The sequence below is a fragment of the Staurois parvus genome, unplaced genomic scaffold, assembly GCF_062004578.1.
Source record: "Staurois parvus isolate SC_StPar_1 unplaced genomic scaffold, SC_StPar_1.0 ptg000012l, whole genome shotgun sequence".
NCBI classification, from domain to species: domain Eukaryota; kingdom Metazoa; phylum Chordata; class Amphibia; order Anura; family Ranidae; genus Staurois; species Staurois parvus.
In genome coordinates this window covers 5,023,973-5,168,151 of record NW_028317808.1, presented here as the reverse complement: position 1 = coordinate 5,168,151, position 144,179 = coordinate 5,023,973, and positions in this window count along the sequence as shown.

The window sequence follows — 144,179 nt, the reverse complement described above, 5'->3', positions numbered from 1 at the left end:
AACACTTTCCCGCCGCCCTATAGTAGAACTACCACTACAGGGCAGCAGGGCTGCGCAAAATCACGTATATATGTGTGATTTGCATTTCTGGGTAGGGTGCGCGCATGCCACCATACCTGTGCCACCATTGGCAGCTAGGGATGTCAGTCACTGGGTCCCAGGTGGAGATTCTGCTCCGACACCAGTCGATCGTTGAGGAAAGCTGACAGTAGTTATCTCTACTGCCAGAAGGTCATGCTGCTTTGTATTTCTCTGCACAGCAGAGAAATACAAAGCAGTATGTTTCCCTAGTAAAAACCTTCCTGCCCAGTGTCATTAGTACAGTGTTAGTGCTTTTTATTAGCACTGATCACTGTATTAGTGTTATTGGGATGTCAGTGGCAGTTAGTCAGTTCCCACCCAGTGTCAGAAAGCCGGCCGCAGTCCCGCTATAAGCCGCTGATCGCCGCCATTACTAGTATAAAAAAAAAAATCCAGTATATGTACACTACCATTTATAGACACTATCACTTTTACATAAACCAATAATTTACATGTATTGGGATTTTTTTTTAGCAAAGACATGTAGCACAATACATTTTGGCCTAAATTTATGACGAAATTAGATTTTTTACATTTTTGTACTGGATATGTTTCAGGGGCGGACTGACCATTCGAGAACTCGGGCACTGCCTTAGGGCCCGGGGTCAGTAGGGGCCCCCATGAGATGCCCCTGGTACCTTTCTGTGGTTTGAATGTGGGCAAGGACACAGGGGCCCCATGATCCCCTATTGCCGGGGGGCCCCATTGTCAGTCCGTCCTTGTATTTATTATAGCAAAATGTCAAAAATATTGTTTTGTTTTTTCTAAAAATTGTTGATCTTTTTTTGTTTGTAGCGCAAAAAATAAAAAACCGCAGAGGTGATCAAATGCCACCAAAAGAAAGCTCCATTTGTGGGAAAAAAACATATAAATTTCATTTATGTACAGCGTTGCATGACCAAACAATTGTCAGTTAAAGTAACACAGCGCCGTATCGCAAAAATAGCCTGGTCAGGAAGGGGGTAAATCCTCTTGAAGGCAAAACAGACTAAACTATGCATGAACAGGCATTATTGGGACCAAATCTGGAAATAAGAGACAGAGTTATCGCTTGAAATATTTCTTGTTAATTTCACAATTATGGAGTTCAGCAAGGTACATTCTCTCTGTTAAATGAATGTGATGTGGGATGGTATGGTTCAGGAGAGTGAGAGAATTGCAAGCTCACTGCCCTGTTTTCCTGGCCACAGTAGCTGCATGCCTTGGCAAGGGTTTTATTTAGAGGGACCCAATGCTATTTTTTCTTAAAGGGCCAGCATGTAATTAAAAAAAAAATTAACATTATCAAGCATGACAGGTCATTGTGTTTGTGGGTCTACACAGCATCATGTGGCAGATTATCATCATGAACATGGAACTACATCACTGGCCAATGTGATTAACAAAATCTGTATTCATTTATGGGGAGATATCCCATAAATCCATAGTGACTTCTCCATGCAGACCCCCCACTTCCTTTTTGGGGGACAGGATGTGGCAAGGTAACCTCCCAGTATTAAAAGCATGTGGCCTGGTATGATTCAGGGTGGCTACATGTCTGAATACGGGAACTGTATGAATTTTGTAATAGAACCCAACTTTTTTTCTTGTAAAGGACCACCACACAATTTATTAATAAGAATATAAAAGGTGTGGTGTCCCTCTAAACATAAGTTTGCATGGATCCTGTGTGATGACCATATTTGATCAATTATGTCACCTAAGATTCACACCATGTGATTTGTCATGTCATTAAGCAGCAGTAACATCTAATAACACCAAACTTACAATATTAATATCAAGAAGGTCAAGAGAAATTGTATCTAATAATTATATCTTCCAGGATTCAAAAGCAATATTTAGACAAATAAATCTTGGCACTAACACAAAAAGAATCAGTAAAATAGCCTCTTGTGCTGCTAGAGCTTCCCCCCGTTACATATAAAATCAAAAACTATAGCAAGCCAGTACTCTTACTGTATGTGATTTACACATTAAATCAAATTAAATCCATTACAGTGCAGCGCTTGCACTTACGCTCTATTATTATTCATTCATGTGTATCAAAACCATTACCGATAAATGTGTTACAGAATGACTAGATCTCACTATGTATGCATGTCATAAAACCATATAAATATATGGAAAAAAAATTACATCTACTTTGTAATAAAAAAACAAATATGCAATGGTCTTATGGTCATAAGGAACCCTCTTACTACTTTTCCTAACTTACAAATACCCTTTTTTCCTAAGACATTTGCGCACCATTCTCGAGACCTGGAAAAGATACCAGATCTCGTGATTGGGACTTTATCCTTCCTAAATTGCTCTGTTTATTTTGTGTACTCCCAATTAAGATACCCTCCCATATACTAAGATCAATTCAGAACCTGAATGACTGTGAGCGCTGACTGGAATGTTCTGTTGGGGGGGGGGCCCCCGTCAGAACACAATAACACAGCAGGGGAGATCGCTGTACTAGCATCGGATAGTTAATACAGGGGCTCCTCCTGAGCTGTCATTTTTTTTTTTGTTCAGCCTGCTAGGTTGAATGAATAAAGCCTAGAAGTGTTTACCAGTGCATTGTGGGGTGTTTGGTGGATGAACAGATGGTGGTGCCTTCACACCATAACCCTTCAGAGTTATTCTTGATGAGTGCAGGATTGGACCCTGCTCTAAAAATGCAAATTATATGCACCTGTCACACAGTGTGTTGAAAAAATGGACCTTGGGTGTTGGCATCTCTGCACTGTAGCTCCTTACAGCTACTCTTTATGAGCACAGAAATTGGCACTGCTCTAAAAAACTGAAAATATATGCACCTGTCACACAGGTGCAGAAAAATTGGGCCATGAGTGTTGATGGTGCTTGCACACTGTAACCCTTCACAATTACTATTGGTTACGTCTGTTAATAATTAGAAAAAAAAAAATAGAAAAAAGTTGAAAATGCATGCACCTATCAAACAGGTGCAGAAAAATTGGATCTTGGGTGTTGGTAGTACCTAAACACTGTAGCCCCTCACAGTTACTCTTGCTGAATGCAGGAATTGGCCTCACTGTTAAAAATTGTTAAAAATGTGAAAAAAAAAATAAGAAATTGAAATGATATGCACCTGTCAAACAGGTGCAGTAAAATTGGACCCTGGGTGTTGGTGGTGCCCTAAACCAAAAACATTGCTGGAAGCTAGCATAATCAGGATTCAGGAATAGTATAGGCAGCATAGGCAGTTTTCAAGGGATCCTAGATCCCTAACAAATGTAATCAGTTACATCAGCCTCATGGGCTTGATAGCTGCTGTTGATCCAGGACTGATTCATTTTGATAGATGTCAACTGGTCAGTGGAGTCTGTGGATAGATGCACTCTTTTATCTATCACAAAACCTCCAGCAGCACCGAATGTCTGTTTGGAAAGCACACTGGATGCAGGACAGGCCAGTAGCTCGATTGCATATTGAGCAAGTTCTGACCAGTGATCCATCCCCAAGACCCAGTAACCCAGTGGATCCTCAGCCGGAAAGGTCTCCAAGTCTGCTCTTACCCCTAGAAAACCCTGCACCATATGATTCAGACACTGCCGATGGGTGCTTAAACCTAACAGCCCTGGGCACTGAGGATTAAAGAATTGTTTAAAAGCATCAGCCAGCCAGCCACCTTCTCCACCACTCCTCCTTGACCGAATGAAGCCTCAGAAACACCTTGTTCAGGAAATGGTAACCTCCCAGTGTCTGTAAAGGTGATACACAAATTTTTCTTCAAGATGTCCTGAAGATATTTCATCTTCTACTCCCTCAGAATGAGCTCTGCAACTCTACCCTTGTAATGTGGATCAAGAATGGTTGCTAACCAGTAATGATCCCACTCCTTGATACCACGATTCCTCAGGTCCTTTTGCAGGCTTTGCAGAATCAGGGAGCCCATATAGCGTACGTTTGAGGAGGCATGAGATTCTGAGTCCTCTGGGTCACTGCGGATGACACTATCAGGAACTACCTCCTCCCAGCCACATACTACTCCTGGCTGGGTTTCTGGAGACTGAACACCATCCTTTGAAGACTGCCATATGTTATCATCTAATTCCATGCTGCCACAATTCTCCTCCTCTTCCTGCTGTCTGTTCTGTAGTTCTGCAGGAATGGTATCTGCATAAAGGGGGCCTTGAGAGGAAAGGAAGTCCTCCTCTTCCTCCTGGTGTTCTACCTCAAGTGCCCCATCCATAATTCCTTGCAGCAAGTGCTCCTGCAGGAAGACTAGAGGGATAGTGTCACTGATGCATGCATTGTTATGGCTCACCATCCTTGTGGCCTCCACAAATGGTAATAGTACAGTGCATGCATCCTTCATCAGCATCCACTGGCATGCCAAAAGAAGTAAAGCTCCCCTGAGCAGTCCTTGTGCCATACTCACACAGGTACTCATTGATGGCCCTCTGCTACATGTGCAGCCGCTGCAGCATCACCAATGTTGAGTTCCACTTGGTGGACATGTCACAAATGAAGCGGTTAGTAGGCAGGTTGAATTCTCATTGAAAGTCAGCCAGCTGAACACTGGCAGTATATGACAACCGGAAATGGCTACAGACATTTCCGGCCTACCTCAGAAGATCTTGTAAGCCTAGATACCTGTTCAAGAAATGCTGCACAACCAAATTCAGGACTTGTGCCAAGTATGGAACATGTGTCAAGTGTCCCTGTCGGAGGGCAGAGAGAAGGTTGGAGCCATTGTCGCATACAAACATTCCTGGCTCAAGATGCCATGGCATCAACCACCTCTGAGCCTGCCCCTGAAGAGCTGACAGAATCTCTACTCCAGTGTGGCTCCTGTCCCCTAGACAGACTATCTGAAGCACCGCATGGCATCTTTTAGCCTGGCTGCTTGCCTAGCCCCTTGAACTCTTACGGAGCACTGCTGATTCAGAGGACAATTCAGCAGAAGAAGCCATAAAGGAAGAGGAGGGGGTGGAGCAGACAGATGTAGCAGAATTACCACCAGCTTTTTGGAGGCGTGGTGGTGGAACAAGCTCCAGCACTGAACCCTGTCCTGCATTCTTCCCCGATGCCAGCAGAGTTACCCAGTGCACCGTGAAGGAAATGTAACATCCTTGACCATGCCTGCTGGACCAAGTGTTGGCAGTAATGTGGACCTTGCTGTTGATCACCCTGTCCAACAAAGCCAAAACATTGCCTTCCACATTATGGTACAGAGCTGAAATGGCCTTACGTGAAAAGAAATTTCTTTTTGGAACCTGCTACTGTGGTAGAGCCCATTCCACAAATTCATAGAAGGGGGCAGAGTCCACCAGATGGAAAGGCAGTAATTGTAATGCTATCAATTTGGCCAAACTAGCATTTAGATGCTGAGTATGTGGATGGGTGGAACAGTATTTTTTTCCAGTTCAGCAACTGGGGTAGCGAAACTTGCCTGGTGAAATCAACAGGTGGTGTACTGTTAGAAGATTGGGTGCAAGGACCCATTGCTATACCATCTTCCCTCTCAGTGGTGGTTGTTGAAAAGACTTGAGGTATAGTAGGGGTAGAGATCCCAGATGAGGAGCAAGGAAAAGTCTGCACTTTTTTGTGATGAGGGTCTTTCAGGTGCTGTTGCCAATGGGCTTCATGGCAGGTCATCTTATGTCTTGTCAAGCATGTGGTGCCCAAATGGCTGGTGTTTTGACTAAGCTTGATCTGCTTCAGAGACTGCAAACAGCAACGCTGCTGTCTGCTGCACATGTGTTGAAAAAAGCCCACACCAATGAATATTGGAAGTTAGCAGAGAGTCAGCAGTGTCCTGCACCTGTGGAGCTCTGTAGTGTGATGCAATAGGGTGGCTGCCCTTACACCTGCCCCTGGAGGACATCCTGCCTTGCTGGAGTTATGCTTCCTCCTCATTTTCCTCCTCTGTTCTCTCAGGCACCCAGGTACAGTCAGTAACCTCATCATCCCCTCCCTCCTTGTCACTGGAGCCAACTTGGCAGTATGCTGCGGCTGGGAGAACATGACTGCCAATTTCTTGTCTGTCATTGGCACCCCTCTATCTCTAGGCTTACGTCACTCCCTTCCTCAACCTGGGAACCAACATTGGAGCATTCAAATTACTGCACATCCTCCAGCAGCATGGAACTGGCACAATGATCAAATAATTCAGGTGACTGCTCCATGCATGATGGTGGGGCTACAGAAGTAGTAGCTGTGGACAAGCAGCCTGTGGAGTAGGCTGCTTTGGCAGCTGCGGTGCAAGGCAAACTAGTATGAGCCTGGTGACAGAGGATGAGGAGGATGAGAATGGCTTAGTTATCCACAACATCTTCTGCATGTTGTGGCTCAATAACAGGGCCAGCACCAGAAAAAAAGGACAAGCGTGTCTGCCTGCAGAGGATACATCATGTCCATAACCACCACTTTTCACTGTGGACTCAGAGGCTACTTGCCCTGCCTGTGAGCATCTGCCTCTCCTTGTTGGCTTTTTGGACATGATGGGGATTTTTGGGAGAATTTTTATAACTTTTTATTTTAGAGTGTGAAAAGGGAATTTGGTGCTTGGGTGCAATACAATTGTGCTTGGTTCACTATAAACCATTTTATTATTGTGTTTTTTTAATAAAGAAAATAGGGGGCATAGCAATTATGGCAATTATGGGTTATTTTCACCGCTGCTGTAAACAAAATTAAAATACAACAAATTTAAAAAAATTAAGAAAGCCAAAAAAACACTGGTGACATAAAAGGAAGAACACCTGTGATGCAGAATGGGGAACAGCAATTATGCCCCAAATATTTTTGTTGCAGAAAAAAATTAAATGAAAAAAAAAATTCAGAAATCCAAAAAAAAAGGAACCACTGCTGACGCAGAAAGAGGAGCACCTGCGGCACAGAAGGAGGACCAGCAATTATGCCCTAAGTATTGTTAGTGCTGCTGCTGCAAACAAATAAATAAACACAATTTTTTAAATTTTTTAAAAAGCAAAGAAAAAAGGAAACCATTGCAGATGCAGAATGTGATCACTAATGATCTAGCAACAGAACCTGATGCTGCAAAAATGTAAAAAAAAAATTAACAAAGAAATGGGAACAGCAGTGATGCAGAAGTGTTGTGATAAACACTGACACTTCACTGACACCACTACACTACTCTTCACAACAGTACACTACACTGACTACACTACACTGTCTCCTAACACACCACTAACTAACATCACTAAACTTCAAAACACACTACACAAGGCTGCTGTGTAAGCAGTTTTGTAAAGTTCAGAGTATGGATTTAGCCAGTGAGCCATGATTGGTCAAAGTCACCGAGACTTTGGCCAACCATGGCTCTCACAGTGCATTGTGCTGTTTTGGCCAATCACAATGCACTGTGAGAGTGCAGTGCATTGTGGGACGCGAAGGGTGAAAAGCCCGCTGAACGCTCACTGTTTGTGTGTTTGCCGAACACACTAACACCCGATGTTCAAGTCGAACTTATGAACTTATCAAGTGAAGTGGCAATATCCCTTAACCACTTGCCTACCAGGCACTTATACCCCCTTATTTACCAGGCCAATTTTCAGCTTTCAGCGCTGCCGCACTTTGATTGACAATTGCGCGGTCATGCAACATTGTACCCATATGAAATTTTGATCATTTTTTTCTCACAAATAGAGCTTTCTTTTGGTGGTATTTAATCGCTGCTGGGCGCTTTAATTTTTGCGCTATAAATAAAAAAACTGCAAAAAATTTGAAAAAAAAAAAAAAGTTTCTTTGTTTCTATTATAAAATTTTTCAAACAGGTATTTTTTCTCCTTCACTGATGTACGTTGATGAGGCAGCACTGATGGGCACTGATAGGTGGCACTGATGGGCACTGATAGGCAGCACTAAAGGGCACTGATAGGCAGTACTAATGAGGTGGCACGGATAGGCGGCACTGATAGACAGCACTAATGAGGTGTCACGGATAGGCGGCACTAATATGCAGCACTGATAGGTGGCACTGATAGGTGACACTGATGATGGGTACTGATAGACGGCACTGACTGGCATCACTGCTGGGCACTGACTAGAGGCACTGACTGGCACAACCCCTGGGCACTGACTGGTGGCACTGACTGGCAGCACTGGTGGGTGGCACTGGTGGGTGGCACTGGTGGGCAGCACTGGTGGGTGGGCACAGGTGGGTGTCACTGGTGGGCACAGGTGGGTGGGCACAGGTGGGTGGCACTGCTGGGCACAGGTAGGTGGCACTTCTGGGCACAGGTGTGTGACACTGCAGAGTGGCACAGGTGGGTGCACTGCTGAGCACAGGTGGGTGATCTGCTGGGCACAGGTGGGTGATCTGCTGGGCACAGGTGGGCGGAGCTAGTGGGTGCACTGCTGGGCACAGGTGGGCGTAACTTGCGGGTGGTACTGCTGGGCACCGATCATCAGGGCACTGATCATCAGTGCCCTGATGATCGGTGCCGATCCCCACTCTGACAACTGCTGGTTCTCGGCAGTACTTTCCTCACGATCTGACAGCGTGAGGAAAGTGCAGCCGAGAACCGGCACTTACATTTCCCTCTGATCAGCGTGTCATTGGACACCGCTGATCATGTGGTAAAAGGCCGCTGTGATTGGCCTTTTACCACATCACGTGATCAGCTGTGTCCGTAGGACACAGCGATCACGGAGATCGCCGGGTGCGCGCCCCCTGGGGAGCGCAGGAGAGCGCGTTCTGGGAGGCCGTCATATGACGTCCACTCAGAACTGGCCGGCCGCAGTGCAGCCGTCATTCGGCTATCTGCGGTCGGCAACTAGTTAAAGTTATACACCTTAGTTGATTAAACCAAGCATGATGTGACTACTCTAAATAAGGAGGTCACATTTTTCCAGTAAGCCTCCTGCTGTAGCACTTGGTGGAGGAACAAACTTGTGGTGTTTGTTTATATGCTGAAGAGGTTCATTATATCCATATATTTGTGCACGAATGGGATACTTAAAGGAAGATTTACACGTGGAGTGTGGACTTTACATGAGGAATGAGGTTGTTTAGGGTGGAGATTGCAGAGTTTGGCATAACATTCCCTAAATGAGGCCACAATGTCACAGGGGATTGATGATTTGGATCAGTTTGGTGAAGGGCAATAGCCAGTGAACTACTACACTGATTCCCATAATAATAGAAACTTTGGCGAGATTTAGTAGGGTAGCCTTGGAGAGTCCACAGCTAGTTAATTCTGTGAATATATTCATAATTTGATTTTGTTTGTGGAGGGTCTCCAGTTCATTAATCTGAGTTAGTAATTCAGTGAAACATTGACCCCACAGTTTTTTAAGATGAGACCTATGTTTGAATAGAATAACACTCAGGTAGGATTTGGGGCCCTCTGAAATTGTGTGAGGGTGTCATCAGTGGTGACATTAGTGTAAAATTATTATTCCAACTCCTTTTAAGATCTGCCATGACAGTAAGGTCCTGTAAGAGTGAATAGTTGAGGTGCTAGTGCCAGGGGGTTGGTGTGAGAGCGAGGAATAGAGTTAAAGTGATCAGAGGGCTTACACTACTTATTACCAAGTTGGATTAAGTAGTAAATGGCACTGTTTAATTAGGATCATGTCAATGCAGGTGTATTAGCTATGGACTGGCGAATGATAAGAGTAATCTTTGATGGCGGGGTAGTGGATTCAGCAGACATGATGAAGGTGTGGGGGCTTTTTAACTTTGAGGGAGAGGTGGAATGTAAAGCTGGTGGTTTCTGCATGGGGATCTATGACCAAGTTAAAGTCCCCATCTTTGATTGTAATTCTTTTAGAAAAAGCCAGCAGGGCTTCTAATATGTATTTCAAAAATGGAATTTGGTTGTGATTAGGTTTTAAACTATAGCAAGAGTCATTTGCTGTGTGTGGATGATATCTTTTATAAAAATACATTGACCTTCACCACCCTTGTGTGCAGCTATGGTGGTCCATGGGACTGTTTGAGAACAATGCTCACCAGTTTGGACTTCTTGTCTACGGAGAAAGAATAGAATGCTGTAGGGTAATGTTTGTCTTATAAGGTGTGTGCGTGTGTGGGGGGGCTTTGCCTTTAGCAAATTGTGTTTCCTGGAGGAAATTAATTTGGTTTTTGCACTTATGAAGGTCAGTTAGGATCATTCTACATTTCTGTTAGATGTAGATGGCTCAAATATTAAAAGAGAGAAAGTTAGGTTTTAAAATATGTCAAGGGTGTTAGATGATAAGTGGGAGATAAAAGAAGTGGGGAGGGTATGGAAGGATAGAGATGCAAAGATTGAGGGGAAAAGAGGGGCTGGAGGAGAGGCTAAAGGAAGGACACAGAAGAGTGTGTTAGCAGTGGGGGGAGACAACATTATGTCTAGTGTACAGGTCCTGAAACAAAGAGGGATGGGAAAAAGGAGATGTGGGATTGAGGATGGTGGCAGGGGAGGAGTTAGAGAAGGGGAAAGGGTTTGAAGGAGGGGGCTGAACATGGAGATGGTAGGTGTACAAGAGTATGGAGGTACACAAGTGGAGGGTTTAAATAGCTCTGTCTCTGGTTAGAAAGAAAATATTCCTGCGCCAATGCAAAATAAGTAAATCAATCTTCTAAATTGCTGCTGTGCAAAAATGTGAAAACACAAATAGTGATATTTATAAATTAAACAGCGCAAAATAGACCTACATACAAATATTAGTAAATCACAAAACATAAATGTCCCATGTTCATTAGTGTATATCTTAATCAAAAAATCTTCAAGAAAAACACCACCGGACCACTTGTGATGAAGACTGAGGTTTCCAAATACTTTTAGGATCAAAGAAAACTTCCACCTAACACCCGTGCACACCAACATCAAATGCACTCACCAGATATTGGTGAATGAAAAGCCTTTAAGGATTTTGGGGAATCCTAAACCCTCTTTTCATCAGCTCTATGGTAGCCTGCCCCACCAGGTTAAGATCTTCTTTCAGGTCCTCACCGTAGCTTCCTAATTTGCTCCACCGTATCACCAAAGAAAAAACTTATATAGTGTAATATTGCCAGATCAATGTTGAAACAAAAGACAAAATCCAGGCCACTCACATTTTATCAGCTTGTAAAGGGCACATTTATTAAGCCAATATCAGCCTGATGATAAGAACCAGCTCACAGCCACATATTCCAGGATTCTCACACCACTGTAGCCAGATGGAACAGAGGAACAGCAGAGAACCAGCATAAATCCCACAAAATGGCCGCTGGAACGCACCGCTTGGCGTGCGTTCCACTCACCGGAAGTGACGTCAGGCGTATGGATCGGAAATGCATCAATGCGTTTCGCCCCTCCCATCAGGCATTCTCAAGACCTGGCAGGCTACCATAGAGCTGTCTCTGGTTAGGCTACACACCTGGGAAGGTAGGCTAAATTTTGGGGGATAAACCCTAAGTCCCAGGATGAGGTAAGATTGTGTGCCAGAAAATCTAAGTGGGGAGGAGGCAAAACAAGAGGAAGCAGGAGCTCCTGTAGCCCTCAACCTCAGAAAAGTATAAGTGATATTGGCCCATAGACCAGTGTGGAGATGAAATATGGTACAGCAATTTACCAGGAAGCACAAGTTTGCCCAAAATGCATGACTAAGTAAAGCCATCAGAGATATGTTGATGTGGGCAAATGACATGGAGTCTTCTCATCTTACACGAGAGGACTGCCCAAGAACACTGCAGGAGTTTTATATGGCAGTGAGTTTGGTCTATCAGAAGAAAGGCTCACCACAAGAGAGTCACCACCAACAGGCAAAAAAACCCCAAATAGTGCTCTAGGCTATACGGTAGGAACAGCTGTTCTATAGGTCTTAAACATGGGAAAATCATTCATGTAGTGTAGCCTGACAATTGAAGGCTTCTGGGAGCAGTTACTGTCAGGAGCAAGATCTGAACCCATAGCCTCTGCTGCGTTCAACAGGATATCTTCTTGCTGAGCCACCTGAGTTGCTCCCTGGCTTATCCTTTGGCCTTTCTTGCCTTGTCTATTGTTTCAGGTGAACCTTGAACTCTGTGCTCCTCCCACAAACCTCCTGATTTAGGCAATGTCTCTGCGGTTCCTGTTTCCCAGATTATTTGCCTCTCTCCAGCTGATAGATTCCTCCTTTGTGTACCTGCAGCTTTCCTTATCCATTCCCACTCGTTACTGACCTTTAGCTTGTTCCTTGACTATGCTTCTGCTTGACCCCAAACGCTTATTACTGACATTTGGCTTGCTTACTGATAATGCTTCTGTTTGATCCCTACCTGCTATATCTGCTACTGGACCCTGGCTTGCTCACCTCCTGATGGAGCAATCCTGAGGACCACGACCTAGAACTAACATGCAGAAAAACCCATCTCCACTATCAGGAGCTCTAGGGAATACCAATCAGCGCTTAGATCCTACACCTTAGGGGAGCCCACGTCGTCTGCCAGGGTGACCTGCTTGTTTACTTAAGCTGCTGCTCAGTAGGAACCTCTCTACTGGTTTATCTACTGGTTCCCGAGCCTGACCCCTGACCATTACAGTCACCATTGTTGGAAGTCTTTGTGTGAGTGAAGCCATAGTTAACAAAGGAGCCATAGGACGAGAAGGAAGCAACACCTGACATCTATACTGGTGGTTAGGGCATTCTTTACCTGGAATGTGAGAGTCCTGTGTGACTGCATGGAGTGCACCATTATCATGCCTGAACCATGGAGTTATAGGTGGACCAGTTATGCTCTGTAAGTTCTTCATAAAGATTAGGTTGTCCACTACATCTTGTCTTAAGTTGACTGTACCCCAGCCGGTTAGCTGCCGGGACATTGTATTTTGACAGTGGCTCCTCCTGCTGCCAGAATGCACTAACTACTGGCTGCAGCTGTATTGACAAACATTTTCCGGTGTGTTTGTTCAGCAGAAGCTGATCTATCAATCAACCTCTGTTGAATAGGAAGAGCAACACATAGAGCAAAATTTGGTTGCTTCTTGCTGTATTGGTTAAATTTTGAAATGCCTATGCCCAGTTTAACCCCTTTGCGCCGGCGCCTCCCAAAGGGATTTGTGATTCCGGGAATCGTGGTGGGGTTTAGGTTCATGTGACCGCTGTGATTGGCTGTCACAGTGATCACATGATTGAAAAGTTCCCAAGTGCAAGTAGCGATTGGGACCATTCTGTGAGGCAGCAGTAAATGTGCCAGGACAGTGCAGGGTGCACGCTCTCAGCATGTCTTTTGTTTACATTAGATACGCAGTTACCAGTTAAGACTGGTGGAGCCAGAATCTGACAACTTCTATCTTGCTTCAGGCTGAATTCAAACCTGAATCGCATGGAAACTCTGGCAGAAACTTGAATTTCCATGAACACATGAAAAGAAACACAAAAACCTAATGGCCCCCAAGATGCAGGTAGCAGTCATGTGTTTTTGCATACATTTGCCACAGAACAAGGCATTTAAACATGCGAGTTGTAAAACGTGCTTGGATCAGTGCTCAGTTTTTGAGCTCCTTTGGAAAATTTGTCACACAACAGATAGCCCATTAAAGTCAACGTGCCAAAACCACGCTTTTTACTTATATTGTATGTACCGTAAGTAGATTTTTACACTTGTTTTAATAGACCTGTTATTTGGAGACCACCAGATAATGTCTTTTTCATTGAGGATTAAACACATAAAAATTTAACGCGAGAGAGTGTTCCCTGTGAGCTGATAGCAAAAGGATAATCATTGGGGATCTGTGTCTCATAAATGCTGGATGCTGCTGGAAGGTTCAATCAACAAGGTTGAGTGCATGTCTGTCTGCACTTGAGTGGTGGTGAAAAGGAAGAGGTGAAATTGCTGTGGCATCACAGAATCGCAAGATTGTGGATTTATTGGACTGGTTTATTACAAGGGACTTAGAAGTTCACTAAGATGTGTTAATGGAGTAAATGGGGAGTTTTAATTGGTTTGATGTTTTGCGGGACAACAAACACTTATACATATGATATTATTTTGATTAAGGTCACCAATGTTTTTTATGCACTGATTAATTGAGCTGCATATTGATTGCAGTATTGGTTATTTGTGTACAGGTATATAATATTTGTTGATATGTTGTTTTACTTAAAGTATCAATAGTGGAAAAGTAGAACATTATCTATAACAACTTAATAAAAAATGATGTTCTTTAGCAAGGAAATACATTCCACATTGATAATTATGCTACCAAAAGAGTGTGCTGTTAATTGCCTTCAGCATTGTTTCTGTTTCTGCTTGCTGGAGGCTGCCATTTTGCTGAAGGTCAGAACTCCTGAAAAATAATTCAATGTTTAGGCTGTCAGCAAATCGGCCTCTACATTTTCAGCACAGTGCCTAAAAATAGAGAGCAATTAAGCATGTGTAGAGTTGGGCGAGACAGTGTATTTCTGGATTTTAAACAGTATAGATACTTATTTTTAATCTTTTCCATAGCTATACCTGCTAAAGGGCCAGCATGATGTGATCTAGCAGGATTTCATTTTCTGACTAAAGTTCCACTTTTAAGTATTTGACCATTAGGTTTACAGCCGAAAATATACTTACCCTGAGGGAAATCCTTTTACCTCTCAAAGCCTTATTTCGATTCCCCATCCGGATTGTGTGCCACATGAACTTTATCACAAAAATCTCTATGGCAAGCTTGCATGTAAAATAACCCTTTCATAAGCATATCAAAATCCCACCAGTTAGTTTGCGAAAGACCATGAAAAAGACTATGGTAATGTTTTCATCTGTAGAGTTCAGCTGGAAGGCATTGCTACATTTAAATGCTTCATGTAATATATTATCTAGACATCTGGAGAAAACTGTAGTTCCAGTTTATGTCCAATGGAGCATAATATGCTCTTTACCAGGAACAATAGTATTTGACAAACAAGTAATGAAAAGACAAATGTCTACAGAGTTCAGGGATCTCTGTTACAGTATATTGCTATAAAAGCCATTTACTTTAGAATGCATGTGGTCTGAGTAGTGAAATTGAAACATGAAGGCTGATACAGCTGAAATTTCCACTTGTAAATGCTAGTTTCCTGTCTCCCTGTCTTTGATACTAGGAGTCACTAACCCAAAACAAGTATACAAATAAGGACCTCTGACTTTTCTTGTTCAAATATTTTATTGAGGGAAGAATAGTGAATGTAACAAAAACTGCACATAGTGCAAGTAAATCATAGGAAACAGCACACAATGTTACTGTAAGACAACGATAATGCTTCCCAGATGCAATAAGAAAGTGAATGCACATGTGCCAGATGACCATGATGCATAATAAAGTTATTGCAGACAAGATCAGTTCTGTCCACCCAGTTAAATCATAATGTTGAAAATTGGAGGGTCAAATGACCCAGAGGATACAAGGTTAAAGCAGAAGTCCCTAAAGCTGAGTGACTTCTGGGGGTAGTGAGACAGGGTACCTTCACTAACTCAGGAATGTAATGGGAACCTAGTCTTGTGTATCAGGAGGGTCTTTCAGTAACAATATCATGAGAGGTGGGCATCTGGTGTAGGGGGATGCCTGAGGGATGTGTAGGAGAAAAAAAGGAACGAAAGAGAATAGCAACAGAGGGGAAGACAAGAAAGTATCAGGCGAAGACAAGGGAGGGGAACCCCTGGAGGAGGGGCAAACAAACCATCCCAATGGTAAAGTCAAGGGGATAATAGCTTATCATCAGTGTCAGCTGGTAGATAGTGGTCCACCCATGGTTTCCACAAATGTTCATACTTACTTACCCTATCCATGAGGACTGTCGTGACTTTGGCATGTATCATTGCCTGGGTAACCCTGTGTTTAGCTTTGAGGACACTGAGTTGGGGAAATTTCCAAGCCTTTGCAATGATTTGCTGCAGTTGTAACCTGCTGTTGGGCTATCTCCAAAGGTTTCTTATTAAGCAGGGCTGTAGCCCTTAGGAGCTCTGACTTTTCTGAAAGGAAATTATTGAAGCCAAGAGGGCACCATTGCAGCCAAGTAATGAGCTTTTTCAGATGTCAATAACAGCAATCCTTTATGTTTCTTAAAAAAATTACTTTAAAGCAACATGTACAGATTCAACAGACCCCCTAATTATTTTAGTGTGTGGTCCCATAATGTCCCTGTTCAAACCTATTCCACACAAAAAAAGACTGGGCCTAAGTCATCATCTTGTTACAACCCATAACATACTGTACAGTATATCCTCTTAACTGGAAAATCTAGTAGCTATTTTGTGCCAAAATAAACTACTATTCTTGTGTTAGTTCACAATAAAATAGCTCTGATGATTATTTCATCCAACAATGTACATGCTTCTCCAAATTGTGAACATCTGCACTTTCAGCTTTCATAAATATATTTCACCTATCGCTAAGTGATACAATAATTAAAATATACATGATAAAGCTAGGAGCTGTAGATTAAAAAGTAAATCATTTACTTGAAAATCTATTCAAAGAAAAATATTATGTAGAAAATGTTAAATGAACATAAATTGCTACAGGTGAGACCATTAAATGTGTTTACTTCTTTTCTAACTGCCACTACCTTTGTACTCTTGCTTAAGTTTAATCATACAGTAGGCATATCCAAAAGAAAATGACTGTTATACAGTACTGACTGCACAAAGTGGCTGAATCACAACCAGGTGTTTACGTATTCAATGTAAATGCTACACATAATGTATCGTTACCAAAAAAAACTACCTCATCTCTAGTATTGTGTATTTAAAAAATATTTTAGCCATTTTCCTTTCCCTTTAACATATATCATTTCAAAGATATATATGGTAAGGTAAAAGAGGATTTTTATAACCTTGAAATCCATTTGTGCACTGAGGTTTGTAAGCCGCCACTGTACTCAAGAAACATTCTATTAACAACAATATTGTTCTACATTTAAAGCATTTAGGGTTTCATGATTCTTTGACATGTCAGCATGGAAAATAACAAACGTATATTATTACCTTGCTGCAACAATGCTTTTTTGAAATCTTGGCAAGTGAATTGCTAAGAGTCATGTTGTTCAAGCACTGTTTTTTTTTTTTTTTTGTAATCTGATTTTATAACCAGGGCTTACACATTAAAAAGTTGCCTTTAATAGAAACTCTATTTTGCTGTTTTTATTAACAACAGGGATACAGATGGTACTGCTTTGGCAGATTGCTATATACAGTCCTTGTGATCAGACACAGAAATTCAATCTGTGTTTTTCATGCTTGTTTCCATAATACAGTAGAGAATAGGTCTATATTAACTCTTCTGTAAAAACAAATAAAGCAAAACATGTCTTCCCATGTATGGGTAGGACCAGGCTGATACACTAGGAAACAAGTGTATTCTACCTTGGGCTTCACCTCTTTTCTCTATCATCATGACCAGAACATTGTAAAAGTGTTAGAGAAGTATCATCAAGCTACCTGAGAAGTATCAGTGATAAACGTGTGGGAACAAGCAGACATTTTCTTTTTTAATGAATTGTTTTATTTAAGGTTCACAGGTTTCATTTGGCACAAAAATCATACAACATGGTGCATTTTGTTACATCTACAGTGACTGTTTCATCAGGTAAGATGAAAACCACTGAGGTAAAATGTGGTCCAACACTGTATGTAAAAACTCTGACCCTAGTTAGGGTTTAGTGGATGATTGATGAATGTGGATAACATGAATCATCAGAACAGTAGTATGGAGACTAAATAAGTCTCAGAAGGGCAAGCAATAGTGACAGGGAGTAGAAGAAGCATGTATAAAAAAAGGGCAGGGGTGAAGCCTAGACAAAAGGAAAGGGTGAGTGGGGGAAGATATGCTGGGTGGGAAGTGTCATTAACCCCCAGAGGGCTTAGATGGAGAGGAGCTGATAGAGTAAGAAGATAGGTCAGGAGCAGTGGGTAAAGGATTTGGAGAAGCAGATTGACTTAAACAATCAATGACCAGTAAACATTATCCTGGGTTACTACAGCTGGTGTGACAGGAGCATGCAAAATACAACCTGAAAGTAGTTGTTAACGTTCTTCCGTAAATGAGTATTTTGAATAGTAAAACCAAGTCGTATGCAATTTAGAAGTTGTACCTGACAAGGATCTAGTTAGACTCTTCATTAGTCTATTGTCTTCAATCCTCTGTTATACTGTGTATGAGGTAGGAGATATCCACATTTTGGGATTACAAGAGCAGGCTGTGTTGATTAGTTGGCTCACCGTGGAGTTCTTGTATACTTTTATGGTACTCTATCATGATGAATGAGGTAGGATGCTGGTTTCTTCAGCATTGTATGATCAGTAAACGTTTGGACTATAGCACAGATCTGTGTGTCAGAAGGTTTGGAAAGCAGGACATGACCAAAAGAAATGCAATATGTCACCAGGTAATAAACTTCATTTCTAACAAGTACCTGGAAGCAAGGGGTAAATGACATGCAGTGTGGTTGGTATGTGGTACCAGCATGTACCAAATTTATAACAGTGGCTAAATGGTTAGCACTTCCATCTGGCAGTACTAGGGTCATTAGTTTGAATCCCAACCATGACACCACCTGCCTGGAGTTTGCATGTTCTTCCTGTGCCTGTGTGGGTTTCCTCTGGGTACTTCAGTTTTCTCCCACACTCCAAAAGATATGCTGGTAGGTTAATTGGATCTTGTCTAAATTGGTCCTACTATGTGTATGTACAGTATGAATGTGAGTTAGGGACTTTAGATTGTGCGCCCCTTGAGAGTTAGGGATTGATGTGAATGTACAATATATATGCAAAGCACTGCGTAAATTAATAGCGCTCTATAAGTGCCTGTAATAATAATAATAATAATAATAACCAGACTCCTGATATCTGCTGCAGATTGAAGACCTGCAGTATAGAGTCAGTATTTTAGCTTTTAATGACAGGTTAACTTTGGAGTCTCTTTCCTATTGTCTAAGAAGTGAAATAGGGTTTGGGAAGTCTCCAAGTAAGAACTTGTAGGTGAAGGAGAGAGCATGTCTCACGGGTCAAGTAGATTGATATTCACATTAAAAGTGTGTCAATACATGGGGAAATCTGGATGCAGCGCATAGGAATCTGATAATCCATAGAGAGTTACATGGAGAGCTTGTAAGTGCCCTAATGAGGTGAAATCTTGGTCATGCAATATCTGAGAAGTTGTGAGCCAGGCTGATTTTTTTTTTTGAATGATTACTCACCCCGTATCCCTGTTATATTTGGGTTTGCTTGAATGTGCCACAAGAACAGTTCCAACCTCAGGATGAAGTAATTTTCTTTTGACAGTAGTATTTTCCAAGGTTTCCTGCTGTGTTCCTTACATATACACATTGTAACACCCCTATGTTAAAATGACCTAGACTGTATGACACTTACAGACAAAAAAAAAGGGAAATTGTTTTCATAGAAACTTTTGTATCACACTTATATACTTGCTAACTCCAGTTATAATTTACTTTTATCTGTAGTACCGTACTACAAAGCACATTAAATTGCATTGTAGCATGAGAGGAATACACTCCACTAATTTAACTGTCTCTGCATCTAAACACTGTAACAGTTAAATCACTTACTTACAAAGTTAATGTGCTTGTAAACCTCTGAAATGAATATGAGACAAATATAGAGCATATTATTTTATAGTGTGTATCAGCTTCAATCCAAAGCACTAATGGTGATTTCTTCCTCTCTCTTCCATCTGCTATCTGCATTAGTCACTTCTCAAAGGTTATCCCAGCACCACAGAATCTTGGGAGACAGCCCCGGCCCAGCACTCAGAAGTTGATTGACAGCCTCAGCTCTGCATGTTTCCTTATGAGACTGTGTAAATGGTGCTGTGTTCATTCCCTTTACTCAGGTCATAGATTACAATCAGCTCCCTGCTCAATGCTATGCAGTGTGTGAAGTCAGATTCCTACAGCCTGCCTAATGGAGCTTAGAAATAGTATTTAATCTATGTGTTTTCGAAGGCTGTAGAGAAAAGAGGGTTTTTTTTTTAACTCTGAATCTCACAGAGGCTTGTCACTTTATAGTTCAATATTTTTTATTAAAGGGTTTTGGCATAACAGAGTAATTCAATACGGTTCATAGTAGGCTAAACAATACATATTATTTTGCTGAAGAATCCCCACCAATTGGCTGGGGATTGTAAACAGTTATGATGCATAGTCATGAGAGGTATGTTATACTAAATCTGAACCCTGTTACGGTGAGTAGGTTACAATGTGGGGGGTGAGGGAAAGGAGTGTAAGTAGTAGTAGTAAGTAGTGATGGGGAGGAAGAAGGGGGAGGGGAAGAGAAAAAAAAAAAGGAAAGTGCACCAGTGTAGGGGTAGGGGTCTAAATGTTAAACAAAAAAAAATGATGTATCAGGAGTTTACAGAGCAGTTTGGATTTTGTAGCCAACGGGACCATTGAAAGTTGAATGAATGATATGTGGAGTTATTCAGGGCTGATCTTCTTTCCATGTCACATTGGAAATTGAGGTCTGTCAGTAATGAATTGATAGAGGGAGTTTTAGTGGTGTTCCATAGTTTGGTAATATTAATTTTGGCAGCTGCTAAGATGTGGATAATGACGGTACGAGAGTCTTTTGGAAAGTCAGCTATTCCAATGTGGAGAAGGGCTAAGGCAGGGTTTGTATTTATTGAAGTTCCCGTAATAATTGAGATCAATTGAAAGATCTTATTCCAATAGGATCTGAGTGATTTACACATCCATAATATGTGGAATGTGGATCCTGGTTAACCACAAAGTCTCCAACAAGTGGGGGAATGCTGTGGATAATATAGTGAGAGTTTGGTGGGTATTAAGTACCATTGGTGTAAGATTTTCATGTAAGATTCCCAATGTGAGCTACATTTGGACGTTTTGTATGTAATTTTAAAGGTTTTTTCACAATTCTGTGGTGTTATTGGGTGCGATAAAATTTTTTCCCAATTGGTTAGGGATGTAGTGTATAGGGTAAATTGTATATTTGTTGTGTGTGCATAAAAAATTGAGATGCCTTTTTTTGGGTATTTTGAAAAAATTGTATGCGGTAGAGGGAATTTTTGAAAGGAGCGGGATTTTTACTGCTTGTAGAGAATGGGTTATTCTCAAGTAGGTGAAGTATTCAGTGTTGGGAAGGTTAAATTTCTTTTGTAGAGTCCAAATAGTATTTAGTGTATGGTCTGTGTATAGGTCTTGTATACGAGTTATGCCACAATTGTCCCATTGTTGGAGGTTTATAGAGGATGTAGTGAGGAGTAGCGTATTGAGTGAGGAATGTACTAGTATGGTTTCTAAAGAGTTAGATGATTGGATATCATACCATGTTTGAAGGGAGGCCTTGATACATGGGTGTTTAAGTAGTGGTTTGGGTGGAGGTATTTGTGGGAGGAGGAGTAGGTTACGTGGTGTGAGAGGAAAGAGAAAAAGTGTTTCCATGAAGGACCACGATTTTTCTTTAGTTGGATTCCACCAGAAATAAAGTTGGATGATAAGAGAGGCAAAATAATACGACTTTAGATGTGGTAGACCTGCTCCTCCCCTGGATGTAGGGCGTATTAATAAATGTGTGGTGCATCTAGGTTTCTTAGAGTTCCATAGAAATTTGGAAAAGGTTGCTTGTAATTTAATGAAGAAAGTATTGGGAATGGGGATGGGGAGTGTACAGAATATGTAGAGGATTTTGGGTAGTATATACATTTTTAAGGTTGCTACTCATCCCAATTTGGATAGTGATTCTGTGCGGAGGTTAGTGAGTTCTTTTGGTATGTCATCAAGTAGAGGTTTATGGTTTGTAGAATATAATTGGTCTGTCGTAGCAGTGAGCTTGATTCCTAGATAAGGGATATTGTGTTGTTCCCATGAGAAGGGGAATTGTTTGGCAAGCATTGTTTGGGCCTGGATCGGTGTATGGAGGTTAAGGATGGTGGATTTGGTTTCATTAAGTTTATAGTAGGATACTTCTGCATAGTGTTGAAGATGTGAGCGGATTGTCTGTAGAGATTTGTGTGTGTTAGTTATCATTATCATTAGTATAATGTCATCTGCGAATAGGCTGATTTTATGTTCCGTTTTCATATGTGTGATTCCTGTAAATGTGGGGTCATCTCTAAGTATTGCTGCTAACGGTTCAATGAGTAGGGTAAATATTATGGGGATAGAGGACATCCCTGTCTAGTGCCGTTTGAAATGTCGAATGAGTCTGAGAGTGTGCAATCTGTTAGAACTCTAGCTGATGGGTTGGAGCATAGTGAGAGAATAGCTGATAGCATCCATCCTGTGATCCCAAATTTTTGTAATGTTTGTTGCATAAAGTGCCAATGTATGCGGTCAAATGCTTTTTCTGCATCTAGGGATAATAATAAGGAGGATTGTTTGGTGGTTTCTAAATTGTGGATAAGAGATATAAGTCGTTTAGTTGCATCTGGGGCTTGACGTCCAGGGATAAATCCTACTTGGTCAGGATGTATAAGGATGGGGAGGTATTCAAGGAGTCTTTGGGCTATTATTTTAGCATAGAGTTTTATATCTGTGTTAAGTAATGAGATAGGCCTATAGTTTTGGACCATTTTAGGGTCTTTACCCAGTTTAGGGATAGTGGTGATTATAGATTGTAGTATTTCTTTGGGGAATTCTCCTATAGAGGAGGCGTGAATAAATAACTTGGTCAAGTATGGTGAAAGGTTAGGGGCAAAAGGTTTGTAGAATTCGTTGGTGAAACCATTGTTTCCTGGGGATTTATTTTGAGGTAAAGTTTTGATGATTTTTTCTCCGAAGGAGAAATAGGTGTAGATATAGATGCGAGTTGTGAAGGGGTAAGTTGGGGAAGATTTGCAGCGCTTAGAAATTTTTGTATGGAAGTAGTTGACGGTTGTGTTGTGTTTAGGTCCAAATTGAGATTATAACGTTTCTGATAGTACGTTGCGAATGCATTAGCTATATCTTGCAGGTTTGTAAGAGATGTAAGGGTAGTTGGGTGTTAGATTGAGGAGATTTTAGATTTAAGGCGTCGTTGTTTGATTAATTTTGTTAAAAAGGAGTTAGCTTTATTGCCTAAGGAGTAAAATTTGGATTTGGTTTTTAATAGATTAAGATTGTATTTATAAAGTAGAAGAGTACGGAGTTTAGTTCTATCTGCGGCTAGGGCAGTGGAGGGATTTGGATTTTTTTTGTTAATGTCTTCTTTTTGACTTTTGGAAGTCAGGAGTTGGTCAATTTGTTGTGTTCGCTGTTTAGTGATGCGGGAGTTTAATTGTATGAGGATACCTCTCATGTATGCTTTGTAAGCGGCCCATAATGTGGTTATAGAAATATCAGAAGTATCGTTGCATTCAAAAAATAAATTGTGAGCTTCTAGCAAATGTTTCTTATCATCAGGGTTGTTCAGTCTCAAGAGATGAGGGATTGGAGAATGTTGGTTGCTGTCTAAGGTTATGTTGATTGGAGCGTGATCTGACCAGGATATAATTCCGATGTTGGAGGACGTCACATGTTGAAGAGTCCATTTATCTGTGACAAAGAAGTCAATTCTGGAGTATGAAAGATGAGCAATGGAGTAATATGTGTAGTCCTTTTCTGTGCCATGTTGGCATCGCCAGATATCGTAAAGATCATGGTCATGCAAAAAACGATTGAAGTTATGTTTAGAAGGGCGTCTAATGGTGGAGGAGTCCAGAAGAGGATTTCCAATAACGTTGAAGTCCCCGCCCATAATAAGTCTACCTTGCTTCTGAGAGGAGATAGTTGATTGGAGTTTGTTATAAAATTGAATTTGATTGCTGTTGGGACCGTATACATTAACCAGTGTATAGGGAATGTTGTTGATTTTGCAGATCAGGATGTGATATCGACCTTGAGGGTCTGCTATTTCAGAAATGTGTAGGAATTGGAGAGAGTCCTTTATGGCTGTAATGACTCCATTTTTTTTTTGGGGGGGGGGGGTTGTTGCCATGTATAGATGGGAGTGTCCATGGATATGAAACTTGGGGGTCTTGGTTGCTGCGAAATGGGTTTCTTGTAGGAGAAGTACATCAGCGTGAAGTGAGCGTGATTCTTTTTAGAGCAGCGATCTTTTGAAGGGGGAGTTGAGTCCATGTACATTAAGTGAGGATATCTTAACCATTTTGTTGGCTAGTACGTGGTCTGGTTGAGTAGGATGGTTGTTTTCATAGTTGTTGAGAGAGTTGGAGAGGTCATGGTCGTTGATGATGGTATCTTTCTGGGGATTGGATGGTGCGTTTTTGGGTCTGTCGTTGGACTTGGTAATGTTTTCCTTGTTGAGTGAGATTTTCAGAACAATGGAGTTGATCAGTCGACTGGTGGTGCAGGAAAGGAGGGAGGCAAGGATGGGTAAGAAAAACTTGCTAGAAATGCAAGTCATAAGAGTAGCGAATCTTGCTACTGAAAAACTGGGGGGTATGAACAGGTATCGACCGTAAACTAGGTCATAGCGAAAAAACTTTTGTAACATGTAACATGTAAATGCTTGGTAAAGGGCCGTTCGCTAGCTTGAGGCTGTAAAATTATAATGATCAAGGCATAGTGGTGTAGATAGATTGAGGGCTTTATGTTTTAGGACCATTCCCCGTCCATTTGTTTTGTATTAGCTGAGGTGGATTGCTGTGGTTCTGTAGGTATTATATTCCAGGTCTTCAGGAGGTCCATACCCGCTTCTAGGGTTTTGATTGTAAAGATTGCACCGTGGTGTTTAACGGTCAATTTTGTGGGGAAGCCCCATTGGTAGCCTATTCCGTGGTTCCTAAGCACTTTAGTTATAGTAATCAGCTTTTTGCAGTTGAGTAATGTAGCTTTTGACAGATCGGCGAAAAGCTTGATGTTTGCGTGTGATGGCGGGAGTGGGGGTGGATTCCTTGCTGCCGCCATTAATTTTTCTTTTGTGTGATAAAAATGTATGTGTGTCAGAACATCTCTGGGGATTGACGTTGGGAGGAAAGAAGGTTTGGGTATCCTGTGAGCACGATCGATGGCTATCTCTATATCTGAGATTGATGGCATGAGAAGTTTCATGTATTGAAGGATGTAGGGGATCAATGCGTCATTAGTAATATTTTCAGGTATACCCCTGAACTCAATATTGTTGCGTCTAGATCAGTCTTCTAAATCCGCTAATTTGAGGTTTATTTTTTCAATCTCTGTGTTGTGGTCTGTGTGTGCGTCTATCAGGTCATTATGCGCTATGACCATTTCTCCCACTTTATTTTCAATATGACGCAGTCGGTGGTCTTGTTGTATCATATTTGAAATTTGGGAGATTGATGTGGTTAGGTCGCTGTGGATAGTTTTACGCAAAGATAGAAGCATATTCTTCATGCTTATTTCAGTGATAGGTTGGTCGGTGGCAGGGAAGGAATCTCTCAGAGATGGCGTAGCAGTGTGAGGTAATAACTGCAGGTTGAGGTTGAGGCTGAGGTTGAGACTGTAGTTGAGTATCAGTCAGGGGGTCTGTGTCCAGTCTGGGCCTGGATTTGGCTGGACTGCTGGTGGTGGGTGACAGAGGGGGAGAAGACTCACCAGGGTCCCCTGGGTAAAGAGAGGTTCTGAGCCTGGGATCCAGCTGCTGGGCTTTGTTGTGCTCCTCATATGGTCTTCCATGCAGGCTGTGACAGGTGGTGTGGCCATTTGAAGAGCCGCCGGCGCCATCTTGGATCTGTGATGTGACAGCAGGGAAGAAGCTAGTAAGCTTCCCTGGCTGTCCCGGAGCTTTTCTGCGGCACGGCATGGCAGTGTGTCGGTTCTGCCCTCTGATGTGACCCGGCAGGGTGTGTAAGGAGCCTTGGAGTCGGCGTGAGCCATGCTGACAGCTAGCGGGTGGATGGAGCGTCTGTTAGAATGCGTAGAAAGTTTAAAACCACTTTACTGTAAATATTCCATAAGCCTGAGCAATTATAACCAAACATATGATGAAAAAATGCAAAAACATAGGTTGCCATCAGTGAAAACAGCACTTAAATTGAATCCTTATATCAAAACATATAGGCAGGAAAATCTTGAATTTTCCCATAAAAGTCTGGCTGAACCCTAACCACTCTCATCACCCAAATCTCCTTATTGATCCTACTGATCATGATATTTTCCTGACTGATGATTATTGAGTCTCAAAAGGTTGGATGTGTAAAAATAAATTCTTCTTTAACAAGAACAGTCATATTTGACTTTTGCTGCCTGTATTTCTGATCTACTGATCATTTTGCCATACAATTTTCAGGGGTAAATTCTGCTAGAATTTAGCTAAATGTTTCTATTTGTGATATGTTTACAGCCATTTACTCATAACTCTATCTGTTTGTAGATAGAGTTTTAAAATGATACAGGTTCTGATTTAATCTTTTTACTTCTGCTGCCACAGCTGCTACAATAGCAGTCCTGCAAGGCAAAATTAAAAAAAAGTGATTCATTTAGAGCTGGTCAAAATAAAAAGAAAACCTAAATAAAAACTAGATCACTTTGAGCACTCTCCATCACTTTAGGATTATAGTCAGGCATTATACAGTACATTGCCATTATACACCTCCACCACCACCTGTCACTGCAAAAAGCCTTTGACCTACTGTTCAATACATATGTTTTACTGTTTATCATCAAAACCAACCATTGCATTTAGTGTAAATAGACTGTAAACTCCCGCATCATGTCCTCATTTTACTACCTGCAACCAATTAGTATTGTCCCATTGTCTAAAAATGTCAAAATGAAAAAAGTGAAAAAACACTCAAAGAAAACAGTTAGAAGCCATTTAAAGCCCTTAAAATCTTTGAAAAAAGCCTAAAATCCATTGTACACCATTATAAACTTCAGAAAAGCAGGATCAGACACATTTTGCTTATGCCTAGCTGCTGTAACTGTATGCTGTATGTTGACTGCTTGTTGAGCTCTGCAAGTAAAACATAATTGCAGCTGAACTGGGAGCAGAAAAAAAAATCTTCTCGATGCATTACATAGAAACTATTTTAAATATGTCTATTGTACATAAATATATCAACGATCATTCAACAATGGGCATATTTTTTTACGTGTGTAAAATAATACTGTATAAATCCCTCCTATTTTGTGACAAAATAGTAAGACTGCACAGTAGGTATAATAATCAACATTAGAGTGTTTGAAGACCTGAAACAGTTTTTGCATACACATACTGTAGCATCGGAATGGGAAGACTTGACTGAAACCTTTAAATATAATAAATGAAAGATTGAGGTTTGGTAGAGCAGTCTTTTCAATTTGTAGTTAAAATCAAGAACATAGGGACATGACCTCAAACTTAGTCTTTTTTCTGCTGTCAGTGTTCTACATTTCTATTTTTTTTTAATATTTTTGAAGAAAGAGAGTGTGGTTTTTGTGCATTTGTGCAAGTAATTGTTGAAAGATAGCAAGCACACCACTCTACTGTTGAAGAGCGACATCTGGGGTCCAAACATCAGTGCCATAATCATTGTTATGCGTGTAAAGCATAAACACACAGAGATATTTCTATTTAGTTCCACAATCTCCCCCCAAAAAGAGGAGACTATGGGAAATGGGGATTTTAACCACTTGCTCTCCAGAGGATTTAGCCCCCTTCCTGACCAAGCCATTTTTTGCAGTATGGCACTGTGTTACTTTAACTGACAATTGCGCAGTAATGCAACTCTGCACCCAAATGAAATGTCCTTTAACCAGTTGCCGCCCGGCCTATAGCCAGATGGCAGCCAGACGAACTGCTCATCCCTTCTGGGTGGGCGCCATATGGCTTCCTTTCAGGAACACGCATTGCGAATGCCGGCAGGGCTGCGCTGCAGCGCGATCTGTCACCGGCTGTGTACCTTGGACACGGCCGATGACAGATCTGTGTACCAGCCCCATTGCCAGTACCATGTGACCTGCTGTGACCAAACACAGCAGGCCACATGACAGTTGTATACAATGGATGGCTTCCTTTCATGCCATCCATTGTATACAAGTGTGTCTAGCATGAATGGTCACAGCGATCACATGCACAAGCTGGGCCAATTACAGCCCAGCTGTGTCATATGATTAGCCGTGGCCAAATCACAGCTAAGCACAAAATAAACCCTGAATGAATCTATTCTATTCATGTATATGCTTGCTTATAGCAAAATAATTCTTTGCTATAAGCAAATTGGGTAGAAAAAAAAAATACTGATCACTTCCCCAAAGTAGTACAATGTTACTATGGTAACACTATACTACTTTGGTCATAGTGAAATATAAAAATATAATAAAAATAGTGCAGCGCTATAGAAACAATATACCTAGCAAATATCAAATGAATAAATTCATAAATATATGAAACATGCAAAAAGCAAAAAACACACAAAAAACAGTAAATAGTGATAAGTACAATGTAGATCTATTTGGTGTCCAAACACTCTAAAGTGCTCAAAAGTGCTTACTGAGGTCCTCTCCAAGGCCTCCTTAAAGTGCAATCAAATAATACACAAATAATATTTGTATAATAAATAACCCCTAAACACCCCTACATAAGTAGGATAATTGTGAATCCCCTGTAATGGGGGAAAATATCACACAAAGTGACCCGTATAAAAATAATAACATAAATTCAAATACAAATTGCAAACAAATAATATAAAATTATAAAAAATCTAAATCTCTGGTCCAGGGACAGGAGATGGTGTCGGTGTGTCCATTGCCAGCAGAGAGTGGGACGGAGGTGTCAGACAGAGCCGAGAATTTCTGAATCTATACAGCCTGCATGAGAGAGTTTATTATATAGCAGAAACATATATATCAGGAGAGGACTGGAGAACCGTAAGTGCCACCAGAGAGGGGGATCACGGTTGGATAACATCAAGTACCAGCTATTGCCTGTGAAGGATCCTGGAGTGATCCTGCAAGTAAGGTGGCCCAGTGGGCCGCTAAAAGGAGATGAGGGGGCAATTTAGCCACTGTGGATTTGTGTGAACACACGATCACAATTTTCACATGTTTTCACTCTGCATGGAAATTTTTTGAAGCACGATTTATTGGAAGATTTTTGGACAATTAGAGATTTTATTATTTTTTATTTTTATTTTATTGCAATTTGTCACTGTATTTGAATTGATATTATTATTTTTATACGGGTCATTTTGTGTGGTATTTTCCCCCATTATAGGGGATTCACAATTATCCTACTTATGTAGGGGTGTTTAGGGGTTAGTGTTTAGGCTGCACTATTTTTATTATCACATTACATAATCTTGAAAGGTATTAGTTAAGAGCGTTGGCCGCTTTAATACACATTGATCACTTCAATTAAGTGCAGGAGGAATTTTTAGTTGATCGACAGCTGTAGCCTCCAATGTTGGTGCATGTGCCCCCCTACCCAAAATACAAAAGCACATATACATACGTGATTTTGTGCAGCCTGCGCCCTGTAGCAGTGGTTCTGCTATTGGGCACTCGGGAAGCTGTTAAGGTGTCCTCATACACAAAGACAAAAGTGAAAAAAAATATATTTTTATTTTACAGATTAAAAATTTTAATATCACCATATAAAGGCATTCATTACCAGCTTTAGTACAATCAAAAGGTATATATGCTTTAACTCATAAAACAAAGAGTAAATGGATCAACGCGTTTCACCCAGAGAGACCATTCTCAGGATATACTTTCTTTTGAAAACTTTGCAATATTGTAGCCAAAGTGAAAAGATATAGAAAGTAGCATAGATATCCAGCCAACCAACAATTGGAGATTAAACCCAACAGTAATGACATAGGTGTCATAATTAGTAGAGTGATGTTAGGTAGGGCTATTCCTAGATGTTCTACAAAAACATAGACCAATTAGGATAACCCTCATAAGAGAGCCAGCAAACTCCAAAATATAAAAATATAAGCAGACCGGCCGAGAGAGAGGCCCTCTTAAACAACAGTAATTTGGAATAGAATGAGCAAAAACCCATTCAGCTAAAAAGAGAGAGGATACTTTCAAGTTGGTCTCAACATGCTGAACACCAATGCCCAAAATGGTGGATTCAGGTGAGCAAAAAAAATATAGGAAGGTATTTATTTTTAATAACTGATGAAAGGGTAAAAAATTATGGGATGGAGGGATGTGAGGGGGCTTTAACTATGCCCTCTAAAACCACACTAGAACCTACAGATAACATTTTTTCTGCCCACATTTTTGCAATTTGTTTTTTTAGTTACTTCTATTAATTACTGGCCATTGTTCTGTCCGCTCAATCCCTTGCCTGAACATCTAAGGGTTGATTTGCTAAATTTGAGAGTGCAGAATTGGGTAAAGCTCTGCCTAGAAACCAATCAGCTTCACATCTTTTTGACATAGCCTAATTGAACAAGCTGACTTTGGAAGTTGATTGGCTACCATGCACACCTGCACTAGGTTTTGCACTCTACAGTTTTAGTAAATAAGCTCTTAGAGTTCTCATGTTTACTAACTCCAAGGAAAGGTCTTTTGTTATCATCACATTATAATATATTATAGAAACATATTTATTTATGAAAAAAAGAAAAAAAACACCACTGTTAGATTAAAAATTTGAGTTTGCTTTGTCATAAAGCAGACTATGCCTAAAGAAAGGTGTTGGTTATTAACCGCTTCCCGATCACCCTATAGCAGAACTACTACTACAGGGTGGCAGGGCCATTGGCGGCTTCAGTGTCACCGGGTCCTGGCAGGTGATTCCCTGCCGCCACCCGGCAATCGCCAAGTATCACTGATGGGGGAGAGGTCTGTATGTAAACAATACAGATCTCTCCCCTGTCAGCTCCAGCATGCTGCTTTGTATTGCTCTGCGTAGCAGAGCAAAACAAAGCAGCATGCTTACACAGTAAAGAACAGCACACAGCATACTGTAAAACACATACAGCACACAGTTAACCCTTGGTTTGCCCCATATGTTAACTCCTTCCTGTCCAGTGCCATCAGTACACTGTCAGTGCTTTTTATTAGCACTGATCACTGTATTGGTGTCACTGGTAATGTCAGTGACACCAAGTCAGTTCCCACCCAGTGTCAGAATGCCTGCTGCACACCCACAGTCCCACTATAGGTCGCTGATTGCCACCATTACTAGTGAAAAAAAATTCCAATTGACTGTATATACTGCTATTTGTAGACGCTATAACTTTCACGTAAACCAATTAATTAACATACAGTCAGGTCCATAAATATTGGGACATCGACACAATTCTAACATTTTTGGCTCTATACACCACCACAATGGATTTGAAATAAAACAAACAAGATGTGGGTTAACTGCAGACTGTCAGCTTTATTTTGAGGGTATTTACATCCAAATCAGGTGACCGGTGTAGGAATTACAACAGTTTGCATATGTGCCCCCCACTTGTTAAGGGACCAAAAGTAATGGGACAGAATAATAATCATAAATCAAACTTTCACTTTTTAATTCTTGGTTGCAAATCCTTTGCAGTCAATTACAGCCTAAAGTCTGGAACGCATAGACATCACCAGACGCTGGGTTTCATCCCTGGTGATGCTCTGCCAGGCCTCTACTGCAATTGTCTTCAGTTCCTGCATGTTCTTGGGGCATTTTCCCTTCAGTTTTGTCTTCAGCAAGTGAAATGCATGCTCAATCGGATTCAGGTCAGGTAATTGACTTGGCCATTGCATAACATTCTACTTCTTTCCCTTAAAAAACTCTTTGGTTGCTTTTGCAGTCTGCTTTGGGTCATTGTCCATCTGCACTGTGAAGCGGCATCCAATGAGTTCTGAAGCATTTGGCTGAATATGAGCAGATAATATTGCTCGAAACACTTCAGAATTCATCCTGCTGCTTTTGTCAGCAGTCACATCATCAATAAATACAAGAGAACCAGTTCCATTGGCAGCCATACATGCCCACGCCATGACACTACCACCACCATGCTTCACTGATGAGGTGGTATGCTTAGGATCATGAGCAGTTCCTTTCCTTCTCCTTACTCTTCTCTTCCCATCACTCTGGTACGAGTTGATCTTGGTCTCATCTGTCCATAGGATATTGTTCCAGAACTGTGAAGGCTTTTTTAGATGTCGTTTGGCAAACTCTAATCTGGCCTTCCTTTTTTTGAGGCTCACCAATGGTTTCCATCTTGTGGTGAACCCTCTGTATTCACTCTGATGAAGTCTTCTCTTGATTGTTGACTTTGACACACATACACCTACCTCCTGGAGAGTGTTCTTGATCTGGCCAACTGTTGTGAAGGGTGTTTTCTTCACCAGGGAAAGAATTCTTCAGTCATCCACCACAGTTGTTTTCCGTGGTCTTCCGGGTCTTTTGGTGTTGCTGAGCTCACCGGTGCATTCCTTCTTTTTAAGAATGTTCCAAACAGTTGTTTTGGCCACGCCTAATGTTTTTGCTATCTCTCTGATGGGTTTGTTTTGTTTTTTCAGCCTAATGATGGCTTGCTTCACTGATAGTGGCAGCTCTTTGGATCTCATCTTGAGAGTTGACAGCAACAGATTCCAAATGCAAATAGCACACTTGGAATTAACTCTGGACCTTTTATCTGCTCATTGTAATTGGGATAATGAGGGAATAACACACACCTGGCCATGGAACAGCTGAGAAGCCAATTGTCCCATTACTTTTGGTCCCTTAACAAGTGGGAGGCACATATGCAAACTGTTGTAATTCCTACACCGTTCACCTGATTTGGATGTAAATACCCTCAAATTAAAGCTGACAGTCTGCAGTTATAGCACATCTTGTTTGTTTCATTTCAAATCCATTGTGGTGGTGTATAGAGCCAAAAATGTTAGAATTGTGTCGATGTCCCAATATTTATGGACCTGACTGTATATTGGGATTTTTTTTTTAGGAAAGACATGTAGTAGAATACATTTGGCCTAAATTTATGTCAAAATTTGACCTTTTAAATTTTTTTACTGGACATGTTTTATTGCCAAAAATGTTGTTGTGTTTTTTTCAAAATTTCGATCTTTTTTTATAGCGCAGAAAACAAAAAACGTACAAGTGATCAAATACCACCAAAAGAAAGCTCCATTTTTGTGAAAAAAAGGACATACATTTAATTTGGGTACAGAATTGCACGACCACGCAATTGTCAGTTAAAGTAATGCAGCGCCGTATCGCAAAAAACGGCCTGGTCAGGAAGGGAGGTAAAACCTCTGGAGGGCAAGTGGTTAAGGGTAGGCCACCATTTTAATCATCATCATCATCTCATGCAGCAACAACCAGTTTATCAACATGTGCCCTCTATGAAAAGATGTCTTCCAAAACTCGTGACCATCCATGTGAACATTCTCAACTGTTTGCCTTAAAACAAGAACCTGCCTTCCAGCGGTGTGAGTTACATTTTACTTTCTTCACTAAGCTAAGTGAAAGTTCACTTTACTGTTTTAACAGTCTCTAATCCTTCAGTAAATAGATTTCAATTATTTATTTTTTTTTATTCCTTTAGTGAATTATAATTAAATTAGTATGACAGATTTAGGCTCAGTATGCATTTGAATAGTTGTTATGGGAAAAATGGTTGTCAGGTCTCAGATGTCTATTTATAGTAATGTTCTTATTGTTTACTTTTTCAGAATCTCCTTTATTCTTCATATTTAATTCATCAGAGTATACCTACAGTCTAGGAAACAAGGCATGTCTATGTTGTCCTTATAATAAATATGAAAGTGCAGGCTGCTTTATTTGAGTGTCTCAGAGCCTTTGGGAGCTGTCCTGCAATTTAATTCAGTGCATCAAAAATCTCACATCTGGCATACTGCATTGTACAGATTTACAGGAATGAATTTTGCATGAGTTTCTGTTTAATTTATTTTCATGTTTTATTATCTCTGTGTGATTATCAATATACAGAGAGCACAGAACTAATTCAAGATATGAATATTCAAAGGTGTCATAGCATGACACAATGCATTCAAGTCAGTAAACAGGCATACAATAGAAACAACGAGTAGACAATAGTAAAAGAGTAAATATTAGGATGATTCATAAAAGCAAGGACAAAAATGGGGAATATACCAATAGTTGCCAATCAGATTACCTTTGTAAAATAATGAAGCAATCTAATTGTTATGCACATTAGCCTATTTTTTATTCAGTTTCCATAACTCATCTCTATTGTCTTGTAAGATTTTTTTTTATAAATCACACACTTACTTATAAGGCTTTTCAGTAAATAACACCTATTACAAGATTATACTTGTCACCCATAGAAAAATGTATAACCTAAAATAGTGTTCATATGGCACTGTTTCCAGTTGCTGGTGACTGGTAATCCAGTACTACAGATGTGCCCAAGAGGGCTAATTCCCTGCGTTGATGTCATCACTCTGGTTTGTTTTCTGGATCATGACATCCCCTTAATCAATAGGAAGTGTCCACATCAGAAAGGCACTGATATAGACACCCCAAGAAAGACACTGCTCCTGTGCATAAAGAAGAGAGAAGATTCAGGACCAGAGCATGAAGTGACCAAAAAATTATAGTAAAGGAGGTACGTAAGATTTTTATTTTTTTGCAATGCCAGCGATCAGTAACCCCTTGGCAACGACCGCTTCCCAGCCCTTTAAGGGTTCTAAAAGCTGGGAGGCAGAGGCGGGCATTTGGGTCGTGTGATTGCTGTAATTGGCTGTCACAGCAGTCACATGGTCAGAAAGCTCCCTATCGCATGTATGCATCAGGAGCTACCATGCTGGGAGCATGCAGGGAGTGTGGTCTCAGCACAGTAAGTTAAAGCTAGGATTTAAAGTCCACCCGCTGCATATATTTGTACGACCAGCACCAAGAGGTTAAAATGGAGTAGAGGTATGTGTGTGTGTAGGAAAGGGACTGGAAAGTAGCATTCATATTATCTTGACTAATGATGGTAAGGTGGGCTTTAAAGAGTACAAAAACCCTTTACTAAAACAGTGTAAAACACAGCATCGCCTTCATATGACAGAAGTGCTTTTCTTGAAAATGACGACATGTAAATATCTTCTATTTGTAGAAGGCTCTGTCGTGTCTTTCACTGGTTTAGTGTAGAGCTTTTTGGTTCCTTTAGACCCATCTCACCATAACCTATCTACCCTTACGGTCTCATTGTTCCCAAAATCTACTCTATACACCAGTTATGGTTTCAATATGCTGTGCTATTCATTGCACTGAAGTATGCAATACCATGATCTATAATATTAGTCTCTATATGTGTTCTCAAACAGCAGTTTTGATTTCACTGATTTCACATGAGCTTAAATGCATGATTTCATCACTATCATTAAAGTGCATAAGCTTCCATTGTTTGTTGAATTAGCGATGAAAGTGGTGGTGAACATTGTTTTAAAGAGGCTCTGCTGTTTGATAATACTTATCTAAAGCCATCTTTGGATAGCAAGTGGAAATAGCCTAAGTACTCTTTACAAAACATCTCTCTCAGGTTTTTGCTGTCTGTGACTCTTCTGAGAACATTTACCCTCTATTGTATGTTTGTCCTGGTAACCATTGCCACTAGGGACGAAAGTGATAGCAAAGTCAACAACTGTGTGAGGCAAGACTTGAAGGTAAATCTTCCCAATGGACTCAGACAGCCAAAAAAGAAGCACCCAGCAAATGTTGTAGCCCTTTCCTAAACAAGCTTTGGCTATACTTTAAGAAGAAATGATTGGCATGCTTTTTATTCAATACTGTTATACAGTATCTAATAAAATTAAATTTTCATAATTTCAGTAAGACAAATATATATTTATTTCTTTACTAAATAACTGGTGTGGAATCCAATGCTCATTTTGTAAAGAGTACTTAGGCTATTTGGTATCAAATCTGTTTGGATGTCTCTTCTTGCAATATCGAGGTCTTTGTTCCAGACTTACAACGTAAAATAATTTTGGAACAAGAACACAACATATGTCAGCACGCTACTTATTCAGGCCAGACATGAAGCTTGCTGTTTACAGCAGAAGTGTTTGTTGCCTTTATGCTTATGTATGGTGATAAACTTTTACATCAGTTGGACATCTTAGTATGCCACTGGGAAAAGCATGCTAGTATAAATAGCTCTAAAGATATAGGTAAACACTTTCCATTCACAATGAGGATATAAAAACGTTTGAAACTTCAGTCACCCGAGGTAGCTAAAAACAGAATTAGATTTTGCTATGATACAAATGTTTTTGTTCAACTGTGCTAAAACCTCTCAAGGTATGGAATGCATACTATTGCACTGATTGGTACTTGGTCGCTGGCAGCTATAAGGACTGGTGTGGATTTTAATGCTCATTTGAAAAGATTATTTTGCTTATTTTGTATCAAATCTGCCTCTTTCACAAATAGTACAAATTCTTGTCAGCTCTAGGCAGAATAACAATTGATTCTGATCATTCATTTTATGAACAATCAGAGCTCCCCATGTATGGACAACATAATCACTTAGCTTTGATATGGCTAATTGTAGCCTTAAAATAGCATTCCTAGGAAATGCAAAATTATGTATAGAGTGTGTCTTTTGATGAAGCTGAGTATGTGTTAAGAAAGGAATATAGCTCACTTTTGACTTTGTGTCTTTTAAAAAAAGAACTTTAACTTCTTTCTATAAAAGCCTCACCTACTATGAAATATGTTAGTGCTGATAGTGCACTTTATGTCTGTTAACTAACCTTTGGTCTTACCTTGGATATTATCCAACCTTACATTACACCTTGGTTCTTTTGGCCTGCTAGTTGCTACCTATGAAGCCATTGGGGGAAGCTTACTGGTGGCCATTTTTGCTCCATTTGCATGGATTGAGTCCAGCTAATAAATCCCTACAGCAATTATTAGTGTTTGCTCTGATGATTGTTTGTTAAAAGAGAGTTTGGGAATAGTAAACAAAAAAAATCATACTCACATAGATGACTGAAGCACCAATCCCAACTTCAGCTGTTTCTTGCCAGCTCTACCCCAAGAGCTGGGTGATCAGAGACCACTGAGTGCTCATTTGTCATTCTTCACTGAGCATGATGTATAGTGGCTGTCATTCTCCAGTTTTCTGCTCTGCCTCTCCAATTCTCACTGGAGATGCTGGGGCAGCTGGCACAGGCTCTTAGTGGCATGCTGAGAGGCTAAGCCAGCTGCCAGTCCAGGCATATGGATGGATCCCAACTGCAAAGTTGACATGATGTGACATCAGCTGACAGCCACTGTCGGCTGAAATTGGGTCACAGGAGTGCAAAATGAACTGTACTCCTGTGATCCATAGGAGATGCATAGCCAAAATAACTTTGGCAATACTTCTCCTTAAATCTTTGCAAATGTTTTTTAACCATTTTACATTTGGGTATATTATGCCTTTGTAATATCCTGCTGGCCCATCCCAGATTCCAGTGTAAGGGGGAAGGACTAGCACTTCTGCCAGTCTTTGATTTATATATTTGCCCCATTTGAAAAATGTCTTCTCACTTATTGTCCTGCTATGCAACCAATGTAAACTGTTTATATTCCTGGCAGGTATACTTTATGTAGTGGGTAAAATTTCAGTATGAATATTAGGGATGAGCAAAGTTTGCAAACTTACTGTGAATCCAAGGACTTTTTTGTGAGAATGGGGGCAACTTTGTTATTCAATTCTGGCTATTTATAGGGCTAATAATCAAGCTATTGTGAAATAGAGTATGAGAAGCTTGTCACCTGCACTAATGTCAAAATGAATAAAGTAAAAAATAGAAATCAGTATCTATGCCTACACAGAACTGTTAGATCTTCCTAACAGCCTCAACGCACCTGGACAATATGACCGCTTTGAGCTCACAAAGAGGTTTGGTTATAAATGTCTTCAACTTATTGTATTTTGAGACTCATCGGACTAGGAGCAAAGGCTTTGCACTGATATATAGGTTTTCCCTATTTCTACTAATGAACATGTGAAGTTTTCAGTCAACAGTTTGCAATGTGCAACCTTTATGAATCCTGGGAATTTGCTTCAACTATATGGTAACAGTGAACCCATATGTCATTCCTGAAAATTAAAATTCTTTTGAGATATAACCTATAAAATATTTGTCCAAATATCACTATCACAACTTAAAGTAGAACTAAACTGCCAGAGCAAATGAAAAAAAATTTGTCCCCAGGAACATTTTCCACACCATATTAGCATATTATTTCAAAGTGGTCCCCTCCAGCTTTGCAATGCCTGTACACCCTTCGAAAGCCAATGTTTCCATCTTTCCTTCATCTTCCTCAGGTTTTGTGGTCTTCAACCTCTTGATTGGCTGGGCACAGATAATGTAACTCCTGCATGTGCATACAAGAGTTACTTTGTCCCAACACAGAATTGTGCCATGGCTGTACACTGAACTGCTCTGTTTGGGCTCATTATACACTCACAAAGGAAAAAGCTGCAGACAGAAATAAGCATTTTTGACAGATATGTATTCAGACTGTGTTGTCATACAAAGTGCTTGTCTGTCAGCACTTTGTATTTAGTTTTACATTAAATACATATACAGATATAGGGATGATACATACATATGATATAATTGCAGTACAAGCTGCATTTTATTATAGTCATTAATTTTCATAAGTTTTAAAGCATATATACGTAATATCTGTATTGCTCCATATTTTAACAATTAAATCCCTGTACAACAACTGTTGTGAATAGAAATTAGCTCCAAGCCTAAACATTTAATGTGGAACTGAACTCTATAATAAGCTCTTTGAATTGTGTACTGTGTGCCCACATCAGGTAGTCTTTACTATACAGTGACTTTACTATACCTTGACTCCTTTACTAAAGGAGTAGAACATATTATTTTGCAAAGTGAATTTTCTTTTCACAAGACCAGTTTCAATTAGCTTTTATGAATTCAGTGAATCTGTGATGACTTCAATCATCCAATCATGTGCAAGCAAAAATCCTTTTTTTTGTCATGAAAAAATGTAATTGAAACAAAAGTTGAACATACAAAAAAAAAAGGACCAAACATGTCAGGTTCCACAGAACAGTGTCTATATACCACTCAGGACAAATACAAATTACACTAAGACCATCCAGCGATTGTCCATCCAGCTACCTATAAAAAAGTATAAGAGAGCAGTCCTGCAGTTCTGACTGAAAACAAGTTATACAGAATATTAAACAAACAACCTATCCATAATCAGATCCACCGGCGCAAGGCCTGGAGCTTCCAACCAGCTTCCCCATACTTTATTAAACTTAGTGAAGCATCCCCAATGTTTAAAATTAACTTGCTCATACCTGAGAGTAATGCCCATATGCTCCACCCACTCTTTAAGAGAGGGAGGGGAAGTACTCTTCCAATGTAACAATATCACTTTACGGGCCTGAAACAAGGCTCTATCAACAGCCTGCTCCCTAAACTGATCCGTTACCCCATCATCAATAATACCTAAGATCTAGTGTTTAGGGTCCAGAGGAAGAGTAGTAAGAAAAACTTGGTTAATGGTATTAAGTACTGCCTCCCAATACCTATGCAGTTTGGGGCAATGCCACAGCATATGGATCATGGTACCATGATCCCTGCTACATTTAGGAAAAATTGGATTGGCAAGAAAGCCAATGTAGAGCACCCTCAGTAGGGTATACAACTGAGATACTTGCTGGGATATGTTCAAGGAGCTAGAATGGACCGCCTCCAACGTCATCTCCCACTGCTCACCAAGTAGTTCCCCTATATCCATTTTCCACTTCTCCGCTACTTTACAAGGAAAAGCTGCTGCATGGATTTTCAGCAGCATTGCATAACAGTGAAAAATAAAGCCTTTCTGACTGGGTCCCTGTTGCATCTCATTAAATATAGGGGTAGGGGAGAGAGAGACTCCTGGAGGGAAATGCTGCACCTGGACTGTATGCTGCAGCTGCATATAATAAAAGAGCATGGATTGTGGTAACCCATATTGTGATTGTAGAGTAGAGAATGGTAGCAAAATACTCCCTCTCAAAATATGTTTCAGATGTGACACTCCATTTCCTTGCATATGGCAAACTAGCCAGCTCAGAGTATAGAGGGTTATCCCAAGTAGGGCTGTAGTTCGTAAAACCCTCTACTGCCCGTAACTGTTTGGCCTTACACCACACTTTTTTTTCAGTGGAGAAGGATCAGTTGGGCTTAGCAAACCTCAGGGATTCAAAACCTTCAGGGAGAGAAGTTGACTGGGTGCAATGTAGGACCAGAGAAGAGTCTACAATGACGTCATACGTCAGATACGTCACTTCCGGTCACACGCATTGGCGCCATACACGCTGACCAGCAGGGAAACGGCCATATTTGTGGGCCACGAGTTGTGCAAGGCTGCACAGGCACCAAGGGGAGAACGGAGCATGCCAGTTACAGTCCCGATGGTGGCGGTTGTCCCTGGGACTATGTCTGGTAACCCAGACAGAGGAAACTTCCAGAAAGCATCACCTATGGTGGTGAGTGAACTGTCACACAGCTAGATGGAAAAAGGCATTTACTTGCCACTTTATACATATATCAGCAAGAATATATATTGATTGACTGTCCATTTGTCATCAATTTATTGCAGGATGGGGACAATATGATTCACTATCCAGGTGCAAGGCACCATTTATACATTACAAGAGGACCCAGCAGGTTTCACACTGTCATCTATATTAAGGTGGTCTATAGCCCGCACGTTGCGGTGAAGAAACCCCTTGAAGCAGGGCCCTGCCATCTTTATCATCTTTATTATATTAAGGATACCAACAGTGATTCTTTCATGGCTGACTCTGCATCTATACATATGGGCATGTCCACTGTGAATTTGTATATGTTCACCACTCACTCATGCCCTGAATAGGGGCTGTATTGCAATCATTCTGTCATTATAGGGGCATCCATATCCCCACATACATTTTCAATTTTTCACCCATATTGCCTTGATTGGGTTATGGGTAATCTTGTCATATTATGTGGTGCCTGTTATCAGCCATTATTGCATAGCATTGTATAGTATATTATACCTGATGGTACAATTTTTTGACACACCCCCTACTGGTGGTATAACCAATGTGTTGGTGCTGCAAATGGACTAGACAGGTTTCAGTCATTACATATACAGCACATTAATATAAAGACCGGTCTTGATGTTGCTTTTATGTGATTTTAGGTCTTTTTGTATTATCTGATATTGAGGTGATGGTGAACCAGGGTATTTACCCTAATATCTAAAGTTATTGTGTAATAAAGCATAATTTTTGGGAACTACTCTGAGTATCGCATTCTGTCCATGATGTAACCACTTTTTTGTGAATCTCTTTTCACAACCCCCCTCTCTTTATAAGAGTCTACAATGACCCTGGTACCATCATCAGCCCGGGACATACCCGGCTAAATACGCTGCAGTTGAACCACTAAATAGTAAAGCCAGGGATTGTGAAATGTAATTCCTCCAGTGCACTTAGGTTTCTGAAGTTGTTCCAAACGTATCCTAGAAGAGCCATGTTTCCAAAGAAGAGCGGAAAATAGCATTAAATGTATGGAACAACTTAAATGGCAGTACAACAGGGGAGTTATGAAGGAAATATAGCAATTGAGGCATCATAATTATTTTGGCCAAATTAGCCCATCCCACCACAGAAAGCTTAAGTTTATGCCAATTTTAAGTTTGTCCTGGAACCTAGTGAGCAGTGGAGGGATGTTCAGCTATGAGTAAGCTGTCAACTCAGAGGAGACGACAATGCCTAGATAATTAAAGAAGGCTACACAGGAAACAGGGCAAAACAGATGTAATTGAGATTTGGGTTTCCCCTCCAGAGGAAGCAATGCTGATTTGGACCAGTTAATAGTCAACCCAGAGTATGTACCAAACTCTCATATAATAGCCATAATAGCTTTCAAAGAAGCATCAGTGTCTCCCAAAAGTAGCAACATATTGTCTGCATACATCAAAGCTTCTCATGCAGAGTGTTGTATCAGAAGCCCGTGATCTCCGTAGAAGCCCAAATGTGGGCAGCTAATGGCTCAATAGCCAAGGTGATAGAGGACACCCCTGCTGTGTACCCCTACCAAAAGGGAAAAAAAAGAGACACCCTACCATCCAGTCTAATAGCGGTCTGAGGCTTCGAGTATAGCAATCGCACCCAAGACACAAATACCTCCTCAAATCCAAAGCGTTTTAGCACAGCCCACAGATACCTTCACTCCACACTGTCGAAAACCTTGTTGGCATCAAGGGACAACAACGCTCTCAATCCTATATTATCCAAAGGCGTCTATATGTTGAGATGTACAGTACTAGCTACAACCTTATTCAATCGCTTGGCCAGAACTTTTGCCAGAATCTTTATATCAGAGGAAAGCAGGGAAATAGGACGGTAGGAGTTTGGGTCAGTGGGGGATTTTCCAGGTTTCAGAAGGAGCACTATGATAGCCCTGGTCATAGAGGCTGAACGTCTCTGACAACGCAGAGCAGTGTTGAACGTTGTCAACATATGAGGCAGAATAGATTCCACATACAATGTGCAAACCTCCAGCGGAATGCCATCCTCCCCAGGTGCCTTATTTGCAGGGAATGCACTGATCCCCTCCTGTAAAGTCGCAATAGTGATGGGGGAGCCTAAGCTCTTAAGATGTGAGGCAGACAATTGAGGTAAATCTAAAGTCTGTAAGTATTTGGATAGGTCATTGTCAGAGAAGCAGACCTTAGATGAATAGACAGGAGCATAACATTTGTGCAGTTCAGTCATTACAAGATCAGTAGTATTAAACACTCTTCCTGATGGGTCCACCAAGACTGCAGGGGGTGGGGCCGCTGTGAGATTAGACACCATCCTCACCAACATGCTTCTAGTTTGTTCCCCTTCTTCATAAAAGACCTGCTTAAAAAATAACCTTTTCCATTTCGCTGCTGACAAGGCCAAGCACATCAGCACATCCTGCACCGATAGCCAAGCCACCTTGACGGAATCAGATGGATTGGAGAAGTACTTCTGCTCCAGTTCCCTCACGTGCTGAGACAAATGGGCCTCCTGTCGACGAGTAGCATTTTTAACAGCTGTGAACTCAGAGATAAAGATTGCACATAAAAAGGATTTAAAGGGATCACAGGTAAGAAGAGCATCCCTCACAGGCCAATTAGCCCTAAAAAACTGAGCAAAAGTGGCCTCTGTTTGCTTATGTGAGGTAATCAAATTCAGCCAGAAAGCATTCAGCTTCCAAGAAGCACAAGGAAGAGTGGTAGGGTATCTGGCTTGAACACTAAGTGCCAAAGGAGAATGATCGGATATACTTTGAGGGGCATACCTAATATCTGTATCCAGCATGTTAGATGTCGCATTACAAAAACATAGGTCAATCTTATATCGGGTAGAATGTGTTTGGAAAAACAGCAGTATAATAAGGCAGAAGGGTTCCTAGCTCTCCAAAGCTCCAGCCAGCCCAGCTCCTCTGTAAATCATGCTAACAAAGAACGTCTGCCAGATGGTATCCCTGGAGGAGAAGGATGCCTATCCAGCTGAGGGTTCAGACAACCATTAAAGTTGCCTAAAAGTAAAAGAGGAATATCTGGCTTATTAGACAGGAAGGTCACCAAGTGTCTCAGCATAACTGTGGAAAAAGGAGGAGCAATATACACCAATGTAATAATACATTTTACAGTATACAAGCTACAATGAAGAAACACATATCTGCCCTCATCATCAATTTTAACCAAATACTCCTGAATGGCCAAATTCTTATGGATAAGCACACTGAAACCCCTTAAATAGGAAGTATGGATCGAGTGATACACCCACCCAGTCCAAGCATAGCCTATACATTGCAAGGAGTCTTTAGTGAGATGAGTCTCTTGCATTCCACAGATAGCTGGCTGGTATTTACCATAGACCTTTTCAAAGAGCTATGCAAGCCACGGACATTCCAGGACACTATCGGGACATCTTGCATAGACATTGCAGAGAGGTATCAAACAAAAAGGCAGTCAGAGAAGAACACCCAAGCATAGGGCGCCACCTTGACCCCGCAAGGCAGGCCCCACTCCAGTAGCTAATGTAGGTAGGAGGACCATATAGTCACTGTAGTCATCAGACACTTTTATGCTTAACTTGTACATCGTATCCTGGAACCACAATCTCATCAACTGTAAGCAGCCACAAATAAGGCACAACGGTGCCACAAAAGAAAAAGTGCCACCAACTGGGTGGCCAGTGTTCCGAAAAAGAAAAGGGAAAAAAGTCATAAGAAATCAACGTTCAGTTGGTGAAGTAAAATAAGCACCCAGTCCCGATGTCCAAAAAAAGAACAACAAAGCAAATCAGGTAATAGAAGTGCATCCTTCGTGCGCAACAATAGACAGAGTAGTCCCATTAACACACAGGAACTGAATCATATTCACAAACAAGTAATGATCCCCCCCAAACATGAAAATGTGAAAGCTCTGACATAGAGCTAGCAGTGATTGAGTACTCTCAAACTATCTAGAATCTTCCTCCTGCCTCCTATCCTTTATGTTGGCTTCATTGACATTCAGTCATTCCATAGCCTCAGCAGGGGTGTTAGAAAAGTGTGCTCTACCTCGAGCAGTCACCCGCAGGCGAGCTGGATAGAACATATCATATGGTAAAGACAGACATTGTAATCATTTTTTAACTTCTAAGAATTTAGACCTCCTCTTCTGCACTTCAACGGAGAAGTCAGGGTAGAAAGAGGCAGGGACCCCCTTATATTTAAAATTGCATTCTTTCTCGCTAAGTGAAGCATTATTTCTCGACCCTTGTGATTAAGAAGATGAGCCAGTATAGGCCTAGGTGCATTTGGTGTACTGTGGGCTCTCTATACAGCAAATAGCGGTCTAAATGCTTCACGGCCAAAAAACTTCCAGCAGCCAATTTTACAAAAAGTCCATGGGGTCGAGTCCTTCAGATTTTTCCAAGAGACCAACAATCTGGACATTATTTCGCCTCAGCCAGTTCTGGATGTCATCTGCCCGGTCATTAACATCATGCACCAGTCTGGCCGTAGTGTGAGGTTCTGCAATGAGAGGGGTCGATCTGTCTTCCAGCTCAGTAAAGCAGCCTTCTGCTGCTGTAGTGCGTACCCAAAATTTTTTAAAGTCCTGTCTAATTAGGGCTACTTCCTCTGGCAGCCCCCTAGTTGTATACAGACAGATTTAACAGCAGTAGTACAGGTATTAACAGCCTTTAGGATAGGACTCAAAGTTGGCTGATCTTCCCCATTGGTAGGCTCAACTGGGGTATCCACACAATCCTCAGCAGAGCCTACAAATCAGGGTTCAGTATGATAGAGACTATGGGAGGCCCCACGGCTGGCTCCACGGGTTCTGGGACATCCAGCCCCTGCTAATGTGTCCCAAATATCTTCTGCGCATAGTATAGAATGTCTCTGTCCTTACCAGGCTGGCGAGGAGCATTCCCTTGCTTCTCCTGTGTTCCTTTGGGATTGTCAGGGCCCCTTGGTGTACACTGAGGCAGCGCTGCAGCAACATCATGTTGGATTTCCTGGGCTGCCACTTCTTATTATGATTTTATCATGCTGAGTAGGCAGGTGACACAGCTATCAACAGAGAGCAAGGGTGTTGCTGAGCAGGATTAGGTAGAATGGAGCTGATCAGCAGATGGGGAGAGGATTGGTGAACATCTGCTCACATGCCCAGTGTGGCTACACTCCCCCTAAATAAAAAATCCTATTTTTTAAAGTGTTCTTTTTAAGTGATTGAGTATTTTTTGCAAAAGTGAATTTTCACTGTATCCACTAAGCTGCATGAAAATTCCCTGGCAAATGGAAAATTTACCTTTTAAAAAGTGAACATTATCTACTCCTTTAGTAAATAATCTCTGAGATAATAAATATTAAACAAAAAATAGAATACTGTATACAGGGGTATTAATACTGTTGCTAAATATAATAGATACCACTCAGGCTGGTTGCTAGGTTGCCTATTAGTCTAGAAAATGGCCATTATTGTATTTTAACGTTTGGCTCTCTAGACTTCAGTGGGGTTTAGATTCATCACCCAAATGTTGTTAATATTAGCTAAACCTTTCTGAAACCGAGCCCAGGCATGTTCAGCTCATCCCTAGCCATTGCAAATGGAGCATTTACAGCCACCCTCATGGTTCAGTTATTTTAACACTCAGTGGGATATTGGGTGACTTTTCTTGGTAAGTGGGTGAAATACATTGTCATAAACAGAGTGAATGTGAAAAATCTTGCCTGAAAAACTGGTAAAACTTTGGAAAATTGCTCATAGAAACAATGGCAAATTAGCTAATTTTCCAGATTCTGTGCCCTTACTACTAACTGATATGCATCCCCCCCCCCCCCAAAAAAAAATGAGCTGTAAATTCAATAAAGATCTATCTATCTATCTATCTATCTATCTATCTATCTATCTATCTTGTACAAAAGGAAAGCCAATGCATCCAGGAATTACAAACTTTGGCCCCTAAGGGGCTTAATATACAGCTAAGCCTCAATTACTTTTCATGATCCCCTGGAGCTTCTGGATGACATGTTGGCGCTTTAGACAACCTGATTGATAGAGAAATGATGGGCAGAACAGTTAATGGTATATATATTCCCTCACTGGATGGGTATCCAGCTGATGGCCTTCTCCATACTTAGGAGTTCTGACCCTGATTTCTTTTACAAACGTTTTGACACATGTGTGCTAATTAGAGATGAGCGAATCGAAGTATCCGAAGTGGAATTCGAGTCGAATATCGGAAAAATTTCGATTCGTGCCGAATCCGAAAAATAGCCTAATTCGGACGCGCGAATCGAAATTTTTCAGAAAATGGCGGCTGACATGTGCGGCGACGGAGCGGGGATGTCTGGGAAGGCACGCAGACAAGGCGCGCTGACCCATAATGCATTCCTCAACTACATGTGATCGCATCAGCCAATCAGCAGCCAGCCAGCCAGCACTGTGTAATGGTCGAGCTATAAATAGCGGCCATTTTGGAATTCTTCATTTGCCTGCAGTTATTGAACAGAGGCAGGCCGCTCTGTACTAGGGACAGGGACAGAGTTAGGGCCACAGAAACGATAATTGGGGACAGAGAAAAGTTACTTAGGGACAGAGAACCATTACTCAGGGACACAGACTTGTTAATGAGGGCCACAGAATCGTTATTTAGGGACAAAGAAACGCTAGTTAGGGCCACAGAATTCATACTCAGGGACAGACAGAATTGTTACTCAGTGCCAGAGAATTGTTACTTGGGGCCACAGAAACGTTATTAGGGCCACAGAATTTTTTCTCAGGGACAGACAGAATTGTTACTGAGTGCCAGAGAATTGTTACTCAGGGACAGACAGAATTGTTACTGAGTGCCAGAGAATTGTTACTTAGGGCCACAGAAACTTTAATTAGGGCCACAGAATTTTTACTCAGGGACAGACAGAATTGTTACTGAGTGCCAGAGAATTGTTACTCAGGGACAGACAGAATTGTTACTGAGTGCCAGAGAATTGTTACTTAGGGCCACAGAAACTTTACTTAGGGCCACAGAATTTTTACTCAGGGACAGACAGAATTGTTACTGAGTGCCAGAGAATTGTTACTCAGGGACAGACAGAATTGTTACTGAGTGCCAGAGAATTGTTACTCAGGGCCCCAGAAATTTTACTTAGGGCCACAGAATTTTTACTCAGGGACAGACAGAATTGTTACTGAGTGCCAGAGAATTGTTACTCAGGGACAGACAGAATTGTTACTGAGTGCCAGAGAATTGTTACTTAGGGCCACAGAAACTTTACTTAGGGCCACAGAATTGTTACTCGCACAGACACAGAATTGTTACTCGCACAGACACAGAATTGTTACTGAAGGCCACAGAACTGTTACTTAGGGCCACAGAATTGTTACTCGCACAGACACAGAATTGTTACTCGCACAGACACAGAACTGTTACTGAGGGCCACAGAACTGTTACTTAGGGCCACAGAATTGTTACTCGCACAGACACAGAATTGTTACTCAGGGCCACAGAACTGTTACTTAGGGACAAAGAAACGCTAGTTAGGGCCACAGAATTCATACTCAGGGACAGACAGAATTGTTACGGAGTGCCAGAGAATTGTTACTCAGGGCCACAGAAACTTTACTTAGGGCCACAGAATTTTTACTCAGGGACAGACAGAATTGTTACTGAGTGCCAGAGAATTGTTACTCAGGGACAGACAGAATTGTTACGGAGTGCCAGAGAATTGTTACTCAGGGCCACAGAAACTTTACTTAGGGCCACAGAATTTTTACTCAGGGACAGACAGAATTGTTACTGAGTGCCAGAGAATTGTTACTCAGGGACAGACAGAATTGTTACTGAGTGCCAGAGAATTGTTACTCAGGGACAGACAGAATTGTTACGGAGTGCCAGAGAATTGTTACTCAGGGACAGACAGAATTGTTACTGAGTGCCAGAGAATTGTTACTTAGGGCCACAGAAACTTTAATTAGGGCCACAGAATTTTTACTCAGGGACAGACAGAATTGTTACTGAGTGCCAGAGAATTGTTACTCAGGGACAGACAGAATTGTTACGGAGTGCCAGAGAATTGTTACTCAGGGCCACAGAAACTTTACTTAGGGCCACAGAATTTTTACTCAGGGACAGACAGAATTGTTACTGAGTGCCAGAGAATTGTTACTCAGGGACAGACAGAATTGTTACTGAGTGCCAGAGAATTGTTACTTAGGGCCACAGAAACTTTACTTAGGGCCACAGAATTGTTACTCGCACAGACACAGAATTGTTACTCGCACAGACACAGAATTGTTACTGAAGGCCACAGAACTGTTACTTAGGGCCACAGAATTGTTACTCGCACAGACACAGAATTGTTACTCGCACAGACACAGAACTGTTACTGAGGGCCACAGAACTGTTACTTAGGGCCACAGAATTGTTACTCGCACAGACACAGAATTGTTACTCAGGGCCACAGAACTGTTACTTAGGGACAAAGAAACGCTAGTTAGGGCCACAGAATTCATACTCAGGGACAGATAGAATTGTTACGGAGTGCCAGAGAATTGTTACTCAGGGCCACAGAAACTTTACTTAGGGCCACAGAATTTTTACTCAGGGACAGACAGAATTGTTACTGAGTGCAAGAGAATTGTTACTCAGGGACAGACAGAATTGTTACGGAGTGCCAGAGAATTGTTACTCAGGGCCACAGAAACTTTACTTAGGGCCACAGAATTTTTACTCAGGGACAGACAGAATTGTTACTGAGTGCCAGAGAATTGTTACTCAGGGCCCCAGAAACTTTACTTAGGGCCACAGAATTTTTACTCAGGGACAGACAGAATTGTTACTGAGTGCCAGAGAATTGTTACTCAGGGACAGACAGAATTGTTACTGAGTGCCAGAGAATTGTTACTTAGGGCCACAGAAACTTTACTTAGGGCCACAGAATTGTTACTCGCACAGACACAGAATTGTTACTCGCACAGACACAGAATTGTTACTGAAGGCCACAGAACTTTTACTTAGGGCCACAGAATTGTTACTCGCACAGACACAGAATTGTTACTCGCACAGACACAGAACTGTTACTGAGGGCCACAGAACTGTTACTTAGGGCCACAGAATTGTTACTCGCACAGACACAGAATTGTTACTCAGGGCCACAGAACTGTTACTTAGGGACAAAGAAACGCTAGTTAGGGCCACAGAATTCATACTCAGGGACAGACAGAATTGTTACGGAGTGCCAGAGAATTGTTACTCAGGGCCACAGAAACTTTAATTAGGGCCACAGAATTTTTACTCAGGGACAGACAGAATTGTTACTGAGTGCCAGAGAATTGTTACTCAGGGACAGACAGAATTGTTACGGAGTGCCAGAGAATTGTTACTCAGGGCCACAGAAACTTTACTTAGGGCCACAGAATTTTTACTCAGGGACAGACAGAATTGTTACTGAGTGCCAGAGAATTGTTACTCAGGGACAGACAGAATTGTTACGGAGTGCCAGAGAATTGCTACTCACGGCCACAGAAACTTTACTTAGGGCCACAGAATTTTTACTCAGGGACAGACAGAATTGTTACTGAGTGCCAGAGAATTGTTACTCAGGGACACATAATCGTTGAATTAAAGAGTATGTCAGACAACATGCAGAGGAGTGGCAGAGGAGGCAATTTTTTAGGAGCGAGCAGACGTGGCAGCAGAGGAAGGGGTCGAGGCAGCACTATTCGCAGCCAGAGGCCAGTGCTCCTGGTGTCATCCAGCGGTCGTGTCTCCACCGACAACCCTGCCGTCATTGATTGGTTGGCTCGGTCGTCTTCCTCTTCCCAGGTCACCTCTGACACCTACAGCCAACGGTCGGTGGGTACGTCAGACACAACCGTTAGTTGGCATGGCCCGGGAGCAAGCCCACTGAAATCACATGTCCTCTACCTGTCCCTGTCCTTTGCTGCTCCCTCACCAAGCGAAGTATCGCATGCTGTGGGCTCAGCCCCACTGTACAGTGAGGAAGAGCTAACAGAGGGCGGTCAGGAACGGGGGGAGACATCGGCCTTTTCAGCAGCCAGGCGAAGAAGTACTGGCGAGGAGAGTGACATAGGGTGCTGGCAGATTACGGACCTCCCATAGCTGCTGCCAGGCCCCTAATCTGCCATGGGCCCCTATATACCGCCTCCTCATGCTGCTGCCAAGTCCAGAGTCTCTCATGGGTCCCTGTACGGCCTCCCATTGCTGCTGTCTCCATCGCCACACTCTGCCATGTGCCACTTCAGGTCTCCTCACACACTGCTGGTGTGTAGAATTTTTTGACATAGGGTGCTGGCAGATTACGGGCCCCCTATAGCTGCTGCCAGGCCCCTAATCTGCCATGGGCCCCTATATACCGCCTCCTCATGCTGCTGCCAGTTCCAGAGTCTCTCATGGGTCCCTGTACGGCCTCCCATTGCTGCTGTCTCCATCGCCACACTCTGCCATGTGCCACTTTCAGGTCTCCTCACACACTGCTGGTGTGTTGAATTTTTTGACATAGGGTGCTGGCAGATTACGGGCCTCCTATAGCTGCTGCCAGGCCCCTAATCTGCCATGGGCCCCTATATACCGCCTCCTCATGCTGCTGCCAAGTCCAGAGTCTCTCATGGGTCCCTATACGGCCTCCCATTGCTGCTGTCTCCATCGCCACACTCTGCCATGTGCCACTTTCAGGTCTCCTCACACACTGCTGTTGTGTTGAATTTTTTGACATAGGGTGCTGGCAGATTACGGGCCTCCCATAGCTGCTGCCAGGCCCCTAATCTGCCATGGGCCCCTATATACCGCCTCCTCATGCTGCTGCCAAGTCCAGAGTCTCTCATGGGTCCCTGTACGGCCTCCCATTGCTGCTGTTTCCATCGCCACACTCTGCCATGTGCCACATTCAGGTCTCTTCACACTGCTGGTGTGTTGAATTTTTTGACATAGGGTGCTGGCAGATTACGGACCTCCCATAGCTGCTGCCAGGCCCCTAATCTGCCATGGGCCCCTATATACCGCCTCCTCATGCTGCTGCCAAGTCCAGAGTCTCTCATGGGTCCCTGTACGGCCTCCCATTGCTGCTGTCTCCATCGCCACACTCTGCCATGTGCCACTTTCAGGTCTCCTCACACAATGCTGGTGTGTTGAATTTTTTGACATAGGGTGCTGGCAGATTACGGGCCTCCTATAGCTGCTGCCAGGCCCCTAATCTGCCATGGGCCCCTATATACCGCCTCCTCATGCTGCTGCCAAGTCCAGAGTCTCTCATGGGTCCCTGTACAGCCTCCCATTGCTGCTGTCTCCATCGCCACACTCTGCCATGTGCCACTTTCAGGTCTCCTCACACACTGCTGGTGTGTAGAATTTTTTGACATAGGGTGCTGGCAGATTATGGGCCCCCTATAGCTGCTGCCAGGCCCCTAATCTGCCATGGGCCCCTATATACCGCCTCCTCATGCTGCTGCCAGTTCCAGAGTCTCTCATGGGTCCCTGTACGGCCTCCCATTGCTGCTGTCTCCATCGCCACACTCTGCCATGTGCCACTTTCAGGTCTCCTCACACACTGCTGGTGTGTTGAATTTTTTGACATAGGGTGCTGGCAGATTACGGGCCTCCTATAGCTGCTGCCAGGCCCCTAATCTGCCATGGGCCCCTATATACCACCTCCTCATGCTGCTGCCAAGTCCAGAGTCTCTCATGGGTCCCTATACGGCCTCCCATTGCTGCTGTCTCCATCGCCACACTCTGCCATGTGCCACTTTCAGGTCTCCTCACACACTGCTGTTGTGTTGAATTTTTTGACATAGGGTGCTGGCAGATTACGGGCCTCCCATAGCTGCTGCCAGGCCCCTAATCTGCCATGGGCCCCTATATACCGCCTCCTCATGCTGCTGCCAAGTCCAGAGTCTCTCACGGGTCCCTGTACGGCCTCCCATTGCTGCTGTTTCCATCGCCACACTCTGCCATGTGCCACATTCAGGTCTCTTCACACTGCTGGTGTGTTGAATTTTTTGACATAGGGTGCTGGCAGATTACGGGCCTCCCATAGCTGCTGCCAGGCCCTTAATCTGCCATGGGCCCCTATATACCGCCTCCTCATGCTGCTGCCAAGTCCAGAGTCTCTCATAGGTCCCTGTACGGCCTCCCATTGCTGCTGTCTCCATCGCCACACTCTGCCATGTGCCACTTTCAGGTCTCCTCACACACTGCTGGTGTGTTGAATTTTTTGACATAGGGTGCTGGCAGATTACGGGCCTCCTATAGCTGCTGCCAGGCCCCTAATCTGCCATGGGCCCCTATATACCGCCTCCTCATGCTGCTGCCAAGTCCAGAGTCTCTCATGGGTCCCTGTACGGCCTCCCATTGCTGCTGTCTCCATCGCCACACTCTGCCATGTGCCACTTTCAGGTCTCCTCACACACTGCTGTTGTGTTGAATTTTTTGACATAGGGTGCTGGCAGATTACGGGCCTCCCATAGCTGCTGCCAGGCCCCTAATCTGCCATGGGCCCCTATATACCGCCTCCTCATGCTGCTGCCAGTTCCAGAGTCTCTCATGGGTCCCTGTACGGCCTCCCATTGCTGCTGTCTCCATCGCCACACTCTGCCATGTGCCACTTTCAGGTCTCCTCACACTGCTGGTGTGTTCAATTTTTTGACATAGGGTGCTGCCAGATTATGGGCCTCCCATTGCTGCTGCCAGGCACGTAATCTGCCATGGGCCCCCGTACCGACTCCTCATGCTGTGACGTTGCAACAAGGTGGAATTCAACCCTACATATGTTAGACCGCCTTTACGAACAGCGAAAGGCCATCACAGATTTCCTGATGTTAAAAGCGGATAAAGGTACTCCCTGTGTAACTTAGATGTCAGCCATTGGCAGCTCATGCGTGACACCTGCCGCTTGCTCAGGCCCTTTGAGGAGGCCACGCTATTCGTGAGTCGGCAGGACTATGGGATGAACGACGTCATTCCTCTGTTGCACGTCCTGGAACAAATGCTGTTAACAATGGCTGGTCAGGGTGCGGTAGACGTGGCGCACAGATCTCAACGCCACATGACCCCTGTGGGGGCAGGACAGGAAGAAGAGGAGGAGGTAGAGGAGGACATTGGTGCTCAGGAATTATTGAGTGAAATGGGTGGTTTTTCCACTCAGCGGACAGGAGTGGAGGAGCAGGAGCATCTGGTAGAGGAGGAGGAGGAGGAGACAGAGGACCCAGACGCACCGTGGCAGTATGCTGTGGAGATATAGGCAGGGAGTCCCTCGCATTCCTTGGCACAAATGGCCCATAGCATGCTCGCTTGCTTGCGTAGCGACAGCCGAATAATAACCATCAGACAGAGGGATGACTTTTGGCTGTCCACCTTGTTGGACCCTCGCTACCGGTCCAAAATGGTGGCCTTTTTCACACCTGCTGAGAGGGAGGCCAAAATTACGTACTATAAAAACCACCTATGTGGTCAGTTGGTCTCTGCCTTTGTGCGCCAACGTCCATCCTCAGACACTGTGGGCCCTGTGCGCTCGCGTTCCGCTGGCATGGCAGCAGGGGAGGGGTGGGGTGGTAGGAGCAGTGGCAGCTCCACCAGCAGCGGCTGCCTCAGTCTGCAGTCGATGATGAGTAGCTTTCTTCACCAGCGCAGTGAGGAAACTACTAACCAGCCGCAGCAGCAGCAGCAGCATCAGGTGGACCTGGAGCAGGAGCTCAAACAACAGGCTTGGGCCTACTTGGACAGCACCCTGCCAACCGAGGTAGACAATCCCCTTGACTACTGGGCAACGAAACTTGACCTTTGGCCCCAACTAGCTGAATTTGCCCTTGAAAGGCTGTCATGCCCGGCCAGTAGCGTGGCATCGGAGCGCGTGTTTAGTGCGGCAGGAGGTATTGCAACTCCGCGGAGGACACGACTGTCCACCCAAAGTGTGGAGAGACTCACGTTTGTGAAAATGAATCAGGCGTGGATTAGTCTGGATTTCAAACCACCAGTTCCTGACACAACTGACTAAATCCGCCATGAATCATGCCTCAAACATGTGCCACTTTCAGGTCTCCTCACACACTGCTGGTGTGTTGAATTTTTTGACATAGGGTGCTGGCAGATTACGGGCCTCCTATAGCTGCTGCCAGGCCCCTAATCTGCCATAGGCCCCTATATACCGCCTCCTCATGCTGCTGCTAGGTCCAGAGTCTCTCATGGGTCCCTGTACGGCCTCCCATTGCTGCTGTTTCCATCGCCACACTCTGCCATGTGCCACATTCAGGTCTCTTCACACTGCTGGTGTGTAGAATTTTTTGACATAGGGTGCTGGCAGATTACGGGCCTCCTATAGCTGCTGCCAGGCCCCTAATCTGCCATAGGCCCCTATATACCGCCTCCTCATGCTGCTGCCAAGTCCAGAGTCTCTCATGGGTCCCTGTACAGCCTCCCATTGCTGCTGTCTCCATCGCCACACTCTGCCATGTGCCACATTCAGGTCTCTTCACACTGCTTGTGTTTTCAATTTTTTGACATAGGGTGCTGGCAGATTACGGGCCTCCCATAGCTGCTGCCAGGCCCCTAATCTGCCATGGGCCCCTATATACCGCCTCCTCATGCTGCTGCCAAGTCCAGAGTCTCTCATGGGTCCCTGTACGGCCTCCCATTGCTGCTGTCTCCATCGCCACACTCTGCCATGTGCCACTTTCAGGTCTCCTCACACACTGCTGTTGTGTTGAATTTTTTGACATAGGGTGCTGGCAGATTACGGGCCTCCCATAGCTGCTGCCAGGCCCCTAATCTGCCATGGGCCCCTATATACCGCCTCCTCATGCTGCTGCCAAGTCCAGAGTCTCTCATGGGTCCCTGTACAGCCTCCCATTGCTGCTGTCTCCATCGCCACACTCTGCCATGTGCCACATTCAGGTCTCTTCACACTGCTTGTGTTTTCAATTTTTTGACATAGGGTGCTGGCAGATTACGGGCCTCCCATAGCTGCTGCCAGGCCCCTAATCTGCCATGGGCCCCTATATACCGCCTCCTCATGCTGCTGCCAAGTCCAGAGTCTCTCATGGGTCCCTGTACGGCCTCCCATTGCTGCTGTCTCCATCGCCACACTCTGCCATGTGCCACTTTCAGGTCTCCTCACACACTGCTGTTGTGTTGAATTTTTTGACATAGGGTGCTGGCAGATTACGGGCCTCCCATAGCTGCTGCCAGGCCCTTAATCTGCCATGGGCCCCTATATACCGCCTCCTCATGCTGCTGCCAAGTCCAGAGTCTCTCATGGGTCCCTGTACAGCCTCCCATTGCTGCTGTCTCCATCGCCACACTCTGCCATGTGCCACATTCAGGTCTCTTCACACTGCTTGTGTTTTCAATTTTTTGACATAGGGTGCTGGCAGATTACGGGCCTCCCATAGCTGCTGCCAGGCCCCTAATCTGCCATGGGCCCCTATATACCGCCTCCTCATGCTGCTGCCAAGTCCAGAGTCTCTCATGGGTCCCTGTACGGCCTCCCATTGCTGCTGTCTCCATCGCCACACTCTGCCATGTGCCACTTTCAGGTCTCCTCACACACTGCTGTTGTGTTGAATTTTTTGACATAGGGTGCTGGCAGATTACGGGCCTCCCATAGCTGCTGCCAGGCCCCTAATCTGCCATGGGCCCCTATATACCGCCTCCTCATGCTGCTGCCAAGTCCAGAGTCTCTCATGGGTCCCTGTACGGCCTCCCATTGCTGCTGTCTCCATCGCCACACTCTGCCATGTGCCACTTTCAGGTCTCCTCACACACTGCTGTTGTGTTGAATTTTTTGACATAGGGTGCTGGCAGATTACGGGCCTCCCATAGCTGCTGCCAGGCCCCTAATCTGCCATGGGCCCCTATATACCGCCTCCTCATGCTGCTGCCAAGTCCAGAGTCTCTCATGGGTCCCTGTACGGCCTCCCATTGCTGCTGTCTCCATCGCCACACTCTGCCATGTGCCACATTCAGGTCTCTTCACACTGCTTGTGTTTTCAATTTTTTGACATAGGGTGCTGGCAGATTACGGGCCTCCCATAGCTGCTGCCAGGCCCCTAATCTGCCATGGGCCCCTATATACCACCTCCTCATGCTGCTGCCAAGTCCAGAGTCTCTCATGGGTCCCTGTACGGCCTCCCATTGCTGCTGTCTCCATCGCCACACTCTGCCATGTGCCACATTCAGGTCTCTTCACACTGCTTGTGTTTTCAATTTTTTGACATAGGGTGCTGGCAGATTACGGGCCTCCCATAGCTGCTGCCAGGCCCCTAATCTGCCATGGGCCCCTATATACCGCCTCCTCATGCTGCTGCCAAGTCCAGAGTCTCTCATGGGTCCCTGTACGGCCTCCCATTGCTGCTGTCTCCATCGCCACACTCTGCCATGTGCCACTTTCAGGTCTCCTCACACACTGCTGGTGTGTAGAATTTTTTGACATAGGGTGCTGGCAGATTACGGGCCCCCTATAGCTGCTGCCAGGCCCCTAATCTGCCATGGTCCCCTATATACCGCCTCCTCATGCTGCTGCCAGTTCCAGAGTCTCTCATGGGTCCCTGTACGGCCTCCCATTGCTGCTGTCTCCATCGCCACACTCTGCCATGTGCCACTTTCAGGTCTCCTCACACACTGCTGGTGTGTTGAATTTTTTGACATAGGGTGCTGGCAGATTACGGGCCTCCTATAGCTGCTGCCAGGACCCTAATCTGCCATGGGCCCCTATATACCGCCTCCTCATGCTGCTGCCAAGTCCAGAGTCTCTCATGGGTCCCTATACGGCCTCCCATTGCTGCTGTCTCCATCGCCACACTCTGCCATGTGCCACTTTCAGGTCTCCTCACACACTGCTGTTGTGTTGAATTTTTTGACATAGGGTGCTGGCAGATTACGGGCCTCCCATAGCTGCTGCCAGGCCCCTAATCTGCCATGGGCCCCTATATACCGCCTCCTCATGCTGCTGCCAAGTCCAGAGTCTCTCATGGGTCCCTGTACGGCCTCCCATTGCTGCTGTTTCCATCGCCACACTCTGCCATGTGCCACATTCAGGTCTCTTCACACTGCTGGTGTGTTGAATTTTTTGACATAGGGTGCTGGCAGATTACGGGCCTCCCATAGCTGCTGCCAGGCCCCTAATCTGCCATGGGCCCCTATATACCGCCTCCTCATGCTGCTGCCAAGTCCAGAGTCTCTCATGGGTCCCTGTACGGCCTCCCATTGCTGCTGTCTCCATCGCCACACTCTGCCATGTGCCACTTTCAGGTCTCCTCACACACTGCTGTTGTGTTGAATTTTTTGACATAGGGTGCTGGCAGATTACGGGCCTCCCATAGCTGCTGCCAGGCCCCTAATCTGCCATGGGCCCCTATATACCGCCTCCTCATGCTGCTGCCAAGTCCAGAGTCTCTCATGGGTCCCTGTACGGCCTCCCATTGCTGCTGTCTCCATCGCCACACTCTGCCATGTGCCACATTCAGGTCTCTTCACACTGCTTGTGTTTTCAATTTTTTGACATAGGGTGCTGGCAGATTACGGGCCTCCCATAGCTGCTGCCAGGCCCCTAATCTGCCATGGGCCCCTATATACCGCCTCCTCATGCTGCTGCCAAGTCCAGAGTCTCTCATGGGTCCCTGTACGGCCTCCCATTGCTGCTGTCTCCATCGCCACACTCTGCCATGTGCCACATTCAGGTCTCTTCACACTGCTTGTGTTTTCAATTTTTTGACATAGGGTGCTGGCAGATTACGGGCCTCCCATAGCTGCTGCCAGGCCCCTAATCTGCCATGGGCCCCTATATACCACCTCCTCATGCTGCTGCCAAGTCCAGAGTCTCTCATGGGTCCCTGTACGGCCTCCCATTGCTGCTGTCTCCATCGCCACACTCTGCCATGTGCCACATTCAGGTCTCTTCACACTGCTTGTGTTTTCAATTTTTTGACATAGGGTGCTGGCAGATTACGGTCCTCCCATAGCTGCTGCCAGGCCCCTAATCTGCCATGGGCCCCTATATACTGCCTCCTCATGCTGCTGCCAAGTCCAGAGTCTCTCATGGGTCCCTGTACGGCCTCCCATTGCTGCTGTCTCCATCGCCACACTCTGCCATGTGCCACATTCAGGTCTCTTCACACTGCTTGTGTTTTCAATTTTTTGACATAGGGTGCTGGCAGATTACGGGCCTCCCATAGCTGCTGCCAGGCCCCTAATCTGCCATGGGCCCCTATATACCACCTCCTCATGCTGCTGCCAAGTCCAGAGTCTCTCATGGGTCCCTGTACGGCCTCCCATTGCTGCTGTCTCCATCGCCACACTCTGCCATGTGCCACTTTCAGGTCTCCTCACACACTGCTGTTGTGTTGAATTTTTTGACATAGGGTGCTGGCAGATTACGGGCCTCCCATAGCTGTTGCCAGGCCCCTAATCTGCCATGGGCCCCTATATACCGCCTCCTCATGCTGCTGCCAAGTCCAGAGTCTCTCATGGGTCCCTGTACGGCCTCCCATTGCTGCTGTCTCCATCGCCACACTCTGCCATGTGCCACATTCAGGTCTCTTCACACTGCTTGTGTTTTCAATTTTTTGACATAGGGTGCTGGCAGATTACGGGCCTCCCATAGCTGCTGCCAGGCCCCTAATCTGCCATGGGCCCCTATATACCACCTCCTCATGCTGCTGCCAAGTCCAGAGTCTCTCATGGGTCCCTGTACGGCCTCCCATTGCTGCTGTCTCCATCGCCACACTCTGCCATGTGCCACATTCAGGTCTCTTCACACTGCTTGTGTTTTCAATTTTTTGACATAGGGTGCTGGCAGATTACGGGCCTCCCATAGCTGCTGCCAGGCCCCTAATCTGCCATGGGCCCCTATATACCGCCTCCTCATGCTGCTGCCAAGTCCAGAGTCTCTCATGGGTCCCTGTACGGCCTCCCATTGCTGCTGTCTCCATCGCCACACTCTGCCATGTGCCACTTTCAGGTCTCCTCACACACTGCTGTTGTGTTGAATTTTTTGACATAGGGTGCTGGCAGATTACGGGCCTCCCATAGCTGCTGCCAGGCCCCTAATCTGCCATGGGCCCCTATATACCGCCTCCTCATGCTGCTGCCAAGTCCAGAGTCTCTCATGGGTCCCTGTACGGCCTCCCATTGCTGCTGTCTCCATCGCCACACTCTGCCATGTGCCACATTCAGGTCTCTTCACACTGCTTGTGTTTTCAATTTTTTGACATAGGGTGCTGGCAGATTACGGGCCTCCCATAGCTGCTGCCATGCCCCTAATCTGCCATGGGCCCCTATATACCACCTCCTCATGCTGCTGCCAAGTCCAGAGTCTCTCATGGGTCCCTGTACGGCCTCCCATTGCTGCTGTCTCCATCGCCACACTCTGCCATGTGCCACTTTCAGGTCTCCTCACACACTGCTGTTGTGTTGAATTTTTTGACATAGGGTGCTGGCAGATTACGGGCCTCCCATAGCTGCTGCCAGGCCCCTAATCTGCCATGGGCCCCTATATACCGCCTCCTCATGCTGCTGCCAAGTCCAGAGTCTCTCATGGGTCCCTGTACGGCCTCCCATTGCTGCTGTCTCCATCGCCACACTCTGCCATGTGCCACATTCAGGTCTCTTCACACTGCTGGTGTGTAGAATTTTTTGACATAGGGTGCTGGCAGATTACGGGCCTCCTATAGCTGCTGCCAGGCCCCTAATCTGCCATAGGCCCCTATATACCGCCTCCTCATGCTGCTGCTAGGTCCAGAGTCTCTCATGGGTCCCTGTACGGCCTCCCATTGCTGCTGTCTCCATCGCCACACTCTGCCATGTGCCACTTTCAGGTCTCCTCACACACTGCTGTTGTGTTGAATTTTTTGACATAGGGTGCTGGCAGATTACGGGCCTCCCATAGCTGCTGCCAGGCCCCTAATCTGCCATGGGCCCCTATATACCGCCTCCTCATGCTGCTGCCAAGTCCAGAGTCTCTCATGGGTCCCTGTACGGCCTCCCATTGCTGCTGTCTCCATCGCCACACTCTGCCATGTGCCACATTCAGGTCTCTTCACACTGCTTGTGTTTTCAATTTTTTGACATAGGGTGCTGGCAGATTACGGGCCTCCCATAGCTGCTGCCATGCCCCTAATCTGCCATGGGCCCCTATATACCACCTCCTCATGCTGCTGCCAAGTCCAGAGTCTCTCATGGGTCCCTGTACGGCCTCCCATTGCTGCTGTCTCCATCGCCACACTCTGCCATGTGCCACTTTCAGGTCTCCTCACACACTGCTGTTGTGTTGAATTTTTTGACATAGGGTGCTGGCAGATTACGGGCCTCCCATAGCTGTTGCCAGGCCCCTAATCTGCCATGGGCCCCTATATACCGCCTCCTCATGCTGCTGCCAAGTCCAGAGTCTCTCATGGGTCCCTGTACGGCCTCCCATTGCTGCTGTCTCCATCGCCACACTCTGCCATGTGCCACATTCAGGTCTCTTCACACTGCTTGTGTTTTCAATTTTTTGACATAGGGTGCTGGCAGATTACGGGCCTCCCATAGCTGCTGCCAGGCCCCTAATCTGCCATGGGCCCCTATATACCACCTCCTCATGCTGCTGCCAAGTCCAGAGTCTCTCATGGGTCCCTGTACGGCCTCCCATTGCTGCTGTCTCCATCGCCACACTCTGCCATGTGCCACATTCAGGTCTCTTCACACTGCTTGTGTTTTCAATTTTTTGACATAGGGTGCTGGCAGATTACGGGCCTCCCATAGCTGCTGCCAGGCCCCTAATCTGCCATGGGCCCCTATATACCGCCTCCTCATGCTGCTGCCAAGTCCAGAGTCTCTCATGGGTCCCTGTACGGCCTCCCATTGCTGCTGTCTCCATCGCCACACTCTGCCATGTGCCACTTTCAGGTCTCCTCACACACTGCTGTTGTGTTGAATTTTTTGACATAGGGTGCTGGCAGATTACGGGCCTCCCATAGCTGCTGCCAGGCCCCTAATCTGCCATGGGCCCCTATATACCGCCTCCTCATGCTGCTGCCAAGTCCAGAGTCTCTCATGGGTCCCTGTACGGCCTCCCATTGCTGCTGTCTCCATCGCCACACTCTGCCATGTGCCACATTCAGGTCTCTTCACACTGCTTGTGTTTTCAATTTTTTGACATAGGGTGCTGGCAGATTACGGGCCTCCCATAGCTGCTGCCATGCCCCTAATCTGCCATGGGCCCCTATATACCACCTCCTCATGCTGCTGCCAAGTCCAGAGTCTCTCATGGGTCCCTGTACGGCCTCCCATTGCTGCTGTCTCCATCGCCACACTCTGCCATGTGCCACTTTCAGGTCTCCTCACACACTGCTGTTGTGTTGAATTTTTTGACATAGGGTGCTGGCAGATTACGGGCCTCCCATAGCTGCTGCCAGGCCCCTAATCTGCCATGGGCCCCTATATACCGCCTCCTCATGCTGCTGCCAAGTCCAGAGTCTCTCATGGGTCCCTGTACGGCCTCCCATTGCTGCTGTCTCCATCGCCACACTCTGCCATGTGCCACATTCAGGTCTCTTCACACTGCTGGTGTGTAGAATTTTTTGACATAGGGTGCTGGCAGATTACGGGCCTCCTATAGCTGCTGCCAGGCCCCTAATCTGCCATAGGCCCCTATATACCGCCTCCTCATGCTGCTGCTAGGTCCAGAGTCTCTCATGGGTCCCTGTACGGCCTCCCATTGCTGCTGTCTCCATCGCCACACTCTGCCATGTGCCACTTTCAGGTCTCCTCACACACTGCTGTTGTGTTGAATTTTTTGACATAGGGTGCTGGCAGATTACGGGCCTCCCATAGCTGCTGCCAGGCCCCTAATCTGCCATGGGCCCCTATATACCGCCTCCTCATGCTGCTGCCAAGTCCAGAGTCTCTCATGGGTCCCTGTACGGCCTCCCATTGCTGCTGTCTCCATCGCCACACTCTGCCATGTGCCACATTCAGGTCTCTTCACACTGCTTGTGTTTTCAATTTTTTGACATAGGGTGCTGGCAGATTACGGGCCTCCCATAGCTGCTGCCAGGCCCCTAATCTGCCATGGGCCCCTATATACCACCTCCTCATGCTGCTGCCAAGTCCAGAGTCTCTCATGGGTCCCTGTACGGCCTCCCATTGCTGCTGTCTCCATCGCCACACTCTGCCATGTGCCACTTTCAGGTCTCCTCACACACTGCTGTTGTGTTGAATTTTTTGACATAGGGTGCTGGCAGATTACGGGCCTCCCATAGCTGCTGCCAGGCCCCTAATCTGCCATGGGCCCCTATATACCGCCTCCTCATGCTGCTGCCAAGTCCAGAGTCTCTCATGGGTCCCTGTACGGCCTCCCATTGCTGCTGTCTCCATCGCCACACTCTGCCATGTGCCACATTCAGGTCTCTTCACACTGCTGGTGTGTAGAATTTTTTGACATAGGGTGCTGGCAGATTACGGGCCTCCTATAGCTGCTGCCAGGCCCCTAATCTGCCATAGGCCCCTATATACCGCCTCCTCATGCTGCTGCTAGGTCCAGAGTCTCTCATGGGTCCCTGTACGGCCTCCCATTGCTGCTGTCTCCATCGCCACACTCTGCCATGTGCCACTTTCAGGTCTCCTCACACACTGCTGTTGTGTTGAATTTTTTGACATAGGGTGCTGGCAGATTACGGGCCTCCCATAGCTGCTGCCAGGCCCCTAATCTGCCATGGGCCCCTATATACCGCCTCCTCATGCTGCTGCCAAGTCCAGAGTCTCTCATGGGTCCCTGTACGGCCTCCCATTGCTGCTGTCTCCATCGCCACACTCTGCCATGTGCCACATTCAGGTCTCTTCACACTGCTTGTGTTTTCAATTTTTTGACATAGGGTGCTGGCAGATTACGGGCCTCCCATAGCTGCTGCCAGGCCCCTAATCTGCCATGGGCCCCTATATACCGCCTCCTCATGCTGCTGCCAAGTCCAGAGTCTCTCATGGGTCCCTGTACGGCCTCCCATTGCTGCTGTCTCCATCGCCACACTCTGCCATGTGCCACTTTCAGGTCTCCTCACACACTGCTGTTGTGTTGAATTTTTTGACATAGGGTGCTGGCAGATTACGGGCCTCCCATAGCTGCTGCCAGGCCCCTAATCTGCCATGGGCCCCTATATACCGCCTCCTCATGCTGCTGCCAAGTCCAGAGTCTCTCATGGGTCCCTGTACGGCCTCCCATTGCTGCTGTCTCCATCGCCACACTCTGCCATGTGCCACATTCAGGTCTCTTCACACTGCTGGTGTGTAGAATTTTTTGACATAGGGTGCTGGCAGATTACGGGCCTCCTATAGCTGCTGCCAGGCCCCTAATCTGCCATAGGCCCCTATATACCGCCTCCTCATGCTGCTGCTAGGTCCAGAGTCTCTCATGGGTCCCTGTACGGCCTCCCATTGCTGCTGTTTCCATCGCCACACTCTGCCATGTGCCACATTCAGGTCTCTTCACACTGCTGGTGTGTAGAATTTTTTGACATAGGGTGCTGGCAGATTACGGGCCTCCTATAGCTGCTGCCAGGCCCCTAATCTGCCATAGGCCCCTATATACCGCCTCCTCATGCTGCTGCCAAGTCCAGAGTCTCTCATGGGTCCCTGTACGGCCTCCCATTGCTGCTGTTTCCATCGCCACACTCTGCCATGTGCCACATTCAGGTCTCTTCACACTGCTGTTGTGTTGAATTTTTTGACATAGGGTGCTGGCAGATTACGGGCCTCCCATAGCTGCTGCCAGGCCCCTAATCTGCCATGGGCCCCTATATACCGCCTCCTCATGCTGCTGCCAAGTCCAGAGTCTCTCATGGGTCCCTGTACGGCCCCCCATTGCTGCTGCCAGGAGGCAGCAGGGTCGCAGCAGTGTCAGTGGAGGCAAACGGCCACGGAGTAGAGCACCAGCTCCACTGCAGCCTACCACCACGGCCAGTAGTGGTGCCGGTGTGCACGGAGGAAGTAGCAGTCAGCCAGTGAGGAGTAGAGGAGGCAAAGTTTCCTACTCTGCGGTGTGGCAATTTTTCGTCAAGCCGCCCGAGGAAGTAAACGTAGCCGTATGTCGACTATGTGGCCAGAAAGTCAAGCGTGGCCAGGGGGCCCATGTTGGGACTACAGCGTTGCGTCAGCATATGCAGCGTCGCCATTCGGTGGCCTGGGAAAACCGTGATAAAGATACGGCGGTTCTGCCTGCCCCAGCCCAGGGTTCCATTTTGTCATAGGGTGCTGGCAGATTACAGGCCTCCCATAGGTGCTGCCAGGCCCCAAATCTGCCATGGACCCCCGTACCGCCTGGTCACGCTGCTGCTGGGCCCACAGTGTGACCTGGGTCCCTGTACCGCCTCCCATTGCTCCCACTCTGCCATGTGCCACTTTCAGGTCTCCTCACACTCCTGCTGGTTTCCATTTTGTCATAGGTTGCTGTATGGCCTCCCATTGCTGCTGCCTCCACCGCCACACTGTGGCTCCAAACACTGGTTTTGGCCCCGTGACTGGCCAAATGAGTGAAGTGTGCGGTGATTCTAAGATCGACGGCACTCATCTGCATGTCATACTGAGTGACAGTATTATTTCTCTTCCCCAGCAGACTCCAAGGGCATTTAAATTAAAGGTACAGTGTTCTGCACTAATATTAAGTCTCTCTGAAGCCTAGAAACACCCTTTTTTAAGTTAAATTCACAGCGAATTTATTCGACTCGAATCGAATATTGTCCACGAATTCGCCGAATCAGTCGAATCGAATTTTTCATTTCTTCGCTCATCTCTAGTGCTAATTGCTATGTTACACCATTTTTTGCTTTTTTGGTGCTATATTAGACTGATTCCTCTGGTGTTCAGGGTGTCCAAACTCTTTTTCTTTAATAGAAACCTCACTTGGTTTCCATACTTGCTCCTTCTGTTTTTGATGGTATGTTTTTCACTAGTGGTGTTAGTCTTGGGGTTCCCACCATCATTCCTCATTTGCAACTATTCATATATCTGAATGCTCATATAGATTGGAACATTGTACATATTGTGCATGATAGCTATTACATAATATTAAAACATTGTTTATTGATTCAAACAATTGACTATGTCTCACCCAAAATGTGCTGTTAACCTCATATATATGCCATTAGCATTGCTATATCTCGCATATTTTTAACATTGATTGCTATTTCCTGACTTCTGAGCAAATGACTATCTACAGTACACTATATATAGAAATACATGATCTATAAAAGACAATATACCATTTATAAATGTACATTTTTACAATTGTGTCCAATAGGTCCAAATGGAATCGCTTCAATAATATAATAATTGAAAGTCTTTTTTAGCGTCCACAAAGTGAATGTCCCCTACAATCATATGTAAACTCTTCTTCTTAGTTTTTAAGTATCTTTCATGTGTAATTCTTACATCAAAATTTTCATCTTCAACTTGATACCCTCAAAGAAATACATATAGGCACACATAGTGCATTATCCTCAATACACTCACAGCTATCTTAAAAGAATCACACTCACAAAACTGTGTCAAAACCTGTGCATATCCACTCCACCACGTGTTCACTTCTATTCATCTGCAATTCTTACTCTTACCCTCTGTCTATTTTAATACGCCTTATAAAAAGTTCCACAGACAATTATCTTCAATTCACAACTTCCTCTTTCCGTCCTCCCCTTCACAGTAGATATACCCTCTAGAGAATGTTATATAACATAGTGTAATACCATCAATATCTCAATAAAGTGTCCTCCCGTGCTCCACTCTTTTGCAATAGTGACCACCAGTGAAAAGTAATATAATCACTGTACCACCTCACAGACCATGCACCTTACCGGACTAAGTCAGCCAAATGGCATAGGGTAGAAACAGCTCTTCCCGACCAACAGTATTCCCTGTTTTCCAATGGTAACGATATGTAGGTCAGAATAGATAAGCATAAAGGATAAATATACATACAGTTATGGTTAACTGATGCATTCTGATGTAGTGAGCTATGTTTTTATTTAAAGAACACAGGTGAACAAAGGCTATCTTAGCTAAGTGATTTTTTTTTTACTCTTTTAGTGAGCCAGGTATGTGCATAGAAATTCAGTTTGTGGGAGCTGAAATAAACCTGTACCTGGAAAGCATGTAGGTTGCGATTGCTGACCTTTTCTTTTAAAAATATAATTGCTTGACTATCATGAAAATCCAAAGGTCCTAATACTTTTTGAGACTTTGATTCAAAACAAGTATGGAGTTCAAGAGTTTTGACTTTATTGTGACTTTGCTTGCTAGATTCTTGTTTCAGGTCAGTGACTCAGAAAGTGCTGAAGCCACAGACAGCTAGGCAACTTGTATTTTTAAAGGAGGCAAGCAGTAAAATTGTAAAGCGTCAAGCACGAGAGACACATTTACATTGCACCACTATATAAGCAAACATGAATACTAAACTGAAAAAAAAAATAGAACAATAGATTAAGTGATTAACAATAGATTAAGTGATCTTCCAAGCTTTTCTGTATGGATCAACCAGGTATGAGCAACATAACACTTCATTTTTACATTTTTATCACAAATATCTTCTTATTGTTTAACCACTTCAATACCTAGTACTTTTATCCCCTTCCTGCCCAGGCTAATTTTTAGCTTTCAATGCTGTCGCACTTTGAATGACAATTGCACAGTCATAAAGCACTGCACCAAAATTTAATTTTTAATATTTTTTTCACACAAATAGAACTTTTTGTGGTGGCATTTAATCACTGCTGTTTTTTTATATTTGCTAAATAAATGAGAAAAAAACAAAAATGTTAGAAAAAAACAGGTTTCTGTTATACAATTTAGCAAATAAATAATATTTCTTCATAAATTTAGATCAAAATCAGTTTATATTATTTAGTCTGTAAGAAAGTTATAGCGTCCACAAACTATGATATATATATCTGAAAATAATTCATTTCTGATGTACTGATTGTCACGATCGCGGCATCAGACCCCATACCTTCTCACCAAACTCATGACCGAAGGACTAGCCGGTCTAAAACCACGATGTCACGTGCGTAACAATGACACACTCTGCACCCTGCACAACGATTTTCTAGCTAATTGGACCAAAAACGATGTACTGGCAGCCTGAGCGATTACTAGGTCAGGTTAATTACGCAATTAACCTTTCACACTGCCATCAGCTCCTTTTTGTACAGAGAAAGAGGAAACTCGGCAATATCAGCTAAAACACTATAATGGTTGAGATAATCATCTGCATAATAAGGTCACCGCAGGCCGATTATGCAGAGAGTTAAACAAACACAGTAGCATTCTCTTTAGAGGCAGGAATTCGTAAATTGCAATAAAGCGCTATAGAAACAGTTCAACACTTTCAGAAGGAAAGATTTATTACTAAAAGGTCAAACGGGTGCAATAAAAATATTTACAGAAAAGATGTAACTAAGATATATATATAAATATACAGAGACCAACAACACAGAAAAGAGATATCAGAGAGAGGTGAAAGGGTTAAGGTACTTGCCAAAGTCCTCGGTTAGCAGATCCAAGTTTCAGAGCGAAAGGGCATAGGTCTCCCAAGGTGGTACTGATGTTAAAATGGGAGACGTCTTCAACCTATTTTGTAGTCCCCAGCAGGGGATGTCTCTGAAGTCAAGGACCAATACCCCGCTTAGGGCGTGGAGGTATGGGTGGATACCTCAACTACAGCCAAAATCTCCAATAATTCATATTTTGGCCCACAACTTTCCATCTGCACAAGTGACATTCCACCCGCGGGTAGATTATTATGTAGACACGTCTGAGGATTAATAGATATGAATTATGAAATTATACACATATCAAGGTCCTACCTTTCCTCAGGGCTTGTTCTGCTCCATGTGCTGGCATCCATCTTAGGTCTGCAAAGCATTGGGGGATCCTTTATGCTTTCAGCCCTCTACGGCTCCTCCCAGGAGGTGGCGGCTTATCACATTTAAGTCTGCTGTTTGCAGCTGTCCATTGCATTTGTGTCCTGTCTGTTTCACAGCAGCAAGCTCCTGTTCACTTAACTCTTTGCTCTCCTGGATACCGACTCGGCTTTTGGCTAAGACTCCTCCTGGCTTCTGACCCCGGCTCTGGCGAACATTCTTCCTGGCTTCTGACCCCGGCTCTGGCGACCATTCTTCCTGGCTTCTGACCCCGGCTTTGGCTACGAGTCCCGCTGGTTCTCGACTTGATTATCTTGGAAGACGACCTCGGCAGTAGAACTTCTGTCCTACCAAGTCATCCGCTTTTGCTGTCGGACTTGCATAGACTCTTGCCTTGTTTCTGTGCAAATAAACCTACCTTTAATTGCACCTCCTTGTGTGTCTGGCTCCTCGCTCCCTGACAACATGGAACAGTTCACGAGATCTAGTTTTCGGCTTTCCTATGTATTCGAGCCAATGCGAGTGACCTACCAAACTGTTCGCCTTCTTGTGGCCAATCTGACAATATGTCTGGTTTTTATGTAAGTCTCTCATATTCCAAGATATGAGACATAGGGAAAATATGGATTTTAACAAAGGTTATCTGGTCATGTTTCCTGGGAAGGTTCTTTGAACTCCAGGGAAAGCTTGCCTTATCTTATACGAGGTGTTAAATTGCACAGGTTCTTTGGACAGCTAGGCCCCAGCTCAGAGAGGTGTTTTATAGCTCTGGGCTCTCTGCTGGCTCTAGCCTGCCAGTGACCCACAACCAGATGTCACTGTGGTTGAACAGAGAGGGAGGGGGAGAATGAGGGGGAAATATGTTTGTCAGGATGGTTAACCCCTTTGCCAACATGGAGGTTGAAGCCAAAATGGTTGAACCGCGTCCATCTCTGGGTATATGCTGTTACACTGATGACCTATCTCATTTCTTGAGGTCCAATAATGCCAAGACAGTTCAAATATTTGGAAAGTAGACAGTCTGAAGTATTTAATAAGAGGCATGGCAAGTTGTCATTTATTTTCAGAATTATTTTATTAACATACTGTCATCAGCACAGTACAGTGGTGATCAGGGACACTAACTGGTGACAGTATGTAAAAAACAAACAAAAAAAAATAATTTTATCTGGGTATTTTTTTTCTTTTTTATTACTTTTTTCTTTTTTTTACGATTTTTAAAAAATATTTTGTGACCAGAGCAATACAGTGTTACCATAGTATAGGGGAGGGGATCAGGATTTTTATTTACACACGATGATCATTTATAACAGTAATACTCCCTCTTAAAAAAAAATCATTTTTTCTGAATTCACAGAGATCAGCAATATAGTACACAATAAATGGCATGAATGGATGCCATCCATTATGTACATCTGTCATGTGAACTGCTGTGATTGGTTACAGCGATTACATGGTAATGGCAACAGGCCAGTACACTGATCTGTCATCAGCTGTGTCCAATGGACACAGCAGGTGACAGATCAAACTTCAGGGTGGTCTGTAGGGCACACAAGAGGCGGATTCTGGGAGGATGTCATATGACATCCACCCAAAACTACAATGGTCCCGTCATTTGATTATAGGCTGGGTGGGTAACATTTTAGTTTTTAAAAATAACAAACATGTCGTAGTTACCTGCTCTGTACATTAGTTTTGCACTGAAGAGCCCTGATCCCCCTTTTCCCAGGTGCCCTGCAGGCACTCCTGGCCTCTCCCCCTCACTGAGTGCCCCCATAGCAAGCCACTTGCTGTGGGGGCACTTGTGTGTACTCACTTCCAAACTGTCTCTGTGTGTCCATAAAACACACAGAGCTCAGCTTTAACCCTACCCCTGCTCAATCACTGGCTGTGATTGAGAACAGCAGGAGCCAATGAGGAAAGGGAAGGCCAAGACAGCCTCTCCTTTTGAGCACATCACTGGATTGAGATTGAGCTCAGATAAGTATCAGGGGGGCTGGGGGCCTTGCAGAAGGTTTTTTTTATCTTAACCACTTCCCAACTGCCCTATAGCAGAAGTACTGCTACAGGGAGACAGAGATGTGCAAAATCATGTATATATGTGATTTTGTATTTCCGGGTAGGAGGCGTGCGCATGCACTCCTTACCCGCAGCACTATTGGCTCCTCAGCATGTCAATCACCAGGTATCAGCTGATGATTCTCAGCTGGGACTGGGTGATTGTCGGCTGAGCTGACGGGAGAAGTCTGTATGTAAAAAATACAGATATCTCACCTGTCAGCACGAACAGGCTGCTTTGTATGGCTCTGCACAGCATGTCTGTTTCCGACGTCTAGCTAATGTAATTTGTGCTGCTAACAATATATAAAGAATTAATTTAACTGCTTTCTTGGGAATATCAGTAGGTAACAGCTGAAATAGAGCTACCTCCGGAGTTCTGCGAATATTAATTCCAGTTACTGAATAAAGAAAATTAAATATTTGGATCCAAAATCTATGGACCACCGGACATTTCCACCATACATGGAGCATAGTGCCCTCCTGTCCACAGCGTCTAAAGCAATTGGGTGACACAGATGGGTAGATTTTGACAAGGCGTGTTGGAACTAGATACCAACGGAGAAATGTTTTATAATTGGATTCGATAAGGGTAGTATTGATCGAAATTTTAGATAGGGTATTAGCCGTAGTCCTCCAAGTGTCTAAATCAAAAGAGCTGTTCAAATCCCTTTCCCATTGAATCATGTAAGATAGCTTGGTGAGTGGATCCACAAGGGAGGCATAGATAGCGGATAATCAACCCCTCATCCCCCCAGTAGCCCCACAGGAGATCTCTAGAGGGGTAAGTGTGCAAGGCTCTGTGAGTAGCTTGAGTTTACTGGTAATAAAGGACATAAGCTGATGATAATGGAACCATTCACAGGAGGGCATCTGAAAAGTTGTCAAAAAGTATTGGAGAGAACGAGGAAGAAGACCTTCCAGGTAATCCCCAATACGCAAAAGACCCTTATTTATCCACCATTGGAATATAGAGGGCGACAGGCCAGGAATTAATTTGGGGTTGCAAAAGACAGGAGCTAATGGGGTATGTGGAGAGCAGAGAGGTTTACGTGCCCGCCATCTGTCCCAGACCATTAAGGAATAGGACAATGTAGGACAAAGGATAGGAGGACGCAACCAATTAGGAAACCACATGAGAGCACCAATAGCATGAGGATGACAAGATAAGGCCTCAATGCGAACCCATTGGGGAACATAGCCCCTAGTAGTAGTACAAGAGAACTGTGCCATCTGAGCCACCTAAAAGTAAATCTGGAGATTAGGAAGTCCCAGACCACCATGCTTTTTTAGGGAGAATAAAGTTGACTTTTTAACCCAAGGGCGTTTTCCTTTCCATATAAATCTAGAGACTGCTGTTTGTAAAAGCAGAAGTTCCCGTTTGGGTACCATGATCAGTAAAGTCATAAAGTAGTATAAGAGTCTCGGTAAAAAGGTCATCTTGATAGAATGAATTCTACCAAACCAGGATAGAGGAAGGTCCTCACAGTCATGTAAGTCAGCTTTAAGTCGTTTGAAGAGCGGGGGATAATTAGTCTTATAAAGTGATGCGATAGAGCTCATGAGGTGAATTCCCAAATAAGGGAGAGAGCGGGAAGCCCACTGAAAATCAAAGTTATCCTGCAAATGTTGAACCCCTGAATCAGGTTGAATTGTTTAAAGCAGTTGTTTTGGAGGGATTAGGAGTGAGACCAGAGACCGTAGAAAAATGATGGAACAGGTAGAGGAGACTAGGTACAGACATGAGAACATTGTCAGCAAATAAGGCACATTTATGGTCTTGTTGGCCACAGTGGATACCAGAAATAGTGGGGTCAGAACGGATAGCTATAGCAAGTGGTTCCATTGCCAAAGCAAAAAGTAAGGGGGGAAGGGGGCAGCCCTGTCTGGTACCTCGCTCAATAGGTAGAGAAACTGGTTTGTATCCACGGATGGAAATCTTAGCTGAAGGATTAGAATAAATAGGTCATATTAGGGTCAGAAAGGAGGGGTCAAAACCCAACCTTCCCAGGATCTGGAATAAATAGTCCTAAGATAAACTGTCAAATGCTTTATGGATATCTGGTTATAATAGTAGAATTTCCCTTGGTGAGGATTTATCCCAGTTGGATTGGACAGCTGATAACAACGTCAAAGTTCGTTGAATTTGGTCCAAAGTTTATGGAGGCGTAAAGCCAGGATTTTAGTAACAATCTTGAGGTCACAATTAATTAACAAGATAGGGCGATAATTAGAAACCAAGGTAGTGTCTTTGTGGGGTTTAGGGATTACACTAATAAATGCTTTATTTTCGTCGGGAGGTACAAGACCTCCATCCCATAAATAATTGAAATAGTGGGCCATGTGAGGAATCAGAAGATCAGAGAAGGTCTTATAATAACTATGAGGAAGGCCATCTGATTCTGGGGATTTATGAGAGGCAAGAGTTTTCAAGACATTCTGAATATCCTCACAAGAGAATGGCTGCTCTATTGACTCCCTGTGGGCCTCCTGAAGAGAAGGAAGAGCAACAGAGGTCAGAAAGTTGTCGGGGATAAGGAAACGTCTCCTTGAGGCGATTGGTATAGATAAAGGTAAAAGGAATGACATTTTTGGAGGATCTTACTGGGGTCTTGAGACAAAGTACCGTTATTTAATCTGAGTTTATGGAGAGCCTTTTAGGGGTATTTAGGAGACAATGTACATGCTAATAAAGTACCTGGCCTATCTATCCAAGTGAAAAATGTATGGTTAGCCCATCGCAACTGCTTGTCAGCGGTGGTAGTGAGGCATAGGTTAAGTTCCAAATGGGCTTGGTCAAGTTTAACCAAAAGGTCCGGATCGGGGTTCTGTTTGTGATGAATTACCAGGTCAGTATATATTTGAGTTTTAGTGAGGATTAAATCGTTATGAGCTTTTTTAAGCCTTGAGGAAAGTTGAATAAGCAACCCCCTAACAGAAGCCGTATGGGCTGCCCAATTAATAGCTGGATTTGTATCATCTGATTTGTTGATTTCAAAGTACATTTGTAGATGTGACGATATATCCTGACAGTATGAAGCATTGCCCAAAATGGCCTCATTTAGGCGCCAATGAGGAGAAGTCCTACCGTAGGTCTCGGAGAGAAATGTCAGAAAGATCGGATCGTGATTGGACCAAGGTGTGGAGAGGATTTTAGCTGCAAGAAGTATGGGAAGTGAGTGTGTACGAAGAAATACATGATCGATACGCGAGTAACAATTATGGGCCCTAGGGTAATGGGAGTAATCTCAAGAAGTTGGGTTAGCTTCTCTCCAGGCATCAATAAAGTCATAACGGTATAGTAGCTGAGCAAACTTACGACTCTGTCTAGAAGAGGACTGAAGCATGGGGGTTCGGGAATGATCCAAAATCTGATCCAATGTTAGGTTAGAATCACCAGCCAAGATAACATCACCCTCAAATTCAGAGGCCAAGGAACTCAAAGAGTGAACAAATTCCACTTGATTGGTATTTGGAGCATAATAAATCAAAAAAGTAAGTAAATGTCCGCCCAAGTGGCCCTTCACCAGTAGGTGGCGCCCTTCCCAATCCCAGATAATTTTAGATTCAGTGAACGACAAATGGCGGGACAAGGGCAACCCCTCGCTTCTTTTCCGTAGCATTAGCAAAATAACAAAGGGGATAGTCTTTATGAACACATCGTGGTGTAAAAGAAGGGGGGAAATGTGTCTCCTGTAGGGCTACAATATCAACCCCAAAAGAGCGGTACGAATTAAAGGACTTAATACATTTAGTGGGAGAGTTAAACCCCTGAACATTGTGGAGGACCCCGCTGTTAGACCATTGAGGTGACATGGTGGACAATCAATGTTCTATGTACAATGGGAACCATTCACTCTCGGAGCACAGGAATGGTCCAGAGAAACCAGGAATGTGGATGGCTGACCCTCAAAAAAGGAGAAGGAGAAGAAAAAAACAAAAAAGACCAAAAGGAAAAAAGAAGTAAAGGGGGACACTCGGAACATAAACGTCCTCGTGTCCGGTAATTAAAGGTACATAATAATAAATTCCAATCAAACAATATACCAACAATATCAAGACTAAAGCCCTGTTGAGGAATGGATCTACCCAGAGAGACATCTCAGGGAAGAGTCTTCCAAATCAGGGAGGGCTCATAGACACTCCCCGACACCATCAAAAACAGTTACCCATTATAAATATAGTGCAATATAGAAATAACCGAGCCCCATAATATTACTAATCAGCAGATGGACTTATTACAACCTCCAGAATAGTATGAGGGGGAAAAAAAGATTAAAAAAAAAGGAAAAACCCCACCCCAAACAAAACAAAATACCAACCCCCCCCACTAAGGTGTAGCACCCCCCTGCCCCCCCCTCAAAAAACTGAACAGTGGTGACTAATAATCCCAAATAATCCCAAGGAACCACTGAGAAGCCACCTCATATAAAAAAAACCCTTACAAGACCATCAATTAAGATATGAGCCTCAAGTTGTCTTTTTCAGAGATTTCATCTTCCTGGAATTCGGAGCAGTCCACAATGGAGAAAGCGACAAGGGCCTGGAAGCAGATCCCGCTGGGGGATGAGATGAGGGACTATGGGAAATAATGCCCAGTTGAAGCAAGAGTGCTTCACCTTCCTGAAAAGTAGGGAAACCGTAAGGCTTGCCGTTAAAGTTGAACTGTAAGCGAAAGCGGTAGGTCCATCGATAACGGATATCCCACTGCACTAGATGGGAAAGTAGTGGTTTTAGAGACCGCCGCTTCTGGATAGTGGTCAGAGAGACATCTGCAAATATTTGTATTTTTTGTCCCGCAAGTTCCAGCTCCGGGTTCTCCCTGCTATACTTCATGACCGCTTCCTTGACCTGGAAAAAATGTGGCTTAACAATGATATTCCTGGGTGGTCCTCCCTATCTGGGGGGATCAACGCTCTATGTATACGATCAATTTCCGTGTGGAGATCATCAATATCAGGCATTGCAGATGGTATAAGGGATGGGGCGCAGCTAGTGAGCTCTTTAACTGACTCAGGGAGCCCTCGAATACTGAAATTGTAGCGCCTAGCCCAGTTTTCCAGATCATCAATTTTAGAATAAGTTTCCTCAAGGCGGTCTTGTAGGTCGGTAATCATATTTGAATTTTGGGATACACTGTGGACTGTCGCATCAACTTTTGATACTGTCCAGGTGTTGGCCTAAATCCTGAAAGTCTTGCTTAAGATCAGCCACCTATTTAGTAGTAGCTCTGTCTAATTCGCGTTGCAGTAAAGCAGCAAAATGAGTGATCAAAGTCGCATCTCCTGAATATTGTGGAGGATCCGGGGGAAGAGCTGACGAATGATTAGGGCTATCAGAGTCCGGTCCCAGGCCGTTGCTCTGACTGAAGGAAATGGCTGCCATCTCGTTATCCAATGGGGAGGAGGCAGGGGAATCGTGGCCTAGTGAATAGCCCAAAGCCTGGGACTCAGGTAGCGCAGGGCTGGAAGGTGATTGGGGGGGCTGTGGAGGTTCACTTACCCCAGTGGACAAGGTCTCCATGGAGGAGACAGAGCCCATTTTTGCCCTCTGAGGGAGAGGCGCAGGCCGTGTGGAGACAGAGGAGGCAGCAGGGGCCGCGGGTGCCGAGCCGGGCGCTATCTTGGATCCCCTGCTCACTGCAGGGATAGAGTGTTGGGAGCCGCCGTGGCTCCTTTCTGCCATCCGTCCTGGCATGATTGAAGTTCCCCCGGGGTCCAGTCAAGACCCGGAGCAGGTCCTGGGTTAAGAGGGGGCTCGGTGCCCTTATATGGGCAAGTATGATGCCGGGGGTGTGCGGAGCTACGGCTGGAGCATGTACGCCGGCTGCCTGCGCATGCGCACTCTCCATAACATGTATTTTTAACTGTGGCAGTGATTGTTATAGTCACAGGTTCTTTATATGGGTTTGTACACATTTTCTTATAAGCATTACACATCCAAGGTGCAGAACTATATTTACAAATATGTATTTGGCATTTTGCAAGTATTGGGACTGACCAGATAGAGATTACTTTGTATTTGGCTGGGCAACTTGCAGAAAAATAAATATCTGAGTTTTGTAGAAAATAAAAATCTGGGTGTATGAAATGATTATATCTTATTGTAGTGATAATAATAATGATGATGATAATAATAATAATAATAATAATAATAATAATATCATTATCTTAATATGGTAGTTCTCTGCATTAAGAAAACCACCTAATTACACCAGCTCTGTTACTAAGGTCAAGATTATTGTAACTTCAGACAAGTACTATATTATTATAGCATATACACAATTCAGTCAATAAATATGAATACTTTGAATTTATTATAATTCTCTTTGGTACTAATGTTGGAATGGTTTAATTAAAAATAGTCTGCTCCGGCATACTGAGCAATTCAGTCTACTGCAGCATGGCAATTAATTCTCATTACATGCTATTAAAAGAAATGATGTCTTGTCTGAGAGGCTTTGTTTGCTTGTGAGAAATTTTACACAATTCTTATTCCTTCATTGTTAATCGGCAAGCTGTTTTGGCTCTGGGTTGATAAAATTCACTTTTCTTCAACACTAGGTATTAACATAATCATCAGTGCATAACTAACCAGGTAGTTATTTATTAGCTGAACATTTATTTTTCTATTCACATTTATGAAGTCATTTTGCTATTTTTTCAATGCATTATTTTGACAACCTCTTGCACTTACTTTGTGTCTATTTGTTAAATGCAAAAGTTTTAAAAGCTGATTGGAAATTTAGATACATGTTATTAAGCTTCCCTAAGCATGAGATTTACAAGCAGACCTTTCCACAAAAACTATAATGCAGTACTTGTGACAATGATTCAATAGCTTCAAATACATATTTTCACAGATCTTTCTATTTAATCAGTGTTCAAGCAATGTGGTAACATATTGTCATAAATGTGCCCCTTTAATACATATGTAATTAACAATACTGTTGGAAATAGGCGTGCAAAGTCAAGACTTCCTTGTGACATCATGCTTCAAACAATATGCATTTCATTTTCCAGTCTATGCAGAATATGATTACAAAAAAATTAATTGTACTTGTTCAAGATAAAGAAGTTAATCTTAGTTTACGGTAATCACTTATGGAAACATCAAGAAGCCCTTTTTTATTTAGTTACAGATCATATGTTAAGGATATGTACAACAATGACAGACAAGTGCATCCCTGTCATAGACAGGGAGAGATTTAAACCTTTGCTGAATTTCAATGTATTTGGGATTTTTGCTTATGATACATCACAGATATGATCTGTTATATCAGAAGGCAGTAAAGGAGGATTATATAAAGTTAATCTCTTGGGACTGGGATAAACTCCTAATTATCAGTGCACATATAAATGTAGTGGTTGACAATGAGGTATTTAGGTTTTGAAAGTTTGCCAGTCTGATGAGTATGTACACTACATCACTCACATTGTGTTATTTCATGATTGTCCCTATTACACAGTAAAAATGCTCATGCTTCTATTAATATTTTATGACTTTGGGAAGATTTACTTATTGTATGCAATAGAGGCAAACCTTTTTCTCTTCATATAACCAGTTGGGTTAAAGAAACCTTCATTGAAACAAATGCATTGGCTACCATATAAAGACTCCTTCTGAAAATGCTAGCCAGCTGGTTGTCTCTGCTTCAGTACATTTCACTGATGTGGAACAGACTTGCTGTCAATAAAGTTAAATACAAATGAAGCCCTATAACCCATTTATTGCCACTCAAAACATGTGCGGTGGTAAAATGCTCCATGCCCAGGGCTGTGGATAAGGAGGTACCACCAGTCCTCCTGTACGGGGCCCAGGCCAGCAAGGGGGGCCAGGCAGCTGGGTGAATCAGATGTTGGCAAAGAGAGTGATCGGCATGGTGGGGGGGAAGCAATTACTGGAATCGATGAATGACTATCTCTGCAGCAGCTGAAAGATTCTCCTCTCCCTCCCACTAGCTTTTAGTTGCAGAGAGAGACTTACAGGGGAATTGGTTCCAGTAATTGCCCCCCCCCCCGGCTGCACTCTTCACCCTCCCTGTGCACCTCCCAGTGTGTATGTTTCCCCCTACTGCCCTGAACCCCTCTGTGTGCTCCCACCCCTGCAGTGTTGCCATATTCCCTCCTCTCCTTCCCACCAGCAGCTGCAAGCACACAATAGGATCCTTCAGGATGGAGAGTGGGTGAAGGGCCCTCTAAATATGTTGCATTTCCTGAATGGACACAATGAGTGGTCGGTAACGATCGCTCACTGTGTTCATTCATAAACTGTAGCCTAGTAAACTGTATTTCTTTTGGGAATAGCCCTGTCAGGTTGTCTGTATGGGGTCCCGTGATTTATAATGGATGCCCTATCCATGCCACACATATGCATCACAGGGCAGCCAATGATTATGTGCTGAGAGCATGCTCACTGCATGCTCCCAGTACAAAGAAGACAGCTGTGAAAGACAACTCACCATCTGGACTGAAAATCAGTAGTCAGCAGGACCAGGTTCTGATAATGTGACCAGTGTGACAATGGTCATGTGATCACTGATCCTTCCTAACCCCCAGGCAGTCATAACTGTTGAAAGGAACATCAGGGTGGGTGGAAAGGGGTTAATTTTACCCTTCTGATAAATGACAGATAAACATTAGGCATCTTTGGAAATATTTATAATGGCAGCCTCCCTATTTCTTTCAGTAAAGGTTTTCTTTGAGAAGAAAATTCAAATATATATTTACCTATGCTAGGTTCACACTTGTGCAGGTTGGGATGGCTCTTAAAACTGAGTGTGTTCCTGACCTGCAGACAAAACTCACTGATCTTTAGCAGATGCGTAGGGTGCCATCAATTTTTCATGACAACCCCACACATTTGCAAAATCCCTGTGTTTTTGCTCAGGCAAAACTACATGTACCACCCAATTCTGTGCATTGCAATTTTAAAGAAAGGGTCCAAGACTTCTTTACCAGCATTTCTGCAGGTAGGACAGCCAATTGAAATGAATGAGTGCCCTACATGCAGAATGTGGGTTGCACAAAAGTGAACCTTGACTTAATCTGATTGTCTAATTTGAACAAATAGTACTCTAGTACTCTAGGAGATTATGTTTTGTAGAAGTAGCTAAGCATAATTTTAAATTGACATTATTACACATTTTCACATTGTTCCTCAGGTCTGTAAAATTTTTTCCAAAAATATTTAAAAATGGCCCATTACAACTCAAGGCACAGTCATTGCAAGCCTAAACATTGTAAGTGTTAAATGTGCTTTAAAACTAGATCTGGAGAGGTTAAAGGGTACGTAAAGCTACAACTTGTTTTTTGATAGTGGAAGAGTTAGAGCTCTATAGCTGGAAGCTAAGAGGTGGACTGGGACCCCTCTGTGATCTGTGTGGCTGTGCACACTCTTGCCTGCTTTCTCCCCCCTGCTACTAGGCTGCTGTACAGAGTGGGCTGTGTGTGATATTCTGCCACCTCCTTCTCCTCCTCCTTCCTCCTGGCATCAGTGGCAGCAGCCTGTGAACAGTGAGAAGACTGTTGACAAAACAGCCACAGGGGACTCTGGGACATAAAAGGAATGCTGTGCCATGGAGGTGAATGGGATTGTAAACTACAACACCTATCAACTCTACAAAGGAGGAGGAGAGAGAAATTAAGTTTTGGATTGGCAATACAAGGAGCCAGAAAGTATACACTTGTTGCTGTGTGTGCCTACACCAAGAGAAAGAACATGTGAGAGCAGGGACTGAGCCTTGTAAGGACCAGAGTGCTGGGGCTGAGACCTGTATGCTGTGTTTTCAGAGACTGAGGACTAAGCCACTGAAATTAAACTCTGCTGGTGATCAGAGTGGTACATGCCTGTTGCCTGTGTGTGTGTGTCCGTGCCTACAGAGCCTGTGAGTACAACAGTGCTGGGACTGAGCCTGTGGGGACTGGATTCCAGAGCACTGAGCCAGAGGGACTGCCAAACAGACAAGTATCCAGAGTAAGATCCACTGCATTGCAGAGACTGGTGAGCCACTGCTATGTGTGATCTTTACCACTAATAGCCAATCAGGAAGGGGACCAGTCTCTACTAGGCACCTCAACTACTGAATGAAGGGATGGTAATTAAGTGCACCACTATGCAGACCAGGCCCCAGTGTTAGCTGGCTTACATTTGCCAGTTAGGCACCAGGTGCTATACAACCACCTCCCAGGACTACCTCGCTCAGAAAAATACACATATACCTATGATCAGTTGTTGCAGAGAGTTGCTGTGACATCTTATATAACTATTTATAATTTTTACTCTTTATGCTGTTCTTTATCATTGCTGTGTATACCAGGTAATTTGGTTTCATTATATTGTAGTCTAGGTAACTGCCATATTATAGCTTAGTATTCATGTGTGTTGTAATTCAATTTAATGGATTTTTACCTGTTAATTTATGTGGGTGTATTGCCATTTTCTTTACCATTTTGACAACATACTTACTTTTTTGCAATCTACTAGCTTGGTGTTATTTCCTACATGCTAATATAGTCATGGTAGTGTACTAATTACTTAAGATCATACAGGTGTTTTCAGCATCTCCCTATTTAGCTGGGGATGCCATAGGGGGCAAAACAGTTCATAGAGTTGCTGCAGAACAGAGAACCCCTCATTCAGGGGTAAGTGCTACAGCCCCTATCATTATATACAAAAAGCAATATTTCACAGGGCAAGCGAGCGCTTCAGATAAAATGCTAAATAGAATTCGAACTCAGAAGTAGCAGCTGGACACCAAAAAAGTACCATAAAACTTCCAAAATAATCAAAATAAATAGACAAGGTGCAGCGCTAAAAGTGTGTAAAACATATAAACATCTTAATACAGAAACCCATAGAGTTGCATAAAACAATAAGTTAGTGCAAAAATAAAAATGTCACCTATTGGTGACTATAGGTGATTGGACACTAAACAAAATTGCAGTCTATGGTGTGATCTGGAAAGATCCCAAATGATCTTCAAGAAATCCACAATCTGGATCCGTAGATGAGGTGATAAATATATATAAGGATTGCGCACTCACCAGATACGCAATCCCAGTGCGCATTAATCAGCAATTGTTTTCAGGACATCAAAGATCCTACGATGGGTCTGGTCAGATCTGGTCAAGTGCCCCTCGCCGTATGGTAATGTCGCCACGTGTGGGGATGGCCACTCTGCAGATATGAATGGCTCCCATCGGAGCTCAAAAAACAGAGGAGGCCAAATAGTGTGATATCCTTATGGTAAGGAATGTTTATTCCCCAAAGACAATACAGGCAAGAGCAAGAAAAATACTGACCCTCCAAATAAATTGAAAATGGCCGCCGGGGCCCTCGTGGCGCCGGTCGGCGTGACGTCACACCTCTGTAGCCGCCCCCTGACGCGTTTCGTGCGAGGGCACGTAATCATAGGGGGTTAGCTTACAGTATATCCAATAAATTTAATAGTCATCAAAACCACAATAGAGGAGAAAACTTCTGTGGGAGAAGCTTGTTCCTGTGACAACTATTTAAGAGGAGATCTCCCTTACTTTTTGAAAAATGTACTTGCTGTTTTGTCTATAGTATAGAAAGTTAGGGTAAATCTCCTCCTTGTGAAAGAGACAGAAAAGATTTCTGGGTGCAAATGGCTTTAGATATGTTAAGCTACTATTAGAGGAGATAGATCTCATATGGCAGTGATCATCAAGAAGCAATAAAACATTAGACCTCAATGTTAACTACTCTCTACCTTCTGACAAACTTGACCAATCTTGATGGCATACCCTTCAACACTGTTAAACGTCCTAGTTTACCACTAGTTATTGGACATCTTTGCAGTTTTTGCAGTCACTTTAAAATGAACGATTCCTATTAAATTAGCCCCAGTGTATCCAAATTCCACACAAAAAAAGATTTTTTTTGCTGATAGTCAGAAATATATATTAAATATGTGCATATGACAGTTATAAATGAATAAATGAAGTTAACCAAAGCCCTCTAAAAGGTCATTTGCACTGGTTCTCAGATTCTCATTGTATTAATTTCCATAAAATCAGACAAAGTTCTTCAATGCTCAGTGCTCAAAGATGTGAGGATAAATGTCAAATAATGTGCAGTTCCACCACCACTAGAAAAGAAATATCCCTCAGTGGACTCCACAGACCTTTTTAATCATAACATTTAAATGTACTGTATATAAACTAGGGCATTGGGATCATCTCACTCCAAGAGTTGGGAGATCTAATAATGATGCCTTCCTTTTCATGGTATCAGCAGTCAAAAATTACCTGTGGCTGGTGCTAGATTTAAATGCACCTGTCAGAGGAACATGAGGGCTGCCAATGTGGTCTTCATTCTAATAATGTTGGTTGTTAGGCTATGCCTGTTCTTAGTCACAAACCTGAATAAGCAATTGTAAATAACTATTAGAAAGAATTAGAATTCCTTATCCTTATTCTTGTACCATGCTTGTGGCTCACAAAGTATGGATCCCAAATCATCAATATGACAGTTGGGCAATTAGCATTTGCAGAAAGAAACCTCAGCAATGGCAGCCTTCATATTTGTCTCATGCTGCTTCTTTTAAGGAAAAAACTCACATTTGTGCAGAACTGTTGCCATATATTCAAGTAATACATTTTGACATGTAATCCAATTGTCTCATCAGTGCAGTATTATCAGTGTTACTTTGTAGTTCACCCCAGTGTTCTTTATTACATATCATTGAATTCAGGACTTGGCAGTAACAATGTGCATTCTCTTTTTTGGCTTAAGGTCCCTCCTGCAACATCAGTTTACCCTTTTGACCCTCCAAAGAATTTTCTGCTGAAACATTTTCTGATGCATCAAATAGATGTTATTTAACTACTTCCCCTCTGGAGTAATTTCATAATTTTTCACACCTGTGGAATAATCAGCATCTGGGGTGTCCTAAAAACCCCAGAAAAATATATACAGTATTTTGTGACTCTAGAAGCCCTGTAGAATACAAGTTTATCAAATCTATATTATCAGGAAAAAATACAGTAAAACACAATTTAATAACCAATTTTTAAAAATGGAGCATTGTCTAGAAATATATACCAGATATGTGACACCTCAAAACTGTGTGGGCCTGTGAAATGGCAAAAATTATAGTGCTCAAAATTATCAATAGGCGATCCTTTTAATGCCTTTACAGCTCATCAGTTTGATTTAAATAACAAGAGTGTCTTTATTTATTTTTTATTTTATTTATATTAATATACTTTAATTTTTAACAAGCCCCTATATGATTTGGGAAGGTGACAGATTCTATTTATGGAGACAGCTGGCATTCTAGCTGGGAGTCTGAGAGTGGGGAAAACAAACACTTAGAGCTAAGCATTTTGGGGTTCCCACTGCACAAAGGAGATTGGTGAATGGATGTGCCTAAGGTTCCTCTTGCTCACCATCCTGATGTCACTTCTTGTGATCCTGAAAGGAGAAGGAGATTCCATAAACCATAGAGTGGGCATACATATGGGGAGGGGTGGCATCTGCGATTTCTGTAAAAATGATTGGGTGGTTCTACAGCCATACAGATCACTTTTACAGTAAAGCCCAGAGTCAGCTGACCAAACCTTAAACAAACAGCAGTGAGATTTTTTTGTTTAGTTTGACCTTTAGATTTGTCAAAGGGCTGAACTAGCTAACTAGTTATATTTAAAAACTGTGTTTCCATGTAATGCTGACAATACCTGATAAAAAATACAAACTGCTACACATATTGCAAATAAACTACTGATCTAATGATATAGGTGTCCTTTTATCATGCAGTGGTAAATGATCGCTGCTCAGTTCTCTGGCATTCTCAGAGGAGACAGTTCTTCTCTGAATGCATGTTCATGAAGCAGTGTAGAACGCTTCTCCTAATGAAGAGAGAAACGATCTACAAATGCTTTGAGCTCTAGAAAACAACTGCTGTTACTGTAATCTCATGAGATTACAGTAAGAGATCAGTCAAGCACACAGTTTACTAAGCAGCGGTAAATTACGTTTGCTGCTCCCCCGACTCTCCACCTCTGGGCTGGATAATCTGGAGGGAGAATTGTCACACAGATCGCCAGTGAAGTGCTGACATCGCTACTTCATACACTGGCCGTTTCTGATAGATTCTCTGTGTGCTGAGATGATCAGTGGAGAACATGTTCTCCGCTGGTCATCTCTGTTTCCTAAACCACTAATGATCTGAGATCAGCAACGATCCTTAGGATCACCACTGATCTCAATTTCATAAAAGGACACCATAGTGTTGTGTATAATATAGTATTTCATTTTCCCTAATGATAAAACAAGCAATATTACTTAGTAAAGTCAAATACTTATACACAAGACAATTTGTTTATTGTTAATAAACCATTTTACCAGTATCCATATTTAATCCCTTGGGTGACGGTGCTTCCATCAAACATATCCTCCTCATCGACATGTAACTCACTGTCGAAATTAATCTATCAATTTTGATAAAGAAACAATATGGGGTTGATATACAAAAGACAAACAGGCTGCTCAGTTTGCAAGGGAATTTCCCCAAGAGCTTAGTGAATGCAGTGAAATTTCACTTTGCACAGAATACCCAATCACGTTCAAGGAAAGTAAAAAAAAAATGCATTTTGCACAAGATTGGATGATGGATGTCAGCATAACTTCACCTCATTCACTAAGCTCTGAGGAAACTTTCTTTGCAAAGTGCAACTTCCTTGCAAAGTGAATAGTCTATTTGCCTTTAATAAATCAACTCCTATGATTATAGCTAGTAGTAAATTCTTAGCACTGAGTGGAAGGACACTCTCTTTACACAGATCTCATTTCCACAGTACTACCCCCCCTGACACAATTATGCAACTGTTCAGGCTCCCTCTCCATTTTAATACTCATTGAAAAGCTCAACCCCTCCCACTAATGCTATTTGGTGGTGTAAACTTGCTCCCCTCCCTATCAGCCAGGCTTGTGGTGCAGAGGAAGAGATTTCACAGCCTATTATGTAAAAATGATCAATGCCATCCCCAACACATACTGGTGCCTGTGCCAAAAGCAGCCCACAAATTGGGCATCATGTTGGTAGCTAGCAGAGTCACTTTGATCTGCTCCTAGGTACTGCTGTATGTCTAGACAGTGGGACACCATTTTGGCTACTAGCAAAGCCTTCATCCTCCCTCTACCCAGGAGGATCCCAGAGGTGGAACAAAGTGGACATACTGCACACCTGGGTATAGAGGACCATGGGCAAGTCACTCAGGGCATTTTAAGAAACACTTTAATCTTAGTTATGTTACATCTATACTTGAGTGCCTGTATTAAATTGAATAGTGATTTATGCAAAGATTTTTTTTCTCCACCATTTACATATGAAATGTACCAATGCACCTCAACTCTGCTCAGATATGGGGGTTTACTTTCTATGAAGCTGAATAAATGTACTCTATAAATACATTATACCTCAATTACTGGTTAATTTCCTAATCCAGGTCAATTCATAGTAGCTTCCCTGGCTGTATTCCCGAGTGTAGCTCGGGGTAAAGTTTCAGTACCACAAGCGGTAACCCTGAGCTACACTCGGGCTTACCATACGGCGCTGCTCCGGGATCTGTTCTTCACTTACCTTGTCCTGCGCTCCCGCGATGTCCCTCCTGCAGTGTCCCCTGTAATCTCCTCCAGCAGATGCCGGCATCTGTCATCTGGGTTCCGTCCCCTGCGAGTGTCGGGATGTACTGGGGATGGAATGGCGGGAAATTTGAAAATGACAAAAAGTGACATTCACTAAACACACTAAAATCACATAGTAAAACATTACTGTATCAAACCATTTCACATACATTTTGTCCCGAGTGCTTTGTCCGGTGCCCTGCCTGCATTTTTACTGTTCTTTCTGCCTGAGAAACTGAGAAACGTCCATGGCGTCCAAAAAGCGTCCCTTTAGGTCAAAAGCGGTTTTAGACCAGCTAGAGAACAGCGATAGTAAATCAGAACCACTTGCAGAATTGAGTGATAATGATTCGTGGGGAAATTCGTCATCAGACACTGAAAACGATTTTGCGACTTGCTCAGTGATGTGAGAACTTGGCACTCTATTTCAAATTTCAGTGTTTTTGGTTTGATTATATTATTGAATTACATTTATTATTATTATATTATCATTTTTTATGATTATTTATTAAATTATAATTTATGATTTCATATTTCAAATTGTAACATACCCGGGATGTTTACTAGACTCTTGTTCGGACAGATTTCAGTGAGTTATTCCTAAAAATTACAGGCCTACAATAAAAAAAATACATATTTCCATGCAAAAAAATGTACCGCTTTGAGCACAGAAATATGGACATAATCAGACCGCTAGGAAGGTTAATACAAGGTGATAAAAAGGGTGCAAAATTTAAATGGGCATTGAGACCAGTTTTTTTTGGTGGCATTCAGATATGATGTCCACTTTGCCTCTACCTGTAAAATTTTCTTATCAAAATCACCTTGAGTGATTTCTATCCCCTGCCAAAAATGACAATACCTTTATTTGGTAATTACAAACCTAAGCTAACTGTTTGACTACCAAACTCCATTAGTCACCATTTGAGATAACATAGATGTGGCCATAAATTATATTTCATGATTTTCTTGAAGTCTTTCTAGCATAAAACATTTTTCATGTACAACTCTGTAAATAGAAAACCCCTTGTGTTTGGCAGTTAGCTAAATGTATTGGCTTGAACTTTCCTCTTTGGGCAAAATGATGTTATGTTATGCATTAATGAACTTACAGTATCCACAATTTCAACACCTATAAATAACCAAGGGTAAAGTAAGGCATGGATTATTTCTTTTTTCTATTGTGAAATGACTTGACACCAACATGTCTCATTATAAAAAGATACTTTTTCTAAAGCTAATAGCTGTTTTTTATTAACAGTTTTTTTTGTATTACAGGGTCATCTGTAAAAATATCCATTACATAAAATTATCCATTTAATTTAATTAAATTATGTAATAGGCTGAATTTTTAATTATTGTGTATTTTAATCTCTGACTCGGCTACTTTAGCAAAGAAAAGCAAGGAGCTAACAATACTCTATTACACTAAAATGGGGATTTGTACAGTTATATATGAATTCCCCTGATCTGCAGATGAATGTGAAGTCAACATGTATATTCATTGTGATGTACAATATATATGATTATTATTAATGTAAAATGGTTACATATATTTAATATGATCTACATAATTATCAGATACAATGGACCAAGTTGTCCCAAGAATGTGAATGTATGCTGACAAACATATTAACAACAAGGTATAAGCATTCGAAGTTGTCAGTGATGTTTATTGGATATGATGGTCCATTAAAATTGTAATATGCACATGGTCAGTTCATGTGATTGTTTTAAACAAATAAATTAAATATGTGGCCTTGTTATTGTTGATATTAAATAAAAAATTCTGTAACTTTATATGTTTACAATGTGCTACATTTAAAATCTCATTTGTTCATAATTTTTTGGTTGCATATAGCTAGTAGTAGTTAGACTGTGTCAAACTAAAAAAGCTTTACAAAATAATGTTGCAAGACTTCAACACCATCTGTCACCTTTATAGAAGTTTTTTCTTTATACCAGCATTTTGAAGCCAATTAATATATTTAACCAATGTAAAAACAATAACAAAAAAAACAAACTGTTTTTAGACTTCATGGTACAATGGGGATTGTGTTATGTTTTTTTTCATAACTTTCACACCTTCCACCTCCTCTTTCCAAGACATGGCAATAAAATGTATCTAATAGTATGCAACTAACTAAATACTATCTACATCCTGAGCTGGATATATTTAGCCTTTAAAGCTGATTAACTGCACACTTTTGAGATTGGGATGCATTTCTACATGCACATTTTTAATGTTTCCTATGCATTTTTGGTGCATTTTCCCCTCTTGTTTTTGGCCACAGTTTCCTGGTGTTTTTTTGCAGTGGTTTTGTACCTCATTAATGGAATATCACCTTGCCCCCTTGTTGATAAGGACAAGGGCCTCTTCCTGACAACTCTGTCCCAGTGGTTGTGGGGGCAAGGTGGTGACTTATTGTAAACTGGAAGCCCACTTTAACAAGGGGACTCACAGATCCTTGCCTCCACCCATGTGACCCCCATAGTACCCCTACTCATTCATAAAAAAAAGTCAAAAGTAAATTAAAACTCAGACAATTTTTGACAAGTCCTTTTGTCCCCCGATGTAAATCTATTGTCAACCACAATGAATGCCTGCCACCGATCTGCATGAAAAAAAAATCCTGCTGCCCCCTGAACACAACTTCTCCCATTGCTTGACCCTCACCAAATGACAGCACCGATTTCCCCCACCACTAAGTAAACAAAGGGGCATGGTTCTCCCAGTGTGGTCATTGGGGCCCATCCTCTGACATCATAGAGGTGGAGTCACCCCATCCCTTTGTTTACTTAGCAGAGTGGGAAAGCAGAGCTGTCATTTGGTAAGTGTAATGTGGCAGGAGTGGTCGTGTCTGGCAGCCAGTGTTCACTATAACTGATGATGGATTTACATTGGGGGACTTTTTTAAAGTGCCCCCCCCCCACTATGATGAGGGCATGTGGCTTGGTATAGTTCAGGAGAGAGGCGCATGCTCATCCCTCCTTTTCCTGCCCTGCTGGGCTGCATGCTCAGGTAAGAGTCATAAGAGTCTGGTATGGATTTTGGGCAGACCCCATGAATTTTTTTGCTTTTTGGTGGGGGTCCTCTTCAAGAACCATACCAGACCCCAAGGGCCAGGTATGGAATGGAAGGGACCCCCATGTGGGTTTTTTTAATGCTATCTCCTTTGTCTACACTCTGCTGCCAATGGGGGATCCCCTGCTGACAGCTGGGATGACTCATCATTGTTAGAAAGCCAGTGGGTGCCGTGGGATCCTTAACAACCGTTGACTCATCTCTGATGCTGACAGCGAGTATGAATCACTGGTTGTTAGGGCACAAGCAGGTGCTGGTTCATAGCAACTAACAGAAATTGCAGGCAAAAACACATTCCCCTGCATTTTGCCATATTCCAGATGCATTCCATGCAGAAAAAATGCAGCATGTTCTTCATTTGTTGACTGCAATGGAACACATTGTACTGGTGTGAACATTGGAATCCATGTTAACTACTGTTCATGCATTTTTGACGCAGATTTAAAAATGCACTGAACTGTGTGTGGTGTGAACTAAAGAAGCAGAGGAATTTTCTTTTGCAAATTGAATGGTTATTATAGCTTAGTTAGTGAGGTGAAACTGTGTTCAATTTGAAAGATCAGGAAAGGTCACCTTTTGGAACATATTACAAGTGCCATTTGTATTTACCCACACCCACTGTCACAATTCAAAAACAGAGCAACCACGGATGACTCCACCCACAAGACTGCACTATTCATTCACAGTTTCCTGTGAATGAATATACTACAACTACTGTCATCCACCATGGCTGATGGCTTGTAGTTCTGAATGAACTGTGAGGGCGTTGATAAAAAAAAAAAAAACCTTCCTGATTTCATCCTTTATCTGTACCTTTAATTCTTTATATAAATCTTTCCTCTAATGGAAATTACTTGGTGATTCTGCAGTGTCTATTAATTAGTCTTTACAGCTGGAAATGATCTACAAGTCTCTCCAGCATTGACACCACAGTGTGTGTGCTCTCTATTTTAGATAGGCAAGTACGTAAGCCATTAATTACTATACATGGCTTACCACCTAGGTCACGTGACCGCTGTTTCCTAACACAATTGCATGGCCTGGGTTGGGTTGGGACGGAGCTACACTAGTGTCACATGTCATGTGACATCATTTTAACTATTACATGCCCTCCATTCAAGACCATTTAGAATGGAGTGGGCTGTCACTCAGGCAGATGCTTTACTGACAGCACACTCTTCTATGAATGATATAGAAAGGAGAGCATGCAAGCCACATCACAGGTGGTGCACTGTGGTTTAGCTCCACCTGGGCTGGGCTGTGCTGCAGTAATGATAAGAGCAGCAATCATATGACCTAAAATTAAAAAAAGGAAAATAAAGGCACACAACCCTAATTTTTTTGTACATACATGCTGTATGTGTTTGTTGGTGTGCCCTACCTATCCAAGTGTAGGGAAGATATCTGGGTTTAATACTACTTTAACACCTTCCCGCCCAGCCTATAGCAGATTGACAGCCTGACGGGACACTCGCCGTTGTGATTGGGCATCATATGACTTCCTGTCAAAACAAGCCGCTCACGCGGCCGCGGGGCCGCATAGTGGCGCAATCTGTCACCGGCTGTGTCCACGGGATACAGCCGATGACATATCACTACATTGGCCCATTGCCAGTGTCATGTGACCGCTGTGACTCACAGCAGATCACATGTCAATTGTATACAATAGATGGCTTCCTGTCATGCCATCCATTGTATATAATTATGTTGTTAGCTGTGACTAGTCAAGGCAGTCACATGATACAGACAGGGCCAATCACAGCCCATCTGTACCATGGGATCGGCTTTGCCCAATCACAGCTAATCACAATAAAAGACTGAATGAATCAGTTTCATTCAGTAGCAATGATTGCAAATATCAATTAAATACATTGGTATTAGCAATCATAATGTGCTAAAAAAAAATCCTGATCACTTGCCCAGAGTAGTTCAATGTTACTATGGTAACATTGTATTGCTTTGGTCACAGCGTGCTAAAAAATAAAATAGTAAAAAAAAGAAAACATAAAAAATAAAAAAAAATAGAAATATTTGAAAAAAAATACAAATTCAGTTATTATTATTATTTTCACCAAATAAATGTAGCAGAATACATTTAGCAGAATACATTTTTACCAAGTGCATCGATGGTAAACTGTGCCCCCCCCACCCCCCGAAAAGAGTACAACGTATGTAATGTTTATGGCATGGGCAAAATAGTACCAATAATTGTGGTACACTGTAGCAGAATACATTTTTACCTAAATTTATGAAGAAATGTTATTTATTTGCAAAATTTTAAAACAGAAATAAAGAAAAGTGCATTTTTTTCAAACGTTTCAGGTGCTTTTTTGTTTTATTTAGCAAAAAATAAAAAACTCAGTGGTGATTAAATACCACCAAAAGAAAGCTCTATTTGTGTGAAAAAATTATAAAAATGTCATATGGGTACAGTGTTGCATGACCGCGCAATTGTCATTCAAAGTGAGACAGCACTGAAAGCTGAAAATTGGCCTGGGCAGGAATGGGGTACAAGTGCCAGGTATTGAAGTGGTTAACCAAGGAAATTTTAAGTTTGTATGTAAATGTGACATTTACATTGCTAAATGACAGGGTCGGTCTGGGCTGGGGGTAGGGTGGCAGTTGCCCCCCATGTTGCTCTGATGCCATGTAAAAAGGCGTTGCTCCTCACTGACAGGAGTGACACCCAGGGGGCCCCCAGGCAATAGGGGATCATGGGGCCCCTTTGTCCTTGCCCAAACTCAAAAAAGCCTATAAAAAAAGTACCAGGGGCATCTCATGGGGCAGTGCCCGAGTTTCCAAATGGTCAGTCCGCCCCTGATGAAACCTCCTCTCAGAAAGATCAGCAGTCAATGGTAGCATCTGGAAAATTTCTCCCCCCTCTAGCCTGCAGGTGGCAATACAGAGCTGATGCTGAGACTCAGCTCAGTCTCAGCATGGCACTGTTCAATATTGAGAGCAGACCTCCCTTCTTCCTCTCTCTTCTTGTCATGTGGCATGTCCCATGACTGGAGAGAGCAAGAAGAAGCTGCCTCTAAATTCCAGGTGATCTGTGAGTATAATGGGGAAGCAGGACAACCCAACCCGAGAGCTCTCCTCCTCCTCAGACCCCACAGACCTTCCCTCCTCCTCAAACCCCCCAGGCCTCCTCCTCCTCCTCAGATCCCCAGATCTGATGTGGATAATTTTTGCTGAGCATTTGTATACCAACTCATGAAGAGGGGTGGGGTCACTTGGGAGGCAGTAAAAACATGGCTCAATCTCCTGTTTTACTCCCCCCCTCCCCAAACTGCATGGGTAAAGAAGGCTTTATGCGCTCGTTCACGTTGGTAGACAGAGGTCAGTAAAAGTAAGCAACCAAGCTTCGTTTTTCCTGCTTCCCGACTACCCAGCTATACAGTAAGATGCAGCTGTTCTGTACCCATGCCACGGCCTGATGTTTTGCTTCATGACCATCGCAAAAATGAAATAGAATGGGCCACACTACAACTGCGTACAATGCACCCGCCTGCAGCACAGTGGGTCACAGGGGTTAAACTAGCCAGCAAGGAATTGACATATCTCATTGCCTCTCAGAGCCTCATTGCCTCATTTTTTTCAGAGGGGCAGTAATGATAGTTGCACATCTGAATGAGACCCTAGATCCCTTTAGCTTTATGCATCCCCCCCTCCAAAGCTCACCTCCCCTTCTCTTCTTTAGCCCACTGACAGTCCTCCTCAGGCTGACACCAGCGATCTAGTGGCAGTTTTTTTGCCCACCGACTCTGATGCAGCACCATTGTTCCTCTTTGCAACACTGCTGACACAGAGACATTTTTTCCTTCCAGTGCCACTGCTTTCCCCATATTTGTGCACTGATTTTAAACTCTTCAGTTTGTTAACTCTTCGGTTAACCACTTCAATACCTGGCACTTATACCCCCTTTCAGCCCAGGCCAATTTTCAGCTTTCAGCGCTGTCTCACTTTGAATGACAATTGCGCAGTCATGCAAGACTGTACCCATATGACATTTTTATAATATTTTCACACAAATAGAGCTTTCTTTTGGTGGTATTTAATCACCACTGAGTTTTTTATTTTTTGCTAAATAAAACAAAAAACACCTGAAACGTTTGAAAAAATGCACTTTTCTTTATTTCTGTTAAAAAATTTTGCAAATAAATAACATTTCTTCATAAATTTAGGTAAAAATGTATTCTGCTACAGTGTACCACAATTATTGGTACTATTTTGCCCATGCCATAAACATTACATACGTTGTACTCTTTTCGGGGGTGGGGGGGCACAGTTTACCATTGTTGCACTTGGCACTGGATGACCTTATCCCAGCACTGCCTAAAAGCTTCCTGGTGAAGAGGAGTAAAAAGTCCCCGTCAGTGTTCTGCCGAGTGGGGGATGAGGACGAGAACAGACTGCGGGCCACCCTCCCTGGCATAGATGGTGTATGCCTTGTCCAAGCAGAGACCAGCTTCATGCCCCACTGGAAGATCTCTTCCCCTGCCATCTCCAGCTGAGCCACCCTGGTTCCCCCCTGCAGCCCCCGGCTGGCCCCAGCAGGTAACTCTGGAATAGGTGCAGCATGCACTGTCCAGCCCAACCCACTCGGTGAGCAGAGATTGCTTCAGCCCGGAAGGAGGCAGGAAAGAGGGGGGAGGAGAGGAAGGCTGAGCAGCTGCACCATGGGGCTCTGGGTTTTACTTACCCCCTAGGCCAAAAGTTGCCAGTCAGCCCCTGCTAAGTGAACATTACATTGTACTCTACTCTAGGAAATAAGCCCCAGTGTCTAAATATGTCCAAAGTTGCCTACTGAAGCAGTATTATGTAATTTAATAATACAGGTAATACATAGGTGTCACGCACCTGGATAGTGAGCCTGACGTGAAGAGGCAGGCTTCCCGTACAACTCTGGCTCAAGGACTGCTGATGGTGAGACAGCAGTCGCAGGGGCACGGTGGGGTATGAGTGCCTGTGATCAGTCCAGTAACAGCTGATGAGTTGTAGGCAGGGAGCAGAGTTCTGATGTAGTCGTGCTGGATGAATGGATACTCGAGAGCATCGTGCTGAGGATGCAGGGTCAGACGAGCCGGGTTCGGTATCGGTCAGGCAGATCAGGCTTACAGCAGCAAGAGGAAGAGTAGTCAGGTCACAGGCCAGGTCATCAACGGAAGATCAATCAGACAGGAGAGGAGACAGAAGAATAATCCAAGACAAGCCGGAGGTCAGGGCAGGAAGCAATCAAGCGGAGATCAGGAACAGGCTGGTTCGGTATCAGGAGACAATCACAGGAATCAGGGAACATGAGCAGGGAAAAGACCATACGGCAATGAGACAACTACTGTAGCCAGTTTAAATAGCCCTTTTGGCGCCAGCATTAGTGACAGGCACACGCCCGTATGCGCGAGTGCACATGCGCATGCATGCACGCACGTGTGCGCGCCTATGTCCAAGTGCCTACACATTTGTTTGGCTAGTAAGAACTCTGTGCATGTGCATATTTGTGCGTCGTGGAACTTCACCTACACTATGGGCAGGCCTTTCATGACAATAGGTATGAGCTTTGGGTTCAGGTTAAACATGATTTCAACCCAGGATGAGCCTGTTCACAGTTTGAAAATCATGATAGCAAACTGAGAACCACAAACATCAGCAGGAAGTCTGTACTTAAGAAAGACATTATATATCCCTGGGAATGTCAATAACCAAATATGGTCATGACCATACTTTCTCAATGATATCACTCAGGATTCTTGACAGACTTTTTACATACAGAGGCCAGTGGGTGTCTTTCATTTGCAATGGGAGTAGTGTTGGGTAAAATTCATCAGGTGTGGAGGGCCATAGTGGCGGCGAGTCAACATCATTCAGTGGCACTCATTATCGATGTGGACCTACATCGTTGGATGACATTATTGATGCTTAATTCAAATTGTGGGGCACTGTTTACTTATTTAGTATTTTAAATGAACTTTTATTAGGCTCACTCATTTGACACTTTCTCAGGGCTGTAGATATTTTTTTTCCCTGCGGCTGAGCTGCATTTTTACCGGTCCCCCATCAACTTCACCCCCTCTGAAGGAAGGAAGAAAGAAAGGAAGGAAGGGAGGGGTGGGTAGAAGGAAGAGAGGGGTGGGTAGAAGGAAGGGTGGGTGGAAGGAAGGCAGGGATGGGGTGGGAGGATGGATGGAAGGAAGGGATGGGATAGGAGGATGGAAGGGAGGGGTGGGTGGAAGGAAGGGAGGGGTGGAAGGAAGTGTGAAAGGAAGGGATGGATGCAAGGAAGGGAGGGGTGGAAGGAAGAAAGGGGTGGGTGCAAGGAAGGGAGGGGTGGAAGGAAGGAAGGGAGGGGGTGGGTGGAAGGAAAGAAGGAAGGAAGGAAGGGAGTGATGGGTGGCAGGAAGGAAGGTTAGGTCAGACTCACCATGACTCATTCAGAAGCATCAGAGCTGTCAGCTGCTGTGTTCAGTTTCCTGCTCACACCTCCTCTGAAGCTGCACAGGATGGAGTGTGGGCAGGCACATGGGGAGGCAGACCCCCTGATCCCCCGCCCTCCCCCTTATCTATGCCTCGGCAGTTAAGAAAACATCACAGTGCATCTGTAAGTCATAGAAGACAATATAGGTGATTAATATAAAGATCATTGAGTATGTCATGTTGCATATTAGGTTTACCAGAATGATACACATGTAATGAACAGCAAGAGAATAATTAGGAAAGGGAAGATGGGGGAAAAAGGGGGGTATCCATGGGGCCCTGGTTTTTTAAGAATTTATTATGCAGAGGAGTTGAATAATACATTACCTAGGCAAGCAACGGTGGTATATACAAACACAACCATAGTTAGGGGTCACCCAGGGCGACCTGGTGTGCACATCTTGAATTATTTTCAATGAATTTGTGATTGTATGAGGGTAGACCATGATGTTCATCCACCCTTCCTCTCCACCTTGTACAATCACAGAGGGACTCATTTACTAAAACTGAAGAGTGTAAAATCTAGCGCAGGTGTGTATGGTAGCCAATCTGCCAATCTGTAATGAAAGCTGATTGATTTCTGTGCAGAGCAGCACCAGATTTTGCATTCTCCAGTTTTAGTAAATCAACCCCAGAGTGTATTGCAATCATTGAAAAGAATACAAGATGTTTTCTAAATGGACAAGGTGCTTAGCCAGCAACCCCTATCATCCCACCATTGGGCATTAGTTATCAAACTGTAAAAAGATAACTAAGCTGGCCCAATCTAACTTTTCTTTTTTCTATTAAAGAGAAAAGAAGGGATTAATAAAGATGTAAACCCTAACTAGATGACAGTTAGTTTGCTAAAGCACTGCATATAATTAAACATTTTTTAAATACTTTTTTCACCTTTCTTCACCTTCCTTACACCTCAGTTCTTCTGATCTCCCCTAGCCCTTTTCATCAATTTCCTGTCTTTATACACCTGTTTGACCTTTAGCTTGCCTAAAGTATATCTGCATTGCCCCTTGCAATATCCTGCAAGGTACATGTGACAGGAGCACATTTATAAGAAATTCTCATCTCATAATAAAAATAGTCTGAACAAAGACCTGCATGGCAGAATCACCAGGTATTGAAAGCCACTTTTGAAATTACGTGCTAAAGTGTTACTAAACCCAGGACCCTGCATTCATTATATCTGGTCTCCCACAATACACAGAACATGGAAATGCACTTATTTTAGTTAATATAAACTGTTAAACACCCCTTTTCTCATCAACAGTATATAGCAGTCTTGTTACTTCAGCTGAGCACTACTTAAAGCTCATAGGAGGAGTTTTCTTTCTGCTCTAGGAGGATGCAAAACCCCTGACCTCTGTCTGGACAGTGCTGCTTGGCCCTGTGCTGATCACATGCACTTTCCCAAGAAAAATAAAAACCTCTCTAGCAATACACACCAAACTGTGCATATGCAGAAGGGATACAGGTTCACTTTGTCTTATCAGGTGGACATTTAAAAAGGGGGAGGAGCAGAGAAGCCAGGATCAAACAGCCTTTTAACACAATACAGAAAATTAACCCCTTAGGTTCCATAGTGAGTATAACAAGCATGCTTTACTGCATTTACAGACTGACTTTACTGTTGTGGGTTTAGTAACACTTTAAAGCTAATATGATATTTAGGTCTACTTTAATTACTAGGAGTTTCTGCTACACTAATGAATTGTGTGAGAATAGGAGATTAATTACTCAAGTGCATTGCATTGCAGAAAAAAAAACCCTCAAGAGATTTTATTAACATTCCTAAGCTACAAAAAAAACCCTTGTGCAGCCCTACCCTTAAAAGTAATTTTAAGGTGCTAAAAAGTCCTAATTGAAGGTCACTCTATTATTTTTGCTGAGCTAAAATCAAAGTGTGACATTAGGTCAGAATGAATTTTGGAAAATGTATTTTTCTTTTTCAACTGGGCACCAGGGACACAAATCCAATCCAGGACACTGAGCATGTTCAAAAACTCTTTGGTGCAAGATTTTAAATAGTGACACAGGCATTAAAAACAGAATGCAAAATCAGTTTTATCCCAGTTGTCCCACAGAAACACAATAAGCAAAGCATAGACATAGCTAAAGGAAATTATATACATTCATAACATGAAAAATGTGTTTTTGTGGTTCATAGCCAATACTCCATTATAAGTGGAGCTTCCATGCTTTACAAACCAAAAGCACTCAGTTCCATGTATAATGTGGTTATAATGAAATAGAATGAAATTAAAGATAACTTCCCATTTTAAGCACTTGCCTAAGGAGATTGCAGTACTTTGATGATTTAAACATGAAGTGCAATGAATTCCCAAATAGCTAGCAGAGTCAGTTGCATAAAAATCAAACTACCCTGGCAAGAATATTCAGAATAATATAGATGGGAAATAAAATGGGATACAAATAAACATTAAAAGGACTTTGTCTTTTAGGATGCTAGGCATTATTCTGCACTTATTAACAAATATAATTGTCTGAAGAATCAATTTATATAACAAATGCTCATTAACAGTGGTTATGCACCCATGATCATTGTTCTGCCAGTGAGTAGTTTGTTGATCTGAGTTATTTTTGATTTTGCACTATATAAGCTTCAGTTGTGATTAACTGACAGCAGCATTCTCTTTATGTTTGCATTTAATATTACCCAATTTAAAAACCTAGCAGCTTTCCTCAAACATGATTTGTGGAATGATATACTCTTCAAACAAATAAAGTATTTTTCCCCCTAAAAGTTTGAATTCTGACTGTTGAATATATGTATATATATATATATATATATATATTTACGGTATATATATATATATATATATATATATATATATATATATATACATACATATACACACACACATATATATATATATTAGCAGATCAGTGAGAAGAAAGTTTACTTAGTCGAGTGTTGTATTCATACAATGTGATCAATATGATCACTTGAAAGGGAAATTTCTTAGTTTTTAAATACCCCTGCAATTAATTGGGCATTTCATTTCAACCAATTTATGTAAACCTTTTTTAGGTAAAATGAACGATCTCTAATTTTATTCTTTATAGACCGCCCTTACATAGAGAGTAATACAAATGACTTTCATGTGACATTATTTGACAATGCAATCAGTAATTGTGATGATATTACATATTAGATAATCATGCCCTAGTGCTTTTATTAAATAATGCAAAATCGGGTGACCTCTTAACATACTAGAAGCATTAAGGGGTGAGTCCCTATCAAGACCAGGACAGAACTGACCATGCTCTAGATTAGAATGAAAAAAACTGAAAACAAAACCCCTGGATTCAAGGGAGTATTGGAGAATCATGGCCACTTGATACATATGCTGATGTTATCCCAGGTTTACTGGGCTAAGTGAACTTTATAATTCTTTTACAAATCAATTCCAATAGTACATGCCACTGCATTTTTTTTTCTATTTGGAATAGTTACAAAGGATTTCCAACTCACAGTATGTGATGTTGATTTCAAAAAGTAAAAAAGCAAAAATATAATTAAAAGGAACAAATAGTTTTTGTAACTCTTCTTTAAGCCCTTCTCTTAGCACACCAAAAAAAACCCCACACTGCAAGGGTTAAATGGTCATTAAGGGGGTTTTAGAAGACACTGTGTTACTTCTCCTCCTCCTCACTAAGCCGCTCTTGCTGCAGTTGCAAGCTTATCCTCTCAGTGTACAGTTGTTTATAATACAAAGTTCTTTAGCAAATTAATGTCTTATATATATTTTAATGTGTGTATTATTCAGTGCATTACATTAACAGTATTCCCTTATCCTTTAGTCATATGGTAATAGTATATTCTGAACAACATTGCTGACTATATAAACAAGTAAACAATGATTACAATACATGAAAATAACTTGAAGCATGAACTTAGGGGCATGATCCAACAAATTTCAACATAGCAGGTTAAAAAGTTTTTACAAGGACAAAAAATTTTTTACAACATTTTTGACAAGGACATACTGTATGTTAATTGTTTTCATAGTAAGATTTTGCATATTTTTTTGTTCACCAGTTCCTTCTCTTCCCAAATTTTCACTGGTTAGAAGCAAAATAAATAGCATAATATAAGGTACTATGCTATGTAAGAATAGGTTGGTTTAAAAACATAGAAAAAGGCTGGTAAACCCTACAAAGTTGGAAAACTCAAGCCAATTATAACTTTGTATATGTAATGATTTGGTAGGTAATGGGAAGTAACCCAAAAGTAGAATGTATTTCACTGTTTGGACCCTATTACCCTATTTTAAATACCTGCTTTTACACTAAAACACTCATCCCTAGTCCACGCCATCTACCCCAACCCTGGAATTATCCAGCCAGAGGTGCACACATGTCATGGTTGCAATACTTTGCTTCACAGCTGTGGTAGGAATTATGCCCCCTGTCCCCAAGTGAATGAGGACATTCTGCAAGCACCCACAGCGATGTGCAAAGCACGTGGTTGCGGCACACTATTGTGGTGATCAACAGCTTGAAAACCCCTGTCAAATGTTTTCTGAAAAACAATATAAATGCAGATTGTAGCCCCACATGTGAACAGGCCCCATTTGTTTAGAGGAGGGCCAGGGGCAAAAGGGAAGCTGTTTGTTGACTTTTGGAAGTGGGTGGAGTAATTTGCAGTATCACGGTTCCTGATGATTAAGATAAAGTCCGGCCTCTTCTATATCAATTTTCCAGGGCAGGTCAGGACTTTAATTTAATCAAGCACTCCAGATTACTCCATCTGCATCAAACAATTATTAAACTAATTTCTGACCTCCTTGCCCCATTTGTTTAGAAGGGACACTATTTAATGACTTTCAGGTCCAGGCAGAGTAATTTGCAGTGCTGTGGTTCCTGACAAATAAATTAAAGTTCTGGCATGACCCAGCAGATTGATATAGAAAAGATTGGTGTTTTAATTTAATTATCAGGAACCAGTGCAGTAGATTACTCAACCTGTACCTGAAATTATGAAATAGTCCACTTTCTGCCCCGGGACCCATTTGTTCAGAAGTTTTTTTTAATTACTGCAGAGTGGGGAACCCCGAAGTTAGAAAGTCCCCTATTAGACTCCCCCCCCGCTGAATTGGCATATCTGGTACTAAAGGGCAGGCACATGCTTCATGTTTGTGCCTGGTTTGTAGTGTTTGAATGTCCATCCTTTATACAGGATTCAGAGCACATGCTAGAAATTTTATCACAGTACACATGGAGCAATAAATATCTATGGGTATGTCTAGTTGTGCCATCATTATACAGTAAAAGTTTATGAAACATCAGTATAGACTACATGCAGTCCAATATTTTCTCTCTTGATCAGGCACTTTCTATTCAGAAAAAGCAAGCTTCTTCCTAGAGGGAATTGAATTTATATTGACTGACAATCATTTTTTCCTTCCTAAATGCATTTTTCATGCAGGTGAAAGTTACAGCTATGGGAGCCAGGTTTTCCCCAAGTTATGCCAACTTATTTATGGCATATTGAAAAAAATGATATAATTGGGTCAATAATTGGTTTAAAGCAAACCTGGTTCTCTATGTGAAGTACATTTATGACACTTGAATCATCTGGGATGGTGGTGGGAATGGACTCCTATTCTGTGTGAGCAACTTTTTTTGACATTTTGACTTACACATGTAGTAAATAAAAACATTTGGCCTTTTTAGGCTTAAGCAGCCCATAGATGACTCTATTCCCCCACCCACACATTCGAGGTGGATGGGGGAATCCTTCCTTTGAGCCTTTGTTTACACACGCACTGATTAGTGTTGCATGCTATAGCCTGCAGTGCTGAATGAGCGGGGAAAATATGACAGGGTGGTTGTACGGAAGTCAACTTCTATATAACCTCAGTGCCAATACATGGATTAAAATGCATCCACTCCCTGCTGCATCAGCTGAATTTCAATATGTGTATGGCTGGCTTTGGAGTTGAGCTATCAGGAGCATAGTGAATCTATATCAAAGACACAGTTTAAACCCACTTTAGGAAAGCCATATCTGCAGAAAAAGAGTGAGCACCAACTAAGAAAGATTTGCAATGTTCTAGAGGTTCAAAGCTGTAGGCTAAAGATGGACATGATCCATAGATGAAGATTATTGTATAGAGTGAGCAACTTTAACACATATGTTTCTGAAGAAAGGATATAAGGAAGCACATATACAAGGGGCTTTTGAAAACTATAAAGCAAAAAGGGTCTATCATACAAAAACATGATCCCCTGGATTTATCTTTTAATACCTGATACTACAATTGTGCCTTTTCTAATCACTAGGGTTCTCAGGAGACATTGGAGGAGAGGATTCAGAAAATGTGATTTCACAGGCACATAATGGATCTGTACTGTATATATAAAACACATAATGGATCTGTACTGTATATTAAATAGTCTTTTTCCATCTGGCTTAAATGGGGGCCTACATGTTAATTCTCAGTAGCTAAATTGGAGTCTAATATGATATAGGTAGCTTCACAGGTTTCATGTGAACTGAATTTGTTTAGGCAGCAGGGTAAGATAGACACAGAAGAGTCAGTGCATAATTCCAGGGTTCCTTCCTTGCTTCCTCCATGAACAAAAATAAAGCTTGGGCAAACAACAGTCCATGATTTGAATTAGCATGTTTCCATTAAGACTGTAAAAGTCATGATACGTGTTACAGTAAAAAAGAGTGTAATAAAAATATGAACTCTGAATGCAGCCATGTTGAACACCTGTTCACAGCACAAAGGGGTAAAATCTCTGTCTGAAATACAGCTTTTATGTAATTGAATGCAGCTTTCTACAAAGGTCCTAAACATTGCATTAAAATGCTCCCAAAATGGGAGCTTTTCACTCATGATTAAATGGATTGGAAGCATATGATAAAATTAATTTCTCTACACCTCAGTCTGCTGTACAATATTGTGATCTACCACTCATTTTAAAATGTATGTGAATTCCTTCACCGATATATACTAAAGATATACATTGTATAAATAAATGCAGTCCTTTTAAAGCTGATTGCATTAATACACTGCTCAAAAAAATTAAAAGAACAATTTTTAATCAGAGTATAGCATCAAGTCAATTAAACTGCTTGGATAATGATCTGGTCAGTTAAGTAGCAGAGGGGGTTGTTAATCAGTTTCCGCTGTTTTGGGGTTAATGAAATTAACAACAGGTGCACTAGATGGGCAACAATGAGACAACCCCCAAAACAGGAATGGTTTTACAGGTGGAGGCCACTGACATTTTTCTCTCTACTCGTCTCTGACTGTTTTTCACTAGTTTTGCATTTGGCTAAGGTCAGTGTCTGGTAGCACTACTGGTAGCATGAGGAGATACCTGGACCTTACAGAGGTTGCACAGGCAGTCCAACTCCTCCAGGATGGCACATCAAAACGTGCCATTGCCAGAAGGTTTGCTGTATCTCCCAGAACAGTCTCAAGAGCATGGAGGAGATTCCAGGAGACAAGCAGTTACTCTAGGAGAGCTGGACAGGGCCGTAGAAGGTCTTTAACCCACCAGCAGGACCAGTATCTGCTCCTTTGTGCAAGGAGGAACAGGATGAGCACTGCCAGAGCCCTACAGAATGACTGCCAGCAGGCCACTGGTGTGAATGTCTCTGACCAAACAATCAAAAACAGACTTTTTGAGGGTGGCCTGAGGGCCCGACGTCCTCTAGTGGGCCCTGTGCTCAGGTCCACCACTGTCGCCATGTGCTTTTCACAGATGAGAGCAGGTTCACCCTGAGCACATATGACAGATGTGAAAGGGTCTGGAGAAGCCGTGGAGAAAGTTATGCTGCCTGTAACATCATTCAGCATGACCGCTTTGGTGGTGGGTCAGTGATGGTCTGGAGAGGCGTATCCATGGAAGGATGCACAGACCTCTAAAGGCTAGACAATGGCACCCTAACTGCCATTAGGTATTGGGATGAAATCCTTGGACTCTTTGTCAGACCCTACACTGGTGCAGTTGGTCCTGGGTTTCAACTAGTGCAAGACAATTCCCAGCCTCATGTGGTGAAAGTCTGCAGGCAGTTCCTAGAGGATGAAGGAATTAATACCATTGAATGGACCCCAAGCTTGCATGACCTAAATCCAATAGAACACCTCTAGGATATCATGTTTTGGTCCATCTGATGCTGCCAGGTTTCACCTCAGACTGTCCATGAGCTGAGCAATGCCCTGGTCCAGATCTGAGAGGAAATACCCCAGGACACCGTAGGGGTTATTTACTAAAACTGAAGAGTGCAAAATCTGCTGCAGCTCTGCATAGAAATCAATCAGTTTCCAGGGTTTACTGTCAATGCCTATTTGAACCAGCTGAAGTTAGATGCTGGTTGGCTACCATGCAGAGCTGCACCAGATTCTGAATGCTCAGGTTTTAGTAAATCACCCCCCCCCCCCCATCTCTCATCTCATTAGGAGCATGCTCGATGTTGTCAGGCATGCATACAAGCACGTCGGGGCATACAAACTACTCAGTACCATTTTGAGTTGCTGTAATTAAATTTCAGAAAAATAATTTTTCACTTTAGTTTTCGGGGGGTGTCTTTGAATTCAGTCCTCTGTAGGTAGATCATTTTCATTTCCATCAAACGATGGGGCATCCTTACATTCCTAACACATTACCCAGTCCATATCAGTATAGACATCCAGCATGATATTTTCCCCTATTGAGATCTGATGTGTTTTCAAAATGTTCCTTTAATTTTTTTGAGCAGTGTGTATGAAAATTGCAAAGAAAAATGATTGATATATATATATATATATATACTTCATTTCAGTGAACATTAGTTCAATACACTGTAAACATGTGTTTTTTTTGTTTCACTTTATTTTCTCTACTTCCTTTTAAAACATACTGTGTGTCAGTTCTTGTACTACAACCATGTATTACAACTAGTGTTGTTTGTTGTAATTATAAGGTGTTCCAGTACTGTAAAATAGTAAAATCTGACAAGAGACAAAGTAGCCTTGATCTGTACCAACCAAATTAAATGAGACCTTGCCTTTTTATATATGCACAAAATGATTTGCTGAAATTGAAGATCAGTGCAATTTAAGTGCTTAATAGTTTCTTATGTAAGGGTTACAGTGATGCTGAGGTGAGACAGGGAGTCCATCCTTTGAAATGAAGAGGAAAATTGGAGGCTTGCCAACATTTTGTGCTGACAGAGAAACATACAAAGTTTTTAATTTTGAATTACATGAAGGCATGAGAGAACAGTGAACTCTGATTTATTTAGATGGTTAGGGAGGGAGATGTGTAACAATGTAACAGGGTGTCATCCATTGTTTTTGGTCAAACTCGGCTATGTCTACTCCTCTAAAAACAACACGTGCACTTAAACCTACTGCCAGAGGTTGAAGTGCCAAGATAAATAGAATAGGGGAGCGCAGCCTTGCCTAATACCTAAAAAATGGAAAATAAAGGGCATTTAAAAGAGCATAAAATTTAAAGAGTAACTCCACTATTGTTGAAAAAAAAAACATTCCCTTCTGGGTGATTGCTATACGTTGCAAGGTTTTAACAAACTTTATAGCAGAGTCCTAGCTGTTTCTATTCTTACAAAAAAATCTGTAAGTTTAATTATGCCCTTGAAATACTGATTTCTGAAGGGAGTGTCTGTATTCAACTTAATGAGCTGATTCACTTGCAAAGTTCCAATGTGGAAGGCTGCAGAGTCTACATCCCTTTAGAAGTAATTAACCCTTAGGTAGTTTCTCACCAAAAATATAATTAATATAGCAGAGGATACCTAAAATTTTATTTGTATGTCAGTGAAGACTTCTGGGAAAATCAGTGAGCTAGTCACAGAATTAAATTTCTGGAGACATTCTGTGCACCAACTGTACGAAAAGTCTTCAGGTTGTCATATTGCAATGAAATTAACAGAAAATAACAGCAGCTATTAAATAATAATACATTACAATATGGCTTGTGTAGAAATTGTATATGCTATATTTTTTTGGCAATTGCTATATTTTTTTCAGGAAAGTGGAGTTACCCTATAAGTTTAGCCTGAGGTAAACTTTAGAGAGTTGTTATCCAAGACATAAAAAGTGGTCCAGACTCTAAGTGGTGCATCACCACTTTCATAAAGGATTAGGAGAAGGTGTTGAAAACTTTAGAGCTGACAATAACAGTAGCTCCTGCAAGTGGGAGTGAACTAAATTGTGAAAATAAATCATTGTTCAAATACCATCACCTGACTGCTATTCAAGAACAAATCTAATCTGGTTCAGGCCAGGATTTAAAAACATATCAATACCAATGTTAAGAAGGGAAATAGGACAGTACTTTGACCAGCAGTGGGGGTGTTTACTTTGTTTGGGTACCATTAAGATTAGTGCTGACAACATTTTAATGGTAAAAGAACCCTTGGCTTTGACTGGACTAAATAGGTAGACCAGATGTAGAGCTAATATGTCAGGCAATTTTAGTAGTAAAGTTAAGAGAATCTATCAGGTCCAGGTAGTTTACTTGGTTTTATGCTTTTGACAGCCCTGAATACCTCAGGTTTGGAATTATCTGCACTAAGGAGACCCCTTTTGGGAGTAGACAGATTAGAAAACAAGAGACCATATAAAAAATTGGAGATGTGTACAACCTTTTGAAACAGCACAATACAAAAACCACAGTGTACAAAAATAATGCTAATAAATGAATGAATAAAACTTTGGAACATGTAACTGAGTTTAATAAAGTGTACACATTTAATTTCTTTATCCCAATATGCTCTACAAAATCTTCAGTTCAAGAATCCCCGGTCATTTAAGCGAAGGAGCCAGACAAAATAAAAAAATAAAAATTGGAGTGGGGATTCTCCAAAAATTCATAGAATTCCTTTCAGATTTGGTATGAAATGTAATAGGGACTCCACAAAAAAAGGAATTGTGTAGGGTGTCTCCAAAATTATCTACCAGATTCTTCAAGCCTGGTATTGATTTTAAGGGAAACCCTACAAAAAAATTAAGAAAAATAAAAAAAGCATGAGGTTTTCCTCAAGTAATCCATACTGGACCCTTACCCAAGAATGTAGCCGAGCAGGCTAGAAAAAAGGGTGGATAAGCGCGTGCCCTTCCGCACCATACCAGGCCACATAACCTCAACAAAGGGGGGGGAGCTTCCTGGAAAAGCACCTCATTCCAATGTTGATGAGGAAATGGGCCTCTTTCCACTGATGGCACAACCCTTATCCAGCAGGGGAGGGGGGGGGGGTCTGCAATCGAGGGGCTTATCAGAATTCGGAGGTTCCATTAAACAATAAGAGGGTACCCAGATACCGCTACCCCCATGTGAATGGTTAAGGGGCACCTAGTATTAAATTTAGTGCAAAAACCCTGTGATACTATTGTAAAATATACACTCCCTAAAAAACAAATGAAATTATAATAAAAATGTCAAAGAGCAGCTATCACTCCACAGTGCAATCACCACTCTAATCTCAAAAAACATGAAAACAGTCCCATATGTCATCCAATTTGGTTGTATGTGTCTAGAAAAAAAACAGCCACCACACTTCATGTGCCTCCAACAAAGGTACATTTTCCACCAAAGAATATCACCCATGTGCCCAATCGGGTGTCTCATTCACATAGGCAACAGATCAGCAGCACTCGGGTGACATCTCCATATTCTGCAGCTCTTGCACAAAAAATCCAAAGAGATACTGTATATGCAAAGAGGATCGAACAGTATAGTATTGCCTGTAATTTTTTAACAAAAAATAAAAAAGAAGCAACACTAAAAATGTGCAGATACACATACAAGCGCCAGTAAACATATACACAGTGTAGCTCTGTCAGTTCAGCAAGATGGCACCTGGCCCCTGCCAGGGTGATGGCATCACACAGTTCCTGCCCACCTCACACATATCACCCTTCTCACCCTATCACCTTTCTCAAAGACTGCAGATGAGAACAGCAGCATCACAGTTATAGAGCACAGGATTACCATATAAACTTGTAAACAAATATTGCCATATTGCTGAAGCCTTGTCCTAGCTAAAACCTGCAGCTACCTACTAAAATAACCTATGCTTCCCAATAGACTCCTATTACATTTCTAACACACAAAAACAAACAATATCCAATTTAGTAAAAACATAAGTAAACAAAAAAAAAGTTAATTAAAACATCTTTAAAAGGCATTTACGATATTCACATATCTCAGAGACACTATTGGGTTGATTGGAGGATGCAAAATCTGGTGCAAATCTTTGCATAGAAACCAGTCAATTTCCAGGATTTTTTTAATCAAAGCTTAATTGAGCAAGCTGAAATTAGGACCTGATTGTCTACCATGCACAGCTGCAGAGATTTTGCACTCTCCAGTTTTAGTAAACCAACCCCTATGTTTAGTATAGCCTTTTCTGATATTGTATACATGCTCCCTTATTCTCGTAGCTAAGCTCCTAGATGTATGTCCCACATATTGAAGGCTGCAAGGATACTCAATCATGTTTATAACAATTTATGTAGCACAGCACGTGAGATTGTTAATCTCACATTTTTGACCAGTATTTGATGCTAAGAAATCCTTTCTTCTTCTCATATTCACTTTAGATGTTTTACAAGCATGGCATTTCTTACAAGCAGCAAAGCTTTCTAATTCTGGAAATTTAAAGATTGATCATTCTGGTTGATCAAACACTGATTTCACAAATCTGTCCCTTAAAGTCAGGACCCTCTAAACCTCTGATATTCAGGAAGAATATCTGTAAGCAACTTATCATTTTTCAAAATGTACCAATGTTTTCTTAAAATTTCTCAATTCTTCTGCATTTGACATTGCATTCCAAAATTATATCTGTATTCCAACTTGACTCTTCATTTTTGTGTCTCTCCTTATTTTGAATAAATAACTCTATTCATTTTTTTATTATGTTGGCATGCAGTTCCCCTTAAAATCCATACCCGACCTAAGGGTTTTGGAGGGACCCATGCCATTAAAAAAAAAAATTGGTGTGGGGTTCCTTTAAAAATCCGTATCAGACCTGAAGGGCTTTTTTTGAGGACTTTTGTTTACGTTCTGCTAACAGCAGATGAGTCATGGTTGTTAGCCTCTTCCCTTCTGGCCCATTGCTAATAAACGGCCAGACAGGAGCATTGCCAATGCAGGGGGAGTTTCTAAATGTCCCCCCACATCCATTGCCTTTGTGCATTCCCTGGGAGCATGCAGCGCCACTATCTGTGCCACAGATCAATGTACGGGACCACTGTGTGAGGTCCTGATTCATGTGATCAGTGATTAGCCAATCAGTGAATATATGAACAGTAGTAAACAAGATGTTACTTTCTAAAATCATTGTTTACTACTTGTGAACTCTGTGAATTATCATTAAAGTACCATAAAGTACCATGTGATAAGCTGTGATCAATTATAGCTCTCACAGTATTTCTGGAATGCAGCCAGAGAGGAGAAATTATTGCTTTTCCGCCTTTATGGGTGTAAAAGCAATCAATGTAAAAAAAAGAAAAATACAAATGTCCTTTACCCCCCCCCCCCCCCCCACAAGCAGTACAGTGTCACTATGGAGACACTGTACTGCTAGGGTGCTAGTATGTAAAATAAATAAATACATAAATAATATAAAAAAATAAACTAAAGATGTAAAAAAAATTTTGGAAAAATTATAATTTTTTTTTTATAAACTGATTTGGATTATTTTTTACATTTTGGTCAAGATTTATGAGGAACGATTATTTATTTTCAAAAGTTTATAAGAAAAATGCTTTTTTTTCAAAATTTTGGTCTTTTGCATTTATAAAAATAAAAATCCCAGTGGTGAATACCACCAAAAGAAAGTTTTATTTGTCTCGAAAAAATGCTAAAAATTTAATTTGGGTACAGTTTTGCATGACCGCGTAGTTGTCATTCAAAGTGTGACAGCTCTGAAAGCTGAAAATTGGCCTGGACTGGAAGGGGGTGAAAATGTCCGGACTTGAAGTGGTTAAGGATGCGGTAGCAGCTCCCTAACAACTATTCTGAATGAAATTAAATGAATGCAGAAAATACAAAACAAAATCCTAAAACAAATAGCTCCATTTATGAATGCATCCGAAAACAAATTCTTTAATTAATGAATAGATTTGAAAATGAAACAAAAATACATTTTTTTTGGCATGCACATGTCTATATATCTCCAATTTTCTGGGGCCATTTCTTGTATGTGCAGCTCAAAACCTCTAGAAATTTCTTTAGTTTCTAGGTTTACTAGTAGTGATTACAGTATAAATCTTGTACTATGAGCCATCTGTACTGTTAATGAATACTGAAACTGCTTGTTCAAAGCAACTACTGAAACTAAGCAATATGCAAACTTTATCCAACTACCTTGAGACTTAGGCAATTTTAAGGGAGATTGATGCTTTCATTAACATACAGTTTTGTAGTCAATTACACATTTATCATCATTTTAAGTTTTTGTGTCAGATCTAATTTTAGGATATTGGTACATCAGAAAAGTGTTTATGTTTGAGATATGAACACACAATTAGATTTTTCTCTTGGTAATTACAGTTAATATATAAGGGAATACTAGATATTTCCCTCTGTATGTATTACTTCATCCTGAATTACATTTTTTTCTCTCTATTTCAGCTCTGTATTACAACTTGTTCTGTTTCTGTATTACCACGAGCCATAACAACTCACTGTTTGTTATTGCAGAGTCAACGTAGTTGAAGCTGGCTGAATCTTTTTCAAATTCTATTCTTTTTAATTAAATGAAATCATAAATGCCTGTCTTAGTAGGTAAAGGGACATTCAAACCTGGCATATAGGCTGAGTAAGAGGGCTATGCACAGGGGTGTATTTAGGTGTTGTGCTGCCCTAGGCAACAGAAAAATCATCTGCCCCCACAGACACCAACCAACACCCCCTCCTGCAGAGAGAGCCAGGCATTGACCAACAACACCCCTGCCCCCCCCCCCCCATATATAGATAGAAAGGAACACACTTATCTTCAGAGCTCCAGACATCCCTGGGAACAAGAGTCAAGCTCTACTTACACCATCAAGCAGCCTGCAGCTTCTCTCATATCCCACCTGGTTCCCATCTCGCGTGTCCCTTCTTCCATCTCTTCTTCTGAGGGGAGGTGCTGCCCCCCTGAAAAATGCCACCCTAGGCAAGTGACTTGTTTGCCTTGTGGTAAATACACCCCGACTATGCACTCTATAGCATAGAGAAGGTGCTATCAGAGGATGACCTACCTCAAAATACCAATCCAGTGCTGATTAGCGCTATTCTCTTCTAAATAGTAAAAAGCAGTTTGAGCTTTTGTGTTTTTTTATGTGTGACTTAGCCCACCAGGTTGCTATCCATGGTGTGGTAAACTGGTAGAGAGATATCCACTACTGATAAAGAAGCAGAGAAGCCCTGCAGTGCACCAAATAATCCATCAATAACCTTTCACCTCCTTCAGTATTCCAAGGTACATCAAATAAGTATTCCTTGTGCACCTAAACTCCGCATTTGGCACGTTTTCTATCTACAGTACATTTCACTATTAGACTTTTCCTTCCTTGTGCCCCACTCTTTGGTCTTTGCTTCTCCTAATATTGGTTTAATACATTAAAATAAGTAGGACTAATATAATTTATTTGATGTATCCAGTCATACAGTATATAGATTCACTGGGATGATTGTTCTATGTTCTCTCTATTATTATTTCTAAAAAAATAAGTGATTAATGCACACTATCACTCCCTTTTTATTTTATTAAGGTATAAGAGCCTAGTAACCATCAGCACCAGCATTAAATAAGTGTACCACAAAGCAATAATTTTCCATATTATTTTCAAGAGCAAATGCAGATATATATTTCATTTAATTGTGTGAAAACTCCTAAGATTGGGTTTGATTTACTAAAACTGGAAAGTGCAAAATCTGGTGCAGATGTGCATGGTAGCCAAGCCAATCAGCTTCTAACTTCAGCTTGTTCAATTAAGTTTTGGCAATAAAAACTGCAAGCTGATTGGTTTCTATGCAGAGCTGCACTAGATTTTGCACTCTCCAGTTTTAGTAAATGCTCACTATTGTAATTCTCAAAATTTTCTAAGGTCTGGCACACACCAATGCATCTTTTAACCACTTGCCCTCTTGAGGATTTACCCCCTTTCCTGACCAGGCCATTTTTTGCGTTACGGCCCTGCGTTACTTTAGCTGACAATTGCGTGGTCATGCAACGCTGCACTCAAATTAAATTTATGTCATTTTTTTCCCACAAATTGAACTTTCTTTTGGTGGTATTTGATCACCTGTGCAGTTTTAATTGTTTGCGCTATAAAAAAAAGGCCAACAATTTTGAGGAAAAAAAACATATTGTTGACTTTTTACTATGTAAACATGTCCAGTAAAAAGATTTAAAAAATCAAATTTCATCATAAATTTAGGCCAAAATGTATTCTGCTACATGTCTGCTAAAAAAATCCCAATATGTGTAAATTAATTGATTTACGTGAAAGTTATCGCGTTTACAAATAGTGGTCTAGATACTGGAATGTTTTAAAAAAATATATATTTTTACTAGTAATGGCGGCGATCAGCAACTTATAGTGGGACTTCGGAGGGCATTCTGACACTGTGGGAAACTGAATTGGTGTCACTGACATCCCCAGTGACACCAATACAGTGATCAGTGCTAAAAAAAGCACTGACACTGTACTAAGAGCACTGGGCAGGAAGGGGTTAACATGGGGGGCGATCAAAGGGTTAACTGTGTGCTGTTTGCTGTTTGACTGTAAGCTGTGTCCGTGTGCTTCACTGTAATCACACTGCTTTGTATGTCTGTGCTGTGCGCAGCCATCTAAAGCAGTGTGCATGAGCTGGCAGGGAGGAGTACTGTATTGGTTACATACAATTCCCCTCCTCATTGGAGATGCTCGGCAATCACCGGGCGCAGGTGAGTAATCACCAGCCAGGACCCGGTGATTGACAGCCACGAATGGCGGCGCGGGTAAGATGGGCAAGCACCCTACCCGGAAATGCAAAATCATGTATATATACATGATTTTGCGCACCCGTGCTGCCCTGTAGCAGTATATTTGCTATACGGCGGTCGGGAAGCGGTTAATGCTTTTTGCAGAAACGCACTACAGTCCATTTAACATGGTTTCCTTTGGGGCATGTACACATCTATGCTTTTTTTGAGCCTCTGCATTTTTGGAAAGGGCCAGGGACTTTTTTAAATGCAAAAAGCAGAGCTTTTGCTACAATAAAGTTCAATGGAGAAGCTGCTGAAATGTATGTAGTGCCTTTTTGCAACATTTTGCCTTTTTATTCTGCCCAGCAGCCAAAAAACTTCCCCTTCAACAAAGAAAAAAAGAAAAAAAAGACACAGCAAACGTATGTGCAAAATTGCACTGCAAAAAGCACTGCACAACTGACAAAAAGCACAATTCCTGGTGTGAACCAGGCCTAAATGTAGTAAAAGCAATGCGACAACAACTGTAAGTATAAAGGTAAAATGATCTGAACTATACAATAATGTTTAATCAAATGCACTTCTGTAGACATCCCAACTTCTTTGCCCTACAAATACCTGCTGTTTGTAATAATGAAAGACAAACTTTTCCCATAATGAATAATTCAAGAAGTCTGATCCATCTATATTTCATTAATGCAGTTCTGCCATTCAAGGAAAAATGTAAAAGTTCACAAGCTATTATTCATTGCATTCATGAACTTTTCATAAACTGCTAATTAATTCCAATTTGAAAGACTTAACTACAAACCTTAAACATCAAGGTCTGTTTTGAAGAAGGGTATTCTGTGGTTTGTAATTGGAAATTTGAAAATACTTTAGGATCATATTTTTTTCATGCAGGGTCTTCTTTTCTGTCTTTCTTCTTCTTCTTGGTGTATTTCTAACTGTACTTTCTCTAATTTCATGGAATGTATGCTTTTTTCTGAGCAAAATGAGATTTTAGAGGTAAGTAGGTAGAAAAGCTTACTTGACTTCTTAGAGTTGTTTGCTAATGTAAACAAAAGTTATTTATCATGTGTAGTGTGGTTCAGGGGCGTCCCTAGAGTTGGTGCCATCCGGTGCGGTAACACTTGGTGACACCCCCTCCGACGATCCCCACAGAATGGATTGGATCTGCAGATTGAGAATAACGGATCGGAGTCCAATCCATTATCCTCCCCAATCCGCAGATCCGATCCATCCTGCAGGGATCGTTGGCATGTAACCTATACGGGGTTAACTGATCTCTCCACAAAAAGGTAAGTTTTAAAGCAAGCCGACCCCGCAGGATGGATCGGATCTGTGGATTGGGAAGCATAATGGATCGGACTCCGCATAATATTTACTATAATATTATATTACGCATAATATTTACTATGTATCAGCTTGTTAATGAAATATAGTAAACACTGTGCACTATGTTTCATTTTATGATGAATAGGAGTCTATAAAGACGCCTATCTCATTCATCTACAGTGCAGATCAGGCTGCAGAGAAAGGGACTGTCTTCAGTTCATTTCTCTGTTTCAAAAAAGAGACATTAGAGGCCTGTTTAGTCCCCTGATGTCTCTCCTAAAAAAAACGTAAAAAAATAAGTATTAAAAATAAAAATGTAACTGTACAAGGAAAAAAAAACTTGAAAAGAAAATATAGTAAGGGTAGATTTAGACATGTATCTAAATCTTCCTTGCTTCTGAAGCCCAAGTTTGGATTTCTCTCCAATGGCTACTGACTGGCGGTGAGGAAACATATGATGCCTCCTTACAGCCTATTTTAACCCCATTTTACCAACAAATATGGTTCCCCCCTGATGTGAATGTGTAGTGATCACCAGATGGCATCGCTACAAGTTGGGTCAATGGTGCCATGGGCACAAAGCATTACAGCATCAGCACCTGTCCACTACCTATTGCAGCTTGGGATGGGGGGGGGGGGCTCAAATTCACATTTTTGCAACCCACAACCGTAAGTCTAAACAAGGCCTAAGGCAGGGGTGGGCAAACTTTTTGACTTGAGGGCCGCAATGGGTTCATATATTGGACCCGGGGGCCGGACCAAGAGTAGATGAATGATGTGTATGTGTCATCCATAGTAAGTATAGTAATATTCCCCCATAGTAAGCATAGTAATTAATCCCCCATATAGTAATTCATCCCCCATAGTAATTCATCCCCCATAGTAAATCATCCCCCATATAGTAATTCATCCCCCATATAGTAATTCATCCCCCATAGTAATTCATCCCCCATAGTAATTCATCCCCCATATAGTAATTCATCCCCCATAGTAATTCATCCCCCATATAGTAATTCATCCCCCATAGTAATTCATCCCCCATAGTAATTCATCCCCCATATAGTAATTCATCCCCCATAGTAATTCATCCCCCATAGTAATTCATCCCCCATATAGTAATTCATCCCCCATAGTAATTCATCCCCCATATAGTAATTCATCCCCCATAGTAATTCATCCCCCATATAGTAATTCATCCCCCCTATAGTAATTCATCCCCCATATAGTAATTCATCCCCCATAGTAATTCATCCCCCATAGTAATCCATCCCCCATATAGTAATTCATCCCCCATAGTAATTCATCCCCCCATAGTAATTCATCCCCCATAGTAATTCATCCCCCATATAGTAATTCATCCCCCATATAGTAATTCATCCCCCATAGTAATTCATCCCCCCTATAGTAATTCATCCCCCATATAGTAATTCATTACCCATATTGTGTCAATTCACTTACCTTTGCTCCACGCGTTCCTCTCGCCGTGTTCCCGCGCCGTTCCGGTCTTCAGGGCAGACTGTAAGAGGAGCCTAGCTCCCCTGCTGCCCCGCCTCACACTGCCCCGCTCCTCACGCTGCCCCGCCTACACACATCCTGACAGGCAATGTTTGGCACGCTCCGCGGGCCGGATTAAAAGGTCCGCCGGGCCGTATACGGCCGGCGGGCTGTAGTTTGCCCATTGCTGGCCTAAGGCCTCATTCATGTGGGGCATACTGCAGTGAGGCCATGTTTATCTGCACAGGGATACACAGGTGTTCCATGCATTCCCATTCAGGCAGTCCTATTTATGTCAATTGGAACATAGTGGCTGCACAGGAATGTACATGTGTTTCATGCATTCCTGTGCAGGCAGTCCTATCCATATCAATTGGGACACAGTGGCTGCATCACCAGAGCCACTGCTCCCAACTTGACATTCATGTGAGCACAGGTCCCTGAACTTACACTGTCTGCATTTGGTGCCATGCACCTAAACCCGCACAGATGTCAGATCTGTCCTTGCAGATGCTGCATCCCAATTGACACGAATAGGATTGCATGCACAGAGATGCACAGATGCATCCCCATCTGGGTAAGCACAGCCCTTTGTGGGCATACACTTTAGCACATCCCATTGAACAAGATTTTAGTAGGAACTTAGCAGGAATGTTGTAGGTTAATGAATGTTGTGGTTTTGTGTGCAAATAAGAATTTTAGTGGGTTTTTTTTGTGAAAATAGAGATTTAATAAACATTTCTGCAAATATTGCGGGGCCTAAAAAAATCAGTAGCATCTACTTTTTATTCTACTGGTCATGTGCTTTCAGAAAATATATGGTTTGCTTTTACAAACTCTGAAAGCTGTAATTGAAAAATGAAAATCTCCAGACTTATAGAGAAATTTGGTTATTTACAGTTTTGCACATGTTCAATTTTCACCATTTTTTAAAAAGACGCAATTTAAAATGTACAACTATTTATTATTTATTAACTAAATACAGGTTAAACTTTTGCATTTAATAGGAATTTTGCAAGAATGTTGTACAATTTGCTGTGTTTGTGTCTGCTAACAATGATTTTAGTGTATAATTAGCGAAAATATTGTTTTGAAAACATGTGCGCAAATATCATTAGCACCTTCTTTTTATTCTACTGGTCATGTTCTTTCAGAAAATATATAGTTGTGGGGGGGGGGGGGGGGGTTACAAACTCTGAAATAAAAGGAAAGGAAAAAAATAAGCAATGGAAAAAAAGCAAAAATGGTCCAACCACCTGCTTTAAAAGTAAAGCGCAAGGCCTGGCAGGGAAAGTGTTAAATGTGCTTCCCTGTCATCATTCAATTATTACAATTAACCACCTCCCGCCCGCCATATAGTCCAATGACGGCCGCAAGGTGGTTCTCTCGTTCTGGGCACTGATGGTCAGTGTGCCCTGATGATCAGTGTGGCCCCATAAGTGCCACCTGTCAGTGTCCTTCAGTGTCAGCTGCCAGTGCTGAACAGTGCCACATGCCAGTGCCACATCAATGCCACATATCAGTGCCCATCTGAGCTGCCTTTCAGTGTCACCCATCAGTGCCAGTCAGTGCCACCTATCAATGCTAATCAGTGCCACCTATCAGTGCTGCCAAGCAGTGCCACCTATCAGTGCCAGTCAGTGCCACCTATCAGTGCCTATCAGTGCCAGTCAGTGCCGCCTATCGGTGTGCATCAGTGCCACCTATCAGTGCCACTCAGTGCCTCCTATCAGTGCCAGTCAGTGCCGCCTAACAGTGCCAGTCAGTGCCACCTAACAGTTCCAGTCAGTGCCTCCTATCAGTGCCAGTCAGTGCCACCTATCAGTGCCATATATCATTGCTGCCTTTCAGTGCCCATCAGTGATGCCTGTCAATGCCCATCAGTGCCACCTACCAGTGCCTCCTCATCAGTGCCCATCAGTGCCACCTATCAGTGTCCATCAGTGCAACCTATCAGTGCCCATCACTGCAGCCTCATTAGCGCACATCAGTGAAGGAGAAAATCACTTATTTATAAAATTTTACAACAAAAACTAAGAAAAAACTTTTTTTTTGCAAACTTTTCAGCGTTTTTTTGTTTGTTTAAGAAAAATTAAAAAACCCATGATGGTGATTAGAGATGAGCGAAGAAATGAAAGATTCGATTCGACTGATTCGGCGAATTCGTGGACAATATTCGATTCGAGTCGAATAAATTCGCTGTGAATTTAACTTAAAAAAGGGTGTTTCTAGGCTTCAGAGAGACTTAATATTAGTGCAGAACACTGTACCTTTAATTTAAATGCCCTTGGAGTCTGCTGGGGAAGAGAAATAATACTGTCTGTCAGTATGACATGCAGATGAGTGCCGTCGATCTTAGAATCACCGCACACTTCACTCATTTGGGCAGTCACGGGGCCAAAACCAGTGTTTGGAGCCACAGTGTGGCGGTGGAGGCAGCAGCAATGGGAGGCCATACAGCAACCTATGACAAAATGGAAACCAGCAGGAGCGTGAGGAGACCTGAAAGTGGCACATGGCAGAGTGGGAGCAATGGGAGGCGGTACAGGGACCCAGGTCACACTGTGGGCCCAGCAGCAGCGTGACCAGGCGGTACGGGGGCCCATGGCCGATATGGGGCTTGGTGGCACCTATGGAAGGCCTGTAATCTGCCAGCAACCTATGACAAAATGGACAACCGCAGGAGTGTGAGGAGATTTCAAAGTGGCACATGGCAGAGTGGAAGCAATGGGAGGCCGTACAGGGACCCAGGTCACACTGTGGGCTCAGCAGCAGCGTGACCAGGAGGTACGGGGGCCCATGGTCGATATGGGGCCTGGCGGCACCTATGGAAGGCCGCTAATCTGCCAGCAACCTATGACAAAATGGACAACCGCAGGAGTGTGAGGAGATTTCAAAGAGGTACATGGCAGAGTGGAAGCAATGGGAGGCCGTACAGGGACCCAGGTCACACTGTGGGACCAGCATCAGCGTGAACAGGCGGTACGGGGGCCCATGGCCGATTTGACCTCATTCATCCCATAGTCCTGCCGACTCACGAATAGCGTGGCCTCCTCAAAGGGCCTGAGCAAGCGCAGGTGTCACACATGAGCTGACAATGGCTGACATCTAAGTTACACAGGGAGTACCTTTATCCGCTTTTAACATCAGGAAATCTGTGATGGCCTTTAGCTGTTCGTAAAGGCGGTCTAACATATGTAGGGTTGAATTACACCTTGTTGCAACGTCACAGCATGAGGAGTCGGTACGGGGGCCCATGGCAGATTACATGTCTGGCAGCAGCAATGGGAGGCCCGTAATCTGCCAGCACCCTATGTCAAAAAATTTAACACACCAGCAGTGTGAAGAGACCTGAAAGTGGCACATGGCAGCAGAGTGTGGCGATGGAGACAGCAGCAATGGGAGGCCGTACAGGGACCCATGAGAGACTCTGGACTTGGCAGCAGCATGAGGAGGCGGTATATAGGGGCCCATGGCAGATTAGGGGCCTGGCAGCAGCTATGTGAGGCCCGTAATCTGCCTGCACCCTATGTCAAAAAATTAAACACACCAGCAGTGTGAAGAGACCTGAAAGTGGCACATGGCAGCAGAGTGTGGCGATGGAGACAGCAGCAATGGGAGGCCGTACAGGGACCCATGAGAGACTCTAGACTTGGCAGCAGCATGAGGAGGCGGTATATAGGGGCCCATGGCAGATTAGGGGCCTGGCAGCAGCTATGTGAGGCCCGTAATCTGCCTGCACCCTATGTCAAAAAATTAAACACACCAGCAGTGTGAAGAGACCTGAAAGTGGCACATGGCAGCAGAGTGTGGCGATGGAGACAGCAGCAATGGGAGGCCGTACAGGGACCCATGAGAGACTCTAGACTTGGCAGCAGCATGAGGAGGCGGTATATAGGGGCCCATGGCAGATTAGGGGCCTGGCAGCAGCTATGTGAGGCCCGTAATCTGCCTGCACCCTATGTCAAAAAATTAAACACACCAGCAGTGTGAAGAGACCTGAAAGTGGCACATGGCAGCAGAGTGTGGCGATGGAGACAGCAGCAATGGGAGGCCGTACAGGGACCCATGAGAGACTCTGGACTTGGCAGCAGCATGAGGAGGCGGTATATAGGGGCCCATGGCAGATTAGGGGCCTGGCAGCAGCTATGTGAGGCCCGTAATCTGCCTGCACCCTATGTCAAAAAATTAAACACACCAGCAGTGTGAAGAGACCTGAAAGTGGCACATGGCAGCAGAGTGTGGCGATGGAGACAGCAGCAATGGGAGGCCGTACAGGGACCCATGAGAGACTCTGGACTTGGCAGCAGCATGAGGAGGCGGTATATAGGGGCCCATGGCAGATTAGGGGCCTGGCAGCAGCTATGTGAGGCCCGTAATCTGCCTGCACCCTATGTCAAAAAATTTAACACACCAGCAGTGTGAAGAGACCTGAAAGTGGCACATGGCAGCAGAGTGTGGCGATGGAGACAGCAGCAATGGGAGGCCGTACAGGGACCCATGAGAGACTCTGGACTTGGCAGCAGCATGAGGAGGCGGTATATAGGGGCCCATGGCAGATTAGGGGCCTGGCAGCAGCTATGTGAGGCCCGTTATCTTGCAGCACCCTATGTCAAAAAATTAAACACACCAGCAGTGTGAAGAGACCTGAAAGTGGCACATGGCAGCAGAGTGTGGCGATGGAGACAGCAGCAATGGGAGGCCGTACAGGGACCCATGAGAGACTCTAGACTTGGCAGCAGCATGAGGAGGCGGTTTATAGGGGCCCATGGCAGATTAGGGGCCTGGCAGCAGCTATGTGAGGCCCGTAATCTGCCTGCACCCTATGTCAAAAAATTTAACACACCAGCAGTGTGAAGAGACCTGAAAGTGGCACATGGCAGCAGAGTGTGGCGATGGAGACAGCAGCAATGGGAGGCCGTACAGGGACCCATGAGAGACTCTGGACTTGGCAGCAGCATGAGGAGGCGGTATATAGGGGCCCATGGCAGATTAGGGGCCTGGCAGCAGCTATGTGAGGCCCGTAATCTGCCTGCACCCTATGTCAAAAAATTAAACACACCAGCAGTGTGAAGAGACCTGAAAGTGGCACATGGCAGCAGAGTGTGGCGATGGAGACAGCAACAATGGGAGGCCGTACAGGGACCCATGAGAGACTCTGGACTTGGCAGCAGCATGAGGAGGCGGTATATAGGGGCCCATGGCAGATTAGGGGCCTGGCAGCAGCTATGTGAGGCCCGTAATCTGCCTGCACCCTATGTCAAAAAATTAAACACACCAGCAGTGTGAAGAGACCTGAAAGTGGCACATGGCAGAGTGTGGCGATGGAGACAGCAGCAATGGGAGGCCGTACAGGGACCCATGACAGACTCTAGACTTGGCAGCAGCATGAGGAGGCGGTATATAGGGGCCCATGGCAGATTAGGGGCCTGGCAGCAGCTATGTGAGGCCCGTAATCTGCCTGCACCCTATGTCAAAAAATTTAACACACCAGCAGTGTGAAGAGACCTGAAAGTGGCACATGGCAGCAGAGTGTGGCGATGGAGACAGCAGCAATGGGAGGCCGTACAGGGACCCATGAGAGACTCTGGACTTGGCAGCAGCATGAGGAGGCGGTATATAGGGGCCCATGGCAGATTAGGGGCCTGGCAGCAGCTATGTGAGGCCCGTTATCTTGCAGCACCCTATGTCAAAAAATTAAACACACCAGCAGTGTGAAGAGACCTGAAAGTGGCACATGGCAGCAGAGTGTGGCGATGGAGACAGCAGCAATGGGAGGCCGTACAGGGACCCATGAGAGACTCTAGACTTGGCAGCAGCATGAGGAGGCGGTATATAGGGGCCCATGGCAGATTAGGGGCCTGGCAGCAGCTATGTGAGGCCCGTAATCTGCCTGCACCCTATGTCAAAAAATTTAACACACCAGCAGTGTGAAGAGACCTGAAAGTGGCACATGGCAGCAGAGTGTGGCGATGGAGACAGCAGCAATGGGAGGCCGTACAGGGACCCATGAGAGACTCTGGACTTGGCAGCAGCATGAGGAGGCGGTATATAGGGGCCCATGGCAGATTAGGGGCCTGGCAGCAGCTATGTGAGGCCCGTAATCTGCCTGCACCCTATGTCAAAAAATTTAACACACCAGCAGTGTGAAGAGACCTGAAAGTGGCACATGGCAGCAGAGTGTGGCGATGGAGACAGCAGCAATGGGAGGCCGTACAGGGACCCATGAGAGACTCTGGACTTGGCAGCAGCATGAGGAGGCGGTATATAGGGGCCCATGGCAGATTAGGGGCCTGGCAGCAGCTATGTGAGGCCCGTTATCTTGCAGCACCCTATGTCAAAAAATTAAACACACCAGCAGTGTGAAGAGACCTGAAAGTGGCACATGGCAGCAGAGTGTGGCGATGGAGACAGCAGCAATGGGAGGCCGTACAGGGACCCATGAGAGACTCTAGACTTGGCAGCAGCATGAGGAGGCGGTATATAGGGGCCCATGGCAGATTAGGGGCCTGGCAGCAGCTATGTGAGGCCCGTAATCTGCCTGCACCCTATGTCAAAAAATTAAACACACCAGCAGTGTGAAGAGACCTGAAAGTGGCACATGGCAGCAGAGTGTGGCGATGGAGACAGCAGCAATGGGAGGCCGTACAGGGACCCATGAGAGACTCTGGACTTGGCAGCAGCATGAGGAGGCGGTATATAGGGGCCCATGGCAGATTAGGGGCCTGGCAGCAGCTATGTGAGGCCCGTTATCTTGCAGCACCCTATGTCAAAAAATTAAACACACCAGCAGTGTGAAGAGACCTGAAAGTGGCACATGGCAGCAGAGTGTGGCGATGGAGACAGCAGCAATGGGAGGCCGTACAGGGACCCATGAGAGACTCTAGACTTGGCAGCAGCATGAGGAGGCGGTATATAGGGGCCCATGGCAGATTAGGGGCCTGGCAGCAGCTATGTGAGGCCCGTAATCTGCCTGCACCCTATGTCAAAAAATTAAACACACCAGCAGTGTGAAGAGACCTGAAAGTGGCACATGGCAGCAGAGTGTGGCGATGGAGACAGCAGCAATGGGAGGCCGTACAGGGACCCATGAGAGACTCTGGACTTGGCAGCAGCATGAGGAGGCGGTATATAGGGGCCCATGGCAGATTAGGGGCCTGGCAGCAGCTATGTGAGGCCCGTAATCTGCCTGCACCCTATGTCAAAAAATTAAACACACCAGCAGTGTGAAGAGACCTGAAAGTGGCACATGGCAGCAGAGTGTGGCGATGGAGACAGCAGCAATGGGAGGCCGTACAGGGACCCATGAGAGACTCTAGACTTGGCAGCAGCATGAGGAGGCGGTATATAGGGGCTCATGGCAGATTAGGGGCCTGGCAGCAGCTATGTGAGGCCCGTAATCTGCCTGCACCCTATGTCAAAAAATTTAACACACCAGCAGTGTGAAGAGACCTGAAAGTGGCACATGGCAGCAGAGTGTGGCGATGGAGACAGCAGCAATGGGAGGCCGTACAGGGACCCATGAGAGACTCTAGACTTGGCAGCAGCATGAGGAGGCGGTTTATAGGGGCCCATGGCAGATTAGGGGCCTGGCAGCAGCTATGTGAGGCCCGTAATCTGCCTGCACCCTATGTCAAAAAATTAAACACACCAGCAGTGTGAAGAGACCTGAAAGTGGCACATGGCAGCAGAGTGTGGCGATGGAGACAGCAGCAATGGGAGGCCGTACAGGGACCCATGAGAGACTCTGGACTTGGCAGCAGCATGAGGAGGCGGTATATAGGGGCCTATGGCAGATTAGGGGCCTGGCAGCAGCTATAGGAGGCCCGTAATCTGCCAGCACCCTATGTCAAAAAATTAAACACACCAGCAGTGTGAGGAGACCTGAAAGTGGCACATGTTTGAGGCATGATTCATGGCGGATTTAGTCAGTTGTGTCAGGAACTGGTGGTTTGAAATCCAGACTAATCCACGCCTGATTCATTTTCACAAACGTGAGTCTCTCCACACTTTGGGTGGACAGTCGTGTCCTCCGCGGAGTTACAATACCTCCTGCCGCACTAAACACGCGCTCCGATGCCACGCTACTGGCCGGGCATGACAGCCTTTCAAGGGCAAATTCAGCTAGTTGGGGCCAAAGGTCAAGTTTCGTTGCCCAGTAGTCAAGGGGATTGTCTACCTCGGTTGGCAGGGTGCTGTCCAAGTAGGCCCAAGCCTGTTGTTTGAGCTCCTGCTCCAGGTCCACCTGATGCTGCTGCTGCTGCTGCGGCTGGTTAGTAGTTTCCTCACTGCGCTGGTGAAGAAAGCTACTCATCATCGACTGCAGACTGAGGCAGCCACTGCTGGTGGAGCTGCCACTGCTCCTACCACCCCACCCCTCCCCTGCTGCCATGCCAGCGGAACGCGAGCGCACAGGGCCCACAGTGTCTGAGGATGGACGTTGGCGCACAAAGGCAGAGACCAACTGACTACATAGGTGGTTTTTATAGTACGTAATTTTGGCCTCCCTCTCAGCAGGTGTGAAAAAGGCCACCATTTTGGACCGGTAGCGAGGGTCCAACAAGGTGGACAGCCAAAAGTCATCCCTCTGTCTGATGGTTATTATTCGGCTGTCGCTACGCAAGCAACCGAGCATGCTATGGGCCATTTGTGCCAAGGAATGCGAGGGACTCCCTGCCTCCATCTCCACAGCATACTGCCACGGTGCGTCTGGGTCCTCTGTCTCCTCCTCCTCCTCCTCTACCAGATGCTCCTGCTCCTCCACTCCTGTCCGCTGAGTGGAAAAACCACCCATTTCACTCAATAATTCCTGAGCACAAATGTCCTCCTCTACCTCCTCCTCTTCTTCCTGTCCTGCCCCCACAGGGGTCATGTGGCGTTGAGATCTGTGCGCCACGTCTACCGCACCCTGACCAGCCATTGTTAACAGCATTTGTTCCAGGACGTGCAACAGAGGAATGACGTCGTTCATCCCATAGTCCTGCCGACTCACGAATAGCGTGGCCTCCTCAAAGGGCCTGAGCAAGCGGCAGGTGTCACGCATGAGCTGCCAATGGCTGACATCTAAGTTACACAGGGGAGTACCTTTATCCGCTTGTAACATCAGGAAATCGGTGATGGCCTTTCGCTGCTCGTAAAGGCGGTCTAACATGTGTAGGGTTGAATTCCACCTTGTTGCAACGTCGCAGATCAGGCGATGCTGTGGAATTCCGTTCTGCCGCTGCAGCTCAATGAGGGTGTTCTTTGCGGTGTAGGAATGGCTGAAATGCATGCACAGTTTACGTGACATTTTAAGGATGTCTTGCAGTGGGATGGTGGATTTTAGGAACCGCTTGACAACCAGATTGAACACGTGAGCCATGCATGGCGCATGGCACAACCTTCCTTGACGCAGAGCAGACACCATGTTCTTTCCGTTGTCAGTCAACATGGTTCCGATTTTTAGTTTGCGCGGAGACAGCCATCTGTCGATTTCTCTGTTCATTACACTCAGCAGTTCCTCCCCTGTGTGACTACGTTCGCCAAGGCATACCAGGTGCAGCACAGCGTGACACCGTTGCGCCCTGCACATGTGATATGCCGGTCGGGTAATGGGACTTGGCACGGGGGTGGCGGCTGAGGACACGGCGGAAAAAGAGGTGGTAGAGGCGGACATGCTTGCTGGACCAAGGACGTGCAAACGTGGAGGCAAAAGCGTCGTGACCTGTCCAAGTTGCTGGTGCGGCTGTGCCGGCACCACGTTCACCCAGTGGGCCGTAAATGACATGTACTGTCCCTGACCGTAGTTACAGCTCCACACGTCGGCGCTGCCGTGCACTTTGGCAGAGACCGACATGCTCAAAGACTGGCCCACCATCTCTTCTACATGTGAATGCAGGGCTGGCACTGCCTTTTGGGCAAAGAAATGACGGCTTGGCACTCTCCACCGCGGCGCGGCACAAGCCATCATTTCTCGGAAAGGTGCTGAGTCCACCAGTTGGAAAGGGAGGGACTGCAGCACCAGCAACTTGGACAGGAGGACGTTCAGCTTTTGCACCGTCGGGTGCGTGCTCGCAAACTGTTGTCTCTTGGATACGGATTCCAAGAAAGACTGTTGACGGAATCCAAGAAGAGGAGTAGCAGGAGAAGGAGCATCTGAACGAGCGGAAGATGCCAACGAGCGACAACTCCCCTCAGCAGAGGTGTTGGAGCCTTGACTGGCTGATAGAGGGCGATTGACGACGTCGGGTGACGGAGCAAGTAACGGAGCGGGTGATGGAGCGGGGGCTGGGGCAGGCAGAACCGCCGTATGTTTATCACGGTTTTCCCAGGCCACCGAATGGTGACGCTGCATATGCTGACGCAACGCTGTAGTCCCAACATGGGCCCCCTGGCCACGCTTGCATTTCTGGCCACATAGTCGACATACGGCTACGTTTACTTCCTCGGGCGGCTTGAGGAAAAATTGCCACACCACCGAGTAGGAAACTTTGCCCCCGCTACTCTTCACTGGCTGACTGCTACTTCCTCCGTGCGCACCGGCACCACTACTGGCCGTGGTGGTAGGCTGCAGTGGAGCTGGTGCTCTACTCCGTGGACGTTTGGCTCCACTGACACTGATGCGACCCTGCTGCTGTCTCCTGGGCAACCCACCGACTGTTTTGCTCGCTGCCAAGCTGCCACCCTCTTCTCCTGATGATGCGGAAGAAATTGCCTGATGACGACGAGGCTGCCAAGTGCGATCAACCTCCTCATCATCAAGTAGGGTCTCCGCCTCACTACTAGCCCCCTCGGCTGCGTCTGGGTCAGGAGACAGACCTGTCTCTAGACCGGCTACCGAGCCACTCTCCTCGCCAGTACTTGTTCGCTTGGCTGCTGAAAAGGCCGATGTCTCCCCCCGTTCCTGACCGCCCTCTGTTAGCTCTTCCTCACTGTACAGTGGGGCTGAGCCCACAGCATGCGATACTTCGCTTGGTGAGGGAACAGCAAAGGACAGGGGCAGGTAGAGGACACGTGATTTCAGTGGGCTTGCTCCCGGGCCATGCCAACTAACGGTTGTGTCTGACGTACCCACCGACCGTTGGCTGTAGGTGTCAGAGGTGACCTGGGAAGAGGAAGACGACCGAGCCAACCAATCAATGACGGCAGGGTTGTCGGTGGAGACACGACCGCTGGATGACACCGGGAGCACTGGCCTCTGGCTGCGAATACTGCTGCCTCGACCCCTTCCTCTGCTGCCACGTCTGCTCGCTCCTAAAACATTGCCTCCTCTGCCACTCCTCTGCATGTTGTCTGACATACTATTTAATTCAACGATTAGGTGTCCCTGAGTAACAATTCTCTGGCACTCAGTAACAATTCTGTCTGTCCCTGAGTATGAATTCTGTGGCCCTGAGTAACAATTCTGTGTCTGTGCGAGTAACAATTCTGTGTCTGTGCGAGTAACAATTCTGTGTCTGTGCAAGTAACAATTTTGTGTCTGTGCGAGTAACAATTCTCTGGCACTCAGTAACAATTCTGTCTGTCCCTGAGTAACAATTCTCTGGCACTCAGTAACAATTCTGTCTGTCCCTGAGTAACAATTCTCTGGCACTCAGTAACAATTCTGTCTGTCCCTGAGTATGAATTCTGTGGCCCTGAGTAACAATTCTGTGTCTGTGCGAGTAACAATTCTGTGTCTGTGCAAGTAACAATTTTGTGTCTGTGCGAGTAACAATTCTCTGGCACTCAGTAACAATTCTGTCTGTCCCTGAGTAACAATTCTCTGGCACTCAGTAACAATTCTGTCTGTCCCTGAGTATGAATTCTGTGGCCCTGAGTAACAATTCTGTGTCTGTGCGAGTAACAATTCTGTGTCTGTGCAAGTAACAATTTTGTGTCTGTGCGAGTAACAATTCTCTGGCACTCAGTAACAATTCTGTCTGTCCCTGAGTAACAATTCTCTGGCACTCAGTAACAATTCTGTCTGTCCCTGAGTAACAATTCTCTGGCACTCAGTAACAATTCTGTCTGTCCCTGAGTAACAATTCTCTGGCACTCAGTAACAATTCTGTGTCTGTGCGAGTAACAATTCTGTGTCTGTGCAAGTAACAATTTTGTGTCTGTGCGAGTAACAATTCTCTGGCACTCAGTAACAATTCTGTCTGTCCCTGAGTAACAATTCTCTGGCACTCAGTAACAATTCTGTCTGTCCCTGAGTAACAATTCTCTGGCACTCAGTAACAATTCTGTCTGTCCCTGAGTATGAATTCTGTGGCCCTGAGTAACAATTCTGTGTCTGTGCGAGTAACAATTCTGTGTCTGTGCAAGTAACAATTTTGTGTCTGTGCGAGTAACAATTCTCTGGCACTCAGTAACAATTCTGTCTGTCCCTGAGTAACAATTCTCTGGCACTCAGTAACAATTCTGTCTGTCCCTGAGTAACAATTCTCTGGCACTCAGTAACAATTCTGTCTGTCCCTGAGTATGAATTCTCTGGCACTCAGTAACAATTCTGTCTGTCCCTGAGTAACAATTCTCTGGCACTCAGTAACAATTCTGTCTGTCCCTGAGTATGAATTCTGTGGCCCTGAGTAACAATTCTGTGTCTGTGCGAGTAACAATTCTGTGTCTGTGCAAGTAACAATTTTGTGTCTGTGCGAGTAACAATTCTCTGGCACTCAGTAACAATTCTGTCTGTCCCTGAGTAACAATTCTCTGGCACTCAGTAACAATTCTGTCTGTCCCTGAGTAACAATTCTCTGGCACTCAGTAACAATTCTGTCTGTCCCTGAGTATGAATTCTGTGGCCCTGAGTAACAATTCTGTGTCTGTGCGAGTAACAATTCTGTGTCTGTGCAAGTAACAATTTTGTGTCTGTGCGAGTAACAATTCTCTGGCACTCAGTAACAATTCTGTCTGTCCCTGAGTAACAATTCTCTGGCACTCAGTAACAATTCTGTCTGTCCCTAAGTAACAATTCTCTGGCACTCAGTAACAATTCTGTCTGTCCCTGAGTATGAATTCTGTGGCCCTGAGTAACAATTCTGTGTCTGTGCGAGTAACAATTCTGTGTCTGTGCAAGTAACAATTTTGTGTCTGTGCGAGTAACAATTCTCTGGCACTCAGTAACAATTCTGTCTGTCCCTGAGTAACAATTCTCTGGCACTCAGTAACAATTCTGTCTGTCCCTGAGTAACAATTCTCTGGCACTCAGTAACAATTCTGTCTGTCCCTGAGTATGAATTCTGTGGCCCTGAGTAACAATTCTGTGTCTGTGCGAGTAACAATTCTGTGTCTGTGCAAGTAACAATTTTGTGTCTGTGCGAGTAACAATTCTCTGGCACTCAGTAACAATTCTGTCTGTCCCTGAGTAACAATTCTCTGGCACTCAGTAACAATTCTGTCTGTCCCTGAGTAACAATTCTCTGGCACTCAGTAACAATTCTGTCTGTCCCTGAGTAACAATTCTCTGGCACTCAGTAACAATTCTGTGTCTGTGCGAGTAACAATTCTGTGTCTGTGCAAGTAACAATTTTGTGTCTGTGCGAGTAACAATTCTCTGGCACTCAGTAACAATTCTGTCTGTCCCTGAGTAACAATTCTCTGGCACTCAGTAACAATTCTGTCTGTCCCTGAGTAACAATTCTCTGGCACTCAGTAACAATTCTGTCTGTCCCTGAGTATGAATTCTGTGGCCCTGAGTAACAATTCTGTGTCTGTGCGAGTAACAATTCTGTGTCTGTGCAAGTAACAATTTTGTGTCTGTGCGAGTAACAATTCTCTGGCACTCAGTAACAATTCTGTCTGTCCCTGAGTAACAATTCTCTGGCACTCAGTAACAATTCTGTCTGTCCCTGAGTAACAATTCTCTGGCACTCAGTAACAATTCTGTCTGTCCCTGAGTATGAATTCTGTGGCCCTGAGTAACAATTCTGTGTCTGTGCGAGTAACAATTCTGTGTCTGTGCAAGTAACAATTTTGTGTCTGTGCGAGTAACAATTCTCTGGCACTCAGTAACAATTCTGTCTGTCCCTGAGTAACAATTCTCTGGCACTCAGTAACAATTCTGTCTGTCCCTGAGTAACAATTCTCTGGCACTCAGTAACAATTCTGTCTGTCCCTGAGTAACAATTCTCTGGCACTCAGTAACAATTCTGTCTGTCCCTGAGTATGAATTCTGTGGCCCTGAGTAACAATTCTGTCTGTGCGAGTAACAATTCTGTGTCTGTGCAAGTAACAATTTTGTGTCTGTGCGAGTAACAATTCTCTGGCACTCAGTAACAATTCTGTCTGTCCCTGAGTAACAATTCTCTGGCACTCAGTAACAATTCTGTCTGTCCCTGAGTAACAATTCTCTGGCACTCAGTAACAATTCTGTCTGTCCCTGAGTAACAATTCTCTGGCACTCAGTAACAATTCTGTCTGTCCCTGAGTAACAATTCTGTCTGTCCCTGAGAATGAATTCTGTGGCCCTGAGTAAGAATTCTCTGGCACTCAGTAACAATTCTGTCTGTCCCTGAGTAACAATTCTCTGGCACTCAGTAACAATTCTGTCTGTCCCTGAGTAAAAATTCTGTGGCCCTAATAACGTTTCTGTGGCCCTAAGTAACAATTCTCTGGCACTGAGTGAAAATTCTGTCTGTCCCTGAGTATGAATTCTGTGGCCCTAACTAGCGTTTCTTTGTCCCTAAATAACGATTCTGTGGCCCTCATTAACAAGTCTGTGTCCCTGAGTAATGGTTCTCTGTCCCTAAGTAACTTCTCTCTGTCCCCAATTCTCGTTTCTGTGGCCCTAACTCTGTCCCTGTCCCTAGTACAGAGCGGTCTGCCTCTGTTCAATGACTGCAGGCAAATGAAGATTTCCAAAATGGCCGCTATATATACCTCGACCATTACACAGTGCTGGCTGGCTGGCTGCTGATTGGCTGATGCGATCACATGTCGTTGAGGAATGCATTATGGGGCAGCGCGCCTTGTCTGCGCGCCTTCCCCGACATCCCCGCTCCGTCGCCGCACATGTCAGCCGCCATTTTCGGAAAAATTTCGATTCGCGCGTCCGAATTAGGCTGTTTTTCGGATTCGGCACGAATCGAAATTTTTCCGATATTCGACTCGAATTCCACTTCGGATACTTCGATTCGCTCATCTCTAATGGTGATGAAATACCACCAAAATAAAGCTCTATCTGTCACAAAAAATAATAAAAATTTCATATGGGTACAGTGTTGCATGACCGCGCAATTGTCATTCAAAGTGTGACAGTGCTGAGAGCTGGAAATTGGCCTGGACAGGAAGGGGGTATAAGTGCCCGGTAGGCAAGCGGTTAGAAACATCAATCAATTAAAACTGATTGTATTGCAAACAGATCTCAATGGGGAAAAATATGCAGGATGTCTATGCTTGTATGGACTGGGTAATGTGTTAGGAATGTAAGGATGCCCCATCGTTTGATGGGAATAAAAATGATCAACCTACAGCAGACTGAATTCAAAGACTACCCAAAAATCAAAGTGAAAAAATGAAGCAGCAGGCTAGTCCATTTTGCTGAAATTTCATTGCAGCAGCTTAAAATGGTACTCAGTAGTTTGTCCCCACGTGCTTGTATGCATGCCTGACAATGTTGAGGCATGACCCTAATGAGATGACGGATGGTGTCCTGGGGTATTTCCTCCCAGATCTGAACCAGGGCATCACTGAGCTCCTGGACAGTCTGAGGTGCAACCTGCCAACGTCGGATGGACCAAAGCATGATATCCCAGAGGTATTCTATTGGATTCAAGATTCAGGCCATTCAATGGTATCAATTCCTTCATCCTCCAGGAACTGCCTGCATACTCTCGCCACATGAAGCTGGGCATTGTCGTCCACCAGGAGGATCCCAGGACTCACTGCAACAGAGTAGGGTCTGACAATGTGTCCAAGGCCTGTAGAGGTCTATTCATCTCTCCATGGAGATGCCTCCCCAGGCCATCACTGATCCACCATCAAAACGGTCATGCTGAATGATGTTACAGGCAGCATAATGTTCTCCGTGGCTTTTCCAGACCCTTTCACGTCTACCACGCAGGGTGAACCTGCTCTCATTTGTGAAAAGCACAGGGCACCAGTGCCAATTTTGGTGTTCAATTTCAAATGCCAATCGAGTTCTATGTTGCCTGGCAGTGAGCACATGGCCCACTAGAGGATGTTGGGCCCTCAGGCCACCCTCATGAAGTCTGTTTCTGATTGTTTGGTCAGAGACATTCACACAAGTGGCCTGCTGGAGGTCATTTTGTAGGGCTCTGGCAGTGCTCATCCTGTTCCTCCTTGCACAAATGAGCAGATACCGGTCCTTCTGATAGGTTAAAGGCCTTCTATGGCCCTGTCCAGCTCTCCTAGAGTAACTGCCTGTCTCCTGGAATCTCCTCCATGCTCTTGTGACTGTGCTGGGAGACACAGAAAACCTTCTGGCAATGGCACATATTGAGGTGCCACCCTGGAAGAGTTGGACTGCCTGTGTAACCTCTGTAGGGTCCAGGTATCGCTTCATGCTACCAGTAGTGATACTGACCCTAGCCAAATGTAAAACTAGTGAAAAACAGTGAGAAATGATGAGTAGGGAAAAAAATGTCAGTGACCTCTACCTGTAAAACCATTCCTGTTTTGGGGGTCATCTCATTGTTGCCCATCTAGTGCACCTGTTGTTAATTTCTTAACACCAAAGCAGCTGAAACTGATGAACAACCCCCTCTGCTACTTAAATGACCAGATCATTATCCCAGGAGTTTAACTGACTTGATACTATACTCTGATTAATAAGCATTCCTTTAATTTTTTTAAGCAGTGAATATATTATAAAAATAGGGATGCACTGATATCGAGTATTTTCATGAGTACTCTGCATCTTTCTCCCCTCTCCTTGGAGGGATGACAGTTCGGGCTAGAGAGCTTTTGATTGGCCAGCACATCACATGGATGGTGCTGTCCAATCAGATAACGTCTAGCCCGTACTGTCATTGCTGCAAGGAGAGGAGAGAAAATCACAGAGATTTCAAATCCCAGAGCTGTGAAGCTGCTTTCTTCCCTCTCCTTGAAGGGATGACAGTACGGGCTAGATGACATCAATAGTCAATCAATAGTCCTCTAGCCCGAACTGTCATCCCTGCAAGGAGAAGAGAGAAAGCCCTTTCTCTCCTCTCCTACCGCTAAGAATTATGGACCATCTACCACCATAGTATATATCCCCGCATGCCCGCTCTCCCACTTTCCACTGCGGGACACCTCCCTGCACTGCTCCTGTCTGAACTCAGACTATGACAACCTGGGTTCACACAGGAGCAATGGGGAAACCGCATAGGATTTGGACAGGTATCACGTTCCTGTTCAAATCACATGCTATTCTTTGCTGTGCAATTTGCTTTCATACATGTTGTATTGATGCAAATTGCACCGCAAAGTATCGGTAATCGGTATCGGGGAGTACTTGACCAAAAGTACCGGTACACATACTCGCTGATAAAAAAAAAGGGTATCGGTGCATCCCTATTTAAAATACATAGACCGTATCTTCTTGTTCACAATAGTAGGTGTATGTTTATGAAGGTTACAAAAGGAATAACACTCCATACCTGACACTGCTGTATGATCCCCGCGGATCATCTGCATGCAACCTATACGGGGTAACACCGGACCCACTCCAAGAAAAGGTAAGTTGTAAAGAAAGCCACTATTTGATGCGGTTAGGAGAGTGTGTGTGTGTATGTGTGTGGGAGGGGGGTTTTGGGGGGTTGTGGTTGATTTCTTGCACCTATTTTCTGAGAAAAAAAGCCCTGCTGATAACAAATCAAGATCCATCTATACAATAATAATACCCAAATAAAGTTAGAAAACCATAGTGAAAAATATTACAATAAATTGAAAGCTCCCTGTCCACCACCACCATAATGGAGTGAAAGGATGTGAGGATGTGAGGAGATAGAAGTAGAGGGAAGAGAAAGGAAAAAAAAAATAACAAAAAAAAACAACACAAGGACAAAACAACACATTCATACCTTACATCTAGCTCCCACCAACCCAAACAACACTTCCACTTGTTGGTCAAAACGTTTGCCACCCTCTTTTGCCTGAACTGTGAGGGGGTGCAACAAAGTTAAACATAAATAAAAGCACATAAATATCCCATCTGATATGATATCTTATACCATGAGCAGCATAAGTATCTTTTGGGCAGACTTACTTAGAAGCCCAAATTCCAAAAACAGTAAGTAGCAGATCCACAAGATAAAGTATATGGCGATAGACACACAAACCACAGCCTAGAGATATTCCTTGATAGGATAAAAATAGGCTCCCAAACTATCCAATAACAATATATGTATACATATTGTAGTGCAAAAAAAAGAAAGAGAATTATGCAAATGGAAAGACAGAGAAAGAGGGGAAAACTTGTTTAATATCATCCCAAAACATATTAAAACAAACTCACCATCCAATTAATATGGCCCACAAATTGCATATCCAGACATTCTCCAAGAAGTGAAATATATTCTCCTCCTTATATCTCCAAAACTCCCCCTTCAACCAAAGAAATAGTGGGAAAAACCTGATAAATATGTAGCCAGATGTCTATGTTTTGCTTATTCACCTATAGGTGTTGATCAAGTGAATTAGTATAGGTCAGGGCCAGACTTTTAAGGTGCATCTGAGAAAGTCAGCTTCTTAAAATTCATTGTCCTTCTCATGAGAGAGGGACTTTGTTTCATTTGTTTTTCTTAGTTGCTATTCTTCTGTCTTTTTACAGTGGAACATCTGACAACATGTTTGCAACTGGAGGATAAGTGCACTGTATTGCATTTGAAATGTAATGTATTGTGTACTAATGCTATTTAGTTAGCAGGAAATTTGAAATTTCACATGCAGTCTGTAACTTATTTGCTTTTCTCTCAGCTTCATTGATTACAGATTTCTGACCTTAGCTTAAAGGGTCACAACATACAGTATACTGAGTGTTATTGGAGAGAGTTCTGTCTGTTTTAGGGCATCCTGTGCCCTAACCCCCTATCCTGGAGTTTGTTTATCCATTATGTTTTCTAAAGTGTTTAACACCCAATTATTTTTCACCATAAAACAAGTCAAGTCTGAACTGCCTAGGGGACCTCATCCACCACTATGGGGCTGCAGGTTGTTTGAAGATGACGCTCCTATTAGGGAAAGAAAAGGAGATGGAAACATAACATAAAAAAACTGATGCTATGTTCACTTTAAAGCCCAACTTGGGGCTGATTCTAAACGTATCCATGCATTGAAGCCCCATTCCTCTCTGCAATGCATGAAGTTTAGCTAGAGGAAAAAGGAAAAAGTACACATATTTACCTTTTTCCTCACTCCACCAGTCTTCCTCCTCTTTTCATGACCATTCTCCCAAAGAAAAGGACAGCCAAAACTCACCCACAGCCTGGAGTGTTGAACAGCCTTGGCTATTAGGTGAGCTAGAAACAAGGTAAGTACCTTTACCAATTCCTTTTGCTCATACGACCAAACTAGTATTTAATCCAACAGCCCATTCTCACAATTATGCAGTGTGATGCAGTGCATGTATTTTTGTGCATTGAGGATCGGGTTGCTTTTGGCAACATAATTAATAATAATTAGGATGTAGCACAAAAGAAGGTCATGCTGCATTGTTTTTTAGGTTTTCTGTAACTCACCAAAGTACGCATTTTGCTGTAATAGAGTGGTATGAATGATCTTGAAGAACCATTAGAAGGGCCTTGTTTGAGATATATATATATATATATATATAAAACTGCCCACATTCTCTAACCTATGATCTTCCATCCTTTATATTTCACTAATAAGATGCATACAGTTGAATCTTTGAAATACATAACGTATAGTTGTGAACATTTTAGTTCTATAATAGATTGTTTTAATTTGTAAACAAATTCAGTGAGCCAACGTACACAGCTGGGAATATGCAAAAGTGCTAATTGGCTCAATTTGAAAATATTTGAGAAACATGTTAAGATTTAATACAGTAGGTGAAAAATTATCATGGTTTTAATCATTTTCAATTTACATTCTGTACAAACTGTTGTTGAGCTCTGTAGCCAGATGAAAGTACAAGTAAAAAAACTGCTAGTATGCATATTTATTGACACTTTATATGTATCATCAGACAAAAAACTATTTTCCCTTTTTGCTAGGTTTTTTTTGTTTACACTGCCTGTGGATTGTAAGATGTCAAGGATGGAGCTGGGTGCTGGGATAATGAAACTACAGCAGCCAGGGTTGCATCCTTACTGGCCATCTCATGATCGGAGAAATAAGATGTCTTTTGCATGAAAAAGAGCAGATAAGATAGTGGACTTGTCATTTCTAGAAGAGGGCAAACTAACAGTCAAAGTTTGCAGTATCCAGTACATACTTGCACGTTATGGCAAATGCTTCTGCTCCACCAGTTTAGTTCCATTTTTAGGTGTGAAGTGAGGTAAAGAGCAGCAAAACTAAATGTAAGTTGACCCATGCTAACTAAAAAATGTCCAATAATGGGAAGGAGCTACTAATTCCCTGAACACATGGCGGTTTGTTTATTGAATATAGAGGGCCGTTTGGGGACATGGTTTCCACATGGTTCTGAGCAGATGCGTGTGATCTGAGCTCCGTCTGAGCATCAGCCTGGTTTCCACCTTATAATGCCGACCTGCTCGTCAGCTTCTCACACTTCTGTGGGTAAATGCTCTGGAAGACACCTGGGTTCCAAACTGCTGTCTATCAAGAAGTTTCTGGCATCAGATAGAGCAGGGTCACGGGAACCGCACGAACAGACTTGCTTGCCTGGAGTCAGCTGTTTGGTTTCTCCCCAAGCTGCCTCTATACGCCACAGCTTGCCTGCTTCCTCCTTTGATTACGATTGTCCAGATGTTCGGAGTCCTGTCTTCATCTCTTGTACAAGACCTGAAACATGAGCTGGCGGACATGTTCCAGAGCCTGGAGAAATCTATCAAAAAGGAACTTTCTGCAAATTGCTCTGACCTATGCCAAATATTGATTTGGGTTAAGGACACTGAAAAATGACAAGATGCACATGAGGAAGCCATTAAAGAGCTACAAGAGGGAGTGACCCAGCTGGCCATGGCTCACAGGGTAACTATCTATAAGCTAGAGGACCTAAAGAACAGAAATGGAAGAAACAACCTTTGCTTACAGGGTATCCCTGAAGCCATTAAGGATGAAGATCTCCCAGATATGGTGAGGGGATAACGTATCGCCTTCCTGGGCCTACCTGATTCCAACCCAATACGCTTTGATCGAATACACAAAGCCCTCTGGTCTCACAACCTTTCTGGAGAGCAACCTCAAGATATCATCTGTGGGCTGCATTATATTTGAGGAGAAGAGTGCCATCATGTCTAAATTGAGGGGATCCCTTGCCATCAAATTTGATGGCGCCTCCATTACCATCTACACTGACATATCCAAGGAAATCCTGGAACGTCATAGAGCTCTGAGGCCTTTTCTAGATCTACTCCAATCTTCAGGTATTACCTACCTCTGGGGTTTCCCTTCCTGCTTTGTGTCTACCAAGAATAGCCACTCTTCCACACTCATATTACCAGAGGACCTTCTTACCTTCTGCTCTGATTTGTATTGGATCCTCCTGACCTCCCAGGGTGGCATGAGAGTATTCCTGTCTACTCTTCCACCTTGGATTCCTCTTGGAAGAAGACCACGTCTAAGAGAAAGTGATAGGGTACCCATGGCTCTTCAAAATAAAACGGGTGAAACCCATCTAATTTTCTCACGTTGCTGCACATATGCCTTTTGGAGGACCTCATGCCCATACTTCAGTTTTCTTCAAGTCTACTAATGCCGTTCCTTTCTCCAACATGGGGTCCCTATTATCTATAATGGATCACCACCTTTTGATTGACTATTCTTGCTGACTTTATGCTTCTATCAAATTGGTACATTAGGAAAGAGCGTAATTTGTTCCTAAGTCTGGAGAGTGTATTTAAGGTGGTTTGATCGATTTGAGCTTTATTTTGCATTTCTAGTTTGAGAATATACTGTAGTAAGTCATTAAGCTGTTTATTTCTTTTCTTTTTAGCTTTAGCTTTGTAAAATTATACCACTTATATATGCTTTGTGAGTGCATCAAAGGGTGCCAGGGTTTGATACAGATTGCAAATTTATGTGGAAGAACTCCTCAAAATGTTTTTCAACTATCAAGTTATTGTTGGGGATTTTTATAATGGATGAATGTACATGCCAGAGTTTGTGTGGTTTCAATAAGTGGTTATCCTAAATAGTGATTGAAACCAGCGCGTGGTCTGACCACGTTATATTGCCAATATGTGATGTGGTAACATTTTGCAATAGCCATTTATCTACCATTACAAGGTCAATTCTCCAATAAGATTGGTGTCTGGCCGAAAAAAGGTGTAATCTCTTTCACCTGCATGTTGACACCTCCAAACCTCACAGACATCTTCATTTATTAGATAGGGGTATAGGGTTGGGTTAGCCTTTTTTTGAGATTTTGTTGAGTCTAGGTTTCTGTCAACTATGAGGTTGAAATCACTGCATAGTATAAAGAAACCAGAACAATTTTTGGAGATTAGTTTGAAGAGCTTGATAAAGTATCTTTTTTGATGAATATTAGGTGCATATGAATTTACAATAGTGTAATCTGTATTATCTTTAGTACATGTAAGAATCAGGTACCAGCCTTAGGGGTCTAAGATATTTTTATGAAGAACAAAGTTTAGTGTATCTCTAAAAGCAGTGAGTACTTACATTTAGGAGGGGCCGAATATACGAAATGAGTCTCTTGAACACAGAGTATATCACAATTGTCTTTAAATGCCTGTTAACACATGTTTGTACGTTTGGCCGGATGATTTAAGCAATTGGCATTAATAGAGATAATTTGTATACCCACTGAATAGATATATTTACCGATATTAATCAGGGCTTAACCAAATGGCCCCTAAAGCGGTAATACATTTTTATGCACATGTCGGTTTAACCACTTAGACTATCAGGAATTACATGATAGTAGAAACAAAAAATAAAAAAAATAAACAAATACAGATAACTGAACCGATAACAAATCAATAAAAAATAGGATCTTAGCCAAGATCCGAACGCAATGAAAATTGCGTAGTACTTTTGGGGCAAAAACAAGTGATCTTGCCATTGGCAGGCATACCTACAGGTAGTGTGTTCAGTAAGGGTAGTACCCTCAGTGCCTTACTTAAACATGTGAAATTACAGCTAAGCGGGGACCATGAGATAAGAGTGCAAATATACGGTCAATGTTTAGTTTGGCGTTTGTGAATGATCAGGTTCCACTCTGGAGACGCTCTGGTGGTGGTAGAATGTTATGGGTCACTTTCTGCGAGAATGTCCCACTTTCTAAGACATTGCATACCTTCCTCTAGGCTGTTGATTGTAATGATTGAGTCATTTCTGGTGACAATCAATTCAGTGGGGTGTCCCCAACGATAAATATTTTTGTGGTTTCATAGAGCTTTTGTTATTGGGAGGAGATTTTTCCTGAGTTGCATGGTTCACAGATAAATCTGTGAAAAGCTGTAATGAAGAGAATTATGCCAGAAAATTTTGGGCATTTGCACGCAATTTCCATGATTTTTTCTTTGAAATGAAAAAAATGAATTCTCATCAAGACATTTTATCTGGAAGATAGGAGGGTTTTGGAAGGTGATGTATTCTATCGATGGTCAGATCTGTGTTTGCAGCATCAGGTAGGAAGGCACGAAAAAGCTCTTGGGTATATGCTCTCAATTACTCAGGTTGTATCAATTCTGGAATGCCTCTTATTTTAATGTTGCTATGTCGTGATCTATCTTCCAGATCTGTGACTTTATTTGGAGCCATTCAATTTCTTCATCCCTTTTGTTGAGGGAGTCTACTAGGGTGTTAAAAGAAGTGGCGTAATCTCCCATTTTTGTCTCAACATGGTCAACTCTGTCGCCAAGATCATTTTAATCTCTGATTTGATTGTTGCATAGAGTTAATGATATCTGACTGTATGGATGATCTTAATCAAAGGAACATCTCCTTCATTAATGTATCAGAAATAGGCTGACTAGTAGTAGGAAAGTTAGCTATTGGATCTGAGAAATTACTTTCAGAATGTGAAGTATTAGTGTGAAAATCTGTTACAGCATGCTGTGTGTTAATATCTAGAATTCTAGGTTTATATTTTGCTGGGCTTTCAATAGAGGAAGTAAAGAAAGCAGGGGAGACAGGCTGCATTAAGACAGAGCTGTTCTTCTGCTTAACAGGCATCACAGGAGAAGCTGCAGAGACTTGCCTGTGTGCTGAGAGAGAGGAGGAGAATCCTGAGCTGCTGCTCCCATGTTGGGGATTGCTGTGATCCAGCCGAGGGGGAAACTCTGTTAATTTAAGGAGTTTCCTCTCAGCTTTCCTCTTCTTTGTCATCTCCCTGAGGGTCACCGGGCTGTTGCCTCTCCTCTGGTCGCTTTTGGAGTGTCAGGTCTGCTGCTGCTGTGTGCTGGCACTGTTAGTACAGCAGAGCTGGGTGGTTATGTAGCCATTCAGCTTCCGCTCCAGCCACGCCCCCCCCGACACTATATTTATTGATCGCCACCACCTTCCACTCATAAAATCTGCCTCAATAGGGGTCACCCCCTTATCAGATCATGCACCTGTTTCAGTTTGCCTGATCATTACCACTCTATCAATGCGATAAAGTAAGTGGAAGCTTAATGACTTTCTATATTCTGATCTGGTCGACTTTGCGGATCTCTCATCATCCTTAACCCAATTTTTTCTGGAGAATTCCTCCCTGAACCTTTCTGCATCAGTGTTTTGGGAAGTTCATTAAGCTTTCATAAGAGGCAAATTTTAGAGCCAGAAAGAAGAGAGAACATCGATTACAAATGGAGGTATTGCTGAGATAGGTGGCAGTTCTGCACAAATTAACATAGAAACGGGAAGAGCTTAAAGCTTTATTGGACTTTGACCTTAAGAAACTATTCCAAATTCAATTTGTCTCTTAGAGAATTCATGAGTGGGGAGATAAGCTCAGTAGGATGCTAGCTCGTTCGATTCGGGAAAAAAAGTCAGCTGCATTTATTGCTAAAATTAAATCTTCTGCAGGCATCTTATTACTAGTGATGGGCCTAACACACCCGTTTGGTTCGCAGTCAAACATTCAAACCTACAGAATGTTTGACCGCAAACTTCAAACACAATTTACTGAGCGGTATCTTACTGCATCTGAGTATGTGGTAAGATACCACTCAGTTACTAACATACCACATGAGCTATATTATTAAGTCATGCAGAATTTTAATAGTGAAACATTCATTAATGTATCAGCTGTCAGTGGGGTTCTCCACTGACAGCTGAATGTAAAAAGAATTGTCGGCATTGCCCGACAATTAAAAAATGTTTTAAAAAACGGCATGGGGTCCCCCCTCCCATCCATACCAAGCCCTTCGGGTCTGGTATGGATTTTGAGGGGAACCCCCACGCCAATTTTTTTTTTCTTTTTTATTAAATTTAACAAGGATAATACACAGAAAAATACAATTAACTGGCTCAGCCAGTAAGAACAAAAATAAAACAACAAAATTATCCCTACCCCCCACCCCCCTTCCCAACAACAGTGCAATGTCTTCATTAAAACAGAGTCAAAGTCTAGGTGCCCCAACATTACAAAGTATTGACTTCACATGTAACATACCCAGAGAACCACAAGCAAAGTAATATTAGACAATCAATGTATATGATCCATTTTCCAACAGATACCAAGGACCAAACATAGTAGCAGGCAACATCTACCAAATAGAGGTCTGGCCTCTAAGAATGTTATGTGGAGAATCTTGTTCTCTTTCTTAAACCAATGGAGATATGCCCAATTATCAAAGTTTGTCAAAAGTCTACCACAACCCCTTTGCACACTCAAAGACTGTTGAGTCTATTTTGAAACCTAAGGATCCTCCACTGCACTGTGTATCAAAATTTGATAAGGCTCTTTTATCTCTTCAAGGTCCACCCTATCAGGACTATATTGCTTGTTGGGAGCAAAACTTACAATCTACTTTTTTCTGATAAGTAAAAGGATAAGATTCCGAAATTATCTCATGTGTGTCAGCTATTTCCTCTAAGATGGGAGAAGTAAACGATAAATTGCTCACAAGATGGCATTATTCACCTGTTAAACTTCATGGAATGTACCTTACCAACTCGCCTCTGTGTTGGAAAGAGTGTGTTGGTCAAACCACGCATGGTCACATTTGGTGGTACCGCCCCATGATTTGCACATTCTGTCAAGCTGTCACTGACATAATTTCAGCAATACAGGGTGAGCCTTTCAAATTTGACCCTTTGCTAATAATATTTCATGACTCTACTATACCAATAGGCTGATATAAGAGGTCCACTACCCCACACTTATTAAACACTGCTAAATCTCTGATCTCAGCTTATTGGGTACAATGTTTTCTCCCCTCCTAACCTCAACGGCTATGCAAGGTAGACAATCTATACCTTTTAGAATAACTTACACATTTGGCCAGGGAATCTACTAATAGACACTCTAATATATGGGCCTGTTGGTTTGAGTTTAAACTACCTCTTTATATTTATGGCTGATCTCTAGTGACCATTTTTGGACAAAATGTGTAGCATCTACCTAGGTAGCAAGGGGGAGCTACGCTAACTTTTTTTTTTCGGTAGGAGGCTGAATAGCAGCTGGGAGCAATAGCTAGAGGGGTCACATTTGGGTCAGGGCTGAGAGGCTCTGAAGATCAGCTCTCTGGAACTTCCCCCTGATCTAGAGACTTGGAGAAGTCTCCAGAGTTCTGTGGGTGAGGGTGAGGAGGAGCTGGTCTGCACTCTCAAGGGATCCTGGGCAATCCCCAAGCAGGAGGTTTGGTATGGGGTCAGGACAGCCCTTAAGAGTGACCAAACTTGCTCAGCAGCAGGGAGAGTTTGGGTGGAAAATGGAGTGAGCAGGATAGTGAGTGGAGCCTGGGAGGGGGTCCAGGAGAAGGATCTCTCAGACTCATCATTCCCTGAGAGAGGTCAGCCTGGGAAACAGGGAAGAAGCCAGCCCAGCATAAGGCCTGATGACAGCCACCAACCCACAAGCTTGCAAGAGAGACTGAGTGAGTATCAGTCACTGGGCCAGATAAGGGGAAAGGGCATTTGGGTAGGAAACCTGACTAGCCCCCACCTGGGACTGCTTTCATCTAAAGTGGCAGCTTCTGGGTCCCCTTGCCCAGGGATTCCCTCAGGCAGCTGGGTGAAGAGGAGATTTTATCTGGGGTCTGAGGTGGTACACAAGGAGAGGCTGGATAGCTCTCCAAGAAGAGAAAACTCTCCTGTGTACTTGTACATAGGTCCAAGAAGTTTACAGTTCTTTGGGCATCCCATGTATCCTTCATCCCCATCCATGTTTTAACCCCCCGCAAAAAAAAAGCCCCCCCAAAAAAACAAGTTCAAGGACTCTCTGGAGTGCAAGACTGGAAGGAAATCCATATCTAGCTGTGCAGGACTATAGGAGGACCCAATTATCTAATGACGCCTAAGGGGGTAGTGCTACAAATGGTAATCATTCACCTCATGTTGGTATCTTAGTTTTTGAATGACACACTAGCAATAGACCGCCTGTCAAGCTGAGGAAATAGGGAGAGTGGAGAGGCAATCTTTTCTTCCCCTCATTGTCCTTTCTTCCATACTTCTCTCTCTTTTTCTCCCTCTTCAACAAAACCCATGATCTCATTATTTTGAGGTAATCTCATGACATCGGTAACACTTGATCAGGGAATGTTGTTTGTATTTCATGATGTCACTGTTTTGAATCAATATGCTTTTCTTTTAATCTCATGATATTATACTCTAGTCTTGACACTGTACTTGTTGCTCTCTTGCAGAGCTCTGACTGGTTCTCAGTTGGTTACTGTATGTTATATTACACTTAAATAAAAATGTATTGAACAAAATTCATTTTTGTAAACATGATTGTTGAATATGAGTTAGGAACCTTACATTGTAAGCTCCTTGAGGGCAGGGACTGATGTGAATGTACAGTATATATGTAAAGTGCTGCATAAATTGACCGAGCTATATAAGTACCTGTAATAATAAAATAACAAATATCTAGTACTGAAAGAGGTCTGTTAGGTTTTCTTCTACCTTTATCTGGCATAAAAGTCTTAAAATATTTAATATTTCAAGAATGTACTGGTTGATTTTATTATGTTAGGATGTAATTGTTTTATGCAATTATCTATATGGTTTTAATATTTTCTTTCAAACAGTGAAATATTATTGGCTTTTATATTTCAGACACAGTTTAAACAATTTAATTTATTTTTCATTTGTAGGTTTAAATCCACTTTTAGTAATAGCACTGAATCTGACCACCTCGCATCTGTTAAAACCAGTTCAGAATAAACATTAACCCATTTGTGCTATAATACATAAAATAAAAATCAATAAACTAACATTGTTTAAATTGACGAAGTGTACTTAAAAGTGCAATAAATATACATGTTGCATTAGAGTATGGAAATACAAAAACATTATTAGTAAAATGTGTGAATAAGTAATGATATTATCGCTAGTGTAATGTAAGAGAAATAATTTTAACAGAATCCATGTAATTAGTAATTATATACAGCATATGCATATAATTTATAAGTACATTTTTGTCTAAGGGGTGTTATTGCAAGCACAGCCATGTATTCTTGCTGCTTTTGGGGCAGTGGCCAGTAAGGAACAAATTGAAAATAATAGTGCATAACAACAGCAAGGTGGTACAAAATAAAATGGAAGCTTGATTTTACTGTATTATAAAAAACATAAGACTGCCTCCTTAGTATAGGTAAATGGAATTTACAGTATATCCTTTAAAATTTTTTGTTATACAGATTTATGTTAACTGTACAGTA